Consider the following 127853-nt stretch of genomic DNA (forward strand, 5'->3'; position numbering starts at 1 on the left):
TTTAGCTTATGAGTCACCCTACCTTTGCAGTCTGGCTGGGCCAAGATGCAAAATGTATACTTAACCTCATGTGTCAATCTCCCATTGTCCCATAGATTGTAAGCTTGCGAGCAGGGCCTTCTCACCTGTCTGTTTTACCCAGTTTGTTTATTAGTTTATTACGTTTGTCCCCAATTGTAAAGCGCTACGGAATATGTTGGCGCTATATAAATAAATGATGATGATGATGATGATGATGAATATTCTCTTATATTTTAAAATAAATTTCAGCTTATACCACATCTCCCTGTCACAATTTTGCACCCCCCCCACACAAAATATTTTTGCGCCCTATTGGATAACCAGGATCTGCCCTTCATCATCACACTATGTCCCTTCATCAGTTTCCATTTTATCACACCTGTGCCTTTATCTCACTGCCTCTTTCATCCCAGTGCTACCCCTCCACACCTTTACTTATCTTTTACTTGGCCTTCTTTCTTCTGTTTTCTTCTCTTTGTTTTCTGTCTTCTTTTCTTAAAGTTCAGACTCCTCTTTGTGCCACTCCTCACTGAAAATGTCAGCCAGTGCGAAGGGACCAAGGAGGAGGGAGGAGGATGCCGGAAACCACTAGTAAGAAATTTTTTAACATTTGTTTTTGGCCAGCTGGTGGACAAGTGGGGGATAACAGGAGGAGGTGAGCACCTTTCAGGCTTGGCACCCCCAGCCTTATTTACCCCGCTTACAGTGGTTTTAACATTTAAGAGACAATATGTGTTTACCATGAGTGAATGTAAACATGGCACCCATGTGAGATCGTCGCAGCACGTCAGGGAGCTTGGAGTATGGATTTAACCTACATATTGTGAAGTGGTTTAGAGGTATCTTTTTTCACAGCTAACAGCAGTTGACAGAGTGTGCCAGCAGTGAGACTAATCAAGCAGAGCACATGAAGAAAACTTGTCTATACAGATAAGTTGGGAGTGTGACCTGTCCATCAAGCTAGGTCTGTGGAAGGAGTTGTTCATTATGCAGTGTGGCCCGATGCTGAACAAGATGGCCAGTGACAAGGGAGTTGGTCTCTGTTAATTTAGCATTAGGGTCAAAAGAAAATCTGTGGAATTACTTATCATGACTCTTCATTGTTTAAGTACTGTTGCCTCTTGAGTGGTTTATACATACAAGAGACACTATTTAAATTTGTCAGATCTTACAAATCACCATACCCGCTGTGAAAGAACGAAAGGCATAAGGTCTGCATTTTGGGACTTACTTTCTATCCACTAGAGACTTTGTTCTTCCTTTGGCGTGGTTTGGAAACCTCTTCTGGCCAGGGATATTCCTTTTGCCCAGACATCTCTAATAGGGATACTGCAGTTAAGCCCTAATATACTTTATTTGATGTATAAATAATGTATTCATTGTACTAATCTTTTTATGGATTTTTTTCAAAATTTATGTCAGTTTTTCCTCCATATAAGTGTTCCCAATAACTAATTTATGCAACATTTATTATTGTCTTCTGGTACACATTCTTCTAGCTTTCGTTTATATATGCTCTAAAGTATGTACTGTACTATATTATATTTTATTTCTTTAGAGCTGATGAGCACCTTGATATATGAGGAATCAATAGCTTTCTATGTGATCAAGTTTTTCATCTAAAGAGGATTTTCTTGTGCTAAACTTATTATACATGAACAATAAGAGCAATCCTTCCCTTTCTCATGAAGAGCATTACTGTAAAAGGTAACAGGGAGGAAAAAGGCATGGGCAAAGTTTAAATGGAATGTATGCATGTTTCTTACACATAATCACTATAGTTCATATAGCAATATATGGTTTGAATTTAAAATCTTCAACCAGGCCTAAACAGCCCTCAACAAAGACCAAAGCCTCGCCAATATCTGGGTTTAATTTCTAGAAACTGTTTGCTGCTGAGCAGATGCCAGTATTGGACTCTCCAGGAAATCTTGTAACATGGGCCCACTGTAGGGTCTAATATAATACACATATTTTACATGATAAATAAACAGTTGTTACCTTGTGTATTTATGCTTCACTAGCTATTTGCAATATAGTCTCTTGCAATACATTTTCTTTTACAAGTGTGGAAATTTGGGGAGGCTTTTTATATGTTCCACAATGTTTTCCCTATTACTCTCAGCATCTACTCTATTGGGTAGAATTATAAAACCTTCTAAAATGGAAAAATGGAGGTGTTGTTCATAGCAACCAATCAGATTCTAGCTATAATTTTCTAGAATGTACTAGATCAGGGCTGGAAAACTTGTGGCTCTATCCTATCAGCTGACAAAGCATGCTGGAGTTATAGTTTCACACACCTGGAGAGCCACAGGTTGTCTAGGTCTGTACTATGTTAATGATAGATAGAATCTGATTGGTTCTATGGGCAACACCTACCCCTATGTCTGCTATAGTTGTGATCAAGTGAGTTCCTCGTCACTGAACTATGTGCAGGCAAGCGCCACGTTTCAATAGTATATGTTTTAGTGATATTTTAAATGGAATCAACTGACAGAGATTGTTCATCAATAAATTATTAAATGTTGCTTTTACCTATTATAGTAACCTGTGGGATCCTTAACATTAACACATATTTTATTTATATCAAATACTTTTTTAATATTTAGCAAAAGGAATGCTGCACATAGCTTTTTCAAATTCAGTATTTATTCTACAGTTCACATATATACATTTAGATGTTTTCATCTTTACTTATGTAAGAGTATTTGTGTATCATCTGTTGTCACAAACATTCAGGGGTTAAGGAGAACAGACATCTGGGGGTAAATGTATCAAGGTCCGATTTTGCAAATCCAGCGATTTTCTCGGGAGAGTTGAAACTCGCAGATGTATGAAGCTGAGATTTCATGTAAAATCGCCAGAGTTGTGCTCCTGTCAAAATCACTAAGAAAATGTTTACAAAATCACAACACCCTCATTAAAACCACATCCATTTAATAAAAATAATAAACCCACAATAAAGACAGTAAATACCCTCATTGATAGCACATATTTTTATTACAAATAATAATACCCTATACTTACCACAGATGTTTTCATTTGTCGTCAGCAGCTTTTAATCCAAAAATGGCTGTCAGCTAACTCCCCAATAATTTTGTATCCAAAGTCCGGCTTGTAAAAGTCCAAAATAAATTAGTAATTTCCAAAGTCCAAAAAGTATTTGTATCCCTGCCTGTAATCTCTTCTGTTCTTCTCGGGCACAAAGCCCCCTTTGTTGACTGCAGTCTTCAGCAAGGAGGGCCCTCTCCTGGCTGAAGATTCATGATTTGCATGAGAAGGACACCCATAGGTGACGGAACTACATCTCTACACAATTGTGAGTTTTCTAATGTACTTTAATGGTTCTCCAAACACATAAACTGGACACGTTTGCAATCCATATAGACTTGCCATTGCTTTTCTACCATCATTCACAATATTTGAGCCATTAGAACCATAATTGCTCTTGGACATATCTGCAACTAATACAAGATATACTTGGTTGCAGCTGAATGTACATTTGCTCCTTGTTATATCTGCAGCCAATACAGGACTTACCTTGTTGCAGCTGATTATTATACACCTTGAAAGTTTCAATATTTTTCCTCATCATTGTTTTTATTGTTCTGGCCAGAACCTGTTAATGACATATTATGTAATAAAACGTAAAATTTTGGTATTTAACCTTTCAAAGCTTTATGTACATATTGCTCTGCGCCCAGGTACCTAACCCAATATTGAAAGAACACTTACTACAGCCAACGATTTCTGGAAGTCAACTGGGCAGGGAAGGGATGTTCACCTATAGTCTGTGTACAGTAGGGGCGTGCCAAATTTGAGTGCACGCACCCACGTTCAAATCAAGCCTTTGGCACTTGTCTTTCTGCTGTATCTCTTGTTCTAGCTACATGGATAGTCTAAGTCCTGGGTACTAATGACGACAGTCTCATATGCATGTTATGACATGTCTATGCAGTCAGGAGCAACTTATGTTCAAAAGACATTAATAACTTCATAATAAATTTATTTCATGGGGTAAAAAAAATATATAATTTTACCTGGCTTGTCATTAATGCTTATACTATTAACAGGTAACACTAATTATTTTTTTTTTTCCTGTGTGTTCTTTGCGAATGCATATTCCACATAGGTATTGGAAGAATCCTGCAGGGTCTTGTGAAGTAGAGCAGACACACCTACACCAGAATTCATCAGTACACATATCTTCAGATACACTACTTGTTGAGTTTGGGAGTGCGTAGAGCCAATTTACATGTGGTTTAAAACAAATTCACATTGCACTCAGCATGTGTGCCTTGATCAATCCGGCCCAAGGAGTGAACCAAGACAGGGAGGAACTAAGGCTTCCTATAAAATTTCATATCTTGAAACAAGCCTGGTGGAGGCATAATTTTGAATTTATAGTAAGTGTGGGCCATTAACAAAGGGATTTTAATCATTGCTAGACAGACTATTTGGATTTGCTGTGTTTAACACTTGGTCATGCACACACATCAGGAGAGTGCGCTTTTTTGACAAGTGAGTGGTATATTATTTTATTGAAGAACTTAAGTGAATAAAGTCAGAGTGAATTGTTTTGCAAGAGGGAATAAAGAAGTTTTCACCAAAGACTGTACTCAATGCTTAAAATATTTAAAGACATAGGCTGATTCGAAATCGGGTGCAATATGGGAGTAACTAAGAAAAAGAGTACGAAAAACAAATATATATCCACTCATATGCAGAGCGAACTCTCCCTTGTCTTGTGCGTTCACAGGACATAATTCCAGCAAAGACTATTTCTGTGACTGGGGTGGGAGGGATATACCCAGTAGTGCCCATGGCCCAGGTGTACCTAGATTGGGGTGCTGGGAGGGGTTTGCAAGAAGTAGGAGTATCAGACAATATTGCTGCAAATGTGTTACTTTGTACTAATTTAGGTAGAGTGCATTGCCAATATGTTTTTAATGATGATATGTCAAAATCTAACAATATTGTTTCATAGGATCTAGGGGCCTGATTCATTAAGGATCTTAACGTGAGAAACTTCTTATTTCAGTCTCCTGGACAAAACCATGTTACAATGCAAGGGGTGCAAATTAGTATTCTGTTTTGCACATAAGTTAAATACTGACTGTTTTTTCATGTAGCACACAAATATCAACTTTAAATTTCAGTGTACAAATAAGCTATCAAGTATTTGTGTGCTACATGAAAAAACAGTCAGTACTTAACTTATGTGCAAAACAGAATAATAATTTGCACCCCTTGCATTGTAACATGGTTTTGTCCAGGAGACTGAAATAAGAAGTTTCTCAAGTTAAGATCCTTAATGAATCAGGCCCTAGGTTATGTATTAGGGGTAGGATACGACTGGGAGGGCATCGAAAAGGTGTGCGTGAATCAGCTTTGACCGAAATTGTAGCCGATAACAGGGGTCCGCATAACGGAGTCTGTTCTCCTAGCGAGCCCTCACGAGGAGGCCAAGGTAGTGATAACTAAGGGAAATCCAGAAGAAGGCAGCCCGAGCCTTGTCCCTGTGCATACAATGGAAGGTGGGGCAGTGGTGGTGTGTCAGAGTGTTGGGAGACTGTGCAACTAATTGGTAGGGCAAAGGGAGAGTGTGAATAATTCTGTACCTTAACCAGTGGGCTCCTAAGTAACTAAGTCTAGGGAGAAAAATGTGTTTTCGCAGCTAAGCCCCTAGAAGAGTCTATGGTAGTGATAAATGAGGGGAATTCACAGGAAAGTGACTTCATTTTTAGTCCTGTACCTGCCAAACAAAGGGTGGAAAGAGTATTGCATTAAAAGTTCTAACTAGAAGAAAGGGCAGAGAGAGAGTGTAGATGGATTAGTCCCTGAATTAGCAGAGTGCTGTACTTCAATAATGGGTGAAGGTGTTGCAGCAATGAGTTCCCAGGATGAGATATCGAAAGTGTTACATATTTAGGCAGAGTTTTTGGTAATAACCTTTTGGTAATAACCTTTTGGCATTTCCCATGGTGCAGTGCAGGTTGGAGTGGTGGTGTAATGTGCTGTTGCTGTCGTGTTGAAGTGATACTTTTAAATTAGCTTACCTCGTTGTCTTCTTTCATGCAGACAGTTGCTGTTTTATAGGTGGGGATTGGTGTTGTTGAGATTCACTTTTCCTTTCCTGTGTATTTCTCCTGAAACTCTTAGGAAATCTGTGGAAAAAGTGGGGGATGGGGGTTTGGAGAATGCTGTAAGAAAGAGAGGAGAGCTCACCTTTTTTCCTGTGGTTTGCAAGATACCCAGTAGGTATAATCATAGTTTTTTCTTTGCAAATAATGTATATACCTCTTTCATATAGGATATAATGCTGGTTGTGGCTTTGGTGAGCAGTTTAATATGTTATCCCAGCGATTGTTTGGGAAATCAGGTCTTTATAAGCTGTTATGTTTATAGCGTAGCGCTCTTTTTCGGTGTGTTTCAGCGGTGGAACCAGTCAGGTCAATGTATTAACTCAATGTTTATAGCACGCATATGTTTTAAGCTCTTACTTGGTGTACAGCAAAAAATATAAAAATGAAAATAAATGTAAATATAAAGATAAATTGAAAAAAATATAATTAATAAATAAAATAAATAATAATAAAAAATAAAATATAAGCATACAATACAACTAAATAAAAATAAAAGTAAATATAAAAATAAAATAAATAAAATTAAAAATAAAAATATAAAATAAAAGTAAAATATAAATAAATAATAAATAAAATGAATATAAATGTATAAATAATCCAATAATCAAAATAAATAGAAAAATATAAGTTCAAATAAGAAATATAAAATATAAATAATAGATAACTATATAAATAAATAAATAAATCTAATAAAATAAAATGTGATAATAGTGAGAAGAGACATTTGGAGGGTGGTTTGAACATAACTAGAAATGTGGAAAGGATAAGTATAGATTGTGCAGTATATTACAGATGGACTAGTTAGAATGAGTTGAAGATGTTTTAAATATTAGGTATTATGTTTTTTAGTCGAGGAAATGGTGGGATGTTCTGATAGTACTTTAAATAGATATTAATAATAATTTGAAGTTAAATATCTAATTGTATTAGTAGTGGATAGAAGATTGGGTATATCACTCAGATAGTATAAATCATGTGTAAAGAGATTGCAGTGCTAGCGAGTAACAGTGGGAGTAGAATTGGGAAGGAAGGTGGTGTGTGTTAGGGCTGTGTTAGAGCTGGAGGAGGGTGTGAGGGAGGTAGGTGGTAGGGTTGAGTGGGAAATGTTTTAGTAATAAGGGAATCAAGCTCTTAGTGCTCTACTTACAGCAGCTCCAGCCGAGCGGTTTCCTGTTTCGGCATTTGGAACACACGTTTCAAATGCTAAACTTTCGTTTTTTGGTAGAACGCACAGGACCCAGTCCATTCCACTTCTTCCAATGAGTAGAATCTTGTGAGGGGAGATGGCGAAATAGGTCAGGTAGATGTAGGTGGCAGATGACTTCAGGTAAGTCGATGTCTGAGGTGATTTAACCAACGCGTATCATCCCTCTCAATAGGGACTTCATCAGGGATGTGTGTGGATAAGACGGAGATGTCTGTAAAAAATGGATATGGGTGTCAATGTGGAGGGGGGAATTTTGAGAAAACTAAAGTGATAGGAGGGTGGTATTTTGTGGTAGGTGCTGGAATTATGATGATGTAATGCCCATAGTATTTGGGAATGTCATATACAAGGATATGTGTAAGTTATTTCATTGTGCAAATGGTGATGCATCTTTTTCAGGTATGGTGTGTGTTTTCTTATGTAGTAGGTGTAACTAGGAGTGCTCCAGCACTAGGTAGAGAACTGAAACTCATACACAGGAAAGACACAGGGACAGGATACACAGGAGTCCAAGGAATCAGGCTAGCAACAAGTTGCACTGACAGTGAGCAGATGTCAGTGCTGAGTTTAAATAGAGCATGTTAGAGTGACCCGCCCTGAGGGTGAGTCATGTGATGCACAGAAAAACAGAGCAGACAGGGAAAGTAACAAAACCTGGTCAGGATTGTTACAGTAACCCCCTCCCTAGGGGTGGACTCCGGACACCTACAATATTTGTTTAGGGAATCTTTTCCGAAACTGTTTGAGTAAACGAGGAGCATGAATGTCTGTAGCTTTAACCCAAGAACGTTCCTCAGGCCCATAGCCTTTCCAATCGACCAGGAATTGCAGTGATCCTCTGGATCCACGAGAGTCCAATAGTTGTTTAATCTCATATTCAGTTTGATCTTGAGAAGTAGGCGGAGGCGGAGAAGCTGTGACGCTTGAAAATTGATTTTGTACCACAGGTTGGGAATCCGTAGTGAGGATGGAAGTTCCAATCTGAAAGCTGCTGGATTAATTATCTCGGAGATTCGGTAGGGACCGATAAACTTGGGTGCTAGTTTCATACTAGGAACTTTTAAACGGATATTTTTTTGTGGATAACCAGACCTTATCCCCTGAAAGAAGTGGAGGTGCAGGACACCTTTTCTTATCAAAAAATTTTTGGCCCATGCAGCAGAATTCTCCAGATTACTTTTGGTTTGAGTCCAAATGAGAGAAAATTTGCGTAGCAGGGAATCTACTGCAGGAACTGAGGAGATAGGAGTTTGAGAAAACTGTAGGTGGTCTGGGATGACATCCATACATGACAAAAAAGGGTGAATTACCAACAGCTTCATGGAAATGATTGTTATGGGCAAACTCAGCCCATGGGAGGAGTTCCAGCTAATCCGCTTGGTAAGCAGACACATACATTTGTAGGAATTTTTCGAGCTCTTGGTTAGTCCGCTCGGATGGTATGCTGATGAAAAGTCCAATTTAATGCCTAACTGTGAACAAAAGGATCTCCAGAACCTTGAAACAAACTGTGAACCACGGTTTGACACGATATGGAGTGGACAGCCGTGGAGGCGAAATATTTCTTTGATGAAAAGTTCTGCCAACAATGCGGAAGAAGGGAGTCCTTTGAGAGGAATGAAATGAGCTGCTCTCGAAAAACGGTCTGTCACCACCCAGATAACTGTATGAGCTTTGGAGGGAGGCAGATTGGTAATAAAGTCCATACATATTTGAGACCATGGTACTTCAGGAACAGGTAGAGGAATAAGAGGACCGAAGGGTCTATGCCGAGGAATCTTATGTTGTGCACATTTAGAGCAGGCAGAAACAAATGATTTTACATCTTTCAGAAGGGATGGCCACCAATAGTACCGGGTCAGGAGCTCTCCAGTCTTCTTGACTCCCGCATGACCCGAGAAGCGAGATAAATGGGCTCAGCGTAACAACTTGACACGTAGATGTGGCAATATGAAGGTCCTGCCTGGAGGGCAAGTAGATTTATGCACAGGAGTAAGAGCCAAGACACAACTAGGGTCAAAGATGGGATGAATGTCTTTGGGAGAATCCTGGTCTTCGGAATGAAAGGACCTAGAAAGTGCGTCTGCTTTTTTATTTTTTGATCCCGGACGGAAGGTAAGTCTAATATCAAATCTTGAAAAGAACAAGGACCATCTGGCTTGACGCGGATTCAGACATCGAGCCGAACAGAGATAAATTAGGTTTTTATGGCCGGTATATATCGTAATAGGAAACAAGGCCCCTTCCAACAGATGTCACCATTCAGACAGGGCTAATTTAATAGCCAATAATTCTTGATCTCCTATACCATAATTATTTTCTGCTGGGAGGAATTTGCGAGAGAAAAACCCACATGGATGTAGTTTCCTAGAAGTGTCACGTTGAGACAAAACTCCACCAGTGCCCACAGAAGATGCATCTACCTCCTAGAAGAAGGGACATTGGCAATCAGATTGCTGAAGAATAGGAGCAGAAGAGAAGGCTGACTTTAGATGCTCAAAGGCAGAGATGGCCTTGGGGGACAAAAACTTGGGGTTGGCTGATTTCTTGGTAAGAGCAGTAATGTGGGCAATGATGGTAGAATAACCCTTGATGAATTGTCTGTAGTAATTGTCGAAGCCAAGGAAGCGTTGGATAGCTTTCAATCCGGTGGGCAAGGGCCAATCCACAATTGCTCTTAGTTTAGCTGGGTCCATTTGAAGGGCTGTGCCCGAGAGGATGTAGCCTAAGAAAGGAATCTGAAGTTGCTTGAAAAGGCACTTTTCAAGTTTACAGAAGAGGTTGTGTTCACTCAAACGAGTCAGGACTTGACCTACATGCTCCCTATCAGACAGTGAGACTGTGATCCCCAGGACAAAATTTGAGCAGTATGCCAGTCCAGAGTTGGGGAGTGGAGACGTAACCATGGCAGACCTAACACAAGGGAATTGATGGTCTTTGGAAGAACTAGGAAGGATATTTTTTCCTGGTGCAGGATTCCAATCTGAAGGGTAAGGGGAACCGTCCAGAACTGAATGAAGCCTCCTGGAATATTACTGCCATTGATGGCTGTGAGGCGTACAGGACGTTCCAGTGGTGTAGTAAGAATATGATATTTCTCAACCACAGTGGCGGCAATAAAATTACCGGCTGCACCAGAATCCAGAAAGGCATCCAGCGGAATAGAGAGATTCCCAAAAAACAGAAAAACAGACAACAAGAGGTTCTCTTTGTGATGAGAACTGTTGAGGGAAAAATCAAACAGACCTAACGGGGTTCCCACTTGCTCTGTTTGGTCTGAGCGTTTTCCCGGACGTGTAGGACAACTACTGATGCGATGGGCCTTCCCTCCACAATAGAGGCACAGATTATTTTTAATTCTTCTCTCTCTCTCACTTGGAGACAGGCGGGACCTACCCACTTGCATGGGTTCTTTTGGGGGCTTAGAGGCCCCTAAGTTCTGGAAAACAGGGTGATGATTAGGACACCGAATCTGTTCCTTTTCTTTAACTCTCTCCTTGAATCGAAGATCTATTTTGACACACAACGAGATCAAATCATCCAAGGAAGATGGGAGGTCACGGGAAGCCAACCCATCTTTTATTTGATCAGATAGGTCTTACCAGAACGTGGCCACCAGTGCTTCATCATTCCAGCGCAGCTCGGAAGCCATTGTCCTATATAAGAGAGCATATTGTCCCACAGAATGAGAGCCTTGGCGTAAACAAAGAATTCCTGTAGCTGCACTGGAAATCCGACCAGGTTCATCAAAAATTTTTTTGAAGGTTGTCAGAAATTCTGTATAATTTTGCAGCAAGGGGTCATTCTTCTCCCATAGGGGTGAGGCCCAGCCCAGGGCTTGACCAGAAAGAAGGGACAGAATGTAGGCAATTTTTGCCCTATCCGTAGGAAAGTTTCTGGGCAATAATTCGAAGTGAATTGCGCACTGATTCATGAATCCTCTACATGACTTGGGGTTCCCATCGTACATAGGAGTATTAGGAATTTGTGGGTACATGGTAGTTGTGTTAGCAGAAGACTCAGCAGATGTCTTCGATTTATGGGAGGATGCCAGAGTGTCCTGAAAAGAATCCAGACGAGAGGATACATCCTGTAAGAACTGCATGAGACGATCTTGATTGGTCTCTTGTTTTTCCACTCTCCCTATTAGGTGTTGAAATGGGTTCTTGGGAGAGGGATCGTCCATGGAGTTCATTTCCTTTTTTGGTCAGTGCAAACTGTTACGGTGCTGGTAGTTACAGGTCTGATAGTCAGAGCAGGCCTGTACACGACCCGATGCTGAGTCTACTAGGTTCAGAATAAGCAGGCAAGACACAATGTAGTTCTTCAATACTTCAATGATTGATAAAACATATATATATAAATATGCAGATGTCAAATAGCCACGGCGGAGCGTGACAAGGATAAACACAATAACAGTCTTGTTATATGCGAATGAACAGACTTGCAGCAGGGTGTGAATCAGTAGATGCACAAAGAGAGAAAACAAAGTCTTTATAATATGGACAAGATGATACTTGCTGCAGGGGAGTCCCAGTGGAAGTGCTCCAGCACTAAGTTAAGAACTGAAACTCATACACAGGAAAGACACAGGGTCAGGATACACAGGAGTCCAAGGAATCAGGCTAGCAACAAGTTGCACTGACAGTGAGCAGATGTCAGTGCTGAGTTTAAATAGAGCAGGTTAGAGTGACCCGCCCTGAGGGTGAGTCATGTGATGCACAGAAAAACAGAGCAGACTGGGAAAGTAACAAAACCTGGTCAGGATTGTTACACTAGGTCTATGTTGAGCCCTCTGGGTGCTATTGTTCTTACTGTGAGGATCCACTTTGCCTCTTCCTTTGAAATTTTGGATGTGTTATCTCTTCCTCTCCAGGGTTTCTGTACATGTGTTATACATTATGTAGTCTGAAGTGTTCTGATATGCTGTGGGTCTGTACTACATTTCTGATGTTCCTGATGTGTCCTTGAACTCTTGTCCTGAGGTCTCTTATGGTTCTTAATATGAACTTCAGACCACAAGGGCATTGTAGCAGTTATATGACTCCCATGGTGTTGCATGTTATCTTTTCTCTAATGATGTGGCTCTGTTTACGCGTGTTGGAGACAAATTCCGTAGGAGGACATTTTTCTTCTCTCCTAGCCAGTTTTCCTTTGTGTTCCTTTTGATATGAAGCTTGATTTGAGGATTTTTCTTAAGTTTCTAGCCTTCTTGTAGATAACTTTTGGACGTTGTTGGAGAGTATCTTTCAATATTTCATCCTTTAGGAGGATGTGCCAGTGTTTCTTCAGAATTGCATGAAGTGTTCCATTTTCTATGTAGATGGCAATGATCAGGAATTCCACCTGTATCTTGTTGATGTTGATGGTGAATTTTAGGTTAAGATCATTGTCATTGATGCGGTTGATAAAGATGTTTAGATCCTCGTTGCTACCTTTCCAGATGAAGAGTATGTTATCTTTGTAGCTTTGCCATATGATGAGATTATCCTCTTCCCATTTTGCAATGAAGAGGTTTGCGTAACTGTAAATTTGATTCCCATTGCTGTTCTTTTTAACTGCTTGTAGTACGTGCCTTCGTACCAGAAATAGTTATGGCTGAGGATGAAATTCGTTCTGTCTACTAAGAATTCTGTTTGAGTGTTGGGTATAGCTGCTTCTTTCTGGAGAAGTATTTGCTGTGTTCGCATCCTTTTTTGTGATCGATAAGAGTGTACAAAGAGGTTACATTGCAAGTATATGTATATCTATTATTGACAGAGATTCACAGGAAGGGAATGATGCAGTAAATGATAATGGCAGTTCACGCCAGCAGTTACAACAGCAGGACTGGCAATATAGCTGAATAACTCAGATAGTCATAACTGGTAAAAGAGTTTGTAGAGGCAGTACTGAGTAGCCAGATAGCAGACCTACCTCAGAGATTCATAGGCAGAAAATAATGCAGTAAATTATAATGGCAACATATTTCAATGCAGCAGATACAACAACAGGACTAATAAAGAAATGGAAGTTGCTCAAACCAATGTATAGGCCATAGCAGGTGCATGAAAGGGTGGGGTTATCCTAAAAGGAACAAACAAACACAGAGAGATCCCCCAGCACACTGCTATAGCCAGCAACAGATCTGCTATTTCTACTGTAGATAAAAATGCAAAAGTCTCAGTTGCACACATTTGCAAATGTATGTTAAGGCCACCCACCACTCCACAATGCTTTTGCTAATAGGGTGGTCCTAACTCTAAACAATGAGAGTCCCATATATTTGGGCCATACATATGTGTTTTTAAATTGAGAGCTAACTTACCAAAGAGGTACCCCAGAAGCCTCCAAATAGCAATCCAATGTCAGCACTCCCCCTCAGCTACTGACACCAACATGCCTCTCAGACAAATAAACAAAAGTCTCAGTTGCACACATTTGCAAACAACAGGACTGGCAATATAGCTGAATAACTCAGAAAGTCACAATTGGTCAAACAGTTCATAGAGGCAGTACTGAATAGCCGGATAGCAGATCTAGCTCATAGGCTGGAGAATCAGATAAGATTGAAGACACAGGATGTACCATGATGTCAGGATACATGGTAGATTCAGGAGGCACGAGGCACTGGATGAATCATAGATTGTGGGATACCTGGTTTACTCAGGAGGCAAAAGGTACTGGATAACCACAGATGGCAGGATATCTGATTTACTCAGGAGGCACGAGGCACCGGATGAACCACGGTAGACAGGACTCAAGGTCTTGTCAGGAGATACAAGGCACTGGATAGATCCATGGATATCAGGATAGAGGAGGGTCAAACAAGCCAAAGGGTCAAAAGTCAGGACAGCAACAAAGGTACCAGGGAATGAGCTGGAGCGTAGTCAAGAACAGAGCCTGGTTCAAGGTCAGAAGATAAGTAGCATAGCCAAGGAACAAGCAGGAGTCATTACCCGGAAGTGAGACTGGAACAGGACACAGGGTACTCTGGAGAATCAGCAACAACAGGCAAGACAACAATAAACTGCCACAGATTACCGGGAGAGGCAGTCTTATAAAGGCAGTGAACAGGTGTGGGTGCTGATTGGGGAATGAGGTAACTCATGTGTCACAAACACGCTCCCAGCTGCTGTGACTTTGGGGGTGTTTGCTGTATGAAGTCACACGATTCCAGCCCACAGTCTCTCTCTACCTATCACACAGGTTATAGACCCACTGAATTGCCCCAAAACAGCGCTCACACCCCCAGACACTTCAGGTTTGCCACCACTTAATGAATACGGGCTATAGGACCCCAATATAATGTCCCACACTGGCACACAGGATTCTAGCTGTCCACAGACAAGCAGAACCCACACCAGCAAGCAAAGGGTTACCTCTTCACACCTCCAGACTGTTACACAAATGTAAATGCAAGCACACACAGCTTGTTAATCAAATGTATCAACAAATCACACACTGGCATTCCAGGGGTTAACTTGGTCGAGTTATTTCTTCTTACAGGCTAATGGACACGTTAGAGTATCAAGGATGCAACCTATTAAATTATAGATTTAATATACAAAAGTACAGGCAATAGAAATATAAAAAATAATGAATAACAATTAATAGATTGACCTAACAAGCAAAACAGTTTAAAATTGCATACTCTGCGCCATGGGAAATTTGGCAAGGAAGATGGACAGCTTATCAATGTGAATTGATTTCCCAAAAAGTCTGACCCTTGCCCCTTCCCAACACAGGTTTTTTAAGCAAAATTAAATGGGATGGTCTTCACAGGGGCAGTGTTTAATGCTAATAGGGGGCAGGGATGTCCCCTGAGTGTCACTATAGTTTGCTCACAAATATTCCCACAGTTTTGACCTGTGGGTAATTCTTCACAGATATATCCCGGACACATAACTCCCCCTTCAATAAACCAGTCATAATCTCCCGCACATTTAAATACCAAACATGATGGAAAAGATATGCGAGTATAGCTGTTTCCAGATACCGCCAGTACCTGTAATTCACAACCCTGGTGCGATGTCTGTTCCTTAGTATGGAGTGTCACCCAGATTTCGCAAAATATGAATTATGAAGACATTTTCTCTTGAAGATAATATTTCTATATACCTGTATAGGCTTTCACATGCTGCCTACAAGGATCTCCAGCTGTGATCGGCCCCACAAAGTCTATTCAAGTGTCCAAAACTCCATCCCAGGCAGGCCAGGCTATCTCACAGCAGGAGCCCTTTGAAGCTGCCACAGGTGACACTCTTATCTTTTCACACTGGAATGCGCAAAGCCATCAAATATATTTACATCAGAATCTCTGTCTTTACATTTTACACTTTAACAGCTCAATTTATCCATGGATTTATTTCATATAACCTATTTACACAGCAGTTATGATTTATCCCTTATAAATAACTGTAAGCTCTCTATGTTCACGACATGTGCTAAAGAGGCGGTATGTGCAATGGTGAGACAGTGGAACCTCTGGTGGTAGGGGGGTACTGCAGGCAAGGTTCACATAATGGCAATGTCCAACCATAGCTCTTAGCAGATAGGAGCTGCAGGACGCAAGCAGCATCTCTTTGGGAGATGCTGCAGTGCAGCCGTGGGCAGATTGTGACAATTATCGCTATTTTATATTTTCTATTGAACCTATATATTTCTATTTATGTTGTATTTTTATTTGCATTAAACCCTATATTTTGCATTATACCCTATATACATTATTTGCAAAGAAAAAACTGTGAACATACCTACCGAATCTGGCAAACCACAGTAAAAAAGGTGAGCTCTCCTCTCTCACCCATCTCCCACAGCATTCTCCAAACCCCCACCCCCCACGCTTTCCACAGACTGCCCAAAAGTACCAGGAGAAAAACACAGTAAATAAAAAGTGAATCTCAGCAACATCAATCCCCACCTATAGAACAGCAACCGCCTGCACAAAAGAAAACAATAACAAGTTAAGCTAATTTAACATTAGCACTTAAACACAACAGCAACAACACATTACACCACCACTCCAACCTGCACTACACCATGGAAAACTCCAAAATACTCACCAAAACCCACAGGGCCCGAACACTTGTACCCACCGGAAGGTAGCAACCACCAAATTTCACACAAAGACACCCAAAAACCATACACCCACTACACCTATAGCACATGGGGGGGGGGTATATATTTCCAATTGGTCACTGTGAATACATGTTACCCTGATGAGCAGACTAAGAAGCCAAGATTGATTTTTTTCTGGGATTCAGGGGGATTTCTCCACCACACAACTCAGAAATGTACCCACCTCACCACACAACACAACAGACCGGGAAGCTATCTACTTCCTGCCACTCTCCCAAAACACACTGATCAGCAGGTGCATAGTCAAACCTTTCCACATGCTTGGAAATTAGAAAGTATTTTATAGAATGTTTTCTAAACTAGGACAGACCCAGAGGCAGAGGTCCTGAGTGGTGTAATGGCTAGGTTGAAGCTTCCCAAAGAGATAGGTAAAGATTAGAGGATCCAGGTTATGTGTCAGTGGATTCAACATATGGAAGACCAGAAGAAAAGATTACTCAGTGCTTACAATTTCCTTGTAGACTTTTTAAAGTGGGTGGTGTCATGACTAGGGCATAACCACAAATTAATAAAATACACATATAAATATATGAATGCCCCCCAGATATAATTTGTGAACTTAATGTGCACACAAGAAGTTAATTTAACTTTTTACATTTATCTGGCTTCATCTATACTGGATGTTATATTTGAAGGTGTCGGTCCTGTAACCTAGCAAGGAATTGTCAACAGGTTGTGTGTATAATTAGCTAAATGTCAAGGCTCTTTCACAGCCTGAGAAAGGATGTTTTATGGCCCAATATCCTATGGGGGCCAGCAGATGTAAAATCCCTTTGAAATTACAAAAGGGGCTAGCTGTAAAGTCCAACATGTTCTATATGGTAATATAGGAAAAGGGGATACGTCAAAGAAATAATGTTCATAATTCATACTGAGATCAATGTCTTCATGTGTGTATACACACGTCGAAATTAAATACTAATTTCTTAGCCAAGTTATGGTAACGTCCAACTGTAAAGTCAGGATGAAGACAATACGGAATACACAAGAATTGTCAGGAAAGCAGTGTTTAAGCCAGGAAATCAATAGTGCAGAATCAGGATCCAGAAGAGTAGTCAAAAGCAGCCAAGGTCAAATCTGGGAAATAAATAAACAAAAATAATAATGCTGGAGTAGGACACAAACAGACCAAATACTGTGGCACCCCATAGGTGTCAAAGACTGCCTTACATAGGCAGGAGTAGATTGAAATCGGTGGTCAGTGAGGTCACTTACGGCTGTCAGGAACGCGCATGCGCAGACTGGCAACGGGAAGCCAGGGGACCAGGGGACTGCATCCCGCCCAGCAGAGAGAAGTTGGTCGTCCCTGTGTCACAGAGAGGACGAAGGGACGGCACCTGATACCTACAAAGTCCACAGTCAGCAGGTACCAGAATCAAACCCTGACTGTATAACCAGCACTTGAACATATGATTATCTAAAAGAACCTATTTTTGATCCTGATGGTTATAGTTCTAACTAGATAAAAGAGAAATACTCTATTTTTAACCCTTAGTTTAATATGTGCCTATGTAAACTTACACAATTCTGCCACTTATGCCTGCCTATGCTTAGACAGGAAGGCCAGGGGACGAAAGGGGGGTGTTCATGTGGCTCATGCAAAGCTATCACAACACTCATACAGGGCAGGTGAAAATACTCACTAAGGATGATTATCTTAAACCAGGTGCATATAATGCTGATGTGGAGGCAGATGCATCTTGCTATGTGTATAGCTCTGCTTATTGGCTGAAATATGTTTGGTTTCCGTGGATTTCTTTTTAAAAGTAAGTTCTCATTTTGCAGCCAACTATGCATCAGCCTCTTTGTAAACTCTTTACTTTAAGCCACACCAGATTTAGAATATAATACACTTATTGAAATCCTATGCATTTAGAATCAATTTTTTATATAAATATATAATACGGACAAATTGTAATATTGATCAAGGACTTGGCAATCTTGGCAGAAAAACATTTTAGGTGTAACTGAGTCCATGACACTTTTACCTTATTATGAGCGTACAATGAAGGTGCTTCCTCTCTACAAGAAATACATCTTGAATGAACACGTATTTCTCAGACATGATTAAAGAAGGGCATGGTTTCTGTGTCAAGAGTAAATTACCCAATGATAATTATTTTCATTGTCTCTGGAGCTGTAGAAAAAAATGGGGTGAGGTTTATAGTTTTCATAAATAAATATTTAAAAACTAATTTGCAGAATGATAACATAACTTTTATTTTGCAAATTTGAGAATTGATATCAGTAACGCCCTTAGGAGATATTAAGCCATCACTGACCGTTATTGTCAAACTTGCTTAGAAATGCATACTGCAAAAGTAGACATCCATTCAACTTTCATAAAAATAAATTTAAATTTGACATATAAGAAGCTGTACATTTTGAGCAGCCCTTATAGATATGGCTAAAAGATTGTATTTAAAACGAGGAGTGTACCTTGAAGCATGGGATGAAAACCAACACACTTTGGTTTATATATTGGAGTGTACTTAATGTTTTATTTATAAAAATCTGAGAAAGGAATTCTTGATGACAGTTCACTAGGTTACCTGATCAATTATGCCAACCTCTTGTGACATATAACACCTCTATAAATATACATTTCCTAATATATTAGTATATGTGAGCTTTAGGGATTGTGATATGGATAGTGGGTATTTATTAAGGTATCTATTTACTTAATCTTAAATTATTATTAGTCCTTTATTTCCTAGCAATTATTATTTTTACTGCAATGTTTCTTCTATTGACAATGTGTACCTGCTCAGTGACCATTTTTCTCATTATAAGCCGTATGCTGTAATACAAGTTTGATGTATTGTATATCTGAAAAATTTCCAGTAAAAAAGATGACAAAAAGACACCAGAAAAGAATTGTGTTGAAATTCAATTAAATTTTTATTTCAAATTGAAAGGGCAGCAAATAAAAATACAGTCCTACTCATTGGTGGTTTTAATTAAACAGAAATATTCACCTGAATAAATATAGAATTTGATTTGATTTGCCATATTGGGACCAGAGGTATAGTTTGGAGTCATATGCCCGGGGCAAGCTCATGCCATTGCCCTCCCCAAATAAGGGCTGTGGTCTGTATGTGAGGGCAGGGGAGGAGTGTGGCCCTTATGTGGGGGAAAACTGAAGTGAAAAAACCCAGACTGGGGCATGAAGGGACTAGTGGGGAAATGCATTTGTATGTGACAACGAAACAGTGATTGTGTAAGTATGGCTCTCCAACTATTTTGGTCCCAACTGGGCCTCTGGCAGGACATGTTGTGCTTTGTAGTTCCACAACACTGAAGAGCCAGAGGCACCGATAAAAGTAGTGTGCCACTGACTGATGGCCCACCTACCTTGCAGCAGGGATTCTGGCCTGTCTGCTTTGATTCTGTAGCTTCTCCAGAGCAATGCAGGGAAGTGGTGTCCATCCATGTGGGAAGCTTGTATTGCTATACAAAGTAAAAATACTATGTAATCACAAGTCTCATATTTGAAAGTATTTTACTATACTAAAAAAATAAGCGACACAAGAACTGCATTTTAAAAAAATAATTAACGATTATTTCTGTTTTTATAGTATTTTTTTATACCGCTTGTCTAAACTAGTGTTATCAAGATGGCCAGGGAGAATGATTAATTTTATTTCTATTAAAAGCAAGATATCTAATTCAAAGGTATAAGAACCTATTTATAATAAACAAAACCTTCACTTTTTATCACCACTTATCATGCCAATAAAAATTGTTTGCCACAATTTAAAAAAAAGAAATAAAAAAAAAAAAAACAGTGGCAGCTCGGCAATACACAGCTGCCCCAGTGACACTGGCCGGAAACAGTAAGGGTTAACTTACCACTTTGCCAGTCCAGTCTTTGCGTCGGTTTGCCGGGTTTGAATTTCATTAGACGGGAAAAAAAAAATAGGTAACATTTACTTTTAATAAAGTGTAAAATTATTTAAAAACATTTATGAATTAAAAATTGCTTTATTCAAGGAATAATTAAACGATTGTAATCTGTTAACAGAATAACTATTGCAGCAACTGACATAACACTAGCACAATTTCCATGACAATTTTATTAAAGACAAAGCCCATCAGGTTGACAGAAAACCACCGCTTGATAAATATAAACCCAAATTTGAATTTTTGGCTGGTATTTCAAATCTATACTCTTGCAGGTATATACAGTATTGTGAAAGAACAATAAAAGGCAACCAGTGTGGTTAGATAGGTATTGTAGGTAAAACAGAACAAATAGGATTGTTCCACATAACATTCTAGGACAGTGTCTAGTAGAAAAAGTATAGCCAAAACTATAATGTATGGTTATGACATTAAGTTAAGCATTGTTATTAATACAGAGCAGGATAGTCATTTTGTTACAGAAAGGTTTTGACAAAATGACAAAGTTGCCCATGAAATGGCAGATGAAATTTAATATAGATAAATGTAGGGTTATGCACCTAGGCCATGGTAAGAACCATTCTAGTTCCATACTAAATAGAAAATAATTGGGGGGAAACAGGGAAGGAAAAGGATGTAGGAATACTATTTGACAGAAAAGCGGAATAGCAGCACACAGTGCGAGGCAGTGGCTGCAAATATATAGGAAAATAAATGCATTGAAACATAGTACTACCATTGTACAAGACAAGTTAGGCAACATATTTAATTTGTGGTGCAGTTTTGGGCATTAGAAAATCAGAAATATAAGGTTTGTACACTTTGGAAAAAAGATGCCTTAGAGGTGCCCTAATTAATGTATATAAATACATTTGAGATCAATACAGAGGCATAGCGAGGTTATGCTGCGCCATGGAAAATGCCGTTTATTAGCACCCCTTTTATATAAATTATGTATAGCAACCACACCTAATTAACAATGGGAGAGATGCTTGATTGCAATCCTAAGTTATTTTTTAAAATCCAGGAGCCAACATAAGACATTTTTATATGTTATCCGCTAATAAAAATAGCACATAGGGCCTGATTCATTAAGGAAAGTAAAATAATTGAGTAAGTAGTCTCCTGGACAAAACCATGTTACAATGCAAGGGGTGCAAATTAGTTTTCTATTTTGCACATAAGTTAAATACTGTCAGTTTTTTCATGTAGCACACAAATACTTGGTAGCTTATTTGTACACTGACATTTAAAGTTGATATTTGTGTTCTACGTGAAAAACAGACAGTATTTAACTTATGTGCAAAATAGAAAACTTATTCGCACCTCTTGCATTGTAACATGGTTTTGTCCAGGAGACTACTTACTCAATTCTTTTACTTAACTTTCTTAATGAATCAGGTCCATAGTCCTCATCCCCTTTAAAGACATCATACCCTCTTTAACCCACATCATACCCACCTCTCCTTCCTCAATGCCCTTAATCTTATTTAACTATCCTCCCTCTCACATCTCATTCCCCAATTCCTAAGTATCCTCATTACACACCCTTCTCTATCACCTCTCTTTCCCCCCCTCATCAATGTGGTTATTGCCATAACTAATTGTCCCCATCTCAAAGTTTTCTAGTAATTATTACATGCCCCCCTCTCCCCACTCTTCTCGGTTCACTCATCCTCATTTGCCCCCACCCCACCTTCACAGTTCTATTTGCTGCAGGAGAAATAAAAAATAGCTGCAGTGTATAATAATAGTGTCAGTACCCTAGACTGTGTGGTGGCACCCCCTGTATATAAATGCAAATGCCCCCCCGCCTTACACCCCTGATGCAAAGATTTCTCACACATTACGCTGGGTACACACTACAAAAAATTTCTCCCTATCAGATATCTGTAACGATTTTTCCAATGATTGAAAGTCCTGATGAGCATGCCGATTCATGTGTACACACCTACCTAATTTACCTTCTGTGTTCCTCATCTGTCATAACCATCTACTGAAAAGATCGTGACTCTGTAAACTCTATTGAGATCTGCCTAAACTGCTGGTTGTAAGTGCATACACACTTCAGAATTTGTTCTACATTGTTCCATCTTTGATAGTGATTTTTAGTCAGTTTATAAAATCAAATAAAACAATGCGATGTGCTTTTGTACGATAAAACATGATTGTGGGAGCGTACACATTAATGCAATATCAGTCAGTTTTTTTTGTGATTGGCACGATAATTAGGTGAAAAAGCTGTAGTGTATACCCAATTTTAGTATCAAGGACCAACAAGAGAACAAGAGGTTATCAGTTGCAGATAAAAGAAATGCAGCTTCACCATCAGCATATGAAGGGTTGTTTACTATTAGAGGGGCTATCAAGTTCCATGCCTTATGGGAGAGTGATAGCAAATACACTAATAGAATGTAAGAATCGATCAATAATTAGTCAAAGACATGATAGGGGTAATTGATACAGAGAATTTATGCGATTGTCATCTTTGGTCTCAGAAAGTTATTCCTCCTCCCTGTGAGACTAACACTGGGGATTCTGTTTTGCTTTAATTTAGATCAACACAATCATAATGTATAAAAGGCTGTAATTAATGGACCAGTGTCTTTCTATTCAATTTTACTATGGACTATGAGAGTTAGTAATAACAGTGATTGGAAAATGATACTTAAGCACGTCTTGTAACACAGTAACACGTAAAAACTTTCAATGGTTCTGAAAACATTTGCAAGACCTCCTTTAAAGTTGATGTTAGTCCATTTGCCGTGCACCACATAAAAAATTGCTTTCCACATTTCGGTTGCATCAAACCTTGGGCCCAAGTTTACTTACAAGTATATTACAGTTGCTGTCCCTTGCGTGTCCACCTAAAGCATCTGAACGAGCATTGGGTCCTACTGCTAAAGTGTTAGCAAGATCAGGGCTACACAGGCTGGACTGATCCCGTTATAATAGGAAGACCGTTAGCATGCAATCTCTGTCATAGTGTGAACTTGATCGAGCCTGGTCAGCATGGGGCTATAGACAAAAAAATGTGCACCTCCAAAAGACTACCAGCCTTGTGCTGAAAAGTGCTGGGTCCCTTCCTGGCACCCCTGGGCTTTGCATACCCGGATAATGGTAATAATAAATTGGGGCACTAGCGTGGCAACAATGCCTCCCGAGTGGATCCAGTACATTGGGTTTGTTTTCACTAAGACCCTTCCCCTATTATACTAATATAAAATAAGCAAATAAAACACATAATAATAAAAATAAAAATATTTAAAATATATTTTTATTTAAATAAAGACTTCTTGAAGCCTTCTTTAACCACTTTATTAAGCATATGTTGCATCTTAGCCCTAGCCATATCTACTGTATGTGAATAGATTTGTGCTTGTGTTTGAGCAAATCCATCCAATTTGAAGTTACGCTCATGTATTTTCCTTTAGGTGTGCAACCATTAGGTGCATGAATGTGCCTAGATATGCATCCAAATGCAAAAACAGATATTGTTTTATGGGACAAAATTGTTTAAATGAGATTTAAGTGGTGGAGATGACACATTTAGGGGTTAGCTGCACCCACCAGAGGTTGCACAGAGCACTTTTATGGGACAGTTCCAAAATCTGGAATGAAGAAGTCCTATGGGCATCCTTCTTCTAATAAGTGAGGCAAACAGAAATGTATTTCTACAATGCATATTTTGCAGTATCTCCTCTGAGGCACATTCTCTATCCTTCCTCAAATAATAGGACAAATTTAGTTTGCATACATTTGGGAATATCTTAACACCATTCACACCTACTTTACTTCCTGATCTTAGTCTTCTTACTAAAAGAACTAATTATGCAGTATATGGGCCACACACCACTGTAACATGGCCAAGACCCCCCATACCAATTCCTGGTGCTCCAAAGTTGGGTGGGCTGTGTCAAGATGCCTCTTCCTACTCGGTGTTCTCTGAGGTAGGCGAGGGATGATGACACAATTTACACATAATTAAAGCATATTCCTGTCCACCTTGCAGGTAGTTAAAATGCCCTAAAATTGCCTACTCTCTCAATTGTCTGGAAGGATTCCCCCTAATTGCAGAAAAATACAAATTGTTTCGTATTTTGCAGTTGGTCCATACTGCACCAGGGAAAAATCTTCAGAACCTTGGACTGTTTCTTTTAGTAAGTGACAGTTGGCAATGGCAACTAACATCTTTTTTACGGTTGTTTTTATATTGCAAACAATCCTACAATCTACATGGCTCCCTTTATCAGGGTTAATAAGAAAAAGGCTATCGGGCTTTTACGGCGTGTCATAAGAAAAACCCTAAACGACTTCATTCATCCTCACTACTTTAAATTACAGTACATGAAACAGAGGTGCTCCCGTTTCCATCCAGTCCCTCTCTACGCATGCGTCGGAGTTACCAGCTCTGCGGTCCAGCTGCGCCTGTGCACATACCGCCTCCTGCAGCCCGCGCATGCGCCTCAGTGACAGCTGTCCTCTGTCCAGTGCGGCAGGAAAACCCGCAGCGGCGGCGGGCGGGGAGAAGAGGAAACGGGGGAGGGAGAGTGGGAAGAGGGTGGAGGGGATAGATAAAAGAGATAGAAATAAACGTACAAGAGGAGGGGTAACAAATAAATGAGGAGCAGGAATTTCAACGCTGCCAGGGCCTGTATACCGGGATCTGTCCCATCATCAGTTCTCCCTGGGAAATCTGCAGTCATCTCATACAAGACATCACAAGATCACACCGGATCCCAGACATAGGAGACAGAACAGATACATTTGTGCTGCACGGGGCTACAAGTAAAGGAATCCTCTGTCAGCCTGGAATTTCTGTTAATTGCATCGGATTTGTGCTACAGGAACCCCCATCACGTATGAATCATCTGTGGCATCAGTCAGTGAGTATACCTGGCAGGTCGCTGCTGTAAGGCTACGGGCTACGTATCTTAAGGCTCTATAGTCTTGAGGGTCGCCACAGAAAACACCCTCCGTTCACATCCTAAGCAATCTTTATCGGGTCTAAGCAAGGATCCGTATATTGTACCATGAGCATGACTCTGTCATCAGATGATTTGCTGCTGCTTTTAAAAAAATGACGTTGACTGCTAAATATTGAACATTTGGCGAGGATGTACACAGGGATGTTCTTGCTATACAACGCGCAACTTATTCTAACGTGAAGAAATAATCACTGCAAAGTAAATGAATCACCTATAGGATATGTACATGCCCATGCCAGCATTCCAGTTCTTGACGTTTCCAGTGTAAGATAATCACATGATCACCTGGTGTCTGGAATACAGTAAAATACAGGAGATTCATTCACCCCATGTATAATCAGAATTGCCTCAATCTCACCTTGCTTTGATTAGTGTAAAGCAATGGTTCCAGGTAGACACTAAAGAATAGTTGCATTAAATGAAAAGTTTACTCATTTTATTTTCACTACAGTATTGTGCATGTGTTTTTATGGCCAAACACTAAAATATTCATATAGGGTGGCTGCTATTTGTTTTATGTAAGAAATATTGCAGATCACGGACATCTTACCACGAAGACATCAAACAACAAATGCATTGGAACTTGACCTAAGTTTGAAAGGCATTTATTATTTATATTACCCCTCAAGCATCTCTGCCTGTTGTAAATACATTTGTTCTTCAAAATATAATCCAAAAGGCTCAGAGTAGGCCAAATTAATTCATATTTGGTACAGCTGCAATGGTGCAGGTTTCATTTTTATGCTCACGTTATTGGAATCCATATTAAAATGTTAAACTGACTGATTGGATTTATTCTGCAAATCATGTAAGTTGCAAGGGCCAGCAGGATTCAGCCATGGTGGACATAGCAGAAAGCCGACAGGAGGTGAAAAAATCCTTCATTGTTCCAGCCATCAAACCGTTTGATCACTATGATTTCAACAGGGCCAAGGTGGCCAGTAATCTGGCCTGGTTGGTCGCCAAAGCCTATGGGGCTGGTAAGTTGTTTTTTGTTTGTTTGTTTTTTACTCTGTAGGAAACTGTAGCATTGTGTACACGAAGGCTTGTATGACTCACTATATTTTTAATTATTGATTTTGATTGTGTTCCAGTTATGAATTTTTTAGATTTACAAAAATGTTTTGTAATTTAAATGTTGATATGTCCAATTCTATAGGCATGTCAAGGCACGATAGAACATAAATATAGGAAAATTATATAATTTTACTATATTTATGTTCTATCGTGCCTTGACATGCAGTGTAAAAAAATGTCTGAATTTGGTGGTGCCTGTAGTGCCCTCAGTTAGAAGGTTAACATATCCAGGAATGTTTATGTAATCCAATCTCTTCTGCTTGCGGTAGGATTTTATTGTAGTATCCAATTTGAAGTCAGGCTACACCCTGACCTTTATAAGATGCCATGGCTGGCACTTGCCTTTAAAACTATACTCTATAGTCCTGAAGTAACAATGTAGGAACTCTGGCTCCTAGATTTTTCCTGTTACCCGGAAATAAACTGCACAGCTATTCAAGGGCTTACTGTTTGTTTACATAGTGCTACAAGGTCACAAATATAGGACCATTCATGCAGCAAAACATGGAAATACTGTACAAATAGATCATCTGAGTGTGAAGGATTGTTAACCGAAATGGAGGAGGGCCCCAAAGAGCAACATGGTTAAATTACTGCTTTGGTAAACACTTTAATGGGTTGTGCCCACATAGAATGTCACTTGTGGTGTTGACCGGCACACTGTCACTTGGCTGTTGTAATGTGAATAAGAACAATGTATGGTGAATTGTGCAGCCATTGGCCACAGTACAAAAGTGGCTTCCTGCATTTCTCACTTCAGTTGTTGCTCCTCATTACTAGCACTGTCGTTCTCCATGAACCTTAATTATTCTACTATGTATTTAATTTGTCCAGAATTACCTAACAGCTGGAAATACTGCTATGAGAAAAATGACAAAGGTGATTTAAAGGGTCATGAGAGGAATGCACTGCTGGGTATAACCAGGAGCCAGGTAGCTAAGGTGTCTACATTTTTGGGAGGGTTTTTTTTAGTGTCTTTTTTGTTTTTTGGATTCAATGGCTGCACAACCTTCCAATCCCCTTAAAAGATCCTACCGGCTCCTGGTTTAACTGGTTGTATCCTGAATTCTATGTTACTTTGCTGATCACTGGGTTGGGACTCCACCAATCTCAGAACATGTAACTTCACCTATAAATTGGGCAGGGCAGCACAGTGGCTTAGTGGTTAGCACTTCTGCCTCACAGCGCTGGGATCAATTCCCGACTATGGCCTTGGCTATCTGGAGTTTGTATGCTCCGTGTTTGTGTGGGTTTCCTCCGGGTGCTCCGGTTTCCTCCCACACTCCAAAAACATACTAGTAGGTTAATTGGCTGCTATCAAAATTGACCCTAGTGTCTCTCTCTCTCTATGAATGTTAGGGAATTTAGACTGTAAGCTCCAATGGGGCAGGGACTGACGTGAATGAGTTCTCTGTACAGTGCTGCTGAATCAGTGGCGCTATATAAATAAATGATGATAAATTCTTCAGGTGGAAAAAAAATGTCTAGTAAAATCTGAATTTTTTTTTTTTTTTGTGCCTATTTAAACTAGTTCAAAGGAATGAATTGGTAACCTCATTTCTGGTCAGGAGTTGGCCCACACTACAGTGAGAATTGTTGAATGAAACCTTTTTACAGTCACTGTTGTCTGGTGGTATGAGAATTCAGGGTATGGATCTCAGGATCATTGAAGATAGAGTTTAAAACCCTTATATTCTGCTAACTTGGGGAATGGGGTTAGTGGAGGGAAAAAACGTGGTATTTAGTGGATGGTTCCCTTTAAACTGTGAATAGCAAACAAGATTGCAATTGTTGTTGTAATACCCCATTGCTCTTTGTACCATGTTATTAAAAGGCCACATAGTGTTGTTATGAAAATAAAGCCTACAAACTAGAAACATATCAATATTATTCTTTAGGAAGTGCAAGTTGGACAAAGTTATGTTGATATCAGATACAGGATGTTTCCGACTGGCATCTAGCATCATACATCAATGAAGCTAAACCCCAGTCGCCATGGTGATTGCCAATTGCTCTACCATCCTAACAGCTTCTCTTGACTGCTTAGCATTTACAAATTTCATGCGTAGTTATTGCAAGCATGCTGTGTTATTACTGCCGGCAGAGCTGCACTTGTATATTTTTTGGAAATACTAGTGACCTCATAACCGTGCTTTCTGTGTGTCTGTGTCTGTGTCTGTAGTGCTAACGCAGGGTAATTGCAATAACACAGCATGCATGTGATCTGTGATTGCCAGTATAATTCTGTCCAATGCGTATGTTGACATAAGGTTCGATCTCTGTTTGGGCTGGGTCAGTCATAGTTTGATGTATCAGGGTGGTATACAAGTGTTCTACAGGGCACAGATTGGTATTATTTGCTGAGGAGCACAGGCTGCTGTGCTTGAGGCAGGATGGTATAAGGTGGCATGGCAGACTAGCATATTAATGTGTTGGGTAACAGGCTGGTATAATAGTGTGCTGAGGGGCAAATGGCTGGCATGTAAAAGTATGCTGAAGGCTGAAGGCGCACAAGAGTGGTGTAATATGCAGGTTATTTGGGCTGTACAGCAAATGGTTTGTCCATATTAAGCATTAATTGCTATGTTAACAAGACTTGCAGGATATTATTTTGCTAAGCTGTACCTGCTGATCTGCATCACCACACCCAAGAATTTTTTACAGTGGACCTCATGAGAGCAGCAACTAACTGTCCAAAGGTGACCAGTAACAAATGATTTTGCACTTCCCAAACAGCACTGTAATTATTGTGATAGCTGTGACAAATTAGCACAGTATTAACTTCTATGATAATTGAGGTTCAAAGGAGTCTCTCAAAAGCTCTCTTGAATGACAAAGTCTTTGAAAAACAGCCGTCAAGTCAACTTGAGAATGTTTGGTGGTGTCCAGTATATACAATGTATAATATGAAATTGTAGGTTGATTTTATATATTACAGTGTATCAGCACATCACCCTAAGAATCTCTATTCGTCATTTTCAGAAACGCATAGCCTAGAGAAATACTGTTACTGAGGCCTGTGATTTTAAAGGCTTACAATAAACTGATCAGTCAGACATGTTGTAACAAGGAAAATAATGACACTGCAACTGTGAGGCTGCATAGTCCATTTATACTGTAATTTTTTTTATTTCTGTGGTGTAACTATAATACAAGCACATTGTCCATGCCTACATTTCTCTTCATTCACATCACATAAAAATACTTCACCTTGCTCGCATCTCAAATGAATGAACCACTGTCTGTGTAATCTATATGGCTTCCATTAAATATTGTGTAATCAACTTCAAAATCAGGTGGAGCTAAATTGTCCATGCAAACCAGCCATCCCATAGGGGATACAGTAAACCTTTTTCTTGGAGATTCTCCAGCCAATCCATATAGTTCAAGTGTACGAAAATAAACACTGCACTGTTACTTGTATAGGCCAGTGTTGGCTAACCTGTGACACTCCAGGTGTTTGTGAAATTACAAGTCCCAGCATGCTCTGCCAAAAAATAGCAGCTTATTGCTGGAAGGGTATGCTAGGACTTGTAGTTTTATAACACCTGGAGTGTCACAGGTTAGCCAAGACTGGTATAGGCTATGAGTACTGCTGACTATACCGACCTTGGTGCTCAGGCAGTGAACAGAAATAGAGGAAGTCTAGATGGCGTTTTTGTAGCATATTCTGAACGCTTCAATATGCTGCTAAAACGACCCTCTATTCACTTTAATGGGATTCTAAAAAAAAAGATGCTGTTGAAGACCATCTGGACTTACCCATATAGTTGAACAACAGCTGATATATTGAACACAGCTGCTTTATACAGTTCAAAACAAAGGGCATTTATACAAACTGTGCGCAAAGTGTCTATAAGCCATCTCAATTCAAATGTGTATATATAAGAACTTGGAGATACTAGACTTTTCATACTTTGACTTTTGAATCAACAACTGTCTTTGTCTTCTAGATTTATTTTTCTGGGCAAAATAACCTTGCCAGAGAAGAATGGACTCAAAAGCTAGGCGCCGTTAGTCATTTTTTAGGTGCATAGGCTACTTGGCTCCTGGAATTTTAAATGCATGGTTAAAAATTGAAGCAACATAGAAAACCTAATACTTGATTACTTTATTTGCACACCAGCGATATTGAGTGCCCACTGAACAGCGCCATCTTGTTCCTACTTGCATAAATAATGAATATGCAACCATAGCTGGCCAGATCAGTTTGTGCTCAGCAGACTCTATAAAAATGCCAGCCCAGGGAGATTTCAATAGGATTTCAGTGATACATAAAAATGAAGATGTCCTGTGCTTATAACCTGTCTACTAAAACTTACTTTCTTTTTTTTTTTTTGTTAAATGAAAGTAATCAGTAATGCAATGTTCATCCAATGGGTAGTGTGCAATTAGATAACAAAGGGAGGCACTGTTTTTAGGGGGATTGAAATCCTTTTAAATGTTACCTAAGCTGGGTACACACTACACTGTTTTCGTCCAATAATTGGCTCAAACAGCCGACATACGACCGCTCGTTCAAAAGTCGGGTCAGTGTGTGTAGCGACACGATGGTCGAAAGTCTGGCCAAATGGACGATTGTCGCCTCATTTGGTTGGTCGTACCGTTTAATATTTTCGTTCCAATCTCATTTCCGCTGTGTAGTGTATATAAACTTCCGACCGATCCACAACAGTGAGTATGAAATTACAGTCATTGCTCACGACAATATGGCTGTAAAAAGTCGCTAAAGGGACGTCCGCTCTTCCCTTTATCGTCCTAAACAAGGCTAGTGTGTATGCAGTCCATGGACCGAGCGATCGGACCATCGATCGCATGTAAAATCGCTCGGCATAAAAAGTTGGTTGAAATTTCTGTAGTGTGTACCCAGCTTTACTCATACTTTATCTTTTCACAGACCAATTATATATGCTGAGAGTTATGCTTTAATTTTCTCAAGAGCTACCATCTTTTTTGTTTTCTCGTTTGTGATAAAGACATTCCTCATAGTGCCCATGTTGTCACAGAAATTCTTGTTTGTATTCCCTAAGAAATAAACTTTAAGCAGAGTATCTCTCAGAAATGGGAGTGCACTTTTATTATTATTATTTTATTAATTTTTATTTATAGGGCGCCACTAGGTGTCTGTAGCGCCGTACAGGGACAAACGAAATTACAATACGAGGTGAGACAGCACAGTACAGTAAACAATAAGCACAGTAACTCAGTCAGCTCAAAGCACAGCTAAGGGGGCGGGAGAGGGGAAGGTCCTCCTAAGACAGAGTCCAAGAGGGAGGGCACGGGTGACAGGGAGACCCCCAGAGGGGGGGGGAGGGAGCGAGAGGGGACGGGGGGAAGAGCGTCTTCGAGGAGGAGGGCGAGGTAGCTGGAGAGCAGAGTAAAAGTGGTAAAGACAGGAGGAGAGAGGACCCTGCTCAAAGGAGCGTACAATCTAAGGGGTGGGGTAGACAGACAGAGAGACATGAGGGAGAGAAGGAGGAATGGAGGATAAGGGAAGGGGAAAGAGCGGAAGAGGCAGAAGAAAAGGTAGGAAATTAAGTGGGAAACTGGAAGGCTTTAAGAAAAAGGTGGGTTTTTAAAGCCTGTTTGAAACTGGACAGATTAGGGGAAGTTCTGATGGAGGGAGGGAGCTTGTTCCAATGGAGGGAGGCAGCGCGGGCGAAGTCTTGGATACGTGCATGGGAGGAGGTGATCAGGGGGGAAGAGAGGCGACGGTCATTGGCAGAAAGGAGAGGGCGGGATGGAGCATGAATAGAGAGGAGGGTGGAAATGTAGAGTGCAGTGGCGTTGGCGAGGGCCTTGTATGTAAGAGTGAGGAGCTTGAACAGGATTCTGTAGGGGAATGGGAGCCAGTGAAGGGATAGGTAGAGGGGGGAGACGGAAGAGGAGCGGCGAGAAAGGAAGATAAGCCTAGCGGCTGCGTAAAGTACAGATCGAAGGGGAGCGAGATGAGAGAGGGGGAGGCCAGTAAGGAGGAGGTTGCAGTAGTCCAAGCGGGAGATGATCAGAGAATGAATAAGACATTTAGTGGCATCTTGGGAGAGGAAAGGCCGCATGCGAGCGATGTTCCGCAGCTGGAAGCGGCAGGATTTTTATGGCATAGAATACAAATATATCAACAAAATGTATAGGATAATGAAAGCGTAATTCCAGACTAACATGAAAAAATGACACATTGCACAGAAGACATAGTGAGCCTGATTCATTAGGGCAAAAAAGGAGTAAATTTTCCCTTTAAAGGACAGCTATAACCATCCTTAATGTTTTAGTTTAAGAGATTAAATGAAGACTTCTTTATGACTTAGCAGAGAAATCCTTCATGCAAATGTGTGATGATTAAGCATTAAATTTTCATTGTCTAATCTTATTTGTGATCAATCAAGTTGGACAGTTGGTGCTAAACTGTGTGTCCTCAGGATACCCAAACAACACAGATTTAATCCAGCAGGTTTTAAAATTTTGGTCACCCATCAATCAAACTAATTGCACAATCAACACAATTTATAGTTAAACCGTTTAATTGCTGAACTTCAGGACTTGCTTCGTCTGTCTAAGCTAAGATTGGTTATAGAAATCATTGTTCAAACATCAAATTGTTCCCTGTTTGGGTTGTATTAAGGTGCCCACACACAGGTCAATCTTGCCACATGACCCAAGAGTTGAGTGACAAGATTATTGTTCAGTTTAGACATACACAATGGTTAAATCAGATGAGATTCAACTGTTTGGCGCTAGAATAAAGTAGCTAAATCACTTCTGGCCTCACTGTGGCAGATGATCGTGCACATAGGCAGATAACCTAATTTTCTGCCATGCCGATAATGATCCTATAGTGTGTATAGTTTTTTGTTTTGTGGTGTGTGGCTACTCTATTGGGCAACTCGAGTACATTGTTTGGTAGGTAGAAAGGACAGTACCTCAGGAATCTTCCTGACATTCCATGGTAAACAGATATTACACATTGAAATATATTTATTAAAGGTTCTGTAGTGCTGACATCCTTTCTCCTTGTGTGCATTCATTTAGCACTACACCCTAGTATAGTAACTTTTTTTTTTTTTCTTTTTATTCACCATAATGCGTTGCTTTTTATAGAAACAATTTACCAAAATCCTATTCAACATCATCCAAAAACGTATCCATCCAGATATTTTCTGTCACTATTTTTCCAATAGGGCCATATAGCAAAACCACACATAGGCTATTGAATTGGTAACTCGGTGGACTAGAATTAGTGACTGACTATTTTACTGCCTCAGTCATTACCCTTGAGAGATATTATTTTTGTGGAATCATTCATTTCAGCAGTGGAAAGAACACATTACAATATCAGTATTCCATCAGGAGTCAGTATCACATGACTTCTAATCTGCAGTAGATGCTAGAAGCAGTGCTATGTTAAACTTCCCTGTGTATATATCTTGTGTCTGGATGGTACATTTGATAATATTGAGCTTAAAATTGCTTCACTGCTATTAGTTGTTTGATATTTCTAGTGTAATGCTGGTATTGCTAGCCTTCTGCTACTCATAACAAATGTCCCCTAAGCAGGACATAGTTGGCAATAAATCTCATTCATAGGGTCGATGTCAGCCACTTTGGTCTATTTGCAGCCTTATTATAAGGCCCAGAAGGAGAATTATGGAGGTCATGAAGGATCATCAATTAATATTCATAAATAAATGCATAATTAACATTACAATAATACATATGTGCTAACCAGGAAGCATTGTTTTTATTCATGTTTAGCCATATGGATTAATGGATACATCTCTTTATAAGGCAGATTAGACTAGTGAAATATTACCATGTGAATGAGCCCTTAGATTGGCAGTAAGAATCTGTAAATATGACTGTGTGTAGGACATAAGCTGCGACACTACATTTATACCAATAGTTTGAAAGAGAGAAATCTGAAAAGGTATCGATAGCAGCCAGTCTACAGTCATGAGCAGTGTCGGACTGGGGCATGAAAGACCCACCAGGGGAATGCAATGATAGGGGCCACTGAAATAGGGTGTGGACCATCGCAAACCCTGAGGAGGTGTGGCCAGCCACCAGAGGTGCAGAAAGAAAGCAAAATAACTATTTTTGTGTGTGTGTGTGTGCTCTCCTTCTGGTACAGTGTCAGAAAGCAAGAATTATCACTCAGGTGACTGGGGCAGTGATTCGTATTTTCATCCAACACATGGGACACATGGTGGGTTGAAGTGGAGTTAGGGCAGAGGCAAAGGCAATATTTCTACAGGGGGGTTTCCATGCCATGCTACCAGAGTAGGCATGACTTGGCATCATTGGCAATCATTTTAGCCAGTTTTAGGCTGCTTTCCAACCCCTTCCCATCCACTTGAAAGTCACCGGCAATGTTGTGTGCACGTAACAGTAATGCACACAGCATTGTCTTTTACAAGCAGAGTAGTGTGAAGCGGGACATACCTTCCATTTCTTCTTTGCAATGGAAAGAAAATCCTTACTAATGAAGAAAGTCACCACAATGGGGACTGCCCCACCAGAATTGGGACAATTAGAAGACTGCCCTTCTAACTCCTACCTGTTCTTGCAGATTTCACTTCTTGCTCCTGCTGCCGGTGTCTTAAGCTCAGCTGCTACTTGTTTGCATCCTGGAATGTTGGGGCCCTGTTTGGAAAAAGGAATAGATACATGAAATATGGAATGCCTAGCAATGCATGAACCCTCTAGGCCTCACTCCCCCAAACCACCCCTACATTAAATCAATAGCACCCAAGTTTAATATACATCAGCCTCAACATTAAATTAATAGCCTTCACATTTAGTAACTTTACCTGTTTCCCCCCAAATAGCCCTGACATTAAATATTTTTAGTATTCACATTTAATAAATAGCCCCCCCTTCTCCGTAATATCCACCCAAAATTCAATTATTAGCCCCCAAACCATCCCGGCATTAATTAAATGGTACCATCACCACAAATTTAAATTGAGGTATTATCATTACCCTCCTTATTAAATTAAAAGCCCCCATCTTGACCCCACCAATAAATTAATATTTTATGCTAAGGCCTAGACCTCACATTAAATTAATAGCCCAGGCACCCCAGCCATATTACATAAAGGCCCTCCTTCCCCTCATACTTGCATTCTTACATACCGTGGAGGCATGTAGTGTAGAACCTTCCTACCTAGTTCTCTGCACCCTGCCCTCCTCCTTCCTGGTTCTCACCAGTTTGGTAGGCACCTTTCATCATACTCCAAGGCCAAACCAGCATTTTCAATAGATAACTTGTTTATACAAAAATTGTAATGTGTCTGATTAGCCAACACATCTTCCTATTTAGAAACTGTCGCATGGAAGGCTACACTTGAATAATGGCAATTGACAGTATTGGATGTCAGTATAGAAAAAGGATTTTAGAATTCAAACACCACGGTTCTTAGACTTATTTTTTTTTTTCTTTACTAGGACCTGACTTTTATGTCTGTGAACCGACTTTCTGACCCACTGTTCAGTTTCTTTATTGATAATGTGCTTCTTTTCAATTTTACAAATTAAATCTGTTGAAGCTTGTACAAATATCCTGTTTAAAATTATTATTAGTTATTGTTTTCAGTTGGTAGTACCCACCAGGCTTGATAGAATGGGTCATTGGAACCCAACCACAATTGCTTGATGACCTATATTTTGATCTTGGAACACTTGGTATGTTACGTTATGATCCCACCCCAACCTCTGTTCTAAGATGTCCTTACTTCATTTTGTTTCACTCCTGGACCTGGAATATGAACCAAAGAGGGAAAATATGTGTGTTAAGATTCTTCTGCAATGAATGAGTCAGATGAGCAATTTACAGCCAGGAGCCGTGTAATGCTTCACAGCCTCTTCTTAATCTGCTCTGACAGATATGTGTAATTACTGTGAACATTTAAACTAGGCAATCCTGTGTGCAAATCAGACTTATTTCTTTCCTTTCAAAAGAAAATATTATCCGGATTTCCAGACATCATCCAGAAAAGTCCACAAGTAATTATTTCTCCACTTGCTTTAATTAAATTATTTTTAAAGAGAAATTATCACTTTATGAACAGTTATGGCAATTAAATCCACCAGGAAGGTAGCTGAGTAGCATATAAGTGAAGGTTAAGAATCACACTATCTAGTTGTTCCTTGTATTTGCCCTATGTTCATTTTCCATACATACTGAAATATCTTTATTTCCACTGCAGTCAAAAGAAGTGACATTATATAGAAGAGGTGCATAACGTAGTTGTTGATTAAATATAGCCTTTATACTTTTAAAAGGGTGGTTAGCTATATATATATATATATATATATATATATATATATATATATATATATATGTGTGTGTGTTGTAGAGAAACTATAGAGGTTAAATGAAACCACATTTTCACAAAATATAGCGGTAAGTGTTTGATCACGCTGCATGTTAATAAGATGTAGTCTCTCTTCTCCCAGGACATTCGTTCACATGTAGTGTTTGTACGCATGTATACTTTGATCCTATGCTAAGTAAACTGTTCAAAAATGTTCTATATTAAACCTTTCATCATCCTATAGCTATATAACTGTGTACTTACTGTCCTGCTACAAAACTCTTTAGTACATAATCAATGAGTGGCTCAGATTATACCCTATTCAGCTTTCACTCTGTGGTTGGTCATTTCTTATTAATTTCCATAGCTATTGCATAAATAAGAAACTATGTCTGTGGGTGATCACCACAAGCCATTCCATGATCTAATTTTGTGGATAAGAGCCCTCTCTGTCAGATTGCCTGTCAACAGAGCCGATAATCCCAACTAATCTGTTTTTTTGTCTTGTTTTGTTTTTTTTACTCTAATTGCTTACAGTCAGTGTTTGGGCAAAAATTACCTATGAGGATGACATATAAACATTAAAGTTGCTGGTATAATTCTTAACTTTTTTGTTGTGCTCAAAAAAAAAAAATAAAAAAAATGATTTGTTTCTGAAATAATCACTTGTCTTTCTAATTGGCCAAGTTGAATTTTTTTTGTTTTTTTGTTTGAAGGGTTACAGGCCTTTGATTTAATCTAAATCACACTGAATCATGTCATTGCATGTGTGTATTTTTGCGGTTGATGCAATGGAAATGCGGTAGCTTAGTTTATTGGAAAACAACAGGCATGTTACAGGTAGTTTAAAATGAAAACAAATTGCAAATGTAACTTTTTGACCACTATGGTGAAAATATACTCTTGATAACAACTACGTTAGATTCATAATATGCAGCGATCAACCTGAAAATAAAGGTGTATTGACTATATAAAATATTTGACACACTCCAAGCATCATTCTGTTTTTACAAAGATCAGAAATGCCACAGTGTCCAACAAGAATTTGATTTGTGTAAACTGAAGATCTGACCTGTTGTCTTTTGATCATCCACAGAAAATGTCCCAGAGGAACTTCAAGAACCTTTCTACACAGATCAGTATGACCAGGAGCACATTAAGCCACCAGTGGTGAACCTTCTGCTTTCTGCAGACTTGTACTGCCGAGCGGGGAGCCTCATTCTAAAGAGTGACACAGCCAAACCTCTTCTGGGCCACGATGCCGTCATTCAGGCCTTGGCACAGCGTGGCCTCTATGTTACTGACCGTGAAAAGCTAGTGACGGAGAGGGACCTGAGAAAAAAGCCCATTCAAATGGTAAGAGACCTTGATAATGGCTGATTTTATGTTCGGTGAGTTTTATAAACTGTGGAAGAATATAGTGATCCGATACTGGGCAGTATGACTGTGTCGGTCATCAATACAACTGGATAAAATATTGTGGACTAATACATCTTAATGTTATAAATATATATAAAGGTAAAATTATCTCAGGGTGTTTTCCCTTCTTTGTATAATTTTTTGCATTTTCATTTGTTTTCTATCTGCTTGTTTGAACCTTCATTCTGTTTACTTGAGCAGTGAGCCTGCAGCCTGTATTATTATGATTGCTAATCCTGTTGCAGAAACTTTGCTTGACCTTAAAGAACAGATAGAGATGCAGTTTAATTTTTTTTATTTCATTTCGTTTAGGAAACGCACTTGGTGCTACCAGTCTTCTTTCAATGTGCAATCCCAAGTGAAAGAGAGAAAATGCTAAAATTAAAATCTTAATATTTTGTTGCTCAGCAAATATTTCTTAAAAGCAGATAAATTGCAACTTTGTTATTTTTCTAGTTTTATAAACCACCCCACTACAACACAAAGTGTGGCAAAATTAAGATTTATTTTTTACATGTACCAAAAGTTTTCTATAAATTTGTAAAATATATATTTTTGCATGAGGCAGCGTTATCGTAACATTAAACTTATGATATTCATGTCTATTATAAGAATTAATGTACCTCAACTGTAAATTGTTATGAATATTAGAAGTCGCCTTGTATTTATGTGACGTGTATAAAGGCATTTTGTCTACATCCTGGTGCTTTTATAGGGCACAGAACTCTTCTGTAACTTTTAATATTCATATATGTAGTGAGTACATTATACCATAGGTAGCCTTTACTTACTAAAGCTATCGTTCTCTATTGAAATGTCCAGCTTTGAGCAAGGAAATCTTCACGCAATAAACAGCAACTTCACTAAACTGTAGTAGTATAATAATATAAGTAATCCAAGCTATCTTTATATATAAAAATCTGTTTATTGCAAATGGTACAGCTTGTACATATGTGAACAATTTTGCGCATACAGTTGAATAATTTAAGATACAATTGGCTGTTTCACCGCATTTTTTGTGAACAAAACTGTAATCTATGCAAATGCACTTTTCTTTTTGATAGGTTTATTTGCTAAACCATATTTGGATATGGAATAGGGGGGAGAGACAATAAGGGTGGGGTGGAGATTATTTGGAGAATAGGGCTTCAATTATTCCATTGAGTGTATGATGTGGTTTCTTTGAACTCTGTCCATTCAGGCCATAAAAGATAAAATATTCTATATTTATCGCCTGAGGAATAGATCAGGTCATCCATAGACATGTAAAAGTCTAAGCGATCAAACCATTCTTTTATAGATGGGACTGTAGGTGACTTCCAGTGGACCGGTATCACAGCCCTAGCTGCGTTGTCTAGATATTTCACAGAAGACTTTTTGTGTTGGGAGATGGGCATTTTTGTATCGTTTAGTAGGCAATAGGCTGGACAATTTGGCAAAGCATGACCCACTATGGCATTGGAAAGGGATATAACTGTATCCCAGAAGGGTCTAAGGGACCAAACTATATTTTTTAATTAGAGAAACTACTAAGAACCCTAATCTTAAATAATAATAATAATAATAAAAAATGTGTTTAATGATGGTTACCCATTATTATAACTTCCTTTGCTTAAATGTGTTTTGAAAGCGAGAAGACTGAAGAGTGCGTAATGAAAACTCTGTTCTAATTATAATAATTACAAACCTATTTAAAATGGTGAAACATAAATATTGGCAGACAAAGAACTACCTCAGGTATAGCCCTTTATTTTGTAATAATAGTTAATACCGGTAATGATAGCTAGGAATGACAGCCCATGTACAATAGACACTCAGCTGGATGAGAGGCATATGTATATTGTCTCTTCTAGTGCTGATGGACAGCAGTTAGTTATGGACAATTTGTCAGCTGGGAGCATATTGTCTGAGCATCAGATGCTGTGTTGAATTAAGCTGGTATTATTACACTGCAACAATATCAAAGCCTAGTAAGTGAGATAATTACTTTGAGTTGACAGTCTCTGTCATTGAAGATGTTGGAAGAATAATAGATTTTTTTAATGTGCAAAAGACTTTGTTTTTTTTTTTTGAAATATAGCACAACTAGGTTTAAATTGGAGATATAATATTGTGTGTGTATATATATATATATATATATAATATATATATATATATATATATATATATATATATATATATATATATATATACACACACACACAAATGTACATGTAGGCATGATTGATTTAAAGTGAGTGTTTCAATGATCGGGAAGTGGACATGATCCTTGAAATGCAGTTGTTGGACAAGAAAATTAATACATAAATAAACAGTCAAGTGCCTGCATAGTTTCTGGTTTGTAAATGATCCTGTATATTAGCCGTAAGGCTATGTTCAGAAAAGCATTTTTCCTTTTCATATTAATAATCTCCAAAAACTAATTTCCATTCACCTAAATAGATAGATGTGAAGGAAAATAAATTCCAAAGTTAGTGGGGTGTTTTTTTTTTTTATTTTGTATTCCTTTTGTCCAGCAACTGCATTTCAAGGATCGTGCCCACTTCACGGCCATTGGAACACCCACTTTAAATCAATCATGCCTACATGTGTGGGTTGGCGGATTCTCAAATAGTGGGAAAAAAGTCACGTTAAAGTCAAACCTACTACTATTTTAGGACCACCCCTTTCATTGTTTTCAACTTTTTTTCTTCTTCTAAAATACTTAGCTGTTTAGCCTGTTTGATCAGGAGTGAGTGAGCATCTATTTTGTGTTTACATTGGGTTTTGCTTTGTCTGTAATTGCACCTTCCTGCACTAGTACTGGAAGGCGCAATATATGTTGCACTATAAGTATAGGGCCGAGGTTGGGTTCCCAGCACCACTAACCAGCTGGAAAATACAAGTCCTTCTGCTGGGAGGAAAAGGTTGTGCAGTTTCCTGTAAAATGGGAAACGCCATCCTAAAGGCACTTTCTACCCCTTCTGCCAACTCATTTGTATGTCAAAGTAAAGGATGCAGAGGCTTGCACAGTATTTTGTGTGTGGGGGTTGTTTTCTTTTTTTGCTTTCTTTTTTTTAATAAACAAATTGGATCTTCAAGTGCTAGAGTTTAACTTAACAAAAACATAACAAATGTCTTTGTAGTTTCAATTATTTTCCATTCCCTTAAAGCCATCCACAGACAAAGAACTCAGTACTAAGGAACAGTATGTTATTAATACTACATAAAGGATAGGCTTCTAGCAAGTTTTATTATATCCAATTAAAGGCATTGAAACACATAAAAACAAAACAAAACATACCTGGTTACTAAAACATTTGTATTGGCGTTTTTCAGCCAAATTAAAGCTTGTATTCGGTCGTAATGGGCACAATTGTTCTGACCCACTTAGGAGCCAATTGGCCCACAAAATTAGGTTCACATAGTTTGAGACTTGGGGGTAAATTTATCAAGCTGCGAGTTTGAAAAAGTGGAGATGTTGCTTATAGCAACCAATTAGATTCTAGCTGTCATTTTGTAGAATGTACTAATTGACAGCAACAATTTGCTTGGTTGCTATTGGCAACATCTCCACTTTTTCAAACCCCCAGCTTGATAAATTTATCCCTTAGTCTCTTTATAAATTAAACCCCCATCCGCTTGTTGAGGTGGTCACCTCAGAGTAAATTAGTCTGTAAACCTGTTGGTGTATGTCCGTGAGTATCAGCCCAATCTCCAATCACATGAAGCTGCAGCCACTCTAACCAATCTGCTGAAAAAAAATCTCAGTTTGAATAATAAACATTTCTCAAAACAGAGCAATTCCCACCTGAGACTGTATTCTCCTTCAGTTATAGGCGCTGATGCGTTTCAGCTTTACAAGACTTTATCAAAACATTCTATCTCTGTAAGTTTCATGTTTAAAATACCCTTCAGCGGCCTTTAATTAGGATTCTCGTCCTTCCATTCATTAGTCAAAAGCTGTGCACTCTTAGAATAAAACTTTCTTGAAAGTTCACAAACCCTATTCAAAATGCCAATGTAACAGTATAAGTCAACCCCTTTTTGTACCCAAACATTTTAAACATAGTATTTACAGAAATGTTTAAATTCAGTTAGGAAAGGGAAAGCACACATATAATTCACAAACAAATAAGCTCTGGGTTTCCCCTTTCAATAAAATTTTGCATAACCCTTTATTCAATATTCATACAAAAGGGAGACATGTACTAGTCCCTTGTAACCTACCACTGTACCTTAAACTATGCCACTTAAGCTTGTGTTTTACTGTGACCTATCTGTAAAATAAAAAAATAAAGTGTTGGCCAAAGGACAGATACAAAACAGACTGTCTCCCATGTCTCACTCATGAATCAGGAAGGAGGCATAGCGGCACAGCATTTTAATACAAAAACTAAAAAAGTTTACATTTTTTTCACCAAACATTTATCCTGCCGGACCTGCAAACCCACGAAAGTCTGTGCAGTGTGCTCGAACAGGCAGTTTAAAAATCCAAATAAAGGCATACTTTGTTATGCATGGAGTGAACAATTGGGCTTATTTGTCCATGTAGAAACATGATGCACACCTCCATATTTTGAACATTATTATTATTATTTCTAAGGTTCCACAAGGGGTCAGAGGTGCCATACAGAGAGTATACAGTAAGACATAACATAGATAAAACAGGACAAAACAATAAAGGCAAAAACGGTACAATAACAATCTAGGCAAAGCACTACTATATAGACAGAACTATATTCTGGCCTGGCAAGGATTAGCGTAACCAGCACTAAGGAGCTAGGAGGAGATAACCTCTCACTAAAGAAAGCATGAGGCATGGGACCATGGCGGAATGAAAGGAAGCAAAACCGTACTAGCTGAACCTGTATCTAATAAAGTGGGTGCGGTAAACAGGATCAGAATCCTTAATTGAGTAAAGAAGAGAAGGCACTGGCATGGTGATGGTAATGATAGTACAGATAGGAGGACATGAGGGAAGAGGGCTCTGTTTGTGAGAACTTACAATCTAAAGCCTTTGATATGTATTAATACATATTAATAACTGTTTTCAGTGCTTGTGCATGTGGTTGAGTAGATAACATTGTCTGTGATGTCCCAGGAAGTGATGGAGTTTACATCCTTTGCTGAAAATTTGATTTCCTGTGATTCATTTCTGTCAGTCTGAGAGAAGTGTAAGCAGCCATTTTATGGGCTGAACCATTGTTTATGATTATGCAGTCATAGGCTGAACATGTCTGCCCTCCACTTTAAGGAGTCTGTAGGCTGGGAATGTTTACTGCTGTGAAAAATGATGTTAGGTTCACTTAAATATTGAAGATTAAGATCAGGAGCTTGTGTAATAAGAGTGAGGTTGCCATAGATACTTTTGTACTGATTGTCTGCTCAGCGTGACTTTTGCAGGCTAAGACTTACTGGATGTATTATTGCATAGAAGGCGATAACCAGGAAATGTCTGTTTATGCTATTCAGTGTTTGCTATCAATGTAGCTCTGTCAGATGATTATTCTGAATATTACACCACCTGCTATATTCCTCGTCAATTACCATGTCATTATCTCTCCACTTTTATTTATTTTCTATAGAGCTGCAGTTTGGATGTGTATATGTGTGTGTATGTATGTATATGTGTATATATGTGTGTGTGTGTGTATATATGTATATATATATATATATATATATATATATATATATATATATATATATATATATATATATATATATATATATATATATATATATATATATATATATATTCACACAAATATTATATACATACATAATTTTCTTTTATTCAGAATTGTTTGAGTTCACTTTTTTATTATTTGCAATATATTTTTTATTTTCTTAAAATATTTTCTTTAAATGAACTATTTTATTTTGTTTCACCATTATCATTGAGGGGGAAATTTGCATGAAGATATTGTACAATTTTTCAAAAACTAGATGAGCAATTAGGTTGACGTCACTATTGGAAAAAGTTCTACGGGAGGGGAAATTATAAGCAATGTTTGATTTTCTGTACATCAAGAGCTGTAATTCTTGCTTTTCACAAATTTCCAACAAACACATAATGGAACCACCTGGGAGGCCCATCATGCCTGGAATTAAATCTCTTAGACCACATTTATCCAAATGTTTCTTTTTTGCAACCTTTTGGTGTATCAGTTGTCTTTCACAGAGGACTCTACGACCATTCACGGTCCATTACTGACCATGAACAATGCATTGAAGCCATCTTGTCATTTCTATGGCAGTCTAATTTTAAAGATGTCATTTCTTATTATTATTATCATTTATTTGTTGGGCGCCACAGGGTTTTCGCAGCGCCTTACATAGTATGAACAGTAGACCATACAGGGTAAAAGATTACAGAACAATAAACACTAAGTACCAATGCTTCAGAAACTCCGGGCAGACATATGGAGTGAGGGCGGAGCAGAAGAGTCGGTATGGAGACAGGAGGGGAGAGGGGCCCTGCTCATGCGAGCTTACATCCTAAGGGAGATTCTTATTGAATGTAGTCCGCTTTTGCTGAATCACATTTATTTCAAATATAAAGATGCCTTCTTCTTGCAACATCTAGGAGTTGCGATGGGGACCTCAGGGGCTCCTTGTCTGGCAACTTTCACATCTGGTCCAACAGCCCCTTTAGAGAATAGATCAGGAAAACTGCAGAGACAATCTAATCTTTCTTTAAACAAACTTAGAGTTTACACTTTCAGTAAGTAATAATATTGTGTTTTTTAAATCTATGTATTAAGCCCCAAGGCTCTTGGTTGACTTTTATACCCACGTCAATGAAGTAGACGCCAACACATATTTGGATGCACGGAGTGGGCATAAGAACTCTTGGTTTAGATCTTTCCCCAAGAGTCAGCTTCTTAGAATTAAAAACAATTGTAATATGGAGGATGGCTATGAAGGGAGTATCTTTTTCTTATGGAACACTTTAAATAGAATTAATATGGTGCCGTCCTTCTGTGCACACAATTAGAACATTGTGTGAACGTTTATATGAATACCAAGGGTATAGCAAAATTAATCCCACATTTGAAATTTATAGGCATTTTGTCTGCTGCTTTAAGTTAAAAATAAACCTATTGGATTTATGATTAAGACAGGATTTAATGACCACTTTTAATTTTAATGTTTTTTTAAGAAGATGGTTGGATAAGAATGTATTGGTGTGTTGTTTTTTTTGTTTGTTTTTATTGTTTTTTTTTTCCAATTTCAGTTTTTTATTGTTCTTCAGATAACCTTTAGGAATAGAGTTGCATATGAACGCGTTATAATCTTAGTCCATTAACTGCAACATCTTCGAGATATGTATGTGTATATGTGTGTGTATATAATTTATGTGTGTGTAGTTATATATATATTACACACACTGTTCTTTTATATCATGGTGTTTATAGTGTTCTCTGAATTGGCTGAGAAAAAGGAACTCAGTCCAAAACATGTTGCAGGACAGAACCAAGGGTTAATCTCTTATTTTATCATCTGTAGCAAGTGCAAAATGTTATGTATTATTGTAAACAAAAGTGAACACACTAGATCTATTGGAGGGTTCTTTTCTCTTTTAGCACTGCATTCTCTGTATGATATTGTGAGATCACTGTGGCAGTGAAGGGGTGTTTTGTCCAGAGGCAGCAGCAGCGATCTAAAGCAAATTGATGGTAGCTCAGAGTCTATGTTCTCTCTGCTTACCTACACTGGAGGACTTTTCAGTTGAGAGTTTTGCCATTTGTGCTAACAAGTCTGACCCATAACAAAAACATATTAGTGTATAATGTTTACTAAGTATTTTATTCACGTCCTCTTAAAATGCAGGTTTAAACATTCCTTGCATTTTTTCCCCTCGTATTTATACAAATTTGTGCTTGTACAAGAGTTTATGGATCCCTCACAAAGAAGCTGCCTACACGCAGTGTGAACTCGCAGAAAGTTAGTTCATGCAGTCCTCTGGCCCTTCTGAATGACACTGAACACAGATTAGAGATGTAATGCTTTCCCCTGTTATCAATGGTTACCATAACAACCCCAAAGGCAGAGTTCTGGTCCTCTGTGACAGCATTCCAGCCATCTAGACTCCTCCTAGTGTGAGCACAGCTTGTCCCTGCCGCCCACTGTGCCACACTTAACAAACAGCGTGTATTCTGGGCTCCACACCGATTTCTCTGCATCCTGTCCGCAAACAACTTTAGACTGCTGTGAAGGGTTAACTATATCACCATAGCCATCAACTTGCATATGTTGGAATTTCACCCTAGTTTTGCATGGCACATATTCTGTTAATTTAACATCATCATTAATTGACTACTCTTCATAATTTAGAATCCATATCCTCCTTTCTTTTATTAGCCAATTGTATACATGTGGTTCTCACTTGTTGAAATCATATATATTTCTCTATATTTGTATTGATTAGGGTAAGTGTGAGCTCCCACGTTTGCCTCTTTAGAAGCTGTAATGAAAGTTTTGATCATTGCAACAGTTCTACATAGGTGGTTAAATGTTTACAGTATGAGGGATGTTTTATATGATAGTAACATTTGTTGTTGTTTGATATATATTTAAAGTGTAAGAATACCTCTGAGACCAAAACAATTACAATATATTTACATTTTAAAATGGTGCATGTTACGGCTACGGCTATTAGATAAGCCTTTAGAACCAGGCTAATAGAGGTCTTCACCTTTAGCAGCCGCCTTTCCAAATGAACTGATCTTGTTCGGAGGTACTCTGATGCCCCCACGACTTAAGCTCTAGGGTAGTAAAGGCTTATCAATATAACCATAGCGCAGGGTGGAGGAAGCCGGAATACTGGAGGCAGGTACCGGGGACAGACCAGAGGTCGTGGGTCAGTAGCGAGCAGGATAACTAGGGAACAGGGCAGGTAGCAAACAGGGGTAATGCTAATGTCAGGTGCAATCGACGTTCAAGCAGGGTCAAAGCCAAAGGTCACAACAGGAATCGGATCAAATGCAGAGTATCCACAGGATAGTGACAGGACAGAGCTGATCAGCAATTGTGCAGCACACAGACGTTATAACTGGCTGGGAGGCAAAGCCCTCCCTGCCTTAAATACAAGTATTCCCTAATCAGAGCAGGCAGCCAGGGGGACCTAATCAGCCAAAGCAGGCTGTTTGATTAATTACACTCAATGTGCATACGCCCAGCTACCCATTCTTGTTGGTATTGGGCGCTGAGTGTAAATGTGTCCTGGCAGTTGCCTTGGTGATGGCCGAGACAGTGATACAGGAAGTGACGTCCCGGCTGTTGTCATGACAGTCAGGATGCGGGTGAGAGCGGGAGGACGTGCGCTGCCACTCGCAACAGTTTAATGGGTTTTCTCTTATAACTTTTTTCAGCGTGTCTGGGTATCGGATCCAAAAGTAGAGGAGCAAGAGAAAACTTAGCAGACAGCAAATTTATATATACACATAGAGAAAACCCTGTTGTCTCTGAGACTGATAGAATGAAGATAACCAAATTTAACTTTATAAATAAATTGCATCAGTCCAAACACCTTTACAGAAATATTGGAGGTTGAGCTTATTACAATCCGTTACAGTGATCCAAACAGATCGAAGAAAGAATTAGTCTAATAATGAAATAAGAGTAAATAATGGGTATTTGGCTTTTTTAATTGTAATTTTATTGAAATGTAGCAAAAGAAGAGTGTCCCCTTCCCATAGCAGACTGGGCAAGCCTGGAGCCCCACCTGCCCATAGCACACTGGAACAGCTTGTGGGCTCCTGCACCCCACTCCCCCGCAAATCCTGCCCGTAGCACATTGAACCAGCCTGTGGCCCCTGCTCCTAGCACCATACTGTATATAATTTGAAATTCTGTGTAGTCTAACTGGCAAAGTGTATTGGGTTGCTTATCCAACTCCTCCCCTTTTCTGCTCAAGTTAGTCTACAACATGTACTTCGATAAACTTTCTATTTTGTCCTTTTAAGTGCATCCTGGTGTACAAAGAAAAATAAATTGTCCAGCTTCTCAAATAACTAAGTGGGGTTTTTTTTACATTAATATTTGTATAATGTACAATTAGGTCTTGCATGTAAAGCAGCTCTCATACATTGTGTGGATGTGAAATCCTATTTAATGCAGGAACACACGTAGTAGGTAAGATGACATTCTGCTAGCCTTTGTTCTGTGCCATGATTTATAGGTAGAAGCAATGCTGCAGTCATGCTCAGTCTAGCAGTGTCTCTAGCGCTGCTGGTGATGTCAGTGCCCTCATCTGAAGTACCTCTGTATTTAACAGCTGCAGACTGGTGGCGGCTGCACCCTTCTGGTGCCTTCTTGAGCTCCTGCCTAATTTCCCTCCTGCAGTCGCTGTACTGCTGATATTCTGGGTTCCTCTTGTGCAGAAGTGAAATAAAACTTCAGTGTTTCCTTACCATGCATAACATACGTCTGTATACACAGTATAAACAAAGACACTATATCTAAACTACTCTTCACTATTGCCCACTAAGCATACTGTTTGAACAGCTTTCACAGTGACATTTGCTAGACATTTGTATGTGTGCGTGTATGTAGATATGTGCATCTTTCCAAACTGCTATCTATCTATCTCTATCTATCTATCTATCAGCAGTTTGGAAAGAATAATTGTTGCTATCACTACAACCAAAAATTTGTTCTGTATTATATAGTTCTTGGTACCATATTATAGATAGGTTTATCGGGATTAAAGTAGCTACTTTTTTATAATTAAATGTAAACCTAACACAACAAGCCAGGAGTACCTTTATCTGTAATTTTAATAAAGAAAAAAAAAGTTTGTCACTATCTCATACACTCAGAATTCCTGGTCACCTGTGATGCATTCAGACAAGACCCCTGTTCTCTGCTGTCGCATATAATCTTATACCCAGAGGTCCTCTGTACTTGAACTGATTCATATATATGAATATTAATGGTGGATCTAGTAAAAGTTGGAAAAAAAAAATCCTTATAGGAATATTTTAGACTGACTGACCAAGCAGAACTGTGGAGACAGCTGTACACTGTATAGCTTTGTGCAGAAAGCGTTTTATGTAAATGAAGGGGCTTACCCTTTAATTCTGCCGAGAAGTTCATTTAGTGTGAGGTTGGAAAATATGAGCTGGGCCACAGTTACAAAGACAGCTTTGAGTGCAGTGAGTAAGAGCTGGCATCTATCCTTGTAACTGTTCACTGGGAATCCTCGGAGTTCAGCCGCCTGCTGGCACTATGAGGGCAGGCTCTGTAACGGAGAATGCTGGGGAAAAGGGGATCGTATCTTCTTCTCATCTTGTGTAGCAACACAAACTGCAGTGTAATTAAGGAGTGGATGTGGCTCTAGCTTACACATGTATGTTCTTATAGGAGTCCTTTTTATTTCTCCTGAAGATCTGAGAATTGACCTATATTCCTATTTGAAAGATAGCGAGAACAATAATGTATTTTCATGTATAAGGAGACTGACATGTATTGCTTGTCTTGGTCAGCTATATATCTTTTACTTAGGACATATAGTTATGGTTTTTGCATAGATGCTATTCAAAAATATAGATGTATATAAAAACACATTGATAGACTTGCATTTAGCAATACATCATTTATATGTATAGAACATCTTGACACTGAGCCCTGGCTGCCCACCACACCAGACGTTCACAGGGTTCCATTTTCTGCCCTGTTTCCATGGAAACTGGACTCTTCTCTTTGCTTTTCAGTCTCCGAGTGCTGAGGGGGTGGAATTGTGAGTCTCTTGAGTCTTGGTTAGTTTTATTTTTCCTGGTTCCCTGCATCAGCTGGAAAATCCCAGCATGAAATGTTGATGCATTTTGCAAAGATCCCACTATTTTTAAATGCGCAGTCAGTATTTTCCGTACCATTCTTGTTTACGTACTCATTGCAAGACAGTACATTAATATTTTCCACTAAAGACTAGTTATTCATTTTTTGGATAGCTTTTGTTAATGTACTATTACTGTTGTTGCTTATGGTTAGATAGCAGCTGCAGGTGTTAGCATGTTTTGCACTATTTTCTATAGGAAACCAATTATTCCAACACAGACCTTTTGCTGAGACAATGCCACTATAAGTCTTGTATTACTGTGCTGTAATTTTTTCAGACAGCATTGTGCTGCACTAATACTGTCCATAACCCTAAAAGTAATGCCGATGGGGGAAACCACTCAAATCGTTGTCATAAGGACTGCTGCTTACCATGTGTTTACACCTCTGTATAAGTGCATATCTGCATACAAAGCACATTCCTTCTATAGGAGATCATATATGAAATACATTCAAAGGACAGTCCAGACTTTTTGTATATGTGTGTGTTTTTTTTTTGTTTGTTTGTGGGGGACGATTACCAGAAATTGGGTTTTGTTTTTTCTGACTCTGATTGTCGGATATATTAGAGCAGGCTGAATAATGCTGTATAGGTATACAAGCCGCACAGGGCAGTGTCATCAACATATACCAGAAAGTAAATGAATGAATAGGAGACACTATGGCTCATTTAATTTCATTTAGTGCAAAAGGTGCACTAAATATAGCAACCAATCGCACATCTGCTTCAATGCTTAACTTACACTTGACAGACAATAACTAATTACTTTGTCAGCCTAATACTGTGTATTTGGTGTACACACTTGTTTCAGACACGTGTAGTATTTTGTGGATATTCTATACACTGTATTAAGGTGAAGATGGGTCTTCTCTTCATTAATTTACTGGCTAGATAGGTATTTTACAACTTGTGTTGTGAACAACTAAGTTTGTGGTCTCAGAGCAGTGGCCCTCTGACACTTGGGTCTACAGATTTTGAATAAGGGTTGAGCAACACTATTATGTAATGTTTATTTTCTTTAATTGTTGATTTTTCTTTGTTTAACTTATCCGTTATAGTTGATTTAAATTCTTCACTTACACATACTTTCATCTATATAATATACCATTTTGCAAGAATTTACAATAGTAGTTGTGCGGTCAGCTGATCTACCTGCACAGTAAAATTATTTTGGGTCTTGACATTTCCCTTGTTAGCTGTATTTTGTCCTGTATAATTTATTTTCTTGGTGCACTGAATGCTGGGCAGTTTGATTTAGATAATCACTGATGTGCTGGACCGTATGTTTCCTGCCAGCAGTGTGTAGCCAGACAGATGTACACACTTTTTAGGATTGCTGATCAAATGGAAAAGCTGACCTGTCACATGAGGGAATGTGAAAGAACAGCTTTTATATACCCTTGGGGTGAACACCGTGCAGCAAGAATATACAGGATTGTAGGACAAGAGTACACAGGATCAAGAGCCTCAAGCCTGTGTGTAAGGTTTCATGCAAACCAGCCCACAAAACAAAGTGTTACCATGTAAAATATTTTCTGTTTTAATCAGTCTCACATTTTAAGAGCAAATATTGAGAAATGAATATGGCTGGTGCTTGTTTTAAAGTCTAATTTAGAGAACTGTTGACAGATTTTACAGTCTCCATTAAACATCTTATGGATCAGAATTTAGAACAGACTGTTGGTTTTGTTTCATTTCTGAAATATGCCAACTATTTCCCAATTCAGCAGGAAAGTGCCATCTGCAGAGCAAGTTCAAAACCTTAGGCAGAGTCCCAGTTAAACTACTATGGGGGTCAAAAAATGAGAATGTAAAAACCCCAGCCTTGAAAGGGTTAATTACGGCAATTCTGCTGTTTGTGGAACAGCCAGAGGGGGTTTGTTTTTAAGATCCTGGGCAGGCGCAGTGGTATGTTTGGAATGGTCGGTGACACCCATCTGCTGGTGGTTTTGATGGGAACAAGCAGCTTCTGTTTGTACTTCTGATCACAGGCCCCATGTTAACCATTTATGCGGCACTGCTTTCAATATGGGGTATCTCAGTTTGCTTTATTTTAACTTTAAATTGGATACAGACAAAAACACAGTTAAACATAGTGCATGTCTGTTTGGCATCTAACAACCTGTGCTCTTTTTAAACTATATTCTGTATTGCATCTTCCTATACACTCTTATTATTGGCTATGATATTCTGCATATTGATGCACAAACATCTGTATGTAAATGTCCTCGCTTCCTCCATATTGTTGACTACTGGAATGCCTTTCCTAGCTTCAGAGGACTCCTGTGTCATATAACTGTTGCTGTAAGTTAGTTTCTAGTGGAAACTACAATGGTTGTTTATATTATGTTTGGTAAAACTGAATGTAACTGATCATTACAACATATTGTATAAGAAGAAATTCCCATTCTTGATATATAGTTTGATATAATATTGCTTCTCTCTAGTGTCTTGTTGCTCTAGTAATATTTAGAGCTTCTAATAAACCATGACATGGGCAGATTCTACCCACCAATAATGATTGATTGTTTATTTGTATAGTACCACCATATTACACAGGGCTTTCCAAAGCATTTTGAGTTATTAGTCTCTGCCTGCATCCAAATAATTTACCAGTATGTTTTTTGACTATGGGAGAAAACCTGAGTACCCTACCTGGAGCAAAGCTATGCAAACATGTAGAGAACATACAAATTCAACACAGGTAGGGGGGCCCTGTTGGGAATCGAACGCATGGCCTCAGCACTGTGTGGCAGTGATGTAAACCACACTTCTATCCAATTTTATAAGGCCATTTGAGATTTGGTAACATGATTTAATAGAGCAAAAAAGTATTTGTCATTCTTGATGTATGTCTATCTAGTCTCTGAATTTGTGATGCAGGTTCACAAGTTAAATTGCTTCTAAAAACACACACACACACACACACACACACACACACACACACACACACACACACACACACACACACACACACACACACACACACACACACACACACACACACACACACACACACACGAGTCATTGATCTCTGCATGTAGATGCATGTATCTCCTGGTCTATGCTTCACTGTACTTTATTTTCATGCACCAAACCCAATGTAATCTGTAAGATAAATAATGCTTACAGGCACCATTGTTTTCTGTTTCCATTTTGCAGTCATGATTAATTAGAAACATTGTTATGCTACACTCATTAGTGCTACATTTGTCCAGTCCCCATAATCTTGTTTTTTGTTTGTATTTGATTTTCTATTTCATATTTATCTTTTTCAATTTGTAGTCCATTGTTGCTTGTCTTTGCTTATGCTGCAGTTTCCCAGGCTTTTAGGCTTCTTTATTTATGACGCTGTTAAGTCCTAACCTACCATATTGTTTAATACTAAGGAGGCCTATACCAGTTGCTGCTCTGTTCTAGGTGCACTAGCAGTCTTTGGGGGGAATTCAATTGCTGCGTAAAAAGTCACGCGGCCTGCGTACTATTACTGTTTTTACAATAATTTCAATGCTGGCATTTTGCTCGCAGCTCTCTGGCAGTGACATTCACATAAGACATATATGAATTCACAATGGACTAGACAAGCATTGCTAAATATAAAGGTGACTTTGCTGTCCCTTTTTTTTTTTTTTTTTTTTTTTTTTCTTTTTTCCCTCTTAAAGGGGTTGTTCTTGAGATAACCAACACTGCTTACCAAATCCCCACCAGTTCCTTATCTCCTGTTTGAAGCTGCTGTACAGGGCCAGCTCCCATGAAGAACAGCAGCAGCCTTTTGGACAATTTTCTCCAAACACGTTAGGTCTCTGTTGCTTCTGTGAAGTGGCACTGGATGACCACTGCAATTTTAACAGCAGGGGTCGCAGAGAAGAGAAGGTGGTACACTGAAGGATACATGTAAAGGGTATAAAGTAATCATGATGACAATGTTTTTTCCATTATTGATTAACATATTCTATTTATTTCACACCCCCCCCCCCCCATCTGATGGTGATGCAAAAAAAATTCCAAAGACGAGTTGAAGGCTAATTTATAAAGTACACAAAGATGAAGCCACTGTGTGTCTACAGTAGCCCACTTTTTACAAGTGCCTCCTGCTAGGGATGAACAGTTCGCAACAATCATAATATCTTGTCTCTAAAGTGCAAGTGTTGCGTTCTTCCAGGCTAAGGGATCTATGTATTAAATTGCAATCAGCCATTAAAACAGAGAAAACAGCAGTTTTATCTTTAAAATGGACATTGCAAAATTTATGTAGGGTTTTTGGCAGAAGAAATCTTTGATGGATGGGGCTATCTGGTGATGGGAGTGATTAAGGAGGAGTACTACACGCTGGAGAAGTAGGAGCTGAGATTATCAATGGCCTTAGTTTTCCTGTGTCCTGGAACGTGAACCATAGACACTGTGGCATAATAATCTGTGAATTTATCAGCTGAGCAGAATATCAGCTTGATCTGAAGTATTGTATTCTCTGGTGCCATGCCTTAGTGCACGGAGGGGTAGAAGACATCTAATGAGTTGGTATCACTGCTTTGGTGGCTGATATAAGGTATTTCATAATTGATTTTTTTAAATCTGGAGATCGAGGTATTGGTCTTATTTAGTAGCCAGAAAGCAGGGTTTGTCGGGGACCTAGCCTCCCAATATAGCAGTAGAGATTGCTATAACCTGGGTCTAGAAGGATCGGAGCAGTGGACAGTCCCACCAAATATGAAAGGGGAGTACCAGGAGCGTCTTGGCATCTCCAGTAAACGTCTGTGACTCCTGGGTATATTCTAGCTAATTCGGTTGGGCTTCTATACCAATGTAACAGGACCTTAGAATGTGTTTCCACAACTGCTACACTAGTGGAGCATGCATGTGTGTTTTTGAACATATTTAGTCAATCTGCTTCCTGAATCCCATCACCCAGATCTTGTTCCCAAGCTCTGGTAAATCTGGGTAAGGAGTTATATAAATTTTCAATGTTGAGTTTATAGATTGTAGAGAGGAGATGGGGAGGGCACCTGACAGTCTGTCACAAGATTCAAAAACCGTGAGATCCCTTATTGCAGCTTTTGCGGGGGAGCCCCAAAGTTAGGAAATGTTTAATTTGGAGAAATCTTCAGATTTACAAGTTCGGTAGTTCCCATTTAGCTTGGACTATTTCAAAGGGAGACACACCCGAGGATTCGATCAGCTGGCCGACACGTGTGATCCCTGCTTGAGCCCAAGTTTTGAATGGGCCGACCCATAGACCCGGTGGAAACAGTGGATTGCCAAAAACGGGAGACAAAGGGGATATAGATGAGGATATATGAGTAAGCAGTAGGAGTCTGGACTACTTTGGAATCGTGAGACCAATATTGGGATGTTTAATAGTAGGTAATTTGCTCAGCCCTTGGGTATACCTGGGTAGGGTGGGTAGCACCTTCAATGTCAAGCCACTCTTTCTCACCGGTTGAGATTGTCCATTCCACAATCCTACCCAACATGACTGCATTGTGATATGTAGGAAAATGTGAAAGTTGGAGTCCCAGATGTCTATGCCGGTACAGGATGTCATGCGTCATGCCTAAAACGAGTGCCCCCCACGAAGTCTCTCAACAGTCTCTGTAAGTCAGCAAACCATTTGTCAAGTATGTGGATTGGTAGAGTCTGATCAGCTCAGAGCCTTGCTATAAGATGGCCAAAGTTGATATTGAATAGACGAGACAGGTCATAAGAGATCTACACGCCCAGATACTTGATATGTGCGGTGTGCCATTGGAAGGGGAACAACTGCTGGAGACAATCTGCTACATGGGTAGGTAGAGAAAGATTCAAAGCCACCGATTTTTTTTTTTTTTTTTTATTTTTTTTTTATTTTTTTAATAATTAATCTTGAAGTTAGATAGGGAACCAAAGTACTGGAATTCCTTATAAAAATTTAGGACCGATATAATCGGGATAGTCACCACGGCCAGGAGGTCATCTGCAAACAGAGCCAATTTATATTCCCCACCTCCCACCTGTATTCCTGATATGTCCGGTTTGGCTCTGATGGCTTCCATACAGAGCATATAAATATGCAGGGAAAGTGGGCAGTCCTGTCTGGTGCTGTTGCCAATCAAGACCTGTTCCAAAAGAGTCCTGCTGATTTTTATACGAGCTGTGGGAAATTGGTAGAGAGGCAAAATTCTGTGAAGAGCTAGAGGGCCTTGACCCATGTGGGAGAGCATACACCGCAGGAATGGCCAGTGTCACAAGCTGGGTAGTTCTGATGGCCTCACCTGTCAGTATCAGCGCTGCTACGTTGGGAGGTGTGGAGTCTAATCACACCTCAGGTCTTCACCAGGGATCCCCGCAAGGAGATTTGAGCTTGGCTGCTGAGACGTGTAGGTCGTGGCCCTCCCAGGTAGCTACCAGCGAGGTATGGTGAACAGTCGAAGTCGTACAATCCGAGGTCATAACCGAGCAGGCAAGACAAGGTACCAGAGGATAAGGCAAAGGAACAGTCGGGGAGCCAGAGGTCAAACCAGGAAATCAGGATGGGTCCAAGGGAGAATCCGAAGAGAGTAGTGAGGCAAGCTGGGTCAAATCCAAGAAGACAGGTAAGTAAGGTATGCAAGTAAAGAAGCCTAGGGACTAGAAACTAGATACTCTGGCACCTTAGTGGTATCAGTCTGGTTTATATACATACTGCTCATTGGTGGACATGGGATCAGCGGTCAGCTGATCTGACCGTCGTCGGGAACTGCAGCCTGGCGTCTCCGTTACCTAGCAACGGAGATGCGATTTTCGGGTGCATGCGCCTGAACTTACTGTAGTGGCCAGAAGCAATGGGACGGCCAGGAGAAAAGGAAGACGTCCGTTTCCCGCACCGGTGAGTGTGCGGTGACGGCGCCTGACAGCCAGTCAATATGGTCAAAGGTTTTTTCCTGCATTCATTAGATGATGGTTCCGAATGAACTAAATCAATGACCTTAGTTATATTGTCTCTGGCCTCTCGACCAGGAACAAATCCAACCTGGTCGGAGTGTATCAAACCTGGGAGTAAGGATTTCCGTTCATTGGCTATGAGTTTTACATATAGCTTGATGTCTACATTGAGTAAGGAAATAGGTCGATAGCTTGGGCACTGCGATGGATCCTTGCCCTCCTTGGGTATCACTGTGATATGGGCCTCTAGAGATTGTGTGAAGAACAGGATGTCTCTTGAAAGTGCATTGAAAGCTGACACCAACGGGGATGAGCTTGAAATTCTTATAATAAGAGATTGAAATGCCGCCAGGGCTTTAACCTGATGGGGTGGATTTGATCGCCTCGGCTAGGTCACCATGTGTGAATAGTTTCTCCAACATAGAGATGTCTACGTCTGAGAGAGTGGGGAATCCAAACTCCCATAGGTAGTCTGATATCAGTGGTCTCTTTTCAATTAAGTCCGGCCAAGTGTCTTTACCAGATATGTTGTATAAACGTGAATAGTAAGAGTGGAATGTTGCTGCTATATTGGATGTGAGCTGGCAGTCAGTACCTTTTTATCATTTTTAATCACTGCTATGAAAGATTTGGCTCTTTGGGACCTTAACGCCTTTGCTAGCATTGATCCGGGTTTGCTGCTCCATTGAAAGTATCTGTTATGGCATTTACGATAGTCCACTTTTATTCTATCGTATAAGACATTATTAAGGTCTGTTTTGGCTTCAGTTAGCTCTACCAGTAACTTGAAACCCAAAGTATTCTTCTGTCTGGATTCTAAGTCTGATTTGTTTGAGGAGCTGATTTTTAAGGGCTTCCTTTTCTTTTTTTCATATTAATTTACCACAAAGGACACACTTGTGTCCATTTATGTGCTTCCCAGATGGATACCGCTGAGATTTCTGAGGTAGTGTTGAATTCTATATAATCAACCAGAGCCTGCTTAATTTGTTTTCTGCAATAGGAGTCTTGTAGGAGAAGCTCGTGAAGCCTCCATGTGCAACTTATTGTCTTAGACTGATCATGCCCTATCTCCCTAACTCTGCACTTAGCTCAACCTAAGTCGCGTGGTTTATGAATGTGGAGTGATTCAATGGGAGGTGTCTGTGTGACAGGAGTAGAGTCAAAGCCGGAGTAGACTCCGTGTGGCTAAGAGGAAAAGGTACAGTCCCTAGCCGTTGGATGTTGTAACCTCCATGTGTCGACCAGCCGATAACCATGCAGGGTGTGTCTCCCCCACCCACCCCTCTCCCCCCCTCATGTAGAGACCTACAGAGTCTGGTGGCTCCACTGGATGAGTCAAACTCTGGATGCATGGACCAGTTGAAGTCGCCTCCTACCACCAATATGCACTACCTTGGAACCTTAAACCTTTCCAATACTGATGCCAGGAATGCATGTTTTCCCTGACTTGGAGAGTATAAATTAACAAAGGTATAAACAGTGTTGTGTAGTTTACTTTTAACCAAGAGGGCCCCTCCCTTTGACCATTCTTGTCTTCTGTAGTATAGTAAATGGGTGTCTTTTCGAAAGACAATTCCTAAAGACTACCACACCTTCTCCCGTCTCAGCGAGTATGGCTACACCAAGAGTTTTACCCGCGCTGTTGTTGCTGAGATACGAGATAAGGTAATAGTGTTTTCAAAGGACCAGGGAGGCCCCTTTTTTAAAGTGTGTCTCCTGTACAAAAACAACATCATCGACTTCTCTGTGGAAGGCGTGAGAGCGCATCACCGGTCGGTTCAAACCCTTTGTATTTACCGAGACAATATTAAAGGTATTGGTCATGGGGGCAAGCACAGGATGAAAACAGCATTGTTGGGTGCTCAATCTCTAAACCATATGAGAGAAGGCTCCAGGGGAGTGGGGTTAGATGAAGGTGGAGAGTGGGAGGGGGGGGGGAAGAGAGGTGTTAGAAAACAAAGAACATCATTATACTTTGAATAGAACATTGTATTCACCGCTCCAGAAGGGGGACGGGACGGGGGCCCATTCTTTGGAAAAGTATAAAGGGGTGGGGGTCAAAGCGGGTTGGCGACCAAGGGCATAAGCGTCACCTGGTGCAAGCCTCATCGAGGTAGCTAAACTGCGGTAGTCATGAAGGCACATTATAAACGCTTGGTTAAAACCTGCAGTCGGCAAGCCTTGGTCTAGCAAATAAGTCCATGCTCTGCTCCGCAGAACCTGCAAAAGTAAAACAGAAAAACAGCAGACCAAAACAGTAGGCCCTATCGTTGATAACAGCAAAAGACATCTGAAGGGCAAAGTCAAGACTGATACCAGGTCAGCCAGGTGACTGTGTTACAGAAAATCAAAGGCACTCTATTCAGGTGACCGAAACTCCCAGAGGTGTCTGTCTCCGTTTGGATGATCTTAAGTTTCCGGCTACCAGCCATGACTCTGTGGCCACAGGATGGAGTCTTGCACAGTATTCCTGCCACTTCGGGAGATGGATATTTGGAATGTCCAGAGCAGAGCAAAAGGAGGTAAGATCTGAGGGAGATTGCAAAATTTCGGTTCGACCATTGAGGGTGACCTGTAGGCCAAACGGGAAGCTCCATCTGTATTCGATGTTCTGGGCGTGGAGGGCATCGGTCAAAAGCTTAAGCATGCACCTAAGTTGGAGAGTATGCCAAGAGCGGTCCTGGAAGATCTGTATTTTATGTACATTATAGTCAATTCCATTCATGTTTCTCGCTTTTTGAATGATAGCCTCCTTCTGGGTGTAGTAATAAAGGTGGCATATAACGTCTCTTGGTTGGTCTGACTGGGCTCCTCGTGGTTTCAGGGCCCTGTGGGCTTTGTCAAACTGAATGAGTGTAGATTGGTCCTGGGCTAGAACTTCGTTAAAGATTTTCGTGAGAAAAAGGGGACTAAATCTTGGCGTGAAATATCCGAAGGTTGTTTCTGCGGCCTCTATTATCCAGATCAACAACCTTGGTGTGGGAGCGAATTAAACTACTGAGCCTGCCTTTTTAGAGCCTCCTGGAGCCTGTCCTGGCGATCCTCTGATTCTTTCCTGTGGGCTTCCACTATGGTCAACCTAGAGGCTAGTTGGGTTAAGTTCGCTAGAAGATGAGCCACTTCCAAATTCTGGAGACCAAACTCCTTGAGACTATTCAAAAGGAAGTCCTTTTTTTGTCGAAGTTACTCTTTTGTAGGAAGTGACTTAATAAGTTGCAGAATAGTGCCAAGCTTTTGGCCAGTTTGAGAAGCCGGGTCAGGTGTCGCCATTTCAGCTGAAGAGGAAATATCAAGGGCTGGATAGCGTGGGGAGGAGGCTACAGGCGAAGCCGCTGAGACGGGAGAAGGTGTAGTATTCTTTAGGAATTGTCTGCGGTCCGAACACTGTGGTGTCTACAGGTTTTCCAGAGTCCCGTTTTGCATGGATGGCATCTCCTGTCTTTTGCACATGAGAGGCAAACGTTGTACCGTACTTACGTTAGAGAAAAGAGCCTTAAATTACATGGATGGAGTTAAGAGTGTAGATACCTTTAGTCACATTCCCCACGAAGTGGCCTAGGAAGCCATGAGGTCAGGTCACATACCGGAGTCACCGTCACATGGTTAAGAACCGATGGTGTTAGTTTTGTGAGATACATGAGGGTTTCCCTGTGTTCTCAGGTCGTCAACACTGAAGTATTACATAGCAAGTGAGAAACTGGAGCAACGTGAGAGTTTGCATAGAATAGGCCAACGTGGGAGAGCAATGTGGAAGGCACTTTCAAAAATAATTGTCTTTGGTCACAGCTCCCTTTAGTAGCTTATGTATGCTATAAGTGTGAGAAGCTGTGTAGTAGTTAAGGCTGGGAAAATAAACTTTTTGCCACTGGGTGGAGCTGTGAGCACAGAAATTTTGTTTCAGACTTCAGCCCTTAGTGATGGGAATAATTTTGTGGGTCAGGTGTGTTGTATTGTCAATCCACTGTGAGCCTACTAACTTCTCCCATTGACAGACTACAGCACTGGATTATTTTACTGGAACTTTATATGTGGTGCCAAGGAGATTGACAGCAGAGTTGCAGGCCGGTGGTTTTGGCGCTAAATTTAGCCAGAAGAGAAGGAGAAACGTCTGCCAAGCTACATCCGCCAGATGGACCAAGCAGTCTGCAGTTGTCGGCAGCATCTCTATCCAATGCCCTGGGGGTTACTGCTCCTCTGGGAAGGTGTTCTGCTCTATCTCTGCTACAAGGGGGGGCAGACTTGTATGTCCAGTGCTGGGCAGGCAGAAGGCCATGTTTCAGCCGTTAGTGGAGCTGATCACCGATGCTTCTGCAAATTGTCCGCCGAGGTGCCCAAGAGCTGTTCGTTCAGCTGGGGTTGTTGAGATGGGCTGTCTCGCTAGGGAAGGATTAGCAGAGCTCCTCCACGATGCGACCAGCCAGGAAGGCTCCCAATCCGCCCCCCCCCCCCCCTTAATGTTGTGTTTTTTTCTTCTTTTGTTTTTAATATACAGTCCCCATAGATTAATATGGGGAGTGTGAAGTTCTGAAATCACAATCTCAGGATTGTATAACTTTAAATCTCTTACCTAAAATGCTTCCAGGGACTATGCCTTGGGGTCAGACCCCCGGCTACTGGGGGTGTTAATTCTTACTCTCATTCGTGAAATTTTTGAGATTTTATATGAAAGAATACAGCTTATAATACACTAGTGATGTTAATATATTATTTAACTCCTGTAAATAATATCTATAAACAGTGAGTTCTGAAGTCATCACTTATAATGGTTCAGTTTTGGTACCATTTCAGTGTGCATTAGCAAAACATATATGTTTATAAGGAATATGTCACTTTCTATTGTATATGTCACGTCCAATTTCAGTGACCTATATAAAGAACTCCTCAGTGATTTCTAATATCCCTATAATTTACAATAGGGAGTGCATAATCCCATAAATAAATCTCATCTGGCTATTACTACTCATACTTCCCATATCATAGGATTCCTAAAATAGTTTGATCCAGGGCTAAACAAGGTAATTTGTATCTCCTGATAAATGCATGAATCTACCACACACCATTGTTTTATAGACTATAGCTATTATAATTCTGGGCAGTGAGTCCCTTCTAGTTCCTATAATAGCTGTAATTACACTTCTACTTTGCTTGAACTACTAATTACGCAGGACAGACAGCAACTTAATTAAGCAGCTGTGCAATTAAATGACGCAAGAAAATTGTTAGTCTCAAAATTTTAATCTATAAGTGTAGGCTGGAAAATAAATTGGACTTTATCCAAATTATTTTATCAAAAAATGTTGATAAACCTTGGGGAGTAAAACAAGCATAATTCCTCCAATGCGATCAGCACAGAAAGTAGCAACAGCAATAGCAAAATTTGTAATGTAAGCTCTCTCCGGCGCTGGGCTGTCTCTACCTATTGTCTCATGTCTGTCTACTGTCCGTCTTCCTTGTATGCCGTCATGTCTTTTGCTACATTCTGTGTACGTTCCCACAATTTTACTCATTGTGCTACTTATGCGTAACTGCCTCATATATTTCTGATTTTGCTTACTGTATTAGTTATGTATTTGTTGGATTGTCCGGCGCTACATAATCTGATAATAATAATAAAACAGGTCTGCAAGAAAAAAATTTTGGACAGCTGTTTTGGTTTAGTTGACTGATTCTTACGTTTTTTGGTACGCTGAATCCAAAAATGACAGCCGTTTTGTCCTGGGACATCAGGTTTTCGAACAAACGGGTGGTCATCGTTTAAAAAAATCTCTTAATGCAAATATTTTATTTACATGAAAAATATTAACTCCTTTGCACAGGTGACGACAAGTTTAACACAACACTCAAGTAGATTGCTTGTGAAATCGTCTTTTTTTTTAAACTCTTAACTTCTTTTTGAGCTTTTCCTCTTTAAGGTGGCTTCCGGAAGATCCCTGTACAACATCCAGCAGTAGTCAGCCATCATCGTAACAGTCCATTTCCCTTGATACCTTCTTTCCATTTCTTTTATATCTCCTCAGTCAGGGTGTGAGTGGTGAAAATGGACTTTTAAGCTTATGGAGCAACCAAGCTTGTGGAACGCTTTTAACATTGTTTCCACCATTTCCTTGTAATTTGGGTCCTTTTGGTTTCCCAAAAAGTTTTTTATGACCACAGTTAAGGCAACCCACGCTTCCAGTGATTTTGTCGGTCTCTACTGTCCCATAAACATAGAAAACAAGGGTATTTGCTGTACCCGGCCTGTTGTCCCAGCAGCATACACAACCCTTTTAAATCCCCACATACCAACCAGTTTTGGTTTTGATAACCCACTTTTTTGAGTACCAACTCCAAGTTCTCATAAGTCTCCTTCAAGTACACCAAATGAGCAACAGGAATGGACGCATAATGGCCACCATTGTGAAGTAAAACTGCTTTTAAGCTTCTTTTGGAAGAGTCAATGAAAAGCTTCCATTCAGAAGAATCATACTGAATGTGGAACTGAGCCATCAACCCCTCTAAATCAGAGCAAAACACCAAATTGCCCTCATAAAAAAGGGAAGACAGAAAGTCGTTTTCCTGCTGTCTGTACCATGCAAAAGATGTACCTTCCATCAACAAATTTTTGCTTTTAAGTCTAGAACCAAGTAATTCAGCAGATTGCTTAGGTAGATCTAGGTCTCTCACCAAATCATTGAGTTCCTCTTGCGAGAAAAGTTTTGGTTCGTCAACATCTGAAGAACTTGATCCATCTTCAGGCTGAGGTACAGTTCCATTCTCGCCAGGCCAATTGACTTCATCCAGGTTTGTAGGAGGGTCGGGCACAGGGACGTCTGGACCATGGGGAATGGGACGAATAGCAGAAGGAAGATTGGGATACGTGATGGTGCACTTCCACTTTGAATTGTACCCCTTCACATCACAGGAACAGAAATAACAATCATTGCTAGCATTCTTTTGCTCGCGCCATATCATAGTAATTCCAAATCGAAAAGCTTTTATCTTGCCTTTTGACCAATTACCAAGATCTTCGATGCACCGCTTACATACTTTATGAGAAGCCCAAACTTTATCTTGGTCACCAAGTTTTAATTTAAAATAAACTAAATAAACTTTCTTAACAAAATCTGTAATATTCAACTGCTGCATTTTCACCATGAACTCTCCACATATGAAACAGAAACTGTCAGGCGAATTTACACACTTTCTTGGAGGCATTGCACTAATTTTGAACCACAGACAATAGCAGGATGACGACTGAAATGAAATACAAGATTGTGGAGGAATCGGAGAACAAGTTAATGCATGAAAGAACATGTCCGGGCAGGCCCTAGCAAGCACACTCAACAATGCAGTAATCACCATCAGGACCAATAAACATGTATTTTCATGTTTGTGGGAGCACTGGCAGTAAAAATAAATTTGTTTTTCCATGTTCATTTGTCTCCCCCAAGTATGATGAATTTGAAATTTAGCGATTTCCAGCTACCTGTTTGACCAAGGCACATTTCGATTGTGAAAAAACCTGACATCCCAGGAAAGAACAGTGGTCATTTTCGAATTCAGCGCACCAAAAAACATAAGAATCAGATAAAATTATTTGTAATCGTTTTAAAGCAGCGTTTGTTTAGGTATTAAATCGGCTATAAATTTAAGTTTGGAATGTGATATTTTATCTCTCAAAAGAAAATTACTAGCATTGCGCTGTCACATGAAATAGTTCATGTCTGAAATGGTGCTGCTGACCAGGGAAATAGAGGCCTCTTTAAATAATACTCTACCGATATTCCCTTGTTGGGAGAGGGAGCCAGGTACCTGGGAAAAGGGCTGGACAATTGGTTGACCGTTTTACTTAGTGTGGATCCACACAGATCATAGTATCCATTTTAATTGTCCTTGTCAGAACTAAAGCTCTTTTATTGTGGCCTTTTTTTATGCAGAGAATGCAAAATAAGGTGAATCCTAATTTTAGCTGTTGACTAATAGATGTAACATTTTAATAATTTTTTTAAATAACTCCCTATAATACTATCTGATATTGCTAGAGTGTATGATATATTTTACTTTGCACATATGTCCCTTCCTTAGGCTACGCACACACTGGCAGTGCTTTTTATTACATATTAAGTAAAAATGCAGGTAGACTGCTTCGCGTTTATGTAGGTGTATGAAGGTCTTTGAAGAAGCTTTTAAATATAACGTCAATCTGAGTCTTTCAAAAGTGTCTGTAAGTAAACCTCAAGTTATCTTGTTTACGCCTACCACATGTGTACACACTTGTTTTAAACTGATTGACCACATATCATTGCCTTTCCAGTGTGTTCTCATTGATGTGAATGTAAGTGTTCGACAGTTAAACACATGTAAAAATGCTAATATGTATTATCTCATTTGGTACAGCCATTTTTTTTTATTTTCCCATTTATTTACCTGGGCTTAACTTGCATTAAATATGCTTCTAAAATATAGCATTTTAATGCGAGTGTGCATGTGCCCTTACACTATTGAAACCTTATCATACCGTAGCATACCCTGTCTCCCCATTGTAAGATTAGATATTTTCTCTAAGAGCAGTTCCTCATATCCTGATATATTTTTACATATTCCACAACCACTGTTTTTTGTTGAGTGCATGCAAATAAACAGATAATAATTTGATATTTGAGGCACATGCTAGTAAGTCAAATGTATCCTCATTAGAAACTCTGTAAGGATAATAAGAGTGAGCAAGAGCATTGTTAAGGCACACTAACGCTGGGTACACACTACGGGTATGATTCATTAAGGAAAGTAAAGCAAAAAAAATGAGTAACTTTGAACCTTAGCAAAACCATGTTGCAGTACAAGGGGTTCATATTAGTTTATTAGTTTGCACATAAGGAAAATACTGGCTGATTTTTCATGTAGGATGCAAATACTTGATAGCTTTATTTTTACACTGACATTAAAAGTTGATCTAGGACATGCTCTACCCCAATTATAAATCTGTCCTCACATTTTAAATTTACCTCCCCCTCCAATACAACATGGTTTTGCCAAGGTTCAAAGTTACTATTTTTTTTTTTTACTTAATAATCAGGCCCTACAAAATTCAACCAATTATCATGCCAGTCACACAATAAACGCCTGATATCTCGTTTGCCTGATGACTTTTGCAGTCATGTTTTATCGTACCAAGGCACATTGTATTGTTTAATTTCTGTAGTATGTACACAGCTTAACATCTGTCGCTATACTAATACAGGCATGTAACAAATAGACTCCGTCTCCATGATGCGCACCTTCAACCCTCCCTTTCGTCTGGTTATAGTTAAAGGGATAAGCAACATTGGAGCACTGGTAAGGGTGAGTTCTCCTGAACTGTGTGGATCCCCACAGTGCTGATAGTTATAAAGAAGGGGGATGTTGTCTAAAGCAAAACACATTTTTGCTGAAATTTATTATCTTTTTAAAGCGATTTAATTTAGGTAAAATGATTGGCTTTTAGGGGCCACTATTAGATGCATCGTTGGCTTCTTGAATTAGTCTGGAGCTTTAGGGTAGGTACACACTGGAGGTTTTTCAGCTGATTATTGGGCCAATCACCCGATAAACGACCGCTCAGACACATATCGCGTTAGCGTGTATACTTACACGATGACCAACAGTCGTTCCACAGTACTAATCGTCATTTCATTTGGCTGGTCGTACTGATTGATAATCTCGTTCCAATCACCTTCAGATCATGCAGTGTGTATGCACTCGCAATCACAATCTCCATAGAGTTTACAGAGTCATGGTCTTTTCAGCCGATACCGGCAGTGGACATGTCCCGGTGAATAACTGTAGAGCGTGCTGTAGATGGAATAATTTGTTGGTTTGTTCTGATACTGAATATTTTGTTTCAGAGTCACAGAAGCTAACAAAATTTGTTATGACATGTGGATAGCTATAACAAGGCAGCTAATCAGTGTGACAGGAATGAATGAATGAATGCATATTGTGCTGTCATTCTCTAAACGATTATAGGACCAGATGAAGAACACAGATCTGAAGGTAAATTGTGTGTAGTGTGCATGAATCGCCCCAGCGGTCAGACCTTCAGTCGTAGGTACAGGTCGTTGTAGATAACAGATTGATCGGAAAATTCTCCAGTGTGTACCTAGCCTTAGTAAAGCAAATTATGTGTGGTAGACACAATAGGGTATACTGACCGCTAATCAGCAAAACACGGCAATTAGCCGCATGTGACAGGGTGAAAGGTTTCAGATTAGTTGGAGGTGAGAAGGAGCTTGTATCATGTGGTATGTTTGACACATACTTAAAACCGAACAACAGCATTAGCAAGATTATGCTTTATGTTTTAAGCTGCTTGTGCAGATTTGTTAAAACGTCTTTGACAAGTGCTCGATCTAGTGATCACTCCTGAGGTTGATCACATTTTATTTATTTTATTCATTAAGTTTTTATTGATTTTTATCTGTTTATTAGAGGTACAGAAAGCAAAAAGAGGAGATATAGCAGAGAACAAACAGACAGAATAAATTTCCCCCATACACAATATTGTTAAATACATAGGGCCTGAGTCATTAAGGCAAAAAAGGAGTAAATGTTCTCTGGGACAAACCATGTTACAATGCAAGGGGTGTAAATTAGTTTACTATTTTGCACATAAGTTAAATGCTGGTTGTTTTTTCATGTAGCACACATACTTAATAGCTTTATTATTACACTGAAATATAAAGTTGATTTAGGACATGTCCTACCCCAACTATAAATCTGTCCCTACATTTTAAATTTTCTTCCCCCTCCAATGCAACTTGGTTTTGCCCAGGTGCAAATGTTACTCCTTTTTTATGCTTTGCTCTCCTTAATGACTCAGGCCCATAGAGTGCAGCTACAATGTAAATCTCAAACTTGTAGGTGTAAGGAATAAGATGCATCAGAGACTGATAGGTGTTAAGACCAATAATAGAGATGGTGAATGCAGAGGGAAGCAATTTGACCATGGTCTGTCTGGTATTCGACGTCTAGTTCCAAACTGCAGACGTGCCACTTAACCAGGGGGTGGAGGCAGACGTTGCCTTTGCAGTCGATTTAGTCTCCATTTCACTGTTTTAATTAACTTTATATAAGTATATTTAGTTTGCAAGTTAATATTATTACAATCTTCAAACCGTATTTTGTCTTTTTTGTTTTTATAAATAACGCAAAAACTTTGTTCAACATACACCCACAAACCTTTTTAGATATGGAACAAAACTTAACAGTCAAATAAGGGGGTTTGTGGAAATACCTTGTCCAGGAATGTGTTGCTAAGTGTATTGCTTATGTGTATATGTTTTAGTAAGGTTTCTTTGCTCACATGGTTATAGCTATTAGCTTACAATTTAGCTGTTGTGTGGGTAGAAGCAAGTATAACAATTAAATAGTTACCATACTTGGCTGCATTTTGGACCTTCCCTCCAAGGGACAAGTGTGGGAGGTGTTACAGTGTGATGTGCATGATTCTGGCCCTGCCCCGGCTGCTCAATGACGCAGATCACACCATAGCGCTGCATAGTGCATGTCCTGTGTTTGATGCAAACACAGAGGCAAAGCCAGTGATGTTACAGTAACTCAATTGTCTTTGTACCTTTTTTGTACCAGTTCCCATTAGTGCACTGCCATATACATGTTTGGAGAGATTCAGCTGGTTATAAGGAGCGAGGAGGGAATACTTTAGTGTTTGCCTGTTATACAGAGCTGTAGTGGAAGGTCAGGGTAACTATTTATTTTACCTTCATTGTTCCTGTCAGCATTTAGTAGTCCTTGTAGTTGATAAGCACTGATCTAGAACTGGCACAGCAACAACACTAATAAAATATGCATTATTAAGGGAAGTCAATTGAATTTAGGCTAGAAGTCCACATGAATTACATTATTATTATTTTTATTATTATTATTAATTTTTATTTATAAGGCGCCACAAGGCGTCCGCAGCGCCGTACAGAGACAAACAAATTACAATACAATGGGAGACAGCACAGTACAGTAAACAGTAAGCACAGCAACTCAGTAAGCTCAATGCACAGCTAGAGAGGGCGGGAAAGGGGGAGGGAGGATCCGCAATCGACGGGGCCCAAGAAGGAGGGCGCGGAAGACAGGGAGACCCCCACGGGGGAGGAGGGAGCGAGAGTGGACGTGGGGTGGAGGACCCTCGAGGAGGAGGGCTAAGTAGCTGAAGAGCAGAGTTAGAAGTGGTGGAAACAGGAGGAGAGATGGCCCTGCTCAGAGGAGCGTACAATCTAAGGGATTGTAGGTTCATTATCACACCATTCATGCAGTTGCCCACATTTTCCAGGGACACTTTGGGGCTGAGCTAATGCATCCATGCAGGGTACATGCAATATGACCTCAGTGAACATTCAAGCACTACAATCCCCATCATGTCATGATTACTTAGTGTGATAATACTTTTTGCATTTTAAATGGACCTATTCCATAAATAGTAACTTGGAATTGTCCCTGTTAGGGACCATTGGCAACTATGCATTTAGTTTGATTTTTCTTTTATTCAAATATTTAATAGATATTTAAAAAAGGCAGTTACTAGTGCAAAGCCAATCGATCACTCTGAGGTAGATCACTTTTTAAATAAAATTCAACTTAAGTTTACTTAGTTTTGCTATTAATGCAGTAAGCCATTAAGCAATGATTGCAATGTCACCAAATCTTATCCTTAATGTTAATATAAAAGAGCTACCGAGTACAGCAGAATCCTTAACCTGTGGATCAGGAGCCAAAAGATGGGTAATTAATCCATTTTTATTGAGTCCCTATGAGCCTCTCTTTGCAAGCTTATTGTGTATTCCAGATAATGTACTAATTATGTACCCATCTCCAATATACTATTTATTATATTATAAAGCAATATTTATCTATTAAAATGAGGTACATTTTAAGATGAGCCGTAGTCTGCATAATCTGGAACATAAAAGGTTAGGAACTTCTGGATTAAGGGAGTGATGTGGGCTTCCCCAAATCATGTGTGTGGGTAGGGGAGAAAGGGATTATTTGACAATTAAACTGAAGCACCATGTCCGGTATTGCTTAGTCACAATTTAAAGTTTCCATTGTTATGTGTATTATTGTGTTTTATAGATTGTAAAATATGTCTATCATTCAGATAGGATCTGACAAATGTCTGTCTGTCTACTTTAACAATACAACCTTCACAGTCCTTGTTTTCTAATGATCTTTATTTATATGCAGAGCGCTCATCTGGCAATGATCGACACTCTGATGATGGCATACACTGTGGAGATGGTCAGCATTGAAAAAGTCATTGCGTGTGTCCACAAATACTCACCATTCTTCCAGACTGCTGACCTACCTTACGACATTGAGGATGCCGTCATGTACTGGATTAATAAGGTGGGATATCTGCAGAGCAATTCATTGAGTTTACGATATGTAATCAATTAGAAATTGGTGGTTTCCTTTTTGTTTTATTTGTTTATGTGTATTAGAACTGGTAGTACTGCAGCACTATTTTATTTCACTTGTCAGGTTTAATCACTTTCATTGTACTATTGTCACTGTCCATTAATCGCATACACACACACAGAGGAACCTGCAGCAGCTGTGAATGTTATCAACACCTGTTTGAAACTAAAATTTTATAAATAACTTCTTTTTTTTTAAATTGTTTTTTGTTTACTAATGTTAAAAATGCACATAATAAATGCACACCTTTTCAGAGTAGCCTGGGCACATACACAAGCATTAAAACAAATGACCACGGAGTACACGTGTATTGCTTGTATCACCCCCAACTGTCACTGGTACAAGCAGATGCCAAGAGAACTTCCACAGTTCCCAAAGACTCACAACAAACAAAATATCAAAGGATGCACACAAGCACTGAACGACAAAGTCTCCCATAGATGTATGTTATTCCAGGATGGCCACTTAATCAGGTATTATAGATGGGCCCTCAGGAATTTTCCAAGATTTGGGCAAACTTGGTTACTCAGGTACAGGCAGATTCTCAAGAGAAAGATGTCCGGAGCAACTATGGATGATCCACTGAGATTCATTGTGATAGTTGTGCGTCATAAAAATGTAAAATATAGAACGCATTTAGAAACAGAACAATCTCGTTAGATCACATAGCCAACAGCCTATTTCAGTCTAGGTCACGCCAGTGCCGGTTTTACAAATCCTAAAACTTGCAGAGAGCTTCTCAATCTTTCTCTTCAATATTTTGTGTTGGTTGTATTATGTGGGTTGCAACCTTATAACAATCATATTTTCATATCAGAACAGTGTGACAAGCACATTAGGTACATTTTCTGTGTGGTGACTCGTGCACTTTGTGTGTTTTATTAGAAAGAAAAGCTGTATTGCGTTCACATACCAAGCACACGTGGTTTTTTCTACTCGTATACACTGTACGATTCAAGGCTAGTGCACACACAATGTGTGATTGTGTTCATCACTTACAAGCATGAATAGGTAGAAGAAGTGTAAAAGACGGCTCATTCTCTTGAATAATACAAATACAGCACTGGAGAAGGCAACATTTACTTCGTTAAGAATTCAGCAGAGCTGTATATGTACGTGTCATTTGCAGCCTGCACTGAATGTGCTAGTTCAAACACTTTGAAAAGAGTGGATAAAACACTTTCTAGCAAACTTCAGTGACTGTTGTGCCCCCTCTTCTAACACCCAAGTACTAGACCAAGATGTGATCAACTCATACTTGCCAACTCTCCCAGAATGTCCGGGAGACTCCCGATATCCGGGTAGGACTGCTAGGAGAGCAGGCAAGTATCCCACATACCGCAATTTACTTGCCAAAATGCCGCGATTCGCAGTAAATCGTGGCATTTTGCCGCATCCCCGCGACAAACCGGCGGTTTTGTCTCTGGGATGGGGCCAAAATGACGCGATTGACCGCACCCCGCCGATTGCCGTCTTCTAACCACAGCCCCCTGCCCGGGATCTCCCTGAATTCACTATTCAAAGGTTGGCAATTATGGATCATCAACTAGTACTCAGACATGGTGCAGACTAAAAAGTGTCTACAAAAGAAATTTTCCAACATTAAGGAAGCAGTTCTCTTTAATTATGTTTAACAGCTGCAAGGGCCTTGACAATATCCTAGTTACTTTGTGTTAACTGATTTTTTTTTTTTGATTTTTTTTTTTTCTTGGCAGAAGTGCACTTTTCATGTGCATCTTAACAGTATATAAACTATTTTCACCCCTTTCTAATTGATTTTTGTCTGCTGTGTTTTGTCAGATTATAAACCACATATTAGTTATTCCTGTAAAGTGTTTTATTTTATGTGAAATTTAGGTAAGTATGCATAACTGAGACTGCCATCTTGGTTTGAATGAGTGCCATCGATCAGTAAACCAATTCTAAGAAAACTTTTATTTAAATTTTTTATAAATTGGTAATTGGCGTTTGTATTTCTTTGTACTTGAGCATCTTCGTTTGATTGGTTTGGTTACCGCCCCTGTTGGATAATCTTATGATATAAAAGGGTCATGCAGTGTCCTGGTTAAGCACTCATGTCTGGATATTTCAGGTAAATGGACACCTGAAGGAAATTCTTGAGCAAGAGCAACGACTGAAAGAGCAGCAGAATGTGGACACAAACACTACACAGAAGGTATGCAACAAAAGCTATAAAGGAATATGTGTAATAGTGTGAAAAATAAAGAGAAACTATACATATATTTCAGCATATGTTTTCTCTCACAACCCTCTACTCAGAATTTGTTGTTGCTGCTTGAAGATTATAGTAAATCCAGTTACCGCTACAAATAATCAGGCCATTTACAGGAGCCGTCACATTTGGAGACCACATTTTACATGGCAGCTTTTTTGATTAGGCATTTAGAGCATGACACAAGCAATTGGCGGAATAGAATATCACCACACTTGCAGGCTATTTCGCCATACTTGGGACTTGTGCAGTAAGTGTTTCTGCTTAGCATGGGAAATGTTATACAGCCATACTGAAATAGTGAGAAGGGTTAGCGGGGGTTGTGAGCAGCTTTACTGCAGGAGTAGTTCATTTTGAGAATACTATTTATATGGCTGCCCTTTGGGTCAAGTGCTTTAACTCCTAGGCATTCTAGGCGAGTTCAAACATATGCTCAGGGAAATTGGTAAACGCTTGAAAACTTATGTGTGCTTTAGATGAATCTTACATGCACTGTGATTACGCCAATAAAGTCTACTGTAGTGTGATAACACATGACAAAAAGGTAATGCAGTGTTCTAATATTTAAAGTGCGGCATTAAAATGTAACGGTGGGAACAAGCTCGTTAGAAATGCAGTTTTCCGGTGTTGGCATCTGAAAAGTGCAGTAACTGAATGCCAGTGTAAAGCATAGACTCGGATGATGTTTCCAGATGTGACTGCTCCTGCAGAATATCTACGGGTTTGCATTGTTCAATGAGGTCCTCTCTAAAAATAGTGCATGTCACAGACCTACAATATGTAAAATCTGACAATTTTATATAGTTGGGTCTTTTGTAAATACTGTATGTTGCTTAATCACTAATACAATGCTAATGCAAAATACGTTACTAACAAAATGCTAATGCAAACACCCTAAGCAAATAGATAGAGAATACTTGTATCTGCTTTATTTATCAATTAAACCTAAGTGCTGATTAGTTGTAACCCACAGCAACTAATTTGCACTTTGTTAGTAAATAGCCCTTATAGCCTGGAAAAATCCTCTCGATACAATGATGGGCTGCGGAAAAACACGCGCTTATTTACGGATTCATTCAGTTTCATATAGACATACTAGAGCTGTATTTGTGATTGTTGCACCTTTTACAGGAATGACACTGAGCTACCTCCAAACAACACAAGCAGGTGCATGCAGTCTGTGCCTTCCTGATTGGACCATGCTGTTACACTAAAGTAAATAAGTGTTAATTCTACTTAATTCTGCTTGTCTCACAGCAGCTTCTCATATTTGCGACCCAGCAAATATGGGACAAGAAATATTTTATTTCCTGTAGCAGCAGTTTGGTTATAAGTTTAATCTAACTCCAAACTGTCTTCCCCCTTTTCATGCATATGTCCAATGAAAAGCACAGTAGAGTTGTCAAATCAAATCTTAACGCAAGTTAGACACTGAAACGAATACAATCATTTGCAGCGCTGGTTGTTTGTATTTCAGTTTGATCAATTTTCTCATATTATTACTGTGGGAAGCAATTAAAAAATGTTAGTGCTTTCTTTTGGTGCTGTTTTCACATGCTACTTTTGCAAAGCCCTAGTATTGTTTACTTTGTAAGGCAGAGATGGACAAAACAATGTAGAATTCAGGAGCCAGTCCGTGATACCGAGAAACAAACAGGATTTTTTTAAGCGCCAGGGAACATGTACTGCTGTGCATCCTTTGACATTGATAATAATAACTCCCAAATGCTAGCACCAGCAGTAATTGTTTAAGAGCATTAACTACCTGGCTTCTGAAATTTGTCCAGCCCTGTTGTAAAGCTATGGCTGCTTCATAAAGCTAATCTGATTCACTCTTTCTCTGTTTTGCTTTTTTTTTCTTTCCCCTCTGCTTTCTCTGTAATTACCGTTGTTCCCTATGAAGTCTTCCTCCAAATGGTTTTGGAAACTGGTCCCTGTAAGTGCTGCTCATCTTCTAATCTGTAGTGTGTTGGTTTATAGTGGCTTGCTATCCATATCCTGCTGTCTTCTCACATATACACCCTTTGTACAGCATCACTTTATGTGCAGTAGTTATTCCTTTAGCATTACCATGCAACGTGCATTGCTGGTGCAGGGTAAGGGGCAAGTAATGGGTCTGTTAACTACTTCCATCCTTGTAAATCATAGGGATATATTTTGTAAACTGCAGGTTTGAAAAAGTGGAGCCTGTAGCAACCAGATTCTAGCTGTCCTTTTATGAGTTCTCTGTACAGCGCTGCAAAATTAGTGGCGCTATATAAATAGATGATGATGATTGTAGTAGAATGTACTAAGTAAATGATAACTAGGAGGCGATTCAATTCCCCCCAGAGTATCGCCCCGCTAAACCTATTACCGTTTTATTACGCTAAATTTAATCTGAGAGCTGCGAACAAAAAGCCGATGTTGAAACTACCGTAACAATGGTATTTAAGCGCACTATAACCGTAATAACGGTAATAGTGCGTAGGCCACGTTACTTTCTACAGTAGCTCTGTCAATTGAATTCCCCCTTAGAATCTGTTTGGTTGCTATAGGCAACATCTAGAATTTTTCTAACTTGCAGTTCAGTAAATATACCCCATGGTGTTTTTATGTTTTTTTTCTTTTATGTATATGTTAAACAGAATAAAAGGTGTGTGTGTGTGTGTGTGTATATATATATGTGTATGTGTGTGTGTATATATATGTGTATGTGTGTGTGTGTATATATATATATATATATATATATATATATATATATATATATATATATATATATATATATATATATATATATATATAATGTGTGTGTGTGTGTGGACATGCTACATATATATTTGTTTGGAATAAAACATTTTTCCTAGGTGATTTAAAACTTTTTCTCAACATTAAATTCTTAGCAGATTTATTTTTCCATTAGGTTCCTAGTGTGTTGAAAGATCTAATTGACCTAATCAGGAGCTTAGAGCAGTGTATACAGTTGTATGTGGCTTACATTACATAATGTGCATAGTATAGTCTCAACTGCCTAATCTGTAGCCCACTTTGGGCACCTCTCTCACAGTCTCCTCTTCTCTCCCTTTACAGGCCCGATACAGAAAGGAACAGAATCTATATAAACAGCTGCCATATATACCACTTATGGAGAACCTCTTAAAGGATGGCACTGATGGATGTGCAATAGCTTCCCTTATTCACTTTTACTGCCCAGATGTGGTCAGATTGGAAGGTAAAAACATTGTGATTGACATTATCATAAGCCTACAAAGAAATTGTCAACCACAAAAAAAACATTTTTTTTTGCAGCCTGGCACACACTCTGTGTTGTGTATACACATATACATACACAAAATATATATACCATCTCTGGGTAACATTCACTGATTCATGTGTACATTCCTTATCTCTCTGCAAGCTACAGTATGCAATTTCCAGTAATTTGTTTGAGAAGCTTCTTAATGTACACGATAAACTAAAGGATCTTTAGCATACTACTCATTAAAATGTACACACAGGTGGTACCCATAGTTCGAGTCACCCACAGGGTGACTCGAACTTTCGGCATCCACATATCTCTTGGATCGAACTGTACACGCGTATGACCAAATTTGGGCACGGTTTTCGACCAGACCTGATTGACATCTGAATGGTTTTGTCCAGATGTTAAATGATATTAGCAATTTTTGATTTTTATAGCCCATGAAAGCTACAGTTATTGTCAATCGGGTCTAAAATGTCCTACTTGACCAGAAATAAAAATCTGCATGTGCAGTCACTTTTAGGTAAGACAGTTGTACATATGGCCTGTGAATGGAGGTGGAAAGAGTGTCCTTGGGAATATTTGAAAAATGATTTTAAATTATAATTTGGGCACATGTGGTTTATTGCAAAAAAAAGTTTATATGTGTTTTTCTTCAATTATCTGATATTCACGAGCAGGCTGATGGGCCAAAAAACAGTAGTCTGCTTGTCCGCTCCATTTATGGGGAATAGTTAGTTGGTGAACTGCTGCAGAATGTTCCCAGTTGGTAAAGCTGCTTTCCTTGGAAGTACAGAGAGCAATCAAGTTCTCAGTTCTCCAAATGGAAAGCATGCTTGCACATATCTATCATCATCATCATCATCATTATTTATTTATATAGCGGCACTAATTCCGCAGCGCTGTACAGATAACTCACTCACATCAGTCCCTGCCCCATTGGGGCTTACAGTCTAAATTCCCTAACACGCACACACACAGACAGAGACAGACACACACACACTAGGGTCAATTTGTTAGCAGCCAATTAACCTACCAGTATGTTTTTGGCGTGTGGGAGGAAACCGGAGCACCCGGAGGAAACCCACGCAAACACGGGGAGAACATACAAACTTCACACAGATAAGGCAGAAGTGCTAACCACTACGCCACCGCTGCACCCTTATTGAAAATAAAAAAAGAATAAGCCGGTGGGTATAATGTTTGGGGCTCAGTTATATATAATAATCTGGAAACCGTCTGATATAAATTATTGCACACTTGTGAATATACACTTTTGGGTAGCATGTGTTTGGCAGTTGGACTTTAATATAGTAGGCTTTATAGTGCCTAACAGGATGGTCACATTTGAGTACACTAAATTGGCAGTGGAAGGTGCAATATTTTGGGCACTGATGGGAACAATGTATTGGGCATCACTATAATATGCCAGGCACTATTGAATATAATAGGCTGTTAATGAGTGAGTACAGTATGATAGAAAGTGGGGAATATAATATGTTAGGCTCCACTGTTAAATATAATATACTAAACGCTGCTTGATGGAGATTGTTGGACAGTGCTGGGTTTAATATTTAGGAATTGTAAAATAGTGTTGTCCAGTGGTGGACAGTCCCTATAATGAAATGTTTTGGAAAGAAGACACTCAAGAAACATAACGGCAGCTTCTTAATGACAACCTGCCGTAATGGTTTGTAACATTTTAAACATTTTTTTTACTTTCTATTTTTTTGTTATGTTACATCTTATTTATTGTATTATTATTTTCTTTGTTAGATATCTGCTTCAAAGAATCGATGTCCCTGGCTGACAGTCTTTATAACCTCCAGTTAATTCAGGAATTCTGCCAGGAGTATCTGAATGGATGCTGCCATTTTAGCTTGGAAGATATGTTGTATGCGTCATCCTCAATCAAGGTCAGTATACATTGGACTTAACCAGAACTTTAGCTAATCTCCCTTATTTATCAGAATTTTACCTGGTATGTCTACTGTTAAATATAAATGAACAAAGGTAACTTTATGTTTAATAAAAATTATGCATCTGTTAAATATCTATTTAATTGCATACCAGACATGGGCAACCACTGAACTTGTTTAGTGTTTGCCAGCTCCAGTCCTCAAGGACCACAAATTGCTCATGGTTTGTGTATTTCTGCCTGATAGAACAGTGGATAGAATGACTTCCTTAGCCAAATAGATTGACTCACCTGTGTATGTTTAAAGAAATCCTCTAAACATGACCTGTTGGAGGCATGTGACGACCAGGTTTGAGAAACATTGGTTTTCTTTCTGTCCTGTAGGACAGACGTTAGTAGGAGATGAACTTTCAAAACCGGAAGTGGAAAAGTTTTTTGTAATACTTTTTTAGTTTCTCCGCTAGTAAGCGTGGTGTCAGTGTCTCGCTGGCTAGAAACATTCAGGGCCTCATTTAAAGTTAAGCATAAACCTAGGTACAGGGTGCAATGTTGTACCTCGCCAAAACCATGTTATGCTGCAGGAGGGGCAAATTTAAACGTTGAGTATAGAATTAGAGTTGGGAAGAGGGTGCATCCTAGCTACACTCTAAATTGCAATCTTGAAATAGAACTGTCCAGTGTTTGTGTGCTACATACAAAATCAGCCAGGATTTTTTCTGCATGCATAAAACATTGTGTTTGCACCACTTGCATTGCAACTTGGTTTGTTTAGGTGCAAATTTGCTCCCTACTCAAACTGAGGCCCTCAGTCCCTAGAAAAGGCTAGCTAACACTAAGTCACTGCTGAAGTGACAGGTGGGAATGAAGGGGTAGTGAATGAGAGCCCAGAGAATCTTGTACAGTGACTTCAGAGTTTAATTATTCCTGTGGCAGGGACATTACCCCTTCACTTCATCAAGCCACCACTGGAGCAGTTAAGCACTTTGAATGCTTATGCTTTTCTAACTGTAAAAGTGCAAGTAGTGCCCATGTGACACCATCTCAGAACACCCTGCACAGAATAAAGGTATAAAGTATACAGGGGTTCATAACTTTGCTGATTACCTACACATATATATGAAATTGACATGTGTCTTATAGTGAAGACTTTCATGAGTAGAACAACGTTCACAATTTCTGTGTCCGTTAAATAGAATAACTTTTGTGGGAATTTTAAATTGTTTAGGTCAAATAGAGATTTCTTTTAGTAACATAGTGTAATAAATGCCTAAATTGTACCTTGGTTTTAAAAGGACAAGTGAACACAAATGCTGTCCTTTTTATTGTTTGTGCATATACTGATTTTGTTTTTTTTACATTATTTTTTATTTGACTTGTTTGTGTATTTGTGTGTGTGTGTGTAATGTATATTTTAAAGAGCATATTTTACCAGTGACTTATGTCACTGATACCTAAGCTCATGTACCAGCATGTTAGCAGCCGGTGGAACATTAAAGGACTGTAAGGGAGTCTGAGGCATATTACACTCGGGGTTCTCCCTCTGGGGGGTCACCTGTGGTAACGTTATCAGGACTTCTCGTCAAATACATAAATCTGCCGGCTGTACATAATAGTGTTTATCACGATAGCACTGTGTTTGCAGATCTAAAATCTGGGAACTATTTGAATTTGCTCCCAGCTAGAAGAACAGGGACAGCCCAGATCCAGTGCAGGAATCGGACAGAGGAGTATCCATTCCTAAATGGCACAAGACAAGGATCTACATCTTGGTGTGCATAAACCCAGCTCAACAGGACATAACTTACCACTCTCATCGTAGGAGCAAATCAATCTGTGAGGTTTATTTACTAACACTGTGCAAATGTGCAGTAACAATGGAAACCAATCAGACATTTGCTTTCATTAGGATTTATTTACAAACATGTATTTAGGATCGAAATATGCAGAAAACCTTAACGACCAATTAAACGTTTAATTTGCACTAGACTGATAAAGGCTAATCACTGATTGGTTGCTATGGTTCAGTGCATATTTTGAACCTAATTGCAGTGTTGGTAGATGAACCGTATCCTAGTTTGCACTGGATTCTTTGCTCTGTATATTTGTACTTTATTAGTAAGCTTTAATAAGTGCCTTAATGTACATTGTTGATTTTACTAACACATATTGGGCACTCTTTAGCTTCTGCTCATTGCTTGGATATCCTACAACCCATTGCTTTAACTTTTGTTTTAAGTCTGATTCATTTATTTTGGCAGGCCAATTACTTAGTATTCATGGCTGAACTTTTCTGGTGGTTTGAAGTGGTGAAACCCTCGTTTGTACAGCCGAGAGTGGTGGATCTGCAAGGTAATGTTTCACTGCATATATTTATTTAATATTCAGTGTTTAATACAAAGCCAATGAAGACAAATATTGAATGGATGCTCAGTGGTTGTTTTTAAAGCGCTCCCATTAAATCCTCCTGTGTCTTGCATTAGGAAGGGTGTGCAAGTATACTGTGTATGACTCACTAGTTGATGATCTTATTTTAAAGGATAGTTCCAAGGGCTTAACTCCAATCTGTGCAGAAGATGTGACATTTATGAGACCCATATTATTTGCTGCCCCACCATATGTTCCCTGTGCTGACATAATTACGGCCGCTCTTTCATGTTCTGTACTACTCGCTGTAATGTCATAAGACCGCATCCCTCAAACATCCCTTGACAAATATAGCATCAGTGTTTCCTTACATAAAACAGGACTTATATTCTAAAATGGATATTTTAAATTGCACAAAACAAAAAATGAATTAGTTAGGTGTAACTTTTTTTTTTTTCTTTTTGCTTTTAGATCCATTGAAGAATACTTCAAAATCTTCACGTTTTAACAGGAGACATACGTTGGGAAGTTCATCGAATGCTAGGTACACAGATCGTACTCGCTGGATTGAATAGCAAATGCAAATTTTATAACAGTATACTGACCAGTTAAATGGAAGCTTTATTAGTAGTTATAAAGTGCATCTTGGTCATACTATATCTGGTAAATTACAGGCATACCCAAATAACACTGCACCACCTCTTTATTTCCACCATAGTAATCCCCAGCGTCTCCTCTTCATAGCCGGTAATAGGGATCCCCAGCGTCTCCTCTTCATAGCCGGTAATAGGGATCCCCAGCGTCTCCTCTTCTCCTCTTCATAGCCGGTAATAGGGATCCCCAGCGTCTCCTCTTCTCCTCTTCATAGCCGGTAATAGGGATCCCCAGCGTCTCCTCTTCATAGCCGGTAATAGGGATCCCCAGCGTCTCCTCTTCATAGCCGGTAATAGGGATCCCCAGCGTCTCCTCTTCATAGCCGGTAATAGGGATCCACATCCATCCCTCCTAAAATGTTGTGTTCTAGTCTTGGACATATAGTACCCTTCTAACTCTATCTGTTATCCTAGAACCTGCTAATTTTTCACTTTGTTAATAAGGGGTCTGCACGCACACAAAACAAACACTGCTGACATTTGAGTTTCTTTAATGAGGGTAATAATACCCCAAACTGCAAACCCATAATTTTGTATTGTACTAAAGAATCAGAGTACACATATGTCAAAAGCATCCTACAGAATTCTTGAGAATGTTGTTCTTTCCTTGATTCCCATACAAGAACACCCTGGTCTTTCATAGCACAATGCTCCAAGTTTCTTTTAAACAACGTGCACCCTCCAGTCCTTTCTCCTGCTAAATTCTCCCATTGAACACACACTAACATTTTTACATAAACAAATGTTGCCTCATCTTTTATTACTGCAAAATTTACACAAGAAATTTAGCTTTTTGCTCTGAAACAAGTAAATTAATTTATTGTAAATTGTCATCTTGCAGGAACTCACAAGATATGTCGTCATCTCCTGGCCAAGGTAAGTGTTCAACCTGATTTCTGGACAGTGATAACGGATCGGCATACCCAGAGGTAATGGGGTCTATCCCAGGGTGCTGCCGATGAAAGTGCCGTCTGTTACTTTAGAAGATTGCTCATTACACTTAGCTAGGTGCAGGTCTATGGAATTGGGATTCAGGCTACTGCAGTTTGAGTAGAATATTATGCTTAGTCAAGTAGTCTGAGTGAACTTGCAACAATTTATTTAGTTGTAAATGTTACACACTGCAAAATTATGAATGATAATAAAACAGAATAATCTTACTGGCCTCAGCAGGCACACATATGTGGTGTTAATACATGGAGAGAGCCCATATCGGTCTCTTTGGTATTTCTGACTGCTCATCTAAAAGTTAGTTTTTCGCATCCCCTATCCTGCTGCCAAGGCAATGGTTCAACCTGGACGTGAGCCTGCTTATGGTGGGTCCATGCCAGTGTAAAAATCTGCAGACTGGCACTACTTGCATTTTTCCCTTGATTATAATGGGAACCATAATCCCCAACTAGCGCCATATCCAAACATACCTTGACATCCCCACTCTGGGACTTTTATTCCCCCTATATTCCCTTACTTTTACCTGCTGGGTATTGGTATCCTGGACCCCAGGGCAGTTTTCATTTTTATTGAAACATGCTGCTGTGTTATATATCATGAAAGCCCATAAAAAGGTTTCAAATGAAACCTTGCCCAACTCTCTAGATCAATTAGGTGAGCTACAAATGCAATTTCCAAAAATGTTTAAAAGCAAATTTTTTTGTTAGAAAATTGCAGCTTTAAATGCATATAACTTCAAAACCTATGTACGGTACATATATGCCTAAGATTGGGGGGGGGGGGGGGGGAAGGGTTTCTTTACACCCATGGCAGCATTTATTATATCAAATTTCTTTACAATCTGAAACGGTCAGTTTGAAACCCTGTGTTGTTTTGATGTGGAATGGCCTTAAAGGGAGATTAAGCAAAAAAATATTTGTCATGTTGGAAATGTTTATTTAAGGGCACCTGAAAGCAGATGTAACCATGATTCTGACATTGACTTTTCAGCTGTTATTCGAAGATCATCTTCTATGTCATATGTAGATGGACAAGTTGGGACTTGGCCGAAAGAGAAAAGGTAAGAAATTGAAGCAAGCCAAATTGGAAATATGTGTTAAACAGGTTTCATATATTCATTACTGGTCAGTTTATTGTAGGTCACTTATCGGAGATACATGTGTATATTAAACATCTCTCCTATGTCAATTATTGCTCGTATATATTTTAAAGTGCGTCCACTGAGAACACCACAAAGCAATCTCCTAACCATAACATTACACTATTTATCGGAGCAGTTGTACAATATAAGGAATGAATGGCAACCACAATTAATATGGTGTGATTCTAGAATTATGCGTGCAAACCACAATAGGATGATATATAAACCGTTCTATGAGTAAGGGTAAAATATTTACAGCCATACATTATGTAAAATAAACACACGTATAATATATACATATGTATTTTGTTGCATAAGCTTGTGTGTGGAGTAACCTTATACCTAATGGTGATATTACTCTCTGTTCATATATTCTCTTCTTGGGCTTTGGATAAAATGTCCCTGAACAGTGCTAGATATGTCAGATTAGCCACAGGACAACTTGTAGGCATCCATTAACTCAGTTATTGTAGACCACAAAACACACTCTCTCTCCTCACCGTTGCAATCGAGAATTGTATTATGTTTCTCTTTCCTTACATCATCTTTTTCAAGGATGATTTGATAGTTATTAGCTAAAAGCAGAGACACATTGTTTACAAACTGTAAAGACTATTATTATGACAAGTGTGCCTGTACTTTTTGTTGTAAGAAGTTTTACAGGACAGCTAACTAAACCCCAACATTGTAAAGAGGATGTATCAGGAGGATATTTAATATTTTTAATCAAATATATACTGTTAGGAATTGTTGTGCCTAAATATATAATGTCCTGTAAATGACATGCGCCATATGCTAATGCCTGAGCTGTGTACCATGTGTTTGGCCTTTCACCTCCATATCTGCAATCCTGGATCTCTGGATATGTGAGGATGGTATCCGACTCAGGAGAGAGAGAGAGCACTTCCCATCATGTCTATGAAGTGATTAGTATATGAAAGTTGTATTGGGCAGAGATTGTTTTTCTCTAGTGCTGAAACCGCATGTAGACTCATTGGGGCATATTCAATTCCGATCCCGATTCGCGGGATCGCGCCGGAAAGGCCGCGAACCTAATCCGCGGTACCGCAATAACGTGGATTTTCGTTCGCAGCCCATAAATCTGCGTTATTGCGGTACCGTATTACTGGCAGTAGTGCGCATTTTCCGCGGTAACGCGCGTTACATCGGATCGGAATTGAATATGCCCCATTGTGTTCGACATGCTGTGAAAACCAGTGCCTTATTTTCCACCACAAAGCAACAGAGTTGCTATTTAATGTGCATAGTGTCAATGGTGGATTTTATAATATATATATATATATATATATTGTATATTGTAACAAAAGGAGGCATTTAGCTGGCAATATGCAGAGAAAGCAGGGAAGTAGAGTAAAACATTGGCACAGTTATGTACCTACGTGGAGATTAATCCAGGTAAAAACATATGTGTAGTTTAAAAATTGGTTTACTTACATGATTTAAAAGCTGCTTCCTCTCAGCAAACAGACAGGGTGGGTCTGATAGTCTTAACAGAGCCAGGGATGGGCGTTTCCTTTTAAAGAGAAGGTGGGTGTGTCACCTGTCCATCAAGCTAGGCCTGTGGGAGGAGTGTCAGGTATAAAACCCTGCTTGTTTCATTGTTCAGGGAGATCAACGCTGGGCTAGCTGGCTGATCTGGACAGAGAGCTGGACTATGTATAGTAAGCGTTGAGGGTCTCTATAATTGCTGTGTAAGTATACGGTGTCAAAACATTATTACCATCCTGACAATAAAGAACCATAAAAAGGAAGAAGTTGTACGCGTGTGCTTCTGCAGTAGCGGGCTCTTGCCACAATATATATATATATATATATCAGTGAAATGCCATTTTAAGTTTGCCAGTGATTTAAAATGTGATTAAGATTGTCAAGAAGCCTATATTTATCTAACAACTTCATTAACGCTTAAGCTAAAAGTCTTGTTCATTTATGTCAGTCAATCAGACCTTTTTTTTTTTATTTTTTTTTATTCCATTTTAGATCTTCAATGCACGGTGTATCATTTGACATCTCCTTTGATAAAGAGGATGGAATTAGAGTGACAACCCCAAGCAGACCAATACGAAGATCAGTTAGTAATGACGGCTTTTCTATTAACCTGACTCGTGTTCCCAAACACATCCGGAAAAATCTTTCATTCCAACCGATCAATGGCCAAGGACAGTCCAATAGTATTAACGAAGAATGGAGTCAGGTGGCGCAAAACCATGATGATGATATGACACCTACCAGCAACCAGTGGGACTCAGATGAAGGTGACCAAAACACACGACCCAATGGCCCACTTGAAAATAACATTAGTGTTGATGAACTGGATACTCAGACAGAAGCTCCAAGTATTGAAGAAGCTCTTCAAATCATTCACAGCCCAGATAAGACTCCTGTAATTGGTGACCAAGTGAACAATGGTTTTTTTCTTCATAATAATGATGTGAATTTGAATTTGCCGTTGTCTCCTCTAGCTCTTACAGAGCCTAATTTATACTTCATTGAAAATAAAGGGGAACAGAGTCCTGTCACTGATAACACAGAGGTTGACACTGGAATTCATATTCAATCAGAAGACATCCCAGAGACCATGGACGAAGATTCTTCTTTGAAAGACTACACTGTTAGTTTAGATTCTGATTTAGATGACCCTCTGAAGCTTCATCAGGACTATGGAATTCAAATAAATAACACTAGAGAACCCATTAGTCCCTGTCCTAGTTCAGTGAGTGGAAAATCACAAGCAGGTAGTACAGCATCTTCCAGTTCTGGTATTAAAATGACCAGTTTTGCAGAGCAGAAGTTCAGAAAACTTAATTATGGAGATAGCAGGAGCAGTGGAAGCAGCTCCCAGAAAACCACTCCTGAAGGTTCAGAACTAAATATTCCTCAGGTGGTTGCATTGGGCCAGGTCCAAGAGGAAAGCTATCTTCCGCAAGGCAGAGACCCCACACAGCTTCTGGCATCTGAGGTGGTGCAGCTCAGAATGAAATTAGAAGAAAAGAGAAGAGCAATTGAGGCGCAGAAAAAGAAAGTAGAGGCGGCATTTACACGTCAGAGACAAAAAATGGGAAGAACTGCATTTCTTACTGTGGTAAAAAAGAAGGGAGATGGCATCTCACCCCTGCAAGAAGAAACAACATCTTTGGAAACAGAGAAGGTCCCTCAAGAGGTATTCAGAGAAAAGGAGGTGCAAGCTTCAGATGGGACCAATCCAAGTAAAAAGGTGCAGTGGTTTAAATCTCCTACAACACCTGTAGAGGCTGAGAAATCTTGGAAATTAACAGGTCCAAGTGAAGAAAACATGACTGAAGTAGATGTTGGGGAGTATACAAAGTCCATTGAAAAGCTAAATTCCTCTCTAAATTTTCTTCAGCAGGAAATGCAGAGGCTGGCTTTACAGCAGGACATGTTAATGCAGATGAGGGAAAAACAAGCCTGGGTTATCTCCCCACCCCAGCCCTCTCCTCAGAAGCAACCACAGCGCGAGGCAAAACCAGCAACAAAGCCATCTGTAACTTGGTCACCAACTCCTTGCTTTACCCTGGAATCTCCTCGCCAAGTTCACAGATCCCCCCAATCTTCAGTTAAAAAGACTGTATGCTTCCCTGTAAAAGCCCAGAAGATACCTCGCCCTAACGAGCTTAAAATAACCCCTTTAAATCGCACTTTGACTCCTCCACAATCTGTAGATAGCCTTCCTCGTCTTCGAAGGTTCTCCCCAAGTCAAACCCAGACAAGATCTTTTGTTTACTTTGGAGATGATAGAAAACATGTATCTCAAGATCAGCAAGCAAAGGAAGCGTCTCTGACAGGTGAATCTTACACTACAGGAAATGGAGAGATTGAGAAGCGGTTGGAGTATGATCAGATTTCAGAGAAAGTGGAGAAAAAACCAATTGAATCAAAGGTGTCCGAAGTGCTGTCTCAGCCAATAGTAGAAACAGTGTGTGTCACACCCAATGATGAGACATTCAGTCAGAGGAGCTTTTTAGCCTCTAAAAATGGGAGTCTTATTGAAGTCCCACTGTCAAAATTACAGCCCCCAAATGAAGCTTCTGAGGGAAATGAAATGGAAACTGAGAAAGATCAGACCAGTGAGGACCAGAAAGTTTGCTGTGGCTTCTTTTTCAAGGTTGGGAAGCTTGATCATTTGGATTACTGTTAAGTGTGTGTGTGTGTGTGTGTGTGTGTGTGTGTGTGTGTGTGTGTGTGTGTGTGTGTAACAATCATGTAATCCATATAAAGTTCTACAATTTGATCATTTTCAGGTCCTTTTATAACCCATAGATTTTATTTTATCATAATTTATTCAGCAATAAAATAAGCCAACCTGAAGAAGCCATGTGGTGAAAAAGTAGTAACTCAACAAGAAGTCGTGATGAACACCTGATTTTAGTGTCCATCTGTATGAGCCCTAAAAACTTGTCACTGAGCTCTGAAACAAAGTAACCTTTATTATTGTTCAACTAAAGGAACATTACATTGACATATTTCTTGTTTAGAAAGCAATATTTTGTAGATGCTTTATTCAACAGGTATTGCTTGTTTCTACTTTGAAATTGCTCTACTATGTATTGCTTTTTGTTAATGTCTAGAGATGCGATTTTGCAGCAATGACATACAGTATTCATACATTCAGATATTTAGAGGTAAGTAACATTCTCATTGCAGAATAATATATCTTATCTGCTGAAATCTGAAGCATAAATAAAATCACACGTTTTAATCAGGGCATGATTCTTTTTCCACTGCAAAAGAACTTGTAAAGATGTCCATTCATGTCAAATTTCCATCTTAAGATCCCAATTTTTTTTTAATCAAATTGAAAGAAAACGTGTGTGTGTGTAAGAATAGATTAAATATGACCAAATGTACATGGATTGATTCATGATGCAGGAATGGTGGAACCTTTTAAACTGAAGTGCTCCAGTTAAAGTGTTTGGAAGTGTGCGTATTGTAATCATGCAACAAAAGTCTGATGTTATTTATGAAGCGTTCACTTGTTCTGAATCTCTAAACATTTTTCAATCAGTGCAAAGTGTTGTAACTGTGACCAGTTTAACATATATTTATTGTATGTATAGAAAAATACTTTCTCCACTGTTTCAAATATGTTACATTCTGACGTGTTCCTGAAACATCTACATATACGTTAATGAATTTCACTAGTAGGTGTTTTACATAAAGCCATTTGTATGTTCTTTGAGTGGCTTACTTACTTTGTGTATTACTATGCATCTTATAAAGGTCACGTGTGTAACTGCAATTGGAGACAATTTCTCTTTTGAGATACCCGCTGGACAGGTTCAGATAACACTTGTTACATTGCCACAGGATGATCACAAAGAGGAGAATGATATGGCTGCAAAACGTGCCGCTCTGCTAGAGAAGAGACTGCGGAGAGAGCGTGAAAATCAACAGAAGAAGCTTGAGCTAGAGATGGAGCTGGAATCCAAGAAAGAAGAAGCACGGTGAGATCAGAGGACTCTTTTTCTTCTTTCTTCCTCCTCGTGAATGTTATGGATGCTTGTCTCTGGTGGGGGGAGTATGCAGTCTCTTTTGACACTGCAAATTTAATTGTCATTCAGAGTGTGACTGTGCCAGTTTAGTAAAATTACCTTTAATTATGTTTACATGTGATTTCCATTTGTTTGAGTGGTGCAATCAAATTCACTGGCACAAAGCCACACATGTAAGATATCATAGAAAACGGGTAAAAGTCTGGCAATCTGTATAATACAACTGATCACAGAGTTGTGTTAATACGGGGTGCTTACTGTCCTGTGCAAGGTTTTTACTAGAAGCACTGCTATAGAGACGCTCCCCATTGGTGGAAAATTGGCTGTGTGAAACCAGAAGTTGTCTGTCAGAACTCGCCACCTGAGCCGGAATACAGCGACAAAGCTGACTTGAAACAAAGTCCATAGGAAGCCCAAAGTCCTGACGATCCGTGTAGGTTAGGAGGCTATAGGGGAGTGATTACAGTTTTGTCTGTAAAGAAGGTAAACTGGGCAAAAATGATTGTGTGTGTGTGTGTGTGTGTGTGTGGCCTGATCCTTTGCTCTAATTTGAGTAGACAGAGTTGTTAACTTGTAAAAAGTGTCCCTACTTGTGGCTTGAACATCATCCAGTTTATTATTTTAAATGTTAATGCCACATGAGTGTGTGTGTTTTAGGTTTAAAGATATTTCTACATCTTTATTTTTTATTTTTTTCTTATTTATATATTTTTATTTATTTAATATTTCTTTATTTTTTTTAAACTTCATGGATATCTATATCCATATATATTATACTATTTTGCTAGTCAACCTTTAGCCCATCGGTAACTGACAGCTTATTCTACACAGACGAAAGTCAGAAGAGGAACGTAATAAGAAAGAGGATGAGAAGGCCAGACGTGAGTTTATCAAACAGGAGTATATGCGCAGGAAGCAGCTCAAGTTAATGGAAGAAATGGATTCTGTTATAAAACCGCGGCTGAACCTCAGCAAGTCTAGAAGGCCCAGACCTAAATCCATGCACAGAGACCAGCAGGCGGAATCGCCTAGAACTCCAACAGGGGGTCCTCCAGGTAACTATATGAAGAGATTGGAACTCAGAGACCGTTTTTATATCTGTGTAACACACAAGTCATACTTACATATGTATAAACTCCTTAAATAATATCTGTAATTGGTGACTTCTGATTCCATCGGTTCATTGTTAGTCAGACTTGTGTATTATAAGGAATAATGCAGTCCCGTTCGTGAAACTCACATTCTTGACCTGTATAAAAGTCCCTTTATATCAGGCCTGGACAATCTGTGACTCTCCTGGTGTAGTGAAACTACAACTCCCAACATGCTTTGTCAGCTGATAGTCTGTCAATAATTGGCAGGATATACTGGGACTTGAAGTTTCACAACACCTGGAGAGCTACAGGATCATGAAACTCCTTGATGACTTAAAATATCCTTATAATTTACAGTGTACACATTGAGATAGATGGATCGAGAGATAGAGAGATATAGAGATAGATAAATATAGATAGAGAGAGAGAGATATATTTAATCTCAATCATATTAGTTTGTGATGTTAAATTCCACAGGATCTCTTAATATCTTGTTTATTAGGTTGCGTGCACACAGGCATTAGAAGTTCCATTTCATCTCTGTTTGTTATTGACCGGTAAACAGATTAGAAATACCAGCTCACATCAATATCATTAATCTCCTATGGAGAGATGAACATGACTGCATTTTCAAAATGATTGAAGACCGTGGATGGCAGAAAGTAGAACATGCTCTACTACCTAAGGCGCCCCCATGTGCATTGATTGCTACGGCATCACTCCATAGATATCCATTATTTCTGTGTGAGCTTCTGTCTCTAATCTGTCCACCTGTAAAGATGGAATGAGTGGGGGTTGGGCTTTGAGCTGACTAACATGGACAAACATATAGTTTAGGCACTCCTGCATTTGGATGAAAGAAAATATAAGAGGAAGAGCTGATCTACAGCATTTGCGAAGAGCAATGAAACAGGCCCACAAAGATGCCGCTTCCAAAGTGACACCAATCCCAGCTGAAGCAGTCAAACAGTCTGCTGACAGCAGGATTGATTTAGCCAGCGAGGAAGTGGACCCAGAGTGACTGAGTGGAATGGCTACAGACGTGGCCCATATATAACATCTTAACCAACTAAATCAAATTTCCAGATGGTGAAAACCAGAGCATATGTTGTGCCTATAGCAGCGAGACACCAAGGACCTCATAGAGGATACTATCTTATCTGTCAGAAACCATATGCTAATAATATTTGAAAGTCAAACCTCCACTTATGCTGTTTGTCAAACCTGCCAAAATTTTACCTGGATGTGACCGCAGATTTGTTATCTGATTACCTACTGGTTATTTGTTACTTATCACTTACATCATGCACACGTGAGGAGGGTCATCCAGATCGTGGGCTGGCAGATTTCTTGTCTGATATTTTCCTGCCCTGTTTTGTTGTCAACCTATATATTACATTTCCTACAGATTTTAATGGGATTAATCAAAGTTTCCTGAAGTTACTTGTACTGTTACTCCTTTTTATATACACAATTCTTTCTTTTTTCTATTGAAAGCCTGGGATGGCGCTTTCTTAAGCAAAGTGTGCAAAAAAAGTGTATAATTGCAAAAAAGTGCACAGGGGTACGGTTTTCAGGCTCCCCTCTAAAAAGGAAGGGCCCTTCTATCCCCTACCCCATGAAACCGTAAGGTCCCCTAGAGAGGGAAAGGGTTTGTAGACTTCCTTCTCTGCAAGCTGACTGGGTCCCTGGCGAAGCTTTGGCAGAACCCAGTGCACCAAATCTTCTAGCTGCCTGCCCCAAGAAGGACCACACCACCTCTTGTAGATTGTTGGGTATGGGACCCATAAGGATCCCAAACCCTTATGAGTCCCCCGCGTGCCACAAATCTGTGATTAGAAAAAATACAGAAAAATAAGTGCCAGTGACAGACACGGTGAAAAAATAAATAAATAGTGACGGTGCATGATGGCCCAGCCCAGGCCAGTGAAAAGAAAGCAAGTGTATCTAAAAATTGGGATTCGTGCCTAGTGCCATACTTTCAAGTGAGGGTCACCACTCTCTAAGTGATTTCAGGCACTCCCAGATTGCTACTCTGAGGAACATTATGTCCTGGGCATTTAAGCTACAGGCCTCATGTCCAGAGGACCAAGGAAGCCTCTCCATTATGGGAGGGCCCAACCTACCCGAGTCCTAGGACTGTACTACATTTGATCTTGGCCAAAAGATAGCATAATGAGAGTATTGTCAGCTGCATTCCTCCAAGATACATACTTCATGATGGTTAATAGAGCATATACTGTATAGTGCTAGTATAATGGGAACATATTAAACAAAGAGCAACCAGTAAATGTAACAAATTACCCTGGGTGCCCCTCACTTCCATTGTCTTTGCTGAAAGGTTTCAAGGTTTTTGGGAAAAAGTAATCCAATCAATTTCTAGCTGTCAACTTAAACATTTGTAAAATCAATAAACAGACATTAAAAGTAGATGAAATGGAGGTGAAATGGAATGAATGCTGGTGTGCGCAGGTCCTAAACACTTTTTTTTTTTCTTTTTTTTTTTTCTTTTCAGTATACTAACATGATGGTCACCTTAACAGTAGATCCAAAAAGGGAAAACCACTGAATATTTTGCTTTACATATCTAACAGACTCATTTTTTCAAGTACAATGAATAATTTAAGAAAATATTTTTTTTGACGTTAGGAGGTCAAGTTCAAACTTGCGTTACTTCTACGGTCTATGAAAATCTTAATTAGGGATTCTGTTTTTCGTTTTGAAATGAAAAAGGCCTGGAAACACAAGTCAGCAGTTATTGGGAATAAATACTTTTCTTCTATAACAAAGAAGCTCATCAAGTAACTGAAGTATCAGGGATACTTGATTATGCCAGAAAGACTGCAGTAGGTCCCCCCATTGCTGAGGGAGGACCTTTTAATCCGTAGAATTGAATTTTGATCATCAAGAATATAATTTAAAATTGCTCCTCTCCATTACATTGAGCAGTATATATACAAGTTAAAAAAAAAATATTCCAAACAAAACTCATAAAAATTGAGTCACTGAAACATCCCTTTTTTGACTGTCTTGTTTTTTGGTTTGGTTTTTTTTACCAGTTTTTGTTACTTTTATCCCTTAAAACTTAATTTTATTTTCTGCATGTGAAAAGAAATAAATCAAGAATAATATTAAACAGAATTCCTCCAAGAACCAGGAAATCATAATTTATAATATAATATATAATATATTCTTTTTATGTATTATGTCTTTGATCCTTTAGCCTCTAGCTTTTCCCTGGCTTCTCTGCATGCAGGTGACAACGAAAGTGTAAATTCTGGGAAAAGAACACCAAGGTAACAATCTTTAACAGAAATGTAACTGTTGCAATGATTCAATATTTAGATTTAGAAATGTAATGCTGCATCCGATGACCTGGAAGTGTAGAGTCTTCTGGGGTATAGCCAGGGCCGGTGCTAGGGTCCATGGCGTCCTAGGCATTTTGAAAAAATCGGCGCCCGCACCGCAAAAATCGGCACCCTCCTCCCCCCTCACCCCGTCTTTCCTTACCTTGTCACACCACCGCCGCCTCTCTGCTCCGTCTCCTCCCCTCCACTCACTGACACTAGTGAGTGGAGGGGAGGAGACGTTGCAGAGAGGCGGCGGTGGTGAGCAATAGCTTCTCCCCCCTCCCCCGTGCATCTGAATGCTGTGAGACGGCCGTGACAGGTATGGTCAGCGGTCGCCGCACAGTTTTAAAGTAATTTACATTCTTGTGGCGCCCTCCAGGTGCCCTCCAGAGCCCGGTGCCCTAGGCAAGTGCCTAACCTTGCCTAATGGGAGCGCCGGGCCTGGGTATAGCTGTGTAATTTAATTTTTCCATGGGGAGAACGCTGTCTCCGACTAGTAGCTGTAATTTGGTGGTACATTACAGTAGTTCATGCACCAACATGTAGATTCCAAAAAGTTGGATTATTAGCCTTTTATACAGTTTCTGTAATGGAATATGCCATAAATAACCAGCATGGACTCACCCGCTAACTCTGTTCATTACAGTGGAAGAAGTTTGTGGGGTATACTGGGAAAGGAAATATATGAGACAGGATTCGGACCTTTAGCAATCCATTATAAAATGTATTTTCGGTTGGATAAAGGAACAACTGAGACTGAATACGGAAAAGATGAAGATCAGATGATATGTAAAATAACCAACAATAGGATGCCCTTGTCCCCATTACCATTTGTTTTATCTGTGCTGTCACATTATTCAGCCCTTTTAGGTCAGAGTCTGTGGAAGGTTTTCTGTCACCTGGCCAATGCGGCAGTCGTAATGGAGAGAAAGACTGGGAAAATGCCTCCACGACTTCTTCAGTGACGTCCGCAACAGAGTATACAGGTGAGTCTTCTGTGGGCAGTGATTCTGAACATCCTGCTGCTTGTTTCACTCTTTAGGAACATGGTTACTAAATGGATAAAGAACAAATAAAGTGAAAATATATGTCCAGGTATCATCATCAGCTATTTATATAGCGCCAGTAATTCCACATTTGGTTTATTTTCTGGAATGCTCGGGCCATTGCCGTTTCCCCAGTTGGAGTTACCCCAATAAGGTTTTATTTGGGTTTTTTTTACCTTGTAATTTGGGGTACTACTTAAACAAAAGATAAACTGTTATCCTTCTTCAACTCTCTCAAACTAAGAAAGGGAGCATGGTTATACAGATTCAGGAAAAGAGGGAGTGTAAAGCAGTCCATAAAATGTTTTAAATATATCTCCTGTGACCTATAATCTGTGTAGCACACCCCACAAAAGTCCTTATTGTACTTGTATCAATTATCTAAGAGTAAAGGTAAGAGAAAAAAAATAATGCTTAAAAGCAAAGACAGTAGGTGCTGTACTGTTTTCTAAAACTGGCCATACATACATACATACATACATACATACATACATACATCCTATGATTAAGGGTTTAGTACGCCCTAGGTTAATACGCTCGTAGCACTTCCTTGCTTTCCACGCCAGGAATATATGCAGTAAGTAAAAATGAACTAGTCCTTAACTTAAAATCTATATTCTTTCACCCCCCTCCTCAGTGATTATGTTCCCATGTGCTTGAAACTGTGGCTGACCCGTTGCGCATGATTCATTAAGGAAAGGAAACCAAAAAAAAGGAGCAAATTTGCTTCTGGGCAAACCATGTTACAGTGCAAGGTGTGCAAATTATTTTATTATTTTGCACATAAGTAAAATACTGGCTGTTTTTTCATGTAGCACACAAATACTTAGTTGATCTAGGACATGCCCTACCCCAAATATAAATCTGTCTCCACATTGTAAACTTATCTCCCTCTCTAATGCAACATGGTTTTACCAAGGTGCAAAGTTACTCTTTTTTTTTTTATTGCTTTCCTTTCTTTAATGAATCAGCGCTAATGTCTTCGGCCTTTACCATGGGAATATGTTAAGATTAAAACTTTGTTACATTTTTCTTTGGAGAACTATTCTGTTAAATTTCAAAATTAATTACAGTTTATACTTCTCCCTGTCACAATTTTGCAAAAATTTTGGGCCCCCAAAAAGCTTTGCACCCTAGGCTGCAGCCTAGTCAGCCATTTGGCTAATCAGGCCCTACATAAATACATAGCAAATTAATTTGTCACTGTGATGAAAGGTGGGTGCCAGGCTTACTTAATACAGAATAAGCCCAAATGGGACCTCTTCTTCACCCAGTCAGTAAAGCACTATAGTCCCATGTATATATACATAGTTTTAATCTCCAGGTGGCACCCTTTTGATTATTTAAGCATGTTGTGTTTTACAAAATGATGTGGTTAAGTGATGTATGCAATGCCCCTGCAGTACCATGTCCATGTTTAACCCTATCCAAGAAGGAACATTTCCAGTGAAGGAATGAGAGCTACTTTTCTACTAAAGGATAAAGATAATGAGTTATAACGGTCCAGGTCCTGTTACCTCTTTAATAGCCGCATTGTCCCAATCTTTACCATCCTGTGTACAAAAGGTCCCACTTACAGACTGTGCAGAGCGGATACCAGCAGGGTGCCCCAGAAGATGTAGGGTGGGAAAGAAACTCTAAGACTATGCCTGAATGATAAGAGTGACACATGGTCGTCTTTTTCTGTGACACCAGAGGGGTAGCCATAGATCATTGTCATTTTAGGCCACATTGTCCTCTCCCTGCCTTACTGTGTGGGAAGAATTGGATCTTCCTAGTCTTATCATGATCATATTTCAACAGGTAGTTATAAACCTGATGACCACATAGGGCCCCTGAGATACTGTGTTTTGTCCCAACTCCCAAACGACGGAATCTGTACTTTTGTGGCCAAATTTGGCAAAGATGGATTCATTTGGTTAATGGGCCTACATAAATGTCCTGTTAAATAGTCATAGAATACTTACTAAGCTTGACCACAATGGCTGGTTCATTTACGTACCACCCAATATTTTTGATGGGAAATCTTCACCAAATAGATAGTGTCACAATTCTTTCACATCTTTCTCTCAAGCTATGCAATTTTTTGCCACTGAAAATTAACACTGATGGCAAATATGCATTAATATATTTTTAGGGGAAAAATAGCATTTCTGTGAATGAGAAGGGACAGAATTTTCAAATAGTTTAATACTTGCACACTTTTTAGTATGCAGAATATATCACTGTATTTTACTTGCCTGATCTTCTTAATGCTGGAAGCTTCTTACAAGCTGTCATGTTTTCCTTCCTGTTCAGTTGCTTCAGTTTAAAAACAACATTAATCAAGGCCTCTGGTCTGTGGATTCTTACATCCGTAATCCTTAAATTGGTATTCATGAAATTCAGTTAAAATTAGTTATTGTGGGATAGGATATGCACATATATAAACAATCCTGTGGAAACCAATAAGAGAGACATGACCCTGAAAAGACTTTATAAGTGCTGCCAGCTGTCTGTGTATTTGGGAAAAGTAGTGTTGGTGGTTATGCATAGTTGTGCAGGTTACCTCTGGTGGTGGTTTAATGACCACCTCTGTTTTCATCGTCACCAGAGGGTCCAGTTCCTCACTCATAGTGGACTTATGTTAAAGACCCGTGAATTATGGTTTAGAAAAAGAAAGTTTTCTGATGTTATTGTCCCCCACACATAGCGACGTAGATAAATGAATTAATTAAACTGCTTACTTTTAAAAAATAAGTATATGAATAAACCGTGTTTTAGATACGGGTGCATTTATCACTGGATTGGCCAAGCTTCTCCCACGTTGTTGTTGCCTACGCATGGACATGCAGGGGATGACTGTCCTGAAATGCAATGTGCTGCTGTTGGTATTCTAATGCTCCTGATTGGCTACAGGTTGTTGTAACCAGATCCCCTGCGCTTCCGAATGTCCCTTATTTTTAAGAATGAATACAGTGAGTACTCAGTTGGGCCTATATACTGTTGCATTTGACTAGGAACAGTTTTCCAAATTTCCCTCTTATTCATGTTGGTGATGTCATCAGTGTTCATTATAAGCGCATAGTGTGTATTATTAGATCTGCTTATTGAATAAAAAAAATATTTTATCATTTACTTTATAGTGCACTATATGTTCTCAGCTGATTATCATTACTTCTTGCCCACAGGACCAAAGTTGTACAAGGAGCCCAGTGCTAAATCCAACAAATATATCATTCAGAATGCAATCTCTCACTGCTGCCTGGCTGGCAAAGTGAATGAAGGGCAGAAAAACAAGATTCTGGAGGTCTGTACTTTTTAGTTCAACCGTGTACATTGCTTGTTGCAATTTTTCGTCTGTTTTGGTTTTTTTTTCGTTCTTATTTTTTTTTTTTTTTTACACAGGATGAAATTACAAAAACAGACATTTTTGCTTCTTTTTTTGTTGAAATACATTATGTGACACTGGCATCAATGTAGTTAATAAGAAATGTCTCTGTCTATGGAATTTAGTTAACCGTCACATTATTGCTCTCATTCCTCAACCCTAGCCTGCAGTGTTTTTTTTGTTTTTGTTTCGTTTTTTTAAATACTAGAATCTATCTACTTCTCTTGCATAGAAGGCCATTGTCTGTTAGAGCATAGGAGTAATTTGTGAATTCAAAAAACTATATGCGATGAACAGTCAAACTTAATACAATATAAGGCATATAATACTTTAAAGGTAATGTCAAGTAAAAATAAATGTCCCCAATTGATAAGATTATTTTCAAACATGCCCATTTGTTTCTTCTTATGGTTCAAATACAACATTTTAAATCAGCTTATCTACAGCGTTAAGAATTAAATGTTATATTTAGAGCTGCAGTAAAGTAAAAACAGTAAGTGTCTGTTATTCACCTTTTAATGTAGCGAGCCAATAGGATAAGGCCTTACAAACTGGCGTTTGTCTTGCGTTAAGAACGCATCACAAGTACAGATATCTGTAAAACAGCATTTCAAACAAGTGCGTTGTTTTACAACACATGTGGTTGATAATTGCGTCTTTATTGGCTTTCAGGAGGTCATTGCAGGTCCTTCGGTTCCACAATGTGCTTGACTATGATAAGTGCAAGTTAATGGAGTAGGCAGCATTTAGAATAATACAACGCTCCCAAATAGATGTAACATCGTGATTGGGTACGAAGTGACTGGAAATATTTTCAGACTTTTTTTTTTTGTGCATTGTAGTGGTGTTACAAACGCTTGTACCGCGCACACAATTGATGCCAGCAGAAAAGTTGGTCATTTGTAAATCATCTTAATTACCCATTGGAAATTAAAAAATATGGGGACGTCTGTTTTATCTGCAGCTGTTTTTTCTCCTTGGGGTTTTGCAATTTTTATTCTTTTAATTGTTTTTTATTTTATTTATCACTGTATTATTATTACCTCCCCAGTGTAAGTTTAGACTCTACCTGAAAGAGAACAATAGATTATGGTTTAATCTTAAATAGTAGTCACGCTTTTTTCTTGCCAAAAAATGACTAGAAGCTGTCTCCCCTTATTGGTCTATTGATCGTTTACCAGAATTTGGCTGGAAAGAAGTACTGCTTAACTTGCACAAAGGATGTAATATTTAGGCAACAACTGCTGTGCTTTCATTATAGTGAGAAAAATGTGAGAGAGTTCACTGCTTTCAAACAACTTAATAAGGAACATATGTTACAACTGTACTATACAAATGACACAATCTGATCGCAATAGAACACATCACCTTGTTGTCATATTTGTGTCCACCAATAAGTTTACATTTCATGTGACAGATGATCCTTTATACATTTCATTTTTTGAGATTTATGTTGATGTTTACAATGACTGAAACTCCCACAAATGCCCATTTCTCATACCTTTCATACTTGCAATTTCAATTACATTATAATTTGCCTTTCTGAACTACTTTCACAGGAAATGGAGAAGTCTAACGCCCACAACTTCCTGATCCTCTTTCGCGACTCAGGATGCCAGTTCCGATCTGTGTACATGTACTATCCAGAGACGGAGGAGATTAACAAGCTGATAGGCGTTGGGCCTCGCTCCATAACCCGTAAAATGATTGAGGGCCTGTACAAGTACAACTCTGATCGCAAGCAGTTCAGCCTCATCCCAGCCAAAACTATGTCCGCCAGCGTTGATGCTGTGACCATTCACAGCCACCTATGGCAGGCTAAGAGACCTATGACCCCCAAAAAACTTCTTTCTCCCAAGGCATAGCAGTGGCTGGCAAAGTATAGAACCATCTGACATTTTAGAAAACTAGCAATTTCTGTTGCCATTGAGACTTGTTGGGTGAACACAGACCCTTCCTACTGCTGTCTTTACACACAACTGGAATGTAGGACAGTATTGATGAGGGGTGGGTTAGGGTTGTGGGAGGGTGGTTATTTATCACAAGACTTTTTTGACTTGCGTAACTAGGAGGTTAAGCTGTATGTTATCTGAATTCAAGGGGCACGTACAATATGGACTCAGACACTGAAGCACTGACGTTTGTCCAGTTTAGATGAGTGGATCAACTCAGCATCGCTTGCCTTGTATATCATTTTTATTCTGGTTCGCTTGCGTGCAAGATGATGTTGAGTTCATATGGGTAATTTGAATTTTATGTTTTAATTTTATGTTTTTGGGATTTTTTGCTGTTTGGAGAGGTGTGTGACTTTGGAAAAATTGTAACCGTATCTCTGCCAGGAAAGGCAGCAGCACATACTTTTTTCGAGCATTACTGATGAGGGTTGTGAGAATAGGCCCGCTTACCTCAAAAAATGCAAAGCCAGTAAGCATGTATTTGGATGACCGCATCACTTCCTTTTATATTTGTGTGCAGGTTAAGTGTTACAAGGAAAGGAGTATATTATTCTCTCTCCAGTCAGACATTCCCACAATGCACAGCGCTAGCATACAGCGCCCAGTGTTTCAATACACATTTATGCTCTGTTTATTTTTATTGATTTTTATCACCTCATGGAGAGTGATTGTATCTGTTTGTATTTTATTACTATTGTTTTATTTTTTTCTTTTATTTAGTACTTTTCAAAATGAAGACCTGTTATTGGGTATAGCGCTACATTCTTTATATGGGCAAACACTAGTCTTAAGAATTTACAGCTGTCAACTTAATATCTCCCTATAACTTATGAGATTTTGCTTGGTTTTAGCTTCTGAAAGTACACAGCAGCTTATATATTTACTTGATTTGCCTGTATGTGTGCAAATTTAGACCGCCTACTGTGTGTGACGTCACATGCACTGCAATAACAAGCTAGCGCTACTCATGTGACATCATATAGGTCAGCATTACCAGACAGATAAGCCCCGCCCTCACATTACGTCACAGTAGGCAAAGCTGCACCCCTTCATCTGACACAGAACTGCAACAAGAGTGCTGTGTTCAGTATGCGACCTAGTGGACCACGATAGTAAATTGAGTGCCAATGTAAAGAGATGGAAGCAGTGTTAAAATAGAGGGAGGTATTAGACAGTAATATAAAACACTAATGCTGCAGGACAGGACACCTCTATCTTGTCTGATTAGTTGCATGCACTTTCAAGAATGAAAGATAAGCGTGTTTGCGGGTGTTTTTGTTTTTTATTCACATTTTTAAGACTAGGTATGGTTGTTTTTATGAGAAGTATTGTAAAGTGTTTCATATCATGTCAAAATGTACTTCTTTTTTTTTTTTTTAAGCTAAATGCAAAGCAAAACAATATGGTCATTACATTTTAAACAGTGTTTTTCACTTTAAAATCTATTTTTGTTATATATAAGTAAAGAGCATGTCAGAGGTATGAATTGTATTGTAATTTTAATTTTTTTTTATACCTAAACAATTTAAAAAAAGATTGGGGGTAGACTCACAGAATGTAATCTAGTTCATTTATTATGCAGTCCACTCAACTGAAGTTTTAAAAAAATTGTATGAACAGGACCAGATTAGTATTCTAAATGCAGCTAGTCAAGGTACCAATGTATGGGATCATCTCGTAGAAACCAGTACTAGAGATGTGATTTTAGTATCTGTAGATCTAGTCTTAACAAACCTATAAGTACAGCACTGTAGACTAGAGATGGTCAAAATTGTTTCAAAATGCTTCTCAAGCCAGCTCATCGCATCAGCTCTAAAGGTCAACCATTTTCGATAGCCAAAAGACATAACTAAAATGAGTATGGCAAATAGTTTCGACCAAGTTCAATTCAGTTCAAACTAGTTTAAGCTTAAATGGCTCTATTTTATGGTATTTTAATGGGTTTTGTCCATGCTACCTCAAACAGATCTCTGTTTGAGCTTGAATGGAAACATTTACAGTTTTTGATCTCAAACAGGCAACACTTTTTATAGTTTATTTTAACTGCAAACCATGAACCCATATCAATTCGAACCAACAATCACAATCATATCACACTATAGTAAGGCCTTTAAACCAGTTCAAAATACAATCAATTTGGCTGGTTTGAATAATTAGAGCATCTCTACTGTATGCAAGTGTAGAACAACTTCCTTGATATATTGAGATGAGACTTCCTTCTGCTGTTGGTGCCCATATGTGTCACAGAGTAGTCCATAAACAGCAGTACTGACAGAATGTGTAGTGGAGCAACTAATGCATTGGTGAATGCTTTTAACCACATGTTTTATGAACAATTGTAATATTCTCCAGCTTAGCTGCAGGGAAAGCTGCATCCATAACTTGCCTTTTTACTCCTGTACGTGGACTGTGGCTGTGCTGTAGGCAGTTCCATCAGTCCTCATGGCATGAAAGTGCACAATACAGGACAAAATAGGAGAGAAGGCGGAATGTTACTATTCCACTTCCTGCTTGATTAATTGGTTCAACTGTCCAACTGGGCTTATATGGCTGATTTTGTAGTAGAACGCTACCCTAACATAATTCATAGTATCTAATAAGGCTAATTATCTCTTACTGCAGGCTTTTTCTTAATGCCACTTATGAATTTTCATGTCCCTTAAAGGCTTCTTGATTTAAATGCATTAAGTGCCATGGAGGTGGCATAAGCCCCTCCCTCTGTGGAACTAAATGCACCCTTCCCCATCGGAGTGTCTACCACAGGTAAGCATGGATCGGCATTTACACTAAAAAAAAATTGGGAGTGGAGATGTTGCCTATAGCAGCCAATCATATTCTAGCTATCATTTATTTAGTACATTATACAAAATGAAAGCTAGAATCTGATTGGTTGCTATAGGCAACATCTCCACTTTTTCAAACCCGCAGTTTAGTAAATCTACCCCCAAGAATGAGAAACCTAAAATAATGGTAATTGCCTGAATAGCTCTGGCTATGGATGGCAGATATGGAAAATAGACAAGAATGCCCATTAATTTCTTTTTGTCTAAATAAACCACTTGGAACAGGGTTGTTTTCCTCATATTACTGACACTGAGGGGGAAATTCAATTCGGCAAGAGGTCCTGTAGCAACCTTGTACAATGTGTGGCTGGCTGCACACACTACCAGTTATTATGGTAAAGAAGTCTATGATGATTTTTGCTATCACATCTACGAGGTACAAGCAGCAATGAGCATTGTTTTCAGTCCAAGCATTGACGTAGAGTGTCATCACGCAAGGCTCCTTCTGGATCCTGTGCTCAATTGAATTCCCACCAGTCCATACAAGTAAATAAATAAGTAAATAGTTTTGTGTTTTTTTTACTAATTTATGTTCCTCGTTATTTTCATCAGCAGCAGCTATTTATATAGCACCACTAATTTCGCAACGCTGCACAGAGAACTTAAATTAGTCCCTGCACCATTGGAGCTTACAGTCTAAATTCCCTAAGAGCGAGAAAGACTAAGGTCAATTTGATAACAGCCAATTAACCTACCAGTATGTTTTTGGAGTGTGGGAGGAAACCGGAGCACCTGGAAGAAACCCACATCAGGGAACAGCTACATAAGTTTTGGCAGGACTCCCATCACAACGCAGAGATCAGTCTCGCATCCCTCACATGCTGTTGGCTCGGGCTTCTTTGTCACTCATTTATCTTTTTGTCTTAGTCATCATCATCATCTGTTTACTATTTACTCGTATATAGCGGCACTAATTCCGCAGCGCTGCATAGAGAACTCATTAGTCTTCAGCATGCCTCTGATGAACCTGCTTGAAAGGCTGAATATTATTGCCAAAGATAGGGACTCAATAGAACAATGTTTGTGGGAGGGGGGGTGGGGTTTGTCGAACGGCTCTACAAACACAGGCACAAAACGCACAGCACTACCTATGGCTTTAACCATCAGAAATTTATTCATTTTGCTATTTATGTTTGACTTTGCAACCCCTTTAAAAGTTAGAGAACAGCTAAAATACAAGTTGATTTTTATTAAAAAAAAAAAAAAAAAGCTACTAGTAACATTCACAACGATGAATGAAAAAGTGATAAGATCTGCTATCAGAAAGTATTTGAAGTAAAGCTGTACGGGGGGTTGTTTTTTTTACCTATGCACATCAGACTTCCTGTCTGTGAGCCTGTTGAAAAGCATACAGCCAGCCCACCTGTGTGTGATGTGGCTGAAAAAATAGCTGTATTAAGATGTAGAACTAATTTAAAAATGATATTGTACATCACAAGTTTTCTCATGATATATGAAAACTTTTACATATAATGTATGTTGTAACATGTCTTCAAATTGGACCAACTAGTGTTTTAAACTTAATGCTTTAGTAGCAATCTAAACAATTACTACATTTTAAGGAAAAACTTACAATACCTTTTCCAAACCCAAAAAGTGTTATATAGCATTTAGGTGTAGCTTTCAATGTATTAAAAAAACTTTTTTTCCCAATATAATTTTTATTTCTACTGTTAGCATTTTCATTACCTGACCTATTTACTTATACAGTGTTACTAAGATTAATTCCTACAGTATTTTTTTTCTTTCTCTTCTAAAATCCTTGAGACCGCATCCAAGATCTTTTGTCATACTTTGGGATATGTTCTACATCTAGAATGAGTCACTTAACCCTTAGTCTACCACAATGCTCTAGCACAGAAACATGCAACGTGTCTTATTGGAAATGGAATACGTTCTTTAGGCCCAATTAATGTACTTGAGTATGTTGTGCACATTGTATTTAACATTCTGTTGACAATGTTTTAATCACATAAACTACATTGCTACTTTTCAACATATTCAAATGCATACAGAACATTTACAAACCTGAAGCTTTGTTTGAATGCTTGCAAGGATGTTTGTCTCTTATTAATATGGACCTGTGTTCTATTATTTGCATGTAAATGAGATCTAAAACTCCATTGTATAGATACTATGTATATAGGAATATATGTACATACATATATATATAATAGGTGAAAGGAAGCCTCCACATTTAGCTAAGAATCTCTTGAATCATCATCACTGCAAGCAATGGAAAATAAAAGATCTCTGCGCTGCATCCTGTTCTTTTATTTTAGTCTTTTTTTTTTTTTTTTTTTTTTTTAAGGAGGAACACACTCTGTTTCATTGTTGGTGCAACTTGCTCCTGACTGCAGATTGCCTAGAACAGGCCTGTCCAACCTGCGGCCCTCCAGGTGTTGTGACACTACAAGTTCCAGCATGCCCTTCCTGCTATCAACTAGTTGTCTACTGGCAAAGCATGCTGGGGTTTGTAGTTTCACAACACCTGGAGGGCCGCAGGTTGGACAGGCCTGGCCTAGAACGTTATCCTATTTTGCCACTTGACAATGTTGAAGAGGTTGGAATTTTCAAGGTTTAAAAACAGTATTATTTGTATGTGCCATTTTAGTCTGCATGTTGTTCTCTAAATACCAGATCATGGGAGTATTTCGGAAGCACCAGAGGTTTCTTATATAAAGCATTTGTACACATCTTGATGTATTGAAGGGTTCTTGTAGCCCTTATCCCTCAAAAGGGCTAGATGACCATATTAACTGCTCATGTTATGGCATCACTAGTGCAGTCTTATCAGCCACCCACAGCAGAAGGATTATCAAATACTGACACTGATGTTAAACACTGCATGAAAAGACGATCTGTTCATTAATTACCCAACTGCACAGTTTGAGCAAATTCACTATGTTGAATCTTTGTCAAAATGAATAAACATATAATGCAAAAGGAATAATTGTGTCTTTGAGAGAACATGAGTGACTCTCTTGAGAAACGCTTGAGTCCCCTGGGCAGCATGGTAGCCATTAATGGTATAAACTATTAGGTCATAAAAGCCATTTATTCTTTAAGTCAGTTATGTATTTTTTTTTTAATTATACCTCTTGTGAGTAGAACAAAAAAATACACATTTTTCCCTAGAATGTAAAATTTGTGATTGGCAAATATTATATCTGTCATTGATCTATGTATCACATTAGGACCATACTACCTAAGTTTTTCATTAGATAGGCCCATACATGTTAACAACTAGAGATGACATCCTTGGTACAGTGGTTCTCAATCTGTTGTGGTAGACCTATCTTTTTATATATGGAGAGCTCCCATAATTTTGAACAAGAAAACTTTGACACCCATATATTCTTAAAATAAGGTTATAAAAACACCATACTTCATTTTGGTGTCAGATTAATATAATATATTAGTATATCCCCAACAATCCCATTAATTGTGATGCACCAAAGATTCTGAACTGTTGCGAAATTAGCACTCCAATTTATTGGTTTACAGTGGCAAAAAACATTATCCTGTGACACAGAAGCCCTATTAATAATTGGTTTTTTTTATGTTAAAATAGATTTCACATATAATCCCAATTAAAAATAATTAAAGAGTACATTATTACAAGTATAGAGTTCTAAATTGTTCTAGTACCTTGGACACCATAATCTAGTATAAATCCATCTTCTACTCTATCCATTGTGTTACAATAATTTATTTCTAAAATTACCTTTTATCGTTTAAGACTGATTACCTGTCAATCATGCAAATAAGCCTCTAAAAGGAGAAGGCATTTGTGGGTATTGCCATTTACATTGCACCAATTTAAGACTGTTCCAGGAATTAGGTTATTAGAGCATGACATTGGCTTGTGTTGATACAGACCATTAACATACAGACAACATGTCTTATTTCACCTATAAGTACACCGACAAGGAGGGGCTGCAGCCGGCAGCTTCTTACCTGTGAAGCTTCTGGCTGTTGCTCTTCCCTGTCAGAGATGAGCTTGCAGTGTGGCTTTGAGCTATGATGCCATAGCTCTACACCATGCTCCCAGTCTGACAGGAGTACAAGACCCTAGCCACTGCTCCTCGCAAGGCAGAGTGGGGTTAGGAGGGGCAGGCGATTGCACCGACCCTGCTGAAAGGGCTATGCATGTAAATGACACTACCCAGAAGTCCATTCTCTTTTTGGGAGGCATATTGCTTTAAGGACTTTAGTATGGAAACCTCCCTAACTCTTACTGTGCTAATGAAGCACTTATCCTACACAAATTCTTGTGAAACATGCAACAGTAGCAAATGTGACACACTGGTTTAAAATTGTTGTACTATGGAGTTCTCGGCCACTGAATTTTGTGTCATTTTGGCTCCCTGAAAACTTTCCCTGCTTCTAATATGATGTCATGTTTTTCAATAGAATCCTGTATACACCATGAAAATCCAGATCTAAAATAGTATTCACTACATGTTTGTGAACGTTACTCTACATACTTTTTTGCTCTTGCTATAATATTTAATGGTCTTGTGTGACGTCAACCCATTCCCAATATTGACCATAAGTGTCTCAAGTCAGGTTGAGTGTGTTATTTTAAGATTATGCCATTAGCATAGTATAAGATGCTTTATCGTCTTAAGGGCAATTTGAGGGGGGTGGGAGAAAAACGTGTTGATCTATCAACAGAGAGAATGCAAGTTAAACAAACGGCATAAGTACTCTTAATGGTAATATGCTTTGTACCGAAGTCAAAGTCACTTAAATGGTTATTTTACATGGAGTGAAATATGTTTAAGTATAACTTGAATGTAACACAAAATGTGTATAAAATTGTAATTTGTAAAGTGTGATTTGTGAAATCTTGCACTTGAATTATGGTAAAACAAGACCTAAAAAAGGTCTTACTTTTTAGACATATATTCACATAAAGGTTGTTTTCACACAAAGAGAACACATGCTACTGTATAAGGGAAAAAAATGACACTAAGATAGTTTTAACATGTTTTGTATTCATTGGCCAAAATGTTTTAATTCTAAATATTATTTCATTTCATCAACAATATTTGTCTTTAAAGTTTCTTTTAAGTTATTTTTTTTTTAATATGACTGTTACACCAATATTTTATAATTTGTCTGTTTAAAGTGGACCCATCACCTACACTCAGTTATAGAAGCCAATTTGGGGACTGATCCAATTAGTAACATCACTCACTAATGATCACTCACTAATGAAAATTGGTTTAGCATAAAAAAATGGCTGCCTTTGGTTCATGTAGGTGATAGATCCACTTTAAAGCTAAAAGGAGCTATTTCAATGCAGTCAGATGGAGTACTGTTGATTGTTCTATAAACTATTGTGTGTTTAAACTTCAACTTGAGTTTAGCAATGCAACCTTTTATTTTATTTTTTTAAGATGCTAAGCTGTAAAATATTGTCATATTGCTAATTTCCTGGTAAAGTGTAGTTATTTTATTTGAATAAAAGCATGTCACGAGAAATAAAATGTGTATTATTATTATTTGGGGATTAAGAATAATACATCACATTATTATCTCTCATAGTGATTAAGATTTAACCTTTTTTCCTTTTTGTGATTTATCTGTTTTTCAAGTTTATATAACATTTTTAGTCATGCAGAGAAATACTGCACAACAAAGTAAGATATCCCTTTTAAACAGTGGTCACAGTACTTATACTGCTTTGATTGTAAAACTATCAAATTCTATTTACTTACATTCTCATTAAATTTTACATACTGCCACTTCTAAATTTGCACTTCGACCACTGCCACTAAATATAATGATTAAGAATGAATGACCACTTAATGATGAAAAGGGCTAATTGTAACATGCTGAGTCATATAGGTTAATATAAAAAGATTATTCTACTTTGGTTTAATTTAAGTGGACACACACAGCAACATGGTCATTCTGCTTGATCTACAATTAGCCATATCCATAGTCTGATTAAGTGGCCAAACACAGATAAGTGGTTTGCAAGGAGCAGCATACATGCCAAAACAATTATGGTTCAACCACAGATCTTGGCAAGATCAAAATATTTTATTGGTTGAGTTTGATGGGGAAGAATGATTGTTTCTGACCTGCACCTGGCAAATATTGTGCCGATCTGGTCTCACTGTTAGTGGTCTACATTTACCCTTTTTAAGTTTACATGTCTGGCTTTTTTGCAGTAGAATAATAAATGGGCAAGTCACAGTGGGAAAAAATGTGTGGTCAGATATGCAGTTGCATAAAAAATGATTTGCCAATTTAGGTGTTGTGCCTTGTAACCTTACTTCAAAACGTTACACAGCCTTAACATTAGCCCATGCCATACATCTAAATCTACCCCAAGTCCTAACCCTATGTTATTATTGTGGCCATTCGAACATCACACCCAAATGTGCTTGCTGAACAATTGCATTCCAAAACCATGGACATTGATATGAAGGTGTTCAACGGGGTTGAGGTCAGGGCTCTGCAGGCTAGTCAAGTTTTTCCACACCAAACTTGAGAAACCATTTTTTGATGGACCTCACTTTGTGCATTGGGGCATTGTAATGTTAAAACAGGAAAAGGCCTTACCGCAAAGATGGAAGCACACAATTATCTAGAATGTCATTGTATGCTGTATCCTGGCCAAAACATGACCAAAAGCCCCAAGTGGACAGCAAAGTGTAGTATCATTGGGGGAGGTGTGGGCAGAGGGCATACATTGTACAGGGAGTAAGCAGCATCACTCTTTACCAACCTGTAGTACTGGTAGATAATGAACGCCATGACCTGCTTGCCTTACGTTTTTTTTCCTCTCTCTGCCATAATGCAGGAAGTTTAGTCCAGCAGTCATGTGGGCCGTTAAATTTTTACTATGGGGCCCACAAAGGTCTTATTATGCAACACCTGCCTGTAGATGAAGATCTAAAACTATCGTCATAACAGAGCTCTGATCCTGCTTTTCCAAATTCTAAAATCTAAATGTACCAATGAAACGTAAAAAAAAATTATATTGTGCTACTCTAGAACTTGATGCCTTTTGATATAGTTGCAAATCAGCTTCCTTGGATTGGATAGGGATATTGGGGCCCACAAATATTTTACACAAGCCTTGCTCTCTTTCTGTATTACTTTATGTATTGCTCTCTGTATCTTCCAAGGCAGAAGAAATTCAGAAAATCCAAAATGACATGTCCAGTACTTTCACACAGATCTGTAGCAAAAAATATGTCAAACAATTAGGTGTTTGAAAATACAATAGTAATCCGGCACACTGCAATCATATGCTGGCCTACGACGTTACTGGTGTAAACTCATTTCTGCATTGTGATCAGACCATAGAAATTGATCAGTAAATAAAATCAATGCGGCACATTGAAGGCTCTATGAATAGCAGTATATTCTGCCACATTATACTACATACACATTTTACAAGCTTTACCTTCAGATCTGTGCTATTCATCTGTTATAACCATAGGCTGAAAAGATTGTGACTCTGCACACTCCATAGAGATCTATGGACAGTGCCGGTCATGAGTGCACTACACACTGCAGGATTGGAACGTCATCGTTGAACAAGGTTTTTAGTTTGGTTTAAAAATCAAATTAAATTATACAATGTGCCTTGGAATGATAATCGTTCATCGTTGGAGAGTACACACTAATGCAGACTTGTCAAACCCACGGCCCGCACACATATTTTTGCGCCCCAGAAAAAAATACTTATCTGACATGACGGTGGCCGGTGCCCTACTACTACTACTACTACTACTACTACTACTACTCCTCCTCCTCCTCCTCCTGAATGTTGGGTGTGATGTCATCATGCCCGACATTTGCAGCATGGAGGGCACAGTGTGGAACAGGAGACAGGTGAAGGAGTGCAAAAGCAGCATAGAGAGCACAGTGTCAAGCATCTGGAAGAAAACATTCAACATTTCATTTATTTTTCTTAGTAATAAACTTTAAAAAAAAACTGCATATGAGACTTTCTTTTTCTTGCGGCCCAGACTTTGATTATTTGACTTAATTTGGGTTTTGAGTGTGACATGCCTGCACTAATGCGATATCAGACGAATGGTCATTTATCATGTGATTGGCCCGATAATCGGCTGAAAACCCTGTAGTGTGTATCCAGCCCCGTACCCTTTTGACCACCACCGACTAGACTTAATGTTTATATATTTCTATGCATCAGACCAATGTCTTCTCGACTCCTGTTTATTATCTATTCTACAATATCCGAAGCTTTCCTCAATTATTAAACGCTAATGTTCCAACACAGTTGAAAATGGAATGCAATAATATCCTACCCTAAACTCTTTACAGCATTGCTTATTCTAGACTTTCACAACTGCTGCATTGATTTATTAATCTCAGAAGGAACTTATATATGGCAATGGTTAGCTGGAAGATGTCTTGCTCCGATTACACAAACAAATGCTATCAGGTTAAAATTGAACTATCTTCTATGCCAAGCAGTAATATTACTTTGTTTTCTACCCCCCACTAACTTTACAGCTGAAGACATTGACATATACTGTAAAGTGGACCATGCAGGGTCCTTCATTTATTATACAGAAAATGCTAAAAATAAATGCGCCAGTTATATTTTACTGCTCCCCCGGTCACCCCACAATTTATCTTATAATATAAAAGAAACCAGCGAAATGTATAAAATATCAGACTTAATAAAAGTAATTATGTTTTAAAATTCAACTAATCCTTGACTAAGCACAACCCTGTGAATTATATAGTGCCAACCTATTGGAACAACTATTCCAGATGAAATTGTATTAGTGTGAACTGCTATACTCTTCTTGGATAGCTATGAGCAATCAAGAGGCAGATAAAATACATTAATATCTATATGGATCTAAATATTATATAGATCATACCTGGTTGGTTACATTATAAAGATCAACTGTATGATCTATTTTATTATATTTAGATCATCTCCTTACTATCCTCAGCGATATATTGGCTATGAAAGCCACTTTTGTAACTTTATATGCTGACCTTTAACTAAACCTATTGTAGCGCTCCCGTCACACAGATAGTACCTGTCTCGTTACCTGCAGTCCATTCATCGGGAAACTGCCATGTCCCAGCATCAGACATTCTCCAGTTCATTCATTCAGCTATATTCAGATCTGTGCAGGTGCAAGCCTATTGCAGTTCAGGACCTCCTCCCTCTTTTTCATTGGCTAAGCACTTCTGGAGCACTATTTAAACCTCCTGGATTCACCTGTCTGATGCCTGTTCTTCAAGCTCACTTCCTGCAGCCTGTGATTCTGGTTCCTGTTATCCTTGTGGTTTGCCTGTGTTCCAGTCTGCTCTCAGTTCGTGGTCTGTGCTAAACCATCGCTGTTCCCGTACCTCTCATCGTCTCCAGTGTACTTCATTGTGACAGCTCCGGTTCTCTCATCGCTACCACTCAGAGCCGCCATTACACCTGTGACTCCTCAGCTGCTATCACAAGTTACCTCCGCTACTCCAGTCTGCTCTCAGTCTCTGGCCCTGTTGAACTATCGCTGCTCCAGTACCTCTATTACCATCTCCAGTGTACATCATCGTGACAGCTCCGGTTCTCTCATCGGTACCACTCAGAGCCGCTACTACATCTGTGACTCCTCAGCTGCTGCAGCCTGCTCTCAGTCTCTGACCGTTTTGAACTATCGCTGCTCCAGTACCTCTATTACCATCTCCAGTGTACTTCATTGTGACAGCTTCAGTTCTCTCATTACTACCACTCAGAGCTGCTACTCTCTCTGTGACTCATCAGCTGTTACCACGGGTTACCTCCGTTACTCCAGTCTGCTCTCAATCTCTGGCCGTGTTGAACTATCGCTGCTCCAGTACCTCTATTACCATCTCCAGTGTACATCATCGTTACAGCTTCAGTTCTCTCATCACTACCGTTCAGAGCTGCTATTTCATTTGGGACTCATCAGCTGTTACTACGAGTTACCTCCACCACTCCAGTCAGCCTTTAGCTTCTGGCTGTGTTGAACTATTGCTGCTCCAGTACTTCCATTACCATCTCCAGAGTACTTCATAGTGACAGCCTCTGTCCTCTCATTGTATACCACAGAGCACCTAATCTCCTAGTGATTTATTGGCTGCTGACCATCAGCCTATATTATTGTTGTGCCTGTATTTATACCACTCATCTGTGGACTCCATCGTCTCCATCCACTTCACCTGGCTCCACCCCATCGTTCTGCTGTACACTCACTCATGGGACCGCAACCTGCAGATTTGGTGCAGCTAAGACCATACCTCCTTGCGGGGGTTCCTGGTGAAAACCACCTGGCTGTTAGACTCCGCGCCCGTGGGTGGGCTTAGCCATGTTCAGCAGAGCCTAGGGATCAATTTCCTGTAAGCCAACCGTGACACCTATATTAAGCCTTATACTCCATCCTGGTAAGACAGAAGAAAGTTGCAAGTGCACCCAGCAATTTTAATACATAATTAGTTTTATTAAGTCTGATATTTTATACCTTTCGTTGGTTTCTTTTATATTATAATTAATAAAAGATAAATTTTATTGGATGTGTTTATATATATATATATATATATATATATATATATATATATATACTTACACTATTTATACTGGGACATTTAGTGTACCTTATTTAACAAACTCCTGTTCAATCCCTTTTGATCTTTTGATTTGTTCTATAAATTGCTCTGTGCTTCAGATTTGAGCTGTGCAGTGCTCTACACTCTACCACTGGCACCATCCTTTATGTCTTGCTGGAGATTCTGAGATGATAATCTTAATAGTTATTCAAAGGTAATGTACTGAAATCTTAGAGACTTGTTATACTGTGGTGATTTCACAGTTTCTCGGGATTACAGCGGGGATGCAATAAGTTACATTCTCATTAATATTTATACCTATTTATACCTGCCCAGAAGATGGATTACTTAAAAATAAAAAGGTAAATTCAGAAGAAATTACAGCAGTTATACAAAGTAAATATTACATTTTTATTCATATGTTGAACATTCCAAAATATATTGTATGTTTAATGTGTAGTTGTGTTTAATAAACAGCTTTATTTTAAAACTAGCAGAGATTTCTTCTTTAGGTCAGGGCTGGATGAATCATAAGAACCAGTTAGCTAATGGGGTCATGAGTTCAATACCCGACCATGGCCTTATCTGTGTGGAGTTTGTATGTTCTCCCCGTGTTTGCGTGGGTTTCCTCCGATTCCTCCAGTTTCCTCCGACACTCTAAAAACATACTAGTAAGTTAATTGGCTGCTATCAAAATTGACCCTAGTTTCTCTCTCTCTCTCTCTCTCTCTCGGCAGGGACTGATGTGAATGAGTTCTCTGTACAGCGCTGCGGAATTAGTGGCGCTATATAAATAAATGGTGATGATGATGAATACACCTAAAAAAATTACTGCTGGCCCTAACGGTTGTCATTTCTATTTGCCATGGAGGTGGCACATCTTCCATGATGCCGTGGGGTTGACTGACTACTGAAATAAATAATTCTTAAATAAAGACAATAACCCTGTGTCCCTCTCTTATGTCTGACACTGGACAAAGAAGTGAGAAAGGAACAGGGGAATAGGTGGGTTATAGGGAGGGAGAGAAGTTTATTATTTTCCTGTGCCCTACCATGTAAGGATAACATAACCCATGTTTGTTGGAGGAGAAAGTCACACTTTTTACATCCCCAAACCTTCCAACATACACAATCCCACTGTGACATATGGTTTGGGATCTCCCAATAAGAGTGCATTTTCACACCGACAGGTGTTCAGAAGTTCCTAGTGAAGCCTGATTGGCAGGAGTTTGCTAGGAAGAGCATCCTCTAACCAATGACAGTGCTACTGAGTGGAAGATGGGCCACAGGTACAGTGTCTTTGAGAGTGTGTGAGTTCTCTAGGCAAAGGGGCTTTGCTGGCATTATATGACTGGACATGGGAATGTACTATACATACTGGACTGTAAATGGCTTTGTTTTACACAGCACAGTATTTATTTTAATTTAATCATATACTGTAAAATATATACTTTTTACCATAATGTGCATGCTGCATATTCACTTTTCAGTTTCAACAAGTAAATATGTATTGACCTTACCATGCATATCAAAAAAGTGTTTTTTCCTCCTGCTATGCTCTACGTTATGCATAGCACATAGCCTTTTTATAACATGTTCCTCAATGTGATGGAAAATGTTTACCAAGGACCCCCTAAAGTGTGTATTTATATTATGTACACTTAAAAAATGTAAATTTATTCAAAGTACCCACAATTATGAGCAAATTTAAACCAAGCCAACCAAGCTTATCCATGTAAATGTTTTAAAAATACCCATTTTGATTAGATTTATAAATGTTTATTACATTTAAATAAATACAATGTTATATTAGTTTATTTTATACAGCCTGAAATAACAAATTAATCTATTTTCTATATTATATTACATGCAATACACCCTTTGGATACAACTTTAGAACATAAGAGCTAAGGATTATTATTGTTATCTTTTATTTATAAGGTGCCACAAAGGTTCTGTAGCGCTTTACATAGTGAGCTAGAACATACAACAAAATGACAAAACAACAAGTACAAAAGTGACAGAATTATATAAAGACAACAAATTTATATAAATACATAATTCCAACCCACGAAATTACATAAGGAAAACTCTATAAGAGTTTAAATTCTAGAGCAGGCATGTCAAATTCAAAAACCCAATTGGGCCAAATAATCAAAGTCTAAGATTGTGGGCCGCAAGAAAAAGTCGCATGCAATTTTGTAAGGTTTATTATTAAGAAAAAAACAAAAATAAAGTTTAATGTGTTCTTCCCGATGCTTGACACTGTGCCCTCCTTGCTGCTTTTGCTCCCTTTAATCCCTGTTTCCCGTTTCACACTGTGCCCTCCATGCTGCTTTTACTCCCCTTTACCTGTCTCCCATTTCACACTGTGCCCTCCATGCTGCTTTTACTCCCCTTTACCTGTCTCCCATTTCACACTGTGCCCTCCATGCTGCTTTTACTCTCCTTCACCTGTCTCCTGTTTCACACTGCGCCCTTCATGCTGCTTTTACTCCCCTTTACCTGTCTCCCATTTCACGCTGTGCCCTCTATGCTGCTTTTACTCCCCTTAACCTATCTCCCCTGTTTCATACTGCGCCCCTTTCTTGCTGCTTTTCCTCCCCTTCACCTGTCTTCCATTACACACTGCGTCCTCCATGCTGCTTTAGTTCTCCTTCAATTACCTTTCCATTACCTTCTTTCTTCTCTTCTGTATTCTTTTCTTCTCTTCTTCCCGTAGCGCCAATTTTTACGCTCCTCACTGCAAATGTTGGGCATTCAGTGGTAAGGGAGGAGGGCACTGGATGTGAATGCGTCATTTAAGTATTTTTTTCATGTTTTTTTCTGGGCCCTGGCTGAGCAGCAAAAAATATGCTTTGTGTGCATGCGGCACGCGAGTTTGACACATCTGTTTTAGAGAGTATATCCTTTTCGCTGTAACACACTAAGCACTGTGTGATCATTTTTATAGCACATTTTACATGGTACTTAAAATCCTTCCGTTTCTAGTACACTGTTTATAACGATGATGCATCTACCTAGGCTCCCCGAAGTCTCTGTGTTGTTGCCATCTATTTATGAAAACTGAATTTGTTGATCCCGCTACACCTAATTAGTCAGCTACCAGCACAGTTAATGGCTCTGCAATACCTGATACCATACAAACACATTCTATGATTCAACACTGCTTTCCCATTTACGCTCAATATTAATTATATAATACCTTAACTACCACACTATCTACAGATTATCCTCACTTCAACCTAATCCAAAATGCTACTGCAAAATGTATATGCCTCACACACTGATCCCACTCTGCATATTGCTGCATTGGCTCCCATTACCTTTTCAAACGAATAACATCATAACCTCCAAGACTCTCCCAAACACAAATATGATTTATATTAATTCACTCATCTCTAAGTGTTCTTCAAAAGTCACTCTTCAGTCATCTAGGCATGTTTCTCTTTACCGTCCTTTTCTAAGTTCTCCCCATGCATTTTTAGTAAACCGCACCTCTTCTCTAGAACTCTGCTTAAAATATTACCCCAGTCTTTACACTAAGAGGTATTTATTTTTCATTAATACCTACAATGAACACGTGCACCATTCCTTCTCGCAAAACCCTCAATTTTTTTCTCCCCATAGGTTGTCAATCTCCCAGTTTTCTTTACATAATCAACTTTCTCATGGTCAGTGTCCTCAGCACTTACCATTTCAGTATGGTTTATTTTGTTTAATATGTATATCATGTTTCTATAGTTATTTATACTTGCTCTATAAAAATGTAATAAGATAATTATTGCACACACTCTATTTGAACTAAATAACTTGGTCATCTTTTATAAATGTATCTCATTGTGTAACAGGATGGACCATGTACAATATCATCATCATCTATTTATATAGCGCCACTAATGCTGCAGCGCGGCACAGAGAACTTATTCACATCAGTCCCTGCCCCATTGGAGCTTACAGTCTAAATTCCCTAACATACAGACACACAGACCAAGAGAGGCGAAGGGCAATTTAATAGCAGCCAATTAACCTACTAGTATGTTTTTGGAGTGTGGGAGGAAACCGGAGCACCCAGATAAAAACCCACATAAACACGGGAAGAACATAGAACTCCACACAGATAAGGGCATGGTTGGAAATTGAACGGATGACCCCAATGCTGTGAGGCAGAAGTGCTAATCACTAAGCCACCGTGCTGCCTGTACAATATATGTTACTTCTCATATTTTATACTGACTATACTTACTACATGTGTCAAAATAAAAAGTTTCAAAAAGGTTTTTTCTTTAGTGTTTCCCTCTCCTAAAATACATTTTTCTGCATCTACTGCTGTGGGCAATCACATCTTTAGTGTTCAGTGCAGTACAAACAGTTAAAGAAAAAAACGAACTCTTATTTACCAGCTTCACTCTGATGGAATTGCCGGGGTCTGGATGGATCTATTAGTGCATATTAGCACATTCTACACTAATTTTGAGTGGTGTTATTAGTTAAGACTAAAATAAGGGCATTTATTCTATGACACCCTGCATTATGGTGAAATATATACACGAAAAAAAATAAGTTCATTATTATAGGTGCACTGACAACTCCTCATGAAGTATATGGGTTTAATTCAAAAGGAGCATAACTGACTTAAAACTTAACTTTTATTATTAATTGTAAAATTTGCGACATATAAAAAGAGGTGTGAGTGTTTAAACAAAAAGTGACAATAAAATTGCTGTCTGCTCTACTACACTTCTCCTATATCATTATGAGAGCTATAGCTATAAAGTTACCAGATATTAAACTCTTCCTACACCAGATTAAGAGTATATTCAATAGATCTAAATATACAGAAGTAGCACAAAGATATATTGTCCATTATCTAGCTATTTGAAGTATAATTGCAGATTCACTCATGGTCTAATCCAGACTTGGCTAACCTGTGGCACTCCAGGTGTTGTGCAACTACAAGTCCCAGCATACCCTTCCAGCAATAATCTTCTATATATTGGCAAAGCATGTTGGGACTTGTAGTTTCAAAACACCTAGAGTGCCACAGGTTAGCCAAGCCTGGTCGAATCCATTATCCTCCAAATGTGTATATGGAAAATATAATATCAACCCCGAGGCTGTCTGCTATGAAGGTAAATATCGCTGTGGATCTTAGAAATGCTACGGGGGGTGATTTGCTAGCTACCTGGCTAAAACTCCAGACTGGCTGTGGGTTCAATGGAGTAGTATAAGGAAAGAACAGCTTCATTAGTCATATGAGACAGAGTGCAGGCAGCGAAGATGCCGAAGCGTGTTTCGCTTTGCCTTGCCACTGATTAATCAGATTTAGCGAAACGCGCATTGGTGTTTTCGCTGTCTACACTCAGTAGTCATTACAATAGCAATATGTTGTTCAATGTATTGAATAACATATTGCACTGGGGCACAGTCATGTTGGAATAGAAAAAGGCCTTCCCCAAACTGTTGCCACAAAGTTGGAAGCATAGCATTGTCCAAAATGACTTGGTATTCTGCAGCATTAAGATTGCCCTTCACTGGAGATAAAGGGCCTAGCCCAAACCTTGAAAAACAGCCCCATACCATTATCCCTCCTTCACCAAACTTCACAGTTGGCATAATGCAGTCAGGCGGGTAACGTTCTCCCAGCATCAGCCAAACCCAGACTCGCCCATCTGACTGCCAAAAAGAGAAGTGTGATTCGTTACTCCACAGAACATGTTTCTACCGCTCCACAGTCCAGTGTCTGTGTGCTTTACACCACTCCATCCTGATGCTTGGAATTGGTCTTGGTGATGTGAGGCTTGCATGCAGCTGCTCGGCCATGGAAACCCATTCCATTAAGCTCCCGCAGTCTTTGTGCTTACATTAATGCCAGTGGAAGTTTGGAACACTTCAGCCATGGAATCAGCAGTGCGTTGGCGACTTTTATGCACCATGCGTCTTAGCAGTCGTTGACCACGCTCTGTGATTTTACGTGGTCTTCCCCTTCATAGCTAAGTTGCTGTTGTTCCTAAACGCTTCCACTTTCTAATAATATCACTTACAGTTGACCGTAGAATATCCAGCAGAGATGAAATTTCATGAGCTGTTTTATTGCAAAGGTGGTATCCTATCACAGTACCGTGTTTGAAGTCACTGAGCTCTTCAGAACAATCCATTTTGTATCACAAATGCTTGCAAATGGAGACTGCTTGGTGCTTGATTTTATACACCTCTGGTATCGGGTCTGATTGAAACACCTCAATTCAATAATTAACAGGTGTGGCCAAATACTTTTGTCCATGTAGTGTATATGGCACCAGCAAATTCCGTAGCGCTTTACAATTGGGAACAAACACAGTAATAAACAAACTGGGTAAAAGAGCCAAATAAGTGAGAAGGCCCTGCAAGCAACCTTACAATATATGGAACAATGGGAGTTGGATACATGAGGTTACGGCTACATATTGCATTTCAGTCCAGCCAGATTGTAAAGGTAAAAAACAAAAACAAAACAAAAGTAGTTACTCACACAGGAATGTTTGTTAGAGGGTTGTTGTCTTGTGTGAATTATGTAACGGGTGATAATCTAGTGAGGTTAAGAATGTGACTGAGGTATATTATAAGCTTGCCTGAAGAGGTTAGTTTTCAGAGAACGCTTGAAGGTTGTAGACCAGAAGAATGTCTTATTGTGCGAGGGAGAGAATTCCATAGAATGGGTGCAACTCAAAAGAAGTCCTGTACATGGGAATGGGAGGATGTAATATGAGTGGCTGATAGATACAGATCTTGTGCAGAATGGAGTTGTCGAGTTGGGAGATATTTTGAGACAAGTGAGGAGATGTATGTTGGTGCAGCTTTGTTGATGGCCTTGTAGGTTAGTAAAATTATTTATATTGGATTCAGTAAAAAAAAACAGGCAACCAGTGTAAGGACAGACAGAGTGATTCAGCAGAGGAATAAAGATTTGCAAGAAAAATCAATCTGGCCACTGCATGCAAAATAGATTGTAGGGGTGCGAGTCTGTTCAGGGGAAGACCATTAAGGAGGGAATTGCAATAGTCAATACGGGAGATGATGAGTGCATGAATTAAGTGTTTTGCAGTGTCTTGTGTAAGGTATGTTTGCATTCTGGAAATGTTGTTTAGATGTATGTAACAGGATTGAGATATAGAGTCGATGTGGAGAACAAAGGATAGTTCTGAGTCAAGGATCACACCTAGGCAGTGAGCTTGAGGGGTGTAGTTTAAGGTCATGTTGTCAACAGAAATAGTAATGTCAGGTAGGTGTCTGCTGCCTCATTGCCGGTTATAGCTTCTGCTCCCCAGTCTGCTGACCTGCTTTGTTCCTGTTCCTGTCTATTTGAACTTCTACTGATCTCCCGTGTATGACCCTTGGCTTGGATTTGGACTTTGCTTGTGAACCTCGTGACCCTGATCTCTGGCTTGTATACCGACCTCCCTGTCTGCTCGTGACCCCTGACCTCAGCTTGTTTATTGGTACCGTTGTCTGCTGCCGGCCCCTGACCTCTGCTTGGATTCCACTCCGCTTGCCTGGGTTCTCCCCAGCCGATACACACTTCACGACCCTCTGTCAGTCTGCAGCCCAGTCTGTCCCCACCATCAGGGGCTCCAGTGAACACCTGACTGGCAGAGTAGACTCCGGGTTGTGTTGTGCCGGCTGGAGGGGTTCCTAACATTATAACCGGCCTAATAACAGACGTTCCGGAGACGAAGTTGAGATGGATGGAAGCGGAACTTCACCGTCTCCGGCGCAAGCCCTAACGGGCCATGTTGAGTCTCTGTACCAAATGATCCACGGATTGTCTGAGCGTTTGTCCGTTCAAGAAGAAGCCGCGAAAACCTCACAACCCACTCCGAGTTCCACCTGTGAACCTAAGATGAATTTGCCGGATCGGTTCACTGGAAATAGATCCCTGTTTCGGAATTTCAGGGAGAGCTGCAAGCTCTATTTCCGGTTGAGACCCCGCTCCTACGGTTCCGAGCAACAAAGAGTCGGGATTATCATTTCCCTCCTACAGGGTGACCCCCAGTCCTGGGCCTTTTCTTTGCCGCAGACCAGTCCTGCCATGCAGTCCATAGATGCTTTCTTTGAGGCATTAGGTCTACTATATGATGACCCGGATCGAATGGCCTCCGCTGAAGCTCATCTACGGGCCTTGAAACAGGGACGGCGGTCGGCAGAGGAATACTGCGCTGAATTTCGTAGATGGTCACCTGACAGTGGATGGAATGACCCTGCTTTACGCAGTCAGTTCCGTCTGGGCCTGTCGGAATAAATTAAAGACTCCTTAGTGCAATATCCTTCTCCTACCTCACTGGAGGATTTGATGCACCTCTCCATTAAAATTGACAGGAGAATTAAAGAGCGGAAATCTGAAAAAGAGGCATCTTCTCTATCTGCTCTGATTCCTGTTTCCACGGATGATGAGGAGCCTATGCAATTAGGAGTGTATCGTCTCTCTCCTGAGAAAAGAGACAGGAGACGATCACAAGGTCTATGTCTCTACTGTGGCACTAAAGGCCACTTCTTCCGTTCCTGCCCTAATAAGCCGGGAAAAGAGCATGCCTAGAGAATGAGGGGAAAATTCACCTAGGTCTACAAATTGTTTCCCCGAAAAATGCTGTATTATTTCCTGCACAACTCACGTCCAGTGCTGGTTCTGTGAACTTGTCGGCCTTCATTGACAGTGGAGCTGCAGGCAACTTCCTTGACATCGAGTTTGCCCGCTCTGCCGGAATTCCACGAATTAAACTCAAATCTGCCATTACGGTATGTGGCTTAGATGGTAGTCCATTGCCAGGAGGCAAGATTACCTGGGAGACCCCGCTACTACAATTGAACATTGGGGCTCTCCACTTGGAATCCATAGTCTTCTTCCTTATCGAATGTCCGTCAGTTCCTTTGATTCTGGGTCACCCCTGGCTATCCCGCCATAACCCTGTCATAGATTGGGCAAAAGGAGAAATTGTCCAGTGGAGCTCTTATTGTACACAGTCTTGCTTGACACTGCCTTTGCGTATGATTCGGCCTATTCCGGAGCAGCTTCCTTCACAGTATCATGGGTTCTGGGATGTCTTCTCCAAAAAGGCTGCTGACACTCTACCACCACACCGGGAATTCGACTGTGCCATCAAGCTCATTACGGGTTCTAAATTACCAAAGGGACGCTTGTACTCTCTCTCCGGTCCAGAGACCAAATTCATGCAGGAATACATTGACGAAAACCTGGAGAAAGGCTTCATCAGGCCATCCAAGTCCCTAGTAGGAGCAGGGTGCTTCTTTGTATCCAAGAAGGACGGTGGACTCAGACCCTGTATCGACTACCGAGGGCTGAATCTCATTACGGTTAAGAATACCTATCCCCTTCCTCTCATCTCCGTACTTTTTGACCAACTAAGAGGGGCAACTATCTTCACAAAAATTGATCTTCGTGGTGCCTATAACCTCATACGTATTAGAGCAGGTGATGAGTGGAAGACGGCATTCAACACGCTCTCGGGCCACTACGAATATCTGGTCATGCCGTTTTGCCTTAGTAATGCCCCTGCAGTATTCCAGAATTTAATTAATGAGGTGTTACGTGAATTTCTGGGACACTTCGTTGTTGTCTACTTCGACGACATCCTCATATATTCAGAATTGTTGTCAGTACACCAGGGTCCTGTCAGACAAGTCTTACAGAAATTGCGGGAACACCATCTCTAAGCTAAACTCGAGAAATGCGAGTTCGAGGTCCAGAAGGTATCCTTCTTAGGTTATATAATCTCCTCAGAAGGTTTCTCCATGGATTTAACCAAGGTCCAAGCAATCCTGGATTGGGTACAACCGAATAACCTCAAGGCGGTCCATAGATTCCTGGGAATCGCCAATTATTACAGGAGATTTATTGGCGGCTTTGCTGATATCGTGGCTCCTTTCGTCACCTTGACCCGCAAGGGAAGTGATCCAGCTGATTGGTCACCACAGGCAATAACTGCATTTGAAACTCTGAAGGAAGCCTTTGTGTCTGCTCGGGTCCTTAGACATCCAGATCCTAAGGTACCGTTTGTTCTGGAAGTTGATGCCTCTGACGTCTGTGCTGGTGCCATCTTATCACAAAAGGATCCCCATACTCACCGTCTACATCCATGTGCTTACTTTTCCCGTCAGTTCTCTTCAGCGGAAACCAACTATGATGTGGGAAACCGAGAGCTGTTGGCAATCAAATGGGCCTTTGAGGAATGGCGACATTAGTTGGAAGGCGCTACACACCAGATCTCCGTTATAACGGATCATAAGAATCTGCAGTATATACAGTCGGCCAAACGACTGAACCCTCGACAGGCTCGTTGGTCGCTGTTCTTCACCCGTTTTAACTTTGTAATCACTTACCGTCCAGGTTCTAAAAATGTCCGGGCAGACGCCCTGTCCAGAAGCTTCCTTGCACACCATGCTCCGGTTACTAGTCCAGAACCTATTGTTCCCTTATCTATGATCGATGCTGGGTTAACCCAAGACCTGAGCTGTACATTACAAAGATTTCAGAAATTAGCTCCTGATAATACCCCAGTAGGGTGCTTGTTTGTCCCAGTTCATCTAAGGAAGGCAGTCATTGCTGAAGCACACAATAATCAGACTGCTGGACATCCGGGAGTTTTCAAGACATTGGAAACCCTTTCTCGTACTGTATGGTGGCCATCTTTGTCTGCTGACGTCAAGAGTCACGTCCTGTCTTGTGAAATTTGTGCCAGGAACAAAGTTCCCAGGACTCGTCCGGTAGGTCAGTTGGTTCCGTTGGCTGCTCCTGCAAAACCTTGGACACATTTGTCCATGGACTTTATCGTTGATTTACCACCTTCTGCGGGACACAATACCATTTGGGTCGTGGTAGACCGCTTCAGCAAAATGGCACATTTCATTCCACTAACCCGACTTCCTACCGCCCGAGATCTAGCCATTCTCTTCATCCAGCATGTTTTCCGTCTCCATGGACTTCCTTCTGATATCGTTTCTGATCGTGGTTCACAATTCATTGCACAATTCTGGAAATCCTTCTGTACCCTGCTCGGAATTAAAATCAGTTTATCATCCGCATACCATCCTCAGTCAAATGGGCAAACTGAAAGGGTTAACCAGTCCTTAGAGCAATTTTTACGATGCTATACGTCAGAATTCCATGATAACTGGTCCTCCTTGTTACCTTGGGCGGAATTTGCTTGTAATAACTCATGTCACTCATCCACCAAAACTTCTCCGTTTTTTTTGCAATTATGGCTTTCACCCCAGATCCAACTCCTTGTACTCACTCAAGTCCGCTGGTATCCAGGAGATCCGCTCTACTGCCAGGGACCTCAGAGCTATCTGGAAGAAAGTACAGTCATCTTTGAGACAAGCTTCATTTCTTGCAAAAAAAAAATTCGGACCGCCACCGTACCATCTGCTCCTTCAAGGTGGGCCAAAAAGTATGGCTGTCTACAAAAAATATCAGGTTCAGACAGCCTTGCAAGAAGTTTGGGCCTGAGGGCTAATTGGAACAGATTGTGGGCAATTAGAGAGCTAGACTCTCATTGGTGTGCTTCAGTATTTAGGGCAATGAGGTCTGCTGCCTCATTGCCGGTTATAGCTTCTGCTCCCCAGTCTGCTGACCTGCTTTGTTCCTGTTCCTGTCTATTTGAACTTCTACTGATCTCCCGTGTATGACCCTTGGCTTGGATTTGGACTTTGCTTGTGAACCTCGTGACCCTGATCTCTGGCTTGTATACCGACCTCCCTGTCTGCTCGTGACCCCTGACCTCAGCTTGTTTATTGGTACCGTTGTCTGCTGCCGGCCCCTGACCTCTGCTTGGATTCCACTCCACTTGCCTGGGTTCTCCCCAGCCAGTACACACTTCACGACCCTCTGTTAGTCTGCAGCCCCGTCTGTCTCCACCATCAGGGGCTCCAGTGAACATCTGACTGGCAGAGTAGACTCCGGGTTGTGTTGTGCCGGCTGGAGGGGTTCCTAACAGTAGGTAACTTCTTTTGGTGGGTGAAAATATTATTAACTCTGTTTTTGAAAGATTGAGTTTGAGTTGGCGAGAGGACATCCAAGATGAAATGGCAGAAAGACAATCAGTAATGCGAGACAACACAGATGGCGAAAGATCAGGTGAGGATAGATAATTTGCGTATCATCCGCATAGAAATGATGATGAAATCCAAAGGAGCTTATTAGTTTTCCAAGAGAAGAGGTGTAGATAGAGAATAGCAGAGGACCTAGGACTGAGCCTTGTGGTACACCAACTGATAAAGGAAACAGAGCAGAGGTGGATCCAGAGAAAATAACACTTAAAGAGCGATTAGATAGGTAGGATGAGAACCAGGATAGGACAGTGTCTTGAAGACCTAGGGATTGTAGTGTTTGTATTAGAAATGCAGCAGAGAGATCAGGAGAATTAGAAGAGTAATGACCATTCGTTTTAGCAGTTATCAAATCATTGACAACCTTGGTCAATGCAGTCTCTGTGGAGTGTTGAGAACGAAAGCCTGACTGAAAAAGGAAGTGTGTAAGGCGAGTGTAGGCAATTCTCTCTAGAAGCTTGGAGGGGCATGGGAGCTGAGGGATGGGACAGTAATTTGAGTGAGAGTTTTTATCAGAATTTTTTTTTATCAGAATAGGAGTAATGACTGTGTGCTTGTATAATGACAGGACGATACCAGGAGAAAGAGAGAGATTACAGATTTTAGTTAGAGGTGGAATGAGCACAGGAAACAGGGATCTACCAATTTGAGAGGGAATAGGATCAAGAGGACAGGAGGTAGAGTAGGAAGATAAGAAGGGAGGCCATCCTCCCACATCTTGCCCACCCCCCTCCACACATACACTAGACACTTATGCTAGTTAAGGTTGGCAAGTATCGACTAAAGATAGCCTTTCTAAAATCCAAAACATTTGTTTTAGGTTTTCTTCACTGCTGCCTATAGATTAAACCATACCGACTGCTGGTCACTAGACTCCAAGTTTTTAATAGTAAAGGCTCTATTTACTAAATGGTCATAAGCCCTACCTAGTCCTAAATGGGTGTTTAGGGCTAGGTGGAGCATTTAGTGCTTCGCCTTATACATCAAACGGTCATTGCTGGCAGTAGACCCCTGCTGGTGAAAAGCTCCCTGAGATAGCAAAAATCCGTAAAAAAAATACTTGTTTAAAAAAAGCATTTGTTCAATTCATTATTGAATTCTTTTAATATATGTTTTCATATTGTTCATTTATTTTTAAACATTTTTTTTCTTTATATTTTTTCCAAGTAGTGGAACTGAAAGGCTAAGTCTGGCCTTACAGTTCCACAGTACATGTGCAAACCGGCTAACCGAGTCATGCATGCATGCATACTTCCCCTGAGACTGCCCAGCAAAGCAACAATTTGACCCTTACCACTCCTGGCCATCATTGCCGAGGCAGCTGTCCATCACATGAATTATGACAACAGGCAATAGAAAATAAGCCTAGAAATCTCTGTTCCCCTTAAAACACTGCAGCACCTGGTGTGCTGCATCCGTTCACCACTGCTCTGCTATGCGTAGGACAAACATGTTCCCGGGCGGGAAAGCGGGGAGAGCCCTAAAATCTGGACTGTCCTGCCAAAATTGGGACAGTTGGGAGGTATGGTACAATGCATATTATATGTAGACCTCCAAAAAAGGTGTATTTTCTGGATTAGCTTCCAGACAATTGATCTGTTTGGTATAGAAAATTGCAAGAATGATGGGTCTATTTTTTATGTATGCATACCTCCACCATTGTTTTGCTCAGAAAGAAGACAGAGATCTCATTAGGACCGAAGGAGCATAAATGCCAAGTCTGTGCCAGCCCTGCACTAATTAATAGATGGAGGGTAGGGGAGAAGTGAGGGGAATGGGTTAGGTAGATTAGGTGTGAAATAGCGGGTGAGCTGGTTATGAGGAAGCCAGCGGAAGAGGGAGGGAGTAGTAGTAGGGATGGCCAGAGGGGATTAGAGAGGTGTAAGTTAAGGGAATCCAGGGGATAAGTGTATTACGGAGTGATTTTTGCCTTTAAAGACAATGCCGTTTTAAATTTTGCTGTCAAAGTTGCCTGATATGGCAATTTGCAAAAATCGCTCCTTAATACATTTATCCCCAGGAGTGTAGAATAAAATTGTTTATCAAAATATACAACCCACCCACCCACGCCACAGATGGATTATAAATTGTATTGTATGTTAACATGTGTTTTATTTAAAAACGCGGCACAAGTTTGAAAGGGAGGGGAGGGCGCGCAAGTGGCAGCCATGGGGATACATGTGTGTCTGAAATGCTCGATACTGCCCTCATGCCGGGTCTTATAAGATGTCAGGGTAAAGGGGGGTGGAATCCCTAGGTCTGGAGGTGCCAGGGGGCATTGAGGGCCCCCTTTTATTGGTTGTGATAATTACGGTTATAGCTGGAGCTGATGGATGCACTGCTGTTTTAATTCCCACTACTCACGCCACAGATGGGTTATAAGATGTATTGTATGTTAACATGTGTTTTATTTGCACACAAGCAGAGTAAGCTGGAAAAGCACTGCAGTCAGCAGCCATCGAGATACCCCCTATTGAAAGTGTGGCTGAAATGCTCAATACCACCCTTATGGAGGGGTCTAGTAAGATGCCAGGATAAAGGGGGGTCGGATCCCCTGGCCTGGAGGGGCATTGAAGGCCCCCTCTTATTGGTTGTGATAATTACAGTTATGGCTGGTGTTGATGGATGCACTGCTCTTTTCTTTGCCACCTTACAAAAGATTGATTTTAAAATAGAGTGGTGACCTCTTTTCTCACCAAAACAAATCTCATGTCTTTATTTCAAGGAAATAGGGGGTGGGTAGAAAGAAAGGGGGAGGTCTATGTTGTAAAGTAGCCATCAGGGAGGAGTATTCATTGTAAAATAGTCATAGAGAAATATATGTTCTACAACTGGGAGCCAGAAAGAGGTCTTCAATTTTTATTAGCCTACAGAGATGGTTCTTCACTGTATAATCACAAGAAATGTCTTTATCTTATACACTGGCCATCAGAAAGAAATGTATCACAAGAAATTGGCCAGCACTGTGTGCTAACCACCAGTAAGGGATCTAATCTAGTAACTAGCAGAGAGAAGGATCTTCATTGTATACCAGAAAAAATAAAGTGACAAATTAAGTATACTAGCCAGCAGCAGTCATTTTGGGAGGTTAGGCAACAATGATTAGTGGACACTGCTAGGTA

The 127853-nt window shown here is 39.5% G+C and overlaps 1 protein-coding gene across 2 annotated transcripts; it reads left to right on the plus strand.

The window, feature by feature from the left end:
- Positions 1 to 24965: 24965 nt before the first annotated feature.
- On the plus strand, positions 24966 to 104314 carry CAMSAP2 (calmodulin regulated spectrin associated protein family member 2). Of its 2 annotated transcripts, XM_075182599.1 has the most exons (18): positions 24966 to 26368; positions 37872 to 38131; positions 70128 to 70289; positions 72454 to 72537; positions 74498 to 74530; positions 75664 to 75805; positions 77612 to 77751; positions 80012 to 80102; positions 80589 to 80661; positions 81612 to 81646; positions 82712 to 82781; positions 84864 to 87006; positions 88209 to 88345; positions 89225 to 89448; positions 92711 to 92783; positions 93699 to 93823; positions 97054 to 97172; positions 98813 to 104314. In XM_075182599.1, the coding sequence occupies exons 1-18, from the start codon at positions 26227 to 26229 to the stop codon at positions 99116 to 99118; spliced, it is 4359 nt and encodes a 1452-aa protein (XP_075038700.1). In that variant the 5' UTR covers positions 24966 to 26226; the 3' UTR covers positions 99119 to 104314. The 2 variants fall into 2 exon arrangements, with proteins under 2 accessions (XP_075038700.1, XP_075038701.1); XM_075182600.1 differs by lacking the exon at positions 74498 to 74530.
- The last annotated feature ends 23539 nt before the right edge of the window (positions 104315 to 127853 follow it).

This window comes from Mixophyes fleayi, chromosome 8, assembly GCF_038048845.1.
Source record: "Mixophyes fleayi isolate aMixFle1 chromosome 8, aMixFle1.hap1, whole genome shotgun sequence".
In the NCBI taxonomy this organism is placed as follows: Eukaryota; Metazoa; Chordata; class Amphibia; order Anura; family Limnodynastidae; genus Mixophyes; species Mixophyes fleayi.

Excerpts from the sequence above, each read along its gene's own strand:
- CAMSAP2 (XM_075182599.1), top strand. The coding sequence starts at position 26,227 with ATGGTGGACATAGCAGAAAGCCGACAGGAGGTGAAAAAATCCTTCATT. Across the intron at positions 70,290-72,453 it reads TCATGTACTGGATTAATAAG|GTAAATGGACACCTGAAGGA; the intron begins GTGGGATATCTG and ends TGGATATTTCAG. Across the intron at positions 97,173-98,812 it reads AGAAAAACAAGATTCTGGAG|GAAATGGAGAAGTCTAACGC; the intron begins GTCTGTACTTTT and ends CTACTTTCACAG.